The sequence below is a fragment of the Leptodactylus fuscus genome, chromosome 1, assembly GCF_031893055.1.
Source record: "Leptodactylus fuscus isolate aLepFus1 chromosome 1, aLepFus1.hap2, whole genome shotgun sequence".
Lineage (NCBI taxonomy): Eukaryota > Metazoa > Chordata > Amphibia > Anura > Leptodactylidae > Leptodactylus > Leptodactylus fuscus.
Genome location: NC_134265.1, coordinates 197,959,354 through 198,097,079, shown reverse-complemented (window position 1 = coordinate 198,097,079; position 137,726 = coordinate 197,959,354). Strand labels below are relative to the sequence as shown.

The following is a 137,726-nucleotide window of genomic DNA, read 5'->3' as shown; positions in this document are numbered from 1 at the left end:
ATGTCACTAGGGAGGCCCAGAAGTATGTCACTAGGAGGCCCAGAGGTATGTCACTAGGAAGGCCCGGAAGTATGTCACTAGGGAGGCCCAGAGGTATGTCACTAGGGAGGCCCAGAGATATGTCACTAGGAGGGCCCGGAAGTATGTCACTAGGAAGGCCCAGAGGTATGTCACTAGGGAGGCCCAGAGGTATGTCACTAGGGAGGCCCAGAGGTATGTCACTAGGGAGGCCCAGAAGTATGTCACTAGGGAGGCCCAGAAGTATGTCACTAGGTAGGCCCGGAAGTATGTCACTAGGGAGGCCCAGAAGTATGTCACTAGGGAGGCCCAGAGGTATGTCACTAGGGAGGCCCAGAGGTATGTCACTAGGGAGGCCCAGAAGTATGTCACTAGGGAGGCCCAGAAGTATGTCACTAGGAAGGCCCGGAAGTATGTCACTAGGAGGGCCCAGAGGTATGTCACTAAGGAGGCCCAGAAGTATGTCACTAGGGAGGCCCAGAGGTATGTCACTAGGAGGCCCAGAAGTATGTCACTAGGAAGGCCCGGAAGTATGTCACTAGGGAGGCCCAGAGGTATGTCACTAGGGAGGCCCAGAGGTATGTCACTAGGGAGGCCCAGAAGTATGTCACTAGGGAGGCCCAGACGTATGTCACTAGGGAGGCCCAGAAGTATGTCACTAGGAAGGCCCGGAAGTATGTCACTAGGGAGGCCCAGAGGTATGTCACTAGGGAGGCCCAGAGGTATGGGGAGGCCCAGAAGTATGTCACTAGGAAGGCCCGGAAGTATGTCACTAGGGAGGCCCAGAGGTATGTCACTAGGGAGGCCCAGAGGTATGTCACTAAGGAGGCCCAGAAGTATGTCACTAGGGAGGCCCAGAGGTATGTCACTAGGGAGGCCCAGAGGTATGTCAGTAGGAAGGCCCAGAAGTATGTCACTAAGGAGGCCCAGAGGTATGTCACTAGGGAGGCCCAGAGGTATGTCACTAGGGAGGCCCAGAGGTATGTCACTAGGGAGGCCCAGAGGTATGTCACTAGGGAGGCCCAGAGGTATGTCACTAAGGAGGCCCAGAAGTATGTCACTAGGGAGGCCCAGAGGTATGTCACTAGGGAGGCCCAGAGGTATGTCAGTAGGAAGGCCCAGAAGTATGTCACTAAGGAGGCCCAGAGGTATGTCACTAGGGAGGCCCAGTGGTATGTCACTAGGGAGGCCCAGAGGTATGTCACTAGGAGGCCCAGAAGTATGTCACTAGGGAGGCCCAGAGGTATGTCACTAGGGAGGCCCAGAGGTATGTCACTAGGAGGCCCAGAAGTATGTCACTAGGGAGGCCCAGAGGTATGTCACTAGGGAGGCCCAGAGGTATGTCACTAAGGAGGCCCAGTGGTATGTCACTAGGGAGGCCCAGAGGTATGTCACTAAGGAGGCCCAGAAGTATGTCACTAGGGAGGCCCAGAGGTATGTCACTAAGGAGGCCCAGAAGTATGTCACTAGGGAGGCCCAGAGGTATGTCACTAGGAAGGCCCAGAGGTATGTCAGTAGGAAGGCCCAGAGGTATGTCACTAAGGAGGCCCAGAAGTATGTCACTAGGGAGGCCCAGAGGTATGTCACTAAGGAGGCCCAGAAGTATGTCACTAGGGAGGCCCAGAGGTATGTCACTAGGGAGGCCCAGAGGTATGTCACTAGGAAGGCCCAGAAGTATGTGACTCGGAAAGCCCAGAAGTATGTCACTAGGGAGGCCCAGAGGTATGTCATTAGGAAGGCCCAGAGGTATGTCACTAGGAAGGCCCGGAAGTATGTCACTAGGAAGGCCCAGAAGTATGTCACTAGGAGGGCCCAGAGGTATGTCACTAGGGAGGCCCAGAGGTATGTCACTAGGGAGGCCCAGAAGTATGTCACTAGGAGGGCCCAGAAGTAAGTCACTAGGGAGGCCCAGAAGTATGTCACTAGGAAGGCCCGGAAGTATGTCACTAGGGAGGCCCAGAAGTATGTCACTAGGGAGGCCCAGAGGTATGTCACTAGGAAGGCCCAGAGGTATGTCAGTAGGAAGGCCCAGAGGTATGTCACTAGGGAAGCCCGGAAGTATGTCACTAGGGAGGCCCAGAGGTATGTCACTAGGGAAGCCCGGAAGTATGTCACTAGGGAGGCCCAGAGGTATGTCACTAGGGAGGCCCAGAGGTATGTCACTAGGGAGGCCCAGAAGTAAGTCACTAGGGAGGCCCAGAGGTATGTCACTAGGACGCCCAGAAGTATGTCACTAGGGAGGCCCAGAGGTATGTCACTAAGGAGGCCCAGAGGTATGTCACTAGGGAGGCCCAGAGGTATGTCACTAAGGAGGCCCAGAAGTATGTCACTAGGGAGGCCCAGAGGTATGTCACTCGGAAAGCCCAGAAGTATGTCACTAAGGAGGCCCAGAGGTATGTCACTAGGGAGGCCCAGAAGTAAGTCACTAGGGAGGCCCAGAGGTATGTCACTAGGGAGGCCCAGAAGTATGTCACTAGGAAGGCCCGGAAGTATGTCACTAGGAAGGCCCAGAAGTATGTCACTAGGAGGGCCCAGAAGTAAGTCACTAGGGAGGCCCAGAGGTATGTCACTAGGAGGCCCAGAAGTATGTCACTAGGGAGGCCCAGAGGTATGTCACTAAGGAGGCCCAGAGGTATGTCACTAGGGAGGCCCAGAGGTATGTCACTAAGGAGGCCCAGAAGTATGTCACTAGGGAGGCCCAAAAGTATGTCACTCGGAAAGCCCAGAAGTATGTCACTAAGGAGGCCCAGAGGTATGTCACTAGGGAGGCCCAGAAGTAAGTCACTAGGGAGGCCCAGAGGTATGTCACTAGGAGGCCCAGAAGTATGTCACTAGGGAGGCCCAGAGGTATGTCACTAAGGAGGCCCAGAGGTATGTCACTAGGGAGGCCCAGAGGTATGTCACTAAGGAGGCCCAGAAGTATGTCACTAGGGAGGCCCAGAGGTATGTCACTAGGGAGGCCCAGAAGTATGTCACTCGGAAAGCCCAGAAGTATGTCACTAAGGAGGCCCAGAGGTATGTCACTAGGGAGGCCCAGAAGTAAGTCACTAGGGAGGCCCAGAGGTATGTCACTAGGAGGCCCAGAAGTATGTCACTAGGAAGGCCCGGAAGTATGTCACTAGGAATGCCCAGAAGTATGTCACTAGGAGGGCCCAGAAGTATGTCACTAGGAGAGCCCAGAAGTATGTCACTAGGGAGGCCCAGAAGTATGTCACTAGGAGGGCCCAGAAGTATGTCACTAGGGAGGCCCAGAAGTATGTCACTAGGAAGGCCCGGAAGTATGTCACTAGGAAGGCCCAGAAGTATGTCACTAGGAGGGCCCAGAGGTATGTCACTAGGAGGGCCCAGAAGTATGTCACTAGGGAGGCCCAGAGGTATGTCACTAGGGAGGCCCAGAGGTATGTCACTAGGAGGGCCCAGAAGTATGTCACTAGGGAGGCCCAGAAGTAAGTCACTAGGGAGGCCCAGAGGTATGTCACTAGGAGGCCCAGAAGTATGTCACTAGGAAGGCCCGGAAGTATGTCACTAGGAATGCCCAGAAGTATGTCACTAGGAGGGCCCAGAAGTATGTCACTAGGGAGGCCCAGAAGTAAGTCACTAGGGAGGCCCAGAGGTATGTCACTAGGAGGCCCAGAAGTATGTCACTAGGGAGGCCCAGAGGTATGTCACTAAGGAGGCCCAGAGGTATGTCACTAGGGAGGCCCAGAGGTATGTCACTAAGGAGGCCCAGAAGTATGTCACTAGGGAGGCCCAGAGGTATGTCACTAGGGAGGCCCAGAAGTATGTCACTCGGAAAGCCCAGAAGTATGTCACTAAGGAGGCCCAGAGGTATGTCACTAGGGAGGTCCAGAAGTAAGTCACTAGGGAGGCCCAGAGGTATGTCACTAGGAGGCCCAGAAGTATGTCACTAGGGAGGCCCAGAGGTATGTCACTAAGGAGGCCCAGAAGTATGTCACTCGGAAAGCCCAGAAGTATGTCACTAAGGAGGCCCAGAGGTATGTCACTAGGGAGGCCCAGAAGTAAGTCACTAGGGAGGCCCAGAGGTATGTCACTAGGAGGCCCAGAAGTATGTCACTAGGAAGGCCCGGAAGTATGTCACTAGGAAGGCCCAGAAGTATGTCACTAGGAGGGCCCAGAAGTATGTCACTAGGAGGGCCTAGAAGTATGTCACTAGGGAGGCCCAGAAGTATGTCACTAGGAGGGCCCAGAAGTATGTCACTAGGGAGGCCCAGAAGTATGTCACTAGGAAGGCCCGGAAGTATGTCACTAGGAAGGCCCAGAAGTATGTCACTAGGAGGGCCCAGAGGTATGTCACTAGGAGGGCCCAGAAGTATGTCACTAGGGAGGCCCAGAAGTATGTCACTAGGGAGGCCCAGAGGTATGTCACTAGGGAGGCCCAGAAGTATGTCACTAGGGAGGCCCAGAGGTGTGTCACTAGGAAGGGACAGAGGTATGTCACTAGGAGACCCAGAGGTATGTCACTAAGGAGGCCCAGAAGCATGTCACTCGGAAAGCCCAGAAGTATGTCACTAGGAGGGCCCAGAAGTAAGTCACTAGGGAGGCCCAGAAGTATGTCACTAGGAAAGCCCAGAAGTATGTCACTAAGGAGGCCCAGAGGTATGTCACTAGGGAGGCCCAGAAGTAAGTCACTAGGGAGGCCCAGAGGTATGTCACTAGGAGGCCCAGAAGTATGTCACTAGGGAGGCCCAGAGGTATGTCACTAAGGAGGCCCAGAGGTATGTCACTAGGGAGGCCCAGAGGTATGTCACTAAGGAGGCCCAGAAGTATGTCACTAGGGAGGCCCAGAGGTATGTCACTAGGGAGGCCCAGAAGTATGTCACTCGGAAAGCCCAGAAGTATGTCACTAAGGAGGCCCAGAGGTATGTCACTAGGGAGGCCCAGAAGTAAGTCACTAGGGAGGCCCAGAGGTATGTCACTAGGAGGCCCAGAAGTATGTCACTAGGAAGTCCCAGAAGTATGTCACTAGGGAGGCCAAGAGGTATGTCACTAGGGAGGCCCAGAAGTATGTCACTAAGGAGGCCCAGAGGTATGTCACTAAGGAGGCCCAGAGGTATGTCACTAGGGAGGCCCAGAGTTATGTCACTAGGAAGGCCCAGAAGTATGTCACTAGGAAGGCCCAGAGGTATGTCACTAGAGAGGCCCAGAAGTATGTCACTAGGAAGGCTCAGAAGTATGTCACTAGGAAGGCTCAGAAGTATGTCACTAGGAAGGCTCAGAAGTATGTCACTAGGGAGGCCCAGAAGTATGTCACTAGGAAGGTCCTCTTTAAATGTAGGTACCTTTAGGCAAGCTGAAATAGAGGCTTCTAGGAGAATCAGGTTTACCATACATCTGTGTGTACCACTATGTGAGGGACACTCTCAGAAAGACTTTAGTATTCTCTAGTTTAAACACATCTTTGGATCAGGGAAACAGTGACACATGAAACCTCTTGTTAATTCTGCCCGGTAACTTGTATGTGGCTTCATTAACTTACAGTCTACTCCATTTCTCTTTAATTGTAGATATAGAGTTACAGGTTAGCACTAAGTAAGATTACATTTCTATTCTACTACATAAATAACATGGACCTTGCTGCAAAAAAGTCTGTCATCATTAAAAATGTATCAGGTGTTACAGTAACACAATGTATTGGGATCCTTTGTGCTAAAGTTGCCCATAACATAAGATTTTTTTGACATTTTAACGCAAAGTACCATTGATAATGGCTGCTGGAAGACTTCTGCCAGCTAAGATATGATTCCCCAGGCTATAAAACATTGTCACTAAAAGTATATGGCACAGTTAACCAAATTTGTTGATCATTTGCCACTTTTGGCAAGTTCTAGAGAAATCAGGTTTATTTTTATTACCTGATTGACCAATTTAGTTTATTGTGTTGTTGTGGGATCATTTGTATAGCTGTTATTGTGACTGATCAAAATCATACGGGCAGTGTAACACATTCTCAACCCAACAGTTGCCTTTCAAATATGCTATTCAGAGCTGTCCCAGTGATAATGAGTAGAGATGAGCGAACACTAAAATCCGAGGTTCGAAATCCGATTCAAACAACCGCTCACTGTTCGACTGTTCGAACGGATTTCGAACCCCATTATAGTCTATGGGGGGAAATGCTCGTTTCAGGGATACGCAAAATTCGATAAAATCATACTTACCAAGTCCACGAGTGACGGTCGGGCTAGATTCTGCTTGAAGTCTTCTCCTGGCACAGGGTCCCCGCGTCTTCTTCCGGGTGGAATTCACTCTGCCTAGGCATCTGGCCTAGGCAGAGCCAACTGCGCATGCGCGGGCATGCACGCGCATGCGCAGTCGGCTCTGCCCAGGCCCGACGCCTGAGCAGAGCCGACTGTGTATGCGCATGCATGCCCGCACATGCGCAGTCGGCTCTGCCTAGGCCGGATGCGCGGAGAAGACTTCGGAAAGGTAAGAGAAGAACCAGCGTTGATTGGCAGAATGTATAGCATTCTGCCAATCAACGCTGGTTCTGCATCGAACCTTAAACTTCGAACAGCTAGTAGTGTTCGATCGAGTACGAGTATTTTGAATACTGTAGTATTCGATCATTCGATCGAACACCTACTCGATCGAACACTACTCGCACATCTCTAATAATAAGTATTGTGTATTCATGGGTGACCTAGGTTGCATAGTATCCTGTGTAGTATATTTTATGGGAAAACCAACCCAACTTTTCCACCACAGGCCAAAATAAAATCAAATTTAAATATCTGTACACAACTAATATAGGCTGGGTTCACATATACATTGAAGTCTCCATAGGAGACTCTGCTGCAGATTTTGTCAAAAATTGGTAAGAGAAAAGTCTTGCACAGAGGACTTTTTTCCCTGTTGGTTTCAGTATAAAACCATCGTAAACTCCATTGACACCTGACGGACCCTACTATAGTCTGTGGGGTCCGAAGATAACTGCTTTTTTAGCAGACAGACACTCTTATTTGGGTCCCCATGTGGGATGATGGAGAGCCAAATATTAGTGTGAACCTAGCAATAACAAGTCGTTTCTCCAAATTCAGCATTAAATGCTGCTTTTAATAATTACTATAGTCTCAGAATTATTCAATACAATACAATACAATGGATTATTTCATGAAAATGGGGCTGCCTTACAAAGTATTGTCATTAGTTTGATATTGATTTTTCTGACTCCGTTGTACTGAATCCATCTTGCCCTCCAAACATTGAAAATTTCCAGTATTAGAGGAAGAAATCAGTGTCAGATCATAACCAAGCCATTTCCATGCTTCAATGAAGGCAGGCTGTTCTTTATAAGGTATACTTTGTTATGTTGTCGCCACACACACAGCTGATCCATAGCTCTGAGAAGTTTTGTTTCATTGCAGCACAGAACAGAATTTCCAATGGTCTATGGCTCTCTGACCACAACCTGCTGACATTCTCTGCCCTCTCCTTTCCAATAGACACCCCAACCTCTAAACCAACACGCTCCCACAGGAACCTCAACCGTCTAGACATCCGAATGCTCTCAGACTCACTCCTACCACTCACTGACATATCCTCTCTCCAGGAAACAAATGCCGCTTCTACCTTCTATAACTCCACCATTACCTCAGCCCTTGACTCTGTAGCCCCCTACACAAACACCAGAACCCGACTGATCAATAGGCAACCCCGGCACACTGGCCTGACTAAAAAACTAAGACGTGCCTCGCGGGTTGCAGAACGCCTTTAGAAGAAAAGCCACTCCCAGGAAGACTTCCTTGATTACAAAGAGTCAGTTCTCACATTTAAGAACACACTCACCTCTGCAAAGCAGGTCTACTTCACCACACTCATATCTGCACTCTCTCACAATCCCAAACAGCTATTCATCACCTTCAACTCCTTCCTCTGTCCTCCTGCGCCCCCTCTGACATCACTTATGCAATTTTAATTTAAAGTGAATGTTTTATTTAAAAAAATGCGTATAAATGTATATAGTTGGTAAGAGTATAAACCACACAATAAAGAATCTCATCTTTAAAATGATACCAAATTCTTCATAATAGCCCTTACAGATATGGAGTGAATCGCTGTTAAATACGCTGTCGGGAATTGAGATCTTCTATGTGATCTCAATGCCGAATAGTGTTTTCAACAGTGAATCGCTTCGGCACTGAAAGGGTTAGCATGAAGACCTTAGTATCATTTTGAAGACGAGAGTCTCATCTTTAAAATTAATCTAAAATTATCTTCATAGCCTAAACGAGTCCAGAGATATTGTCATTAAAAGTAAGAATGTAGTAGCTACATCCTCAGCTAGAGAAGTGCCACCCTAGGAGGACGTAGAGCTATGTCCTCAGCAAGGAAAAGGTTAATAACCTCAAATTCAGGGTCCCCTTCCACTTAAATAGGGGTGACAAATACTCTTAATTTTAATCAGTGACCTTTTGCTGGGGAATCAACTTAATAAAACACTGAGCTATTAGGGAATGTGAGAACAAGTTGTAATTTGTAGTATACAATAAGATAAATATTTTTCCACCGCCAGGAACAAAATAGTAACAATGCTGTTACATGACAAGAATCTGCATAATTAATTGTCTATAAAATGATGGTAGTCTCACATTTGAAGCTGTAGTTCATGGTGAGATATGGAGCCTAAAAATCAAAAGTTCAAAACATTGTTACCCTTTTGCTCATCAGTGTTTCAGTAAGATTTGAAATATTCAGAATGCCATTTATTCTCATTCCCCAGTTTTCAATCAATAATAGGATTACGCGTCTGTAAACCAAGGTAACCCTAAAACTAAATCCGTAGATAAATTCTCAAGCACAAAAAAGGAAATGATTCAGAGTGTATAGTACCTACAACAATAGTCAACATAAGTGTAGTAAACTTAACTGTACACTGGGTAAGACATTTGTTATCAATTGGAGTCACGAGAGTTATCAAAGGTATAGCTAATGCCTGAGCAACCAGTGAATCCAGAAATTTGGCTGCTGAATCAGTCAACAAAAGCATTACCAGTAATGACATTATAGTGGAAAATAATTTTAATTAGTTAGATACTTTTCTTTTTGGAGATGATGGGAAATACCGGTAGTCTTCCTGGAAAACCCCTAGATGCTGCAGTTTTCCAGAACCAGATGCTTGGGACAATTTTTAAGGGGATGACTAGCATCTCCACAGTAAGGGTGCATTCACACTACGTAATCGCCAGCTTATTCTGAACGTAAAACACGTTCAGAATAAGCGGCGTATAAAGCAGTTCCATTCATTTCTATGTGAGCCGGCATACGAGCGCTCCCCATAGAAATGAATGGAACTGCTTTATACGCCGCTTATTCTGAACGTGTTTTACGTTCAGAATAAGCTGGCGATTACATAGTGTGAATGCACCCTAAAAACACAGATGCTGCTGTCTCGGGAATAATCTCTTGTCACAAATTGACATAGTGGATCCTAGGTGCGACTCTGGAGTAAAGGCAGAAGAGTAGGAAGCAAAGATTGTTTGTTCTTGTGTTCATATAAATGAATAGCTACTGTCATGGTTTCATCCAAAGGTGAGGGTTGAGAATAATTGACTAACAAGTCCTTTATAGCGTCAGATAGTCCTTTAAGAAACTGACAGCTGAAAGCTGGATCATACTGCTGAGAATGAACCAAACACCTTCTGAACTCAGAATAGTAATGTTCAGCAGGACAGCGTCCTTGGCAGAGGGAAATCAGATTGAATTCAGCTATAGAGTAGTCCTGGAGCCACGAAAAACCAGTGCATAGAAAACAGCATCAACATGGAGTATAGGGTTTTAATGAAAAGGCCCAAGCTTGAGGGTCTCCCTGCAGGAGAGAAATAATGATGCCACCTGAAGAATGGGGTCATAGACAAAAATACAATTTGCAACTATCTCAGAAAATGGGAAAAGATTTCCAGTCTGAAAACCTGTTGGGAAGATTTAATTTGGGTTCCATTGGAACAGCGGATACAAATGGAACTTGAGGTTGTCATCTCTCCTGCTGTTAAACGTTCTCAGCCAAATCCTGGACCAGCTGGGTGATATCTCGCATCTAATCTACAAGTTTGTGCATATGTTCCATAATGGAAAAAAATAGCTATTATAAGTTTGCTATTCTGTTATGATGGTATCTCTGGAGAAAATATCATAAATTGCAGGAACTGGCTGACAACAGAGAGCATTAGAACAAGCTGTTTACATATCACACAGCACTGAGTGATAGATCCTCAAACGTCTTCACCAGCATCAGCCACAAAGTCAGATGTATTTGGTGCTAAATTTGCAGCCCAAGTTATCACCACAGAATTTAGTATAAAAATAAACCCTCCACAAACAGAAGTCTACCCAGAGCCCATGATAAAGCCAATAGGCAGATTAAAACCAGGGAAAGGAATCAGAGAAGTAAATATGTCCAAGCCAAAAAGTCATTCCGAGAGGTAAAGTTAGAGCCAAAATCAGAAGACAAGCGGATATCCAGTAACAAGCCAATGGTTAATATTAGAGCAGTCCAGCACAAATAATCAGAGTATGAAAGCCTCACTAGAGTAAAAAAAATAGCAGATACCTGAATGACAGCACGGTAACCCTAAAACAACAGATGCTAAACTGAGATTCCTGACATCATAATAGTCCACTTGTGAGAAACTTTCTGTATAGTTCTTCATAGGAACTAATTGCTGTGAATCCTTTCAGCTTTATATTGCTTGTGTACCCTGATCTGCATGTATCATGTCCATTTCCAATCAATTACACAGCAGCCTCTTGACTCAATGCTTGCCTCTCTTGGCATCCAGGGCCATTCGTGGTATACTGTAGCTTAGATCTGAGAGAATTCCATTTATATAAACAGTTTTTTTGAGAAAAGTATTTATTGTTTTCTGCCTTATAATCTTTATTAGGTACACACTTCCTGCTCATGGAGATGAATTTCAACAACTCTCTGAGGAGGGATCCTTGTTAGTAATCTGCTGTATGTATTGTAAAAAGTAATTGTAATTAAAAGTAATTGAGAATCCCAATGCTAATACTATGATATGGCGATACAGCCACACCTTTTTTTTACATGGTCTTAAAATACAGGCCATAATGAAGTATTCTGAAGCCTGGTTCACATCTGCGTTCAGTTTTCCGTTCGGGGAGTCAGCTTGCGGACCCCCGAAACAGAATACCAAATGCATTAAATAGCGGTGAGCAGTGAAAACACACAGACCCCCTAGACTGTAATGGAGTCCATGTGTTTTCTGCGCGGTGTCCACACGAGTCATGCGGAGAGAAAAATACTTTAAGAACTACTTTTCTCTCCGCATGAACCAGGCCTCAGACATTCATTGTGGCACTGTGATAAGATACCACCCATCTAATAGATCATTTCATTTCTACCATTTTACAGTTGTCTCTGTTATTGTAAAGCTGTGTTATGTCACAGAAGCTCATAGCACAGGAATGATGAGCTCTAAAACTTGTAGCATGTGAAAATGAGTAGTGGGATCATATACTACAGAGTAGGAAGCTACATCAGACATCAGACGGCAATGTCAGTGTAACGCTAGGCGCACACTAACTTTTGAGTCTCCATATGAGATTCCTTCCCCCAAGTCCTGCAATTATAGTCTATGGCAGGGGTGGGGAACCTTCGGCTCTCCAGCTGCTGTGAAACTACAACTCCCATCATGCTCCATTCACTTCCATGGGAGTTCCAAAGACAGCAGAGCTAGTATGCATGCTGGGAGTTGTAGTTTTGCAACAGCTGGAGAGCGGTCCGTTCCCTACCCCTGGTCTATGGGATCTGCGGGTTTCCATGTGTGGCCACTTCTAAGTCCCTCACAGAACCCGAAGGACTGAAACCCAAACACTAGAGTGAACTTAGTGTAAGAACTTCAATGAATAAATAGTTTTGACTTCCATTGCAGTCACATAGAAGCTTAACATGAGCATGTGCAATGCCAAAAGTCTTATAGCAGTTTATCCATTGAAATTGGACTGAAGGTAGAATCTTGGTTTGACTGATCATAGAATATTTCAATGCTCAAATATGCAGAGCTGCTTGTAGTTATAATTGTCAATGGCTGTTTCTTATTTTAGTGAAGAGGAGACTTAAGGCCAGGACCATACGTGGTGTAAACACCGCTGAAAAAAACGCAGCCTTTTACAGTCACTGCAAAGTACATGGGATTCTAGTGAATCCCATCCACACATTGCTGGAAAATACGTGCAACACACATGCTGCAGTTTCCAAAACTGTTGTGGCTTTGGAAATCGCAGCATGTCAATTATACCCACAGAAACACCAGCAGTTTCCCTATAGGTATAATTGAAGCAGAAAGTCCACAGAAGAAACTTTACGGATTTTCTATGCAAAGCGTCACAGGAAAATCCGTGATGTGTTACCGCCATGTTTTTTCCTCCCGCAATGCTTTTTTGCTGCAGCCCACTATGTGGCGTCATGGTGTTAAACAGGGAGCAAAAAACTTCTGGCAGTGTATTCATTGCAGAAGGTGAGATGCCGGTCCAATGTTGCATCAATTAGGAGCTTTTTTTTATACCACTGCCCAGGTACAGAAGTCTTCTAGTTTGGGTCTACTGCTGACGTTCCAACTTTGGATTACGTGGCTGACGCTGCTGTACTCCTTCTGCTTCTCTTTGAAATAAAACGGGATCAGTCACATGATCCAGAAACTAGAAGGCAGCACTGTTAAAAGCTCCTAATCGGCTCAATATATATATATATATATATATATATATATATATATATATATATATATATACAGTCCTATGAAAAAGTTTGGGCACCCCTATTAATCTTAATCATTTTTAGTTCTAAATATTTTGGTGTTTGCAACAGCCATTTCAGTTTGATATATCTAATAACTGATGGACACAGTAATATTTCAGGATTGAAATGAGGTTTATTGTACTAACAGAAAATGTGCAATATGCATTAAACCAAAATTTGACCGGTGCAAAAGTATGGACACCTCAACAGAAAAGTGACATTAATATTTAGTAGATCCTCCTTTTGCAAAGATAACAGCCTCTAGTCGCTTCCTGTAGCTTTTAATCAATTCCTGGATGAAGGTATTTTGGACCATTCCTCTTTACAAAACAATTCAAGTTCAGTTAGGTTTGATGGTCGCTGAGCATGGACAGCCCGCTCTCAAATCATCCCACAGATGTTCAATGATATTCAGGTCTGGGGACTGGGATGGCCATTCCAGAACATTAAGATTAATAGGGGTGCCCAAACTTTTTCATAGGACTGTATATATATATATATATATATATATATATATATATATATATATATATATATTAGTAAGTTTCACTTTATGTCACAGCAAATACACTGCCAAAAGTTTGGGCTCCCTGGATAACCCCTTTAATGCTGGGGCCCCACATAGCGTAACAGTGTGCGCAAACAGGAAATGCTACTTTGTTTCTGAGGGCTTTGTGACTTGAGCGCCATCAGAGAGGGCTATTACTTGTGGGGACCAGAATAGGCTTCAGTTCTTCTGTATTGCCAAACTACTCTTGAGTTCTTCTGTACCTGAGGCTGCCTCAGGTAAAGGGCCCAGTGAGATTGTGCCCTTTGAGACCACAACACTGAGTGAAAGCGGGCCTTGGGTATTTAGTGTAACGCAATGGCAACAGTGGGGTAGTCTCCCATTACCTCTGTGGAAAAGTTTGGGGACGCCGTTCACTGATCCAGCATAACAATGCTGTGTGCACATAGTGAAGGCCACAATAATGTTTCTCAAATTCAGCAAAATAGCAAATACAAAGTATTCTAACAATACCTCTATATTGAAATCTGAATGTATGCAAGGTCATAGTTCAGCACTTACAAATGGCTTGTTCTAGTCAAAACTGGCTTAGTAATATCCCACCTGCACGTCTGACATAGCTCGGCATGACATTAGTAACTATGGTACATGCTTACTCCTTTTATCCCAACAGCAAATCTGCCTAGCTATGCAGTGATACGTACTGGGGGATTTGTTGCTGCATAACTAGGCAGATTTTCCATTTACATCTTTAGCAAAGTCCATTTTAATGCAACACACAAAGAAGTTGTACAAAATGTACATTCATTTTTATCTAGAAAGGTGCTGTGATGGCAAAGTGGGTTCAGTACATGTATGTCATCTACTATTTAGTTCTAAATTCTCCTATTTATCAACCAATATTGACAGCATTGTATGAAGGTGCCCTTACACATAAGGGAAGACAAACTCACCATTATTGGCAGGGCCAGACAACAATTGTATGTGTGTGGATAGGTGCCTTATCTTTTCTGTTGGATGAAAGAAGAATTGTAAACATTAAAGGATCTATCATTAGAATCCCTTTTTTAACTAAGCCCATGTCAGAATATCCTTAAGAAAGGCTACTCTTCCCCTACCTTTAGAATTCTTCTCCGTGCCACCGTTCGGTAGATATCCCGGTTTTCATCATTATGCTAATGAGTCTCCAAATAGCACTGGGGGCGGCCACTATGCTGCTTGAAAACTCTCCAGGGCCACCTCCATCTTCTTCTCCGCCTCTTCTCTCGCAAAACCATCACGCCTTCATCCAAAAGCGCCGACTGCACATGTCTGTCAGACATTTTCCTGTGACTGAATGGGAGAGGCATAACAACGAAAGCCGGGATATCTACCAAACGGCGGCACAGAGTTAGGACATCTAAAGGTAGGGGAAGAATAGCCTTTCTTAAGGGTATTCTGATGTGGGCTTAGTTAAAAATGGGATTCTAATGATAGAATCCCTTTAAAGGTATTATCCAGAACTATGATATTGAGCTCCACTCCCTCCTCACAGACAGTGACATCACATCCATTGGTCACATGGACATACTGCAACTCAGTCCCATTCAAATAAAAGGAGCTGAGCTGCAATACTTAGTACAGCTGATAAGGTCAAAGCCATGTTTATGAATTGTTTATGCAGAAAAGTACGCTTTGATTTCCAAAACAGTCACATTATACCTATGGAAATGCCGACAGTTTCCCTTTGGGTATAATGGAAGCTGAAAGTCTGTGAAAAGCGCCACAGGTAAAACCCCATTGCGCTGCCACCGTGGTTTTTCCCGCAGCGCCTCTTTTGCTGCGCCCCGCTACGTGGGTTTTAGCCTTATTCACAACTTCCACATCATTTCTGCTTCAATAGTCAACAAATAGTGGATTCTATGAGAAAGGAAGGGTTACTTTACCTTCTGGAGTGGTGAGTCACTTTTTTCCATCTGACAGGTTCCCTATTTAGCTGGAAAGCCACAAATTCCTATATACGGCCTCTAAACTTCTAAGCTGCATTTTTTCTCTCTCTTTTATATAAATATGCTAACTATACTAACAAGCATATCCCAATCCCCAATATTCTAAACAAAGGGAATTATGTTTTTATGTTATTAACTGAAGCATGCTGTAGAAAGAAATGTTATAGGCTGCATGACATGGCCAACTTTATATATTCTAAAAATTACCGACAGCCCTAAAAAAACCCTATGTCAGTTATGTTACCTCTATAAATAACAACATAAGTATATATTACTTTCTATATCACCAATCCAACTGTGTTGGTAGTGGTTTGAGATTCTAAATTCAGTAAAGAACTCTCTTAAAAGAATCATGAATTCCTTTTCAATTTCCATACCCTAAAGTCTCTCTTTCTTGCTTCTAATTTCCAGGAACTCCATTTTTGACTATGATTATTGCCAATTTCCTTGAGACATAACCCTTGCACACACTATTATTCCCCATAGTGGTCCCTACACACAGTATTATGCCCCATATTGGCCCCTTCACACAGTATTATGCCCCATATTGGCCCCTTCACACAGTATTATAGCCCATAGTGGCCCCTGCACACAGTATTATGTCCCATAGTGGCCCCTACACACAGTATTATGCCCCACATTGGCCCCGGCACACAGTATTATGCTCCATAGTGGCCCCTGCACGCAGTATTATGCCCCATAGTGGCCCTTGCACAAAGTATTATGCCCCATTGTGGACCACCCATGAATAATATTATACTCTGGGGTCTTTTCAGAAGCCATAGGATAATAGTTGGAGACTCAGGGGAGGATACAAACATAAAAAACACTGTTACTTACTCCTTAAGGGCACCGGTCCATTTCCCGCTGTCGCCCATCTTCGATGATGGAAGAGACGTCAGTTAAGCCAGGGCTTGCGTCGCGATGCATAAGGACGCAAGCCCCAGCCCACATGATGCCTGGGACATCACCAAGTAGGCCTGAAGCCTTCCGGAGCCTAGGACAGGTAAGTAACAGTGTTTTGTATGTTCCCCCACCTCTCCTAGCCCTCTGATCATTATACTTGGGGGTCTGAAAAGACCCCCTTTCCCCCTTCTGAGTATAATGATAGCAGTTTTTGGGGGGTTCGTGGGCCTGCAACCTTACTTACTGATCTTGGCTTCTGCTCACAGCCGCCTCTGCAGAAGGGGAAGCACCGGTGGCTGTGAGCAGGAGCCAGGATTGGTAAATAAATAGGGCCCGTTACCTGCAGGAATTACTCCGGCAGGTAATGGCCTAATAAATAACAAAAAAAAAATCCACAACAGTAGCTGCTCCCGTTGGGTCCCCTAATGCATTGGGTCTTGTGGCAGCCGCTGGTAGTTATGCCACTGAATCCAACTACAAAACCTGTGGTGTGTATTTAAGATGGCTGCAGTCTATAGCCTTGTGATGCTGTGGAAGAATGAGGAAGGTGCTGGGCAGCTTGCGTGACCAAATAGGATTGGAGTGCCAGCATGGTGCATTACATGTAACTGTGTGAACAGCCACTGTCCTCATGAATTATTGATGTTTTAGCAGAATCGATGTTCATCATATATTTTGCATTTGACTAGCCTCATATAACATGGAGTAGTTTGTCTGACTCCTGCTGTAACATGCCCTTGTTTTCAATAAGCATGGTATTTTTAAGCCATTTATGTATTAAGGATTACAGTCCACAAACAATAACCAACAAGAAATGGCAAGAAACTGAAGGAGGAATGGTTCAGGATCATTTTAGAGTTATATTTCAATGGAATGTATATATCCTGTACATGACTATGGCAACCAATCTTGTGGTCCAGTGCTATGGTCACATTGTCAAAGTGCCTTGCCATTAATGAGTGATGGAATATAATGTCATGGATGTGACATTATTACCCTGAGGACCAGTGTCAGGTGGAGCAGCAGGTCACAGCGGTGAGAACTTGCTTTTGTAAATATAAACATACAAGTCTGTAAGTATATTTATAAGATTCTTATTTCTTACATCCAGCTTAGTATAAACCCTTTAAGGATATATTATCGCACGTATCAATGGTGCATAAGGGGGCATTCACACGGAGTAACGCCGGGCGTGTATCACAGCCATACACGCCGGCGCTACGGCAGGCTGCCGAACACTTCCCATTCACTTCAATGGGAGCGCTCGTAACGCCGCCGTTACGAGCACTCCCATTGAAGTGAATGGGAAGTGTTCAGCAGCCTGCCGTAGCGCCGGCGTGTTCGGCTGTGATATACGCCCGGCGTTACTCCGTGTGAATGCCCCCTAATACAGACACACATTACCAGTACGTGGCACATAAATGCAGTTTTTCCATTGTTTTCAATGGAGAGCAGAGATCAAAGCAGCAATGCTGAAAAAATAAGCATCTGCTTGATCTTGCTGCAGAATCTGGGGGCTGATCAGAAAGTTGAAGCTCTGCGGGGACGGATGGAAAATGAAGAGGAACCTGAGGCATTAGTCCGCTTCAATTCATCTTCATTTTCCGTCATCTGAACAGGCTCTAAGGACCAAGTTTTTTTTAATCTTTATTCATTATCACATTCCAAGACCCATAACATATTTGCAATAAGTCGTACTTTCACTGACAACATTTTGGGATACTTAAAACTTTACCTTTTATTACATTTTTGTGAAGGGAAAAAAGGCAGATCCGCTATTGTTTTGTGTTTACGATTTTGGCTATGTATGGTAAATAAAGTTTTATCTTTATTATATATGTTATGATTACAGTGTTTTAACGTTTTACAACGTTTTCCTATTAAAATCCACTTTTTTAAAAAGTTAATTTCTTATCGTTTTTATGGTTTCTAAGAGCCATAGCTTTTGTGTATCCATATGAGGGCTTGTTTTTCACAGGACAAGACATAGATTTCAGGAACTTTTATGCGGTACATGGTACTTATTGATTATCTTTTGTTAATTATTGACAGAACTTTTCATGATTTTTTTTTAAATGGTGTTCAGCATGTGGTTTAAATAGTGGATTAAATGTTGTATCAAGAAGTTCACAATGATAACATATATTTGTTTTGTACTACTTTAAGGGTATAATAATTCTCCCCATATGTTGTTAAGGACAGATGAAAATGTGTTGCTAATAGCAGAAAAAAAGGGGTATTAGATACCTGGTATTGTGATATGAAGATGAGAAGTGATATTGCCATCTTTATTCCAAAATGCAGTGTGAGGTACTGTGATCACCATATGTATAAAAGCAGACGTTTTGACAGTTTGCTGTTCTGGAGCATTCAGGAGTGTGTTAAAGGTGCTCTATCAGCAAAATTATGCTGATAGAGCTCCACGTATGCATGAATAGCCTTTAAAAAGGCTATTCAGGCACTGCTAAAGTTATATTAAACTCCTCCCCCCCTGTTTTATAATAAAACCCTAAAACAAAATATATTCATCTTACCGAACATGCACGGGGGGCGGACATTCAGGGTCCGACGTCATCTTCAGCCACGCCTCCTCTTCCAGCGATGTCCTCGGGTCCCATCTAATTCGCAAACTGACATTGATAAAAAATGGTGCGGGTGCATGCGCAGCTACTACTGCTGCTACTGCGCATGCACCCGCACCATTTTTTTTTTATCAATGTCAGTTCGAGAGTTAGACGGGACCCAAGGACATCGCTGGAAGAGGAGGTGTGGCTGAAGATGACGTCGGACCCTGAATGCCCGGTGAGGCCCCCCTCCCCTCCTGATAATACTCGTCTATGGATGAGCACTGTGAGCAGAGGGAGGGGGCGTTCTTCACCGCTATCACAGTACAGCGCTGCTGTGGAGAAGGGAGATCCTGACTGACTGTCAGAAACGCTCTTCTGGCAGTGAAGAGTTACGGTACCGGCACCGATAGCTCTTCACCGGGGGGCACAGAACGGGAAAGCCAACACTGTCAGTTTTCTAGCGGTATATAAAACCGCATGTGCCCCAAGTGGTGAAAGGTCCTCTTTAAGGTGTTGTGAAAACCTCTAAAAGGTCCCATTAACATCTGCGTAGAGTACTCCGTTCAGGTAGTCCACTTGGGGACCCCCGAATGGAAACCTATATGCATTAAAAAGTGGTTACCTTGGAAACCCACATACCCCATAGACCATAATGAGGACCGTGTGGTTTCCACTCAGTTTCCGCATGAAACATGTGGAGAGAAAAGTCCTGCAAGCAGCACTTTTATAGTCTATGGGGTCTGTGTGGTTTCCTTAGGTAACCGCTTTGTAATGCATATAGGTTTATGTTCATGGGGTGCCCAAGTAGACTCTCCGAATGGAAACCCAAACGCAGATGTAGCATAGGCACCGCAGTTTGTCCTTGGCAGAAATGCCACAGAAAAAAACGCAGAAATCACTGTGTTTGTGATGGGATTCTAGTGAATACCACCCCCACAGTGCAGGAAAATATGCGCTGCGGACACGTAGCGATTTCCAGAATCAAACTTTATATATAAAAAGCACTGCAGGAAAAACCGTGATGTGCTGCTGCGGTTTTTCCACCAGCATTTTTTTTCTGCAGGACACTCTGCAGAGCCTTGGGTGGGAAGCCGCATCAAAATCGGGACCAAAATACGCGTGGTGCGACTGTCAGTTGCGGCTTCCCGCTCCGGAGTAGGCCCAAAATGAATGGGCCTAGTCCGGAGGATGCTGCCGCGAAGCAGACACTGCGGCTATGTACATACACATAGAGAATAGCAGAGAGGAGTGCACGGTGAGACTTCCGATGCACGGATAAGCCGGTAAAATGGCGCCTCTGTCAGCTTGGCGCCAGAGGGGTTAATGCCCTTGATCGGTGCAGGCATTAGCGAATGGTGTCTTCTGTATAAAACAGCAAACACCGGGCAGCTATGGCGGCTGCCATAGTTAAACACCTGGCATCCGCTGTACTTGTATGGCGGATGTTGAGAAGGGGTTAAAGGAAAACTCATTTTCTTATGCTTAACAAGAATGTATAGGTTTAGTAGAAGACCTGTTCAATTTGCTTACCTTTTTAGTTGATCAGCATCGCTTCTTGAGTGCTGTCCATAAATTAAGATGAAAAGGAACAGTACTAGTCATTGATTATATTAAGTGATATTTGGATTAATTAGAATTCAGGTTTATTGCTATACTGGGCAATATATTCTGTTTAGTGGACTGATCTGCAGCTGCCAAAAATTCCATTGTAGTCATCATGAAACATGCTACAGTTCCCTTGTATTGTTACTTTGGTTAGCAACCAGAAGGTTTGAGCACTAATGGAATTCAGAGCTCCTTCAGGAGTTGCCTGATGCCTGTCAAGGCCTGCCCCCACACAAAGCTGTGCATAATATACAAAGCCATTGCTGTATATATATATTTATATTTCTGCGAAAGCAAGGCAATGGTGAAGCAGGAGCATTGTAGTATAGAAGTGTATAAATACTGTATATGTCTCACATTTACCAGTCTAATAAATTACAATTATTGTAAAATTTCAGTAATATTCATAGCATAATTGTGAATCAAAAATAAGATATCTGCCTCTGCTACAATATTGTTCTGTGGCTAAATCATTGGCTGCGTTCCTAATTATTGCCATTTAATCTTGTAATTATGTTGCCACACACAGTACGTTACCCAGATGAGCCAATAATTGGATTTCAAAGTAGACGAAGGAATCCAGCAACAGAACATCTTGCAGCAATGCTTAGGACGCTGTAGGAAGTGTTAAGCCCACAGGTTTATTTACTATAGAATGTTTCTCGACACTATTTATATCCCAGATAAGATAATTGAGCCGATTCAGCTGTATATACACCAGAAGCTCACATTCCAGGCTGCTAAAAACCGCTAACAAGCTAATTAGCTTTGGAATTGTTTACTAGCCGCGAGTATTAATTGCTGTGGATTTCTGGGACACACCAAACACCTTATAGAATTCATGTGTCTCTGAAATAGCTGACAGGAGGATGCTGATGATGTCATCAGACACAGTAATGAACATAGACAATCTGATGCCACTTTATATACACACTGGCTTTCACGTGAAAATGTATATAGTGGGCTTTTCTTAAGAATTTTGTATTGCAATATATAGATCAGTTATGGATTTTGTTAATAAGAATAATACACTATTAAAGATAACTCATTTCCATATACCCAATGTGACTTAAGTGAGATTCTGGCATCACCTGACAGCCTCTCAGCCAATCAGGAGTGGTAGGTGGAAACGTTACAGTGCCAAAGTCATATTGGTATATAGGATACTGGGCAGGAAGAAGAGCCATTTTGTAATACTGCAGTCTTGGGAGAAGACTTGTTATTACTGCCTTATTTAAAATAATTGCTGCAAATATATTGCTAGCGGAATAAAGCATTGAAATAGTATCACAGAATTACAGGAGGAGGACTAGTGGAGCACAGTTTAGTTAGATTTTATTAATTTCATATAGGCAGAAAAATCATAGGAGCGGGAGGAGAAGCTCTGCACTGTCCTCTGAAGTGTTTACCGTGTTACACAGTCCAGATTACCCTATCACTACTAAAATCTAATATTGTTATTATTTTGCAGTCGAGCTATTTTTTAATACATTTTCAGATCAGCCATTAGTGATGCTGTACAGTATCTTACGTTGTTTTGACTGACAAAATCATCTTTTCAGTGCAAAATCTCATTTTGTTAAGGGTGACAGGTTTTTTGTTTTGTTTTTTTATTAAGCAACACAGAAAAACTGTCATCATCACTGCAAAAATCTGAGTTGACACATGCACTGTGTTCTACCATACTAATCACTTTTGCCAGGTCAGCATTCGAGAGATAAATTTTGTCTTTTTGCAATAGTGGTTTTTTTTTTGTTAACACAGAAAAGTCCATTATCACTGCAAAGATCCAAACTGACTCACACGGTGTATTCTATTCTAATACTCACTGATCAGATCACCCTTTCACTAGTGCAAGTACTAAAAATAAAAATGTAGGTGGCAACAGCAACACTACTTCTTGCCATGGCAGCCCTACTAGTAGCTGCATGATTGCAGTACTTCCTGAGAATAAAGATTACGTTTTTTATTTAATTTCATTTTAGTCACATCTGATATATGAGATCTGACAGCAGTGAAACAAAATGTTGAGTCAGGGCTCTGTTTGTTCTTCATCTACTGCTGTTATAACACATAATTTACCATGCTGTCTTTCTGTACTGTCAACCATGTCTTCTTCATCTTCATAGACAAATATCCCATTTTGTAGATATCATATGGCATCTGTTTAGAGATATATTCCTCCTCATCCTAGTCTTCCTCTTCTTGATGAACAATATATATCCAGCAACCTGGCTGGTTTGCAACTTTAACTTGCATCTGGCCAAGTTTCTGGAGGTGTAGTTACAGCTGTATTATTTAGTGGATTCTACAGCATTTCACCTACTGATGGCATGCACTCTGTCTCAGTTGAGGATATGTAGCCACCATTATAACTCTATTAATTATTTCTGCTTTATTTCACCATGTGGGCTTCCTCCTTGGATATGCACCTTTGGGGAAATGTGCATGCCTCCATCAATACATGGAGCAGATATTATGGAAAGGGATAATGCATGGTTTTCATGGCCCACTTCGTCAACATTTAGAGTGGCAGTGGTCACAATCCATAAATGTAAGGTCAGGTGTTAGTACTGACAACCCAGTGGGCCCAGTTCCAACACCAGGCGGGATCCATACAGGTCCTGCAGTTACTGTTGGCTGGAGTAATTCCCACCCCCAACTTTACCAGGGCAAGCCATTGTTTCCACTCTTCGTCCCTCGTTTCATGGCTATAAAGTGAAGTGAACATGGTGTGGCACATGCTAGAATTCATTGTGCAGAAGAAGGCGGTGAATCATTGCAGCATGCAAAAAAACAAAAGAACAATGTGTTATTTTGAAATCCTCCATTAGAGACTCATGAGGGAGGGTTGTCGCCTTCTGAAGCCCCTTGAGGAGGCCACCAAATGTGTCAAACAGGGACAACTTCAGTATCAGTGATGTTATCCCTTTAATATTTATTTTACAAGTAACATAGTCAAGCAATGTGAGGTGAAAGAAGAATAATCACTTCTAGCTCTTAGAGTCACAATCACTGCCTTGACGTGGTATAAGTGGAACTGGAAGAGGATGGAGAACTGGGTCATGGTGGTGGAGAACCAAGGACTCTGAACCTGCTGGTTCAAGTTCTGCTCTGTGTCTAGCTGCTTATAAGCAGCTTCTTCACTATGCAGGTGAAGAAATCTGCTCATCAGTGACTCTAGGCTCAGGATGCTGCTGATAAACAGATACTGCTCCTGTCACCCCCACCCCCTCCCACAGCTGTCATGCCAGGGCAAGTTGAGCGCTCAGGGCTCCCCCAGTGGGACATGCGAGAGGATGGACAATGGCGCAGATAGACAGCAGCCAACTTACTACATAGCATGTCTCTATAGTAGTTCAGTTTGTCCTCCCTCTCAGCGGGTGTAAAAAAAAAAAAAAAGCCCCCATTTTTTCCTGGTAGCAAGGGTCTAATATGGTGGAGAGCCAATAGTCATCCCTCTGCCAAATGGTGACAATTCGGCCGTCACTGCGCAAGCAATTGAGCATGCATCCGGCCGTTTGCGCAAGTGACTCTGTGGGACTCCCTGCATCCATCTCCACTGCATCCATCTCGCTGCTCCTCCACTCCACCCATTTGGCTAGACATTGCTTATGCTCGAATATCCTACTCCTCTTTCTCCAGTTTAATTCCCACAAGGCTCACATGGCTACGAGATGTTGGGGCCACATCTCCAGTCCCCTGACCAGACAGATTGAAACGCCTTTTTTTCCAGTGAATCAGTGGAATGACATTGTTCATCCTGTAGTCCTGGCGACTAACTAAGTGGCCTCCACAAAGGAAACAAGCCAGGATTCTATTTCTTGATTGAGACAACGGAGAAGTTCCTCTCCTGTGGGACTTTGATCACCCAGGCAAATGAGGTGTAGAACAGCATGAAAACGCTTTGCCCTGCACATGTAGTATGCTGGAGGAGCCCAGGGAGTTGTCCCTGCAGCGGAAGCTGGGGACACAGTGGAGGAGGTGGATATTTCAGGACCAACAGTGTTAGAACATGGAGGCAGAAGCTGTGTCACCTGTCCAAGTTGCTGGTGTGTCTGGGCAGGCACCACATTAATCCAGTGGGCCATAAATGACATATATTGTCCCTGAACATAGTTACAGCTCCACACATTGGCCGCTGCTGTGCACTTTAGCAGACACCGTCAGGCTCAAGTACTGGCCTTTCCACCTCGGCTCAGTGCAAGCCATCAGTTCTCTGAGAGGTGCAGAGTCCACCAGTTGGAAAGGGAGTGACTGCAGTACCAGCAACTTGGACAGGAACACGTTCAGCTTCTGCACCATTGGATGAATGCATGCATACTGTTGTCTCTTAGATATAGATTCCCTGATCGATTGTTGACTCAATGACTGACTAGGAGGATGAGCAAGAGCATCACAACCAGCAGATGATGGTAATGACACACAGCTTCCTCCATCTGAGGTGGTGGAGCCTTGACTTCCTGAAATGGGGATGCAATGGGTGTTGCAATGGTTCTTACAGCAGGCTGGACCACCACATTGGAGCCACGGCTCTCCCAAGGCACTTTATGGTGACGCTGCATATGTTGCACCTTGGCCACACTTCACCTTCTTCCCACAGATTGAACACATAGCCATGTTCACCTCCCCTGGTCACTTAACAAAAAACTGCCGCACCGCCAAGTAGGTGATTTTACCCCCAACACTCCGCACTAACTGACTGCTACTGCCACAGCCTCTGTGAACCCCTACACCACCGCTTTCTGGGTAGGTAGGTTCATCTACCCCATGCACATTTGGCTCCCACCTCCCACTGCTTCCACCCTGCTGATTCAGCCACTGCCTCATGCACAAGCTGCCACCCTTTTCTCTCAATGACAACGAAGACCCTTTTTCACCCGGCTCCCAATTGCGATCAGCTACATCGTCATCAACTAATGTCTGCAGATCACTGATGTCCTCCTCAATGGTCTGTAAGGGTTAAAATAAACTTGCTCTTTTATTAAGAGACAAAGTCAGTTGGACAGCAGAACCACAAGTCTCAGACTGCACGTTAGCAGTTAGACTCATTCTGCTGATCTATAGATAGCTGCATGCCAGTGGTTAGACATAGTCTGTTATCATTCTAAAAAACTGTAGATACGGGAAGTTGTGGTGTAAGTGACCGTTGATGCTCAGTGCCGTGGTACATGTAACATTTTGTGCTTATCTAGGATGTTCTGCTAACTGTCACATAAGTTGGCAGATGTTCAGTTGAAGATATATATATATATGTATGTGACAATATATGCTACGTGCTACCGGATCCATGAGACCATATTTAGATGTCGGGTCATGTGACCTGTATGCATTTGTGCTTCCTTTATAAACCTGTGCTGCTGAACAATAAAGTGTGGCACTTGAATAACTGACAGCTGTGTCTGTTGTGTGTGTCACCCGAGCGCTCGTAACTTCCTCTTTTTGCAATGAGAACTACGACAAACATAACCCAGGGGGGTCTTGAGCCCCCCCAACAGAACCTGGCAGCCCAAACGTGGGGTATCGATGATCGTTTGATATGCAGCCGATAGTGTACTGATCCACTTACCAACCGATTTGGAGGCGGGCCCGGAGGACCTCAGATGAATAAAACAGCGCTGTAAAAGGTAAGCTTTTATCTTACCAAATAATTAATCTGAGTTCCTACGTGTCCCGGATCCTGTGTGTTGATAAGTGAGGTGAGTTCTTGCATGTCTTAATAATCGAATCGATGCCAATTATATAGTGCGGAAGAACCGAGAGGGTATGTTTGCTGTAGTTGTATAGGGAGACCTTGTACATTTTCTTCGGTTTATTTAAGTTTGATTCTGTTCACCATTTATATCTGTTATAAAGTGTATAAGGCGGCACAGAAGGAAAAGTTATTCTCCATCTTTAATCCCTAGAGTAGAAGTACTGAGTGATTGAAAAGTCCTTGTTTCACTAAGGACTGAGTAGAATCTGCGCAAGTAAAAGTGCAAAGATTCAGGGGTGTCTCGGTAAAGGGACACTAAGCCAGAGACTTGCACATTAGAGATTAGTAAAAGTGCAAAGATTCAGGGGTGTCTCAGTAAAGGGACACTAAGCCAGAGACTTGCACATCAGAGATTAGTTCAAGGATAACAGAGTGACTGTTTGGGAGTTCCCACTAAGAGAAGTCAAAGTGACCCTCTATTGTCTTAATTGCCCTAGAGGAGTGGGAAGCTCACGGCTGACTGGCCATCAGCCAGTATGGGGAAGGGACCCTCTGAGATAGGGTACACCCCATATGAACTAATAGGGATGGGAGAGAGAGAAGAAGTTGCTGCCCAAGTTAAAAAAAAAAAAAAAAAATTCTTAAAGAGAGCAGGGGTTCCCAAGACAGGACTGTTTGATAGTAAATTTTGGGACCAATAGAGATTAGATTATGCAGGACAAATACAGGGATAGAGGGAAACTCGAAAGTGTTTTAATTGTGGAAAACAAGGACACTTGGCCAGAGATTGCTGGTGTCCTAAGCAAAGTGATAATAACAAAAGACAGTCTAGAAGCTGCCTGCCTGTCCCTAATCAGGGGTCAGGACAATAAGAATTAAGGAATTTCTAGAATGTCTATAGTGTCCTTTATTCAGGAAAGGTTGTCCCAGTTTGAGATTTCTCTTCATGGTAATGTCTGTGAGATTGAACTAATGACATAAATTTGAGATCATCATTATTATGTTTATTTTACCGGTAATATACAAATTGGTGAGAATATGAAGGTATCTACTTATATGTTTTGTTTTCTCCTCAATATTTAGCTGTGCGGGGATTATAACTAACTCTGTGATTATTTGTAGGAAAAGAAGAATGAGATGTGGCCATCCTGAGATAATAAGTGATATCACAGTATAAAATATATATAAGAAATTTTGATTTTAGTAGAGACAAGTTCTTTTTGATCTAATGGACATTTGTTTTGACTGGAGCTCCAGTGTGATGTTGCATGTTTGTATGGAAGGTTCAGAGAAGTGAATGGGCCCATATGTGTGTGAGTTATATGTACAAGTTACATGTGTCTGCCATGTGTACATCTTCTGTTTGTTCATGTCTGTATTGTTACATTTTCAGTCTCCACAGCGAGCAGATAAAGATATTGAGCTGATAACCCCAAAGGGTGGTGACAAGTAGATATGAAAAGGGAGGCATAAAGTTCTTTCCAATGTTGAATGCATATATGTGTGTTTTGGTGAATATGAGATGTACTTGATATAACATGTACATGTACTATGTACTCAGTGTTTATTGGTGCTTGTGTGTATCAAATATATCACATGGGCTTTAGACTTATTTAAGTAATATAAATATTGGTTATGGGTTTATACTATAAATCTATGAATGTTAACAATCGGTATTTATTGTGTGAAAAAGTTTTACCTTGTACATGTACATTGTTATTGGTCATTGTTATTCGGATGATCCTTCTGATATGGGATTAGGCCCCATAGGGGTAGGTAATACATGTGAACTATCTTAACACAAAGGGCACAGAACTCCCCTAAACATGTATACGCAGGTAAAGAGAAATTGCAGTTCTGAAAAACTAAAGTGGTGTTTCTGGGGCATTGTTTGTTACAAGGTGCTAGATAGCTGTCTAAGTAAATCAGAAGTCACTCACATATCTGCCCTGCAATGTTTTTTTTTTTTTGTGTACAAATTTTTGTTATGGTAATCAGGGGATAGATTTGATCCCTTATTTAAGGCTTCTGCCTTCTCTGCTGATATATTTTGAGCTTTTACTTACCTCAATGAATTGTTTGTAATTCTGGAGTGTTTAGAAGTTGTAGAGAACTGAATTTACTTGGGATTATATAAATAAGTCTGCTGGGATATGTAGTCAAATTAGATGTTCCTCCTGTTATGGTAAACTTGAAACCAGGAGCAAAGCCACCTAGAATCAAACGGTACCCATTGACACGCGCCCAAGAAAATGCTATAGCCACAACTATTGTAGAATTGTTAAAAGAATGTATGTCAGTGGCCAAGACACCACTGTTCCCTGTCAAAAAGAAGGGCTAAAAGGGCAAACCAGATACTTACCGCATGGTCCATGACCCAAGAGAATTGAACAAAGTAACTTTGCTAGAGACCCCGGTAGTGTTGCCAGTAGCTGTTTGCTTTCACCTTCAGAGGTAAACAATACACGTGGACAGTCCTGCCACAAGGAGTGCAAAATAGTCCAAATCAGTTCACAAGGTGTCTCACACTGATCATGAATGCCTGGGACCCTGCCTCTGATGCTGTTGTATTGTTGCAATATGTTGATAATGTTTCTTCTTTGTGCCCCAGATAAACAGACATGTGAAGCCGCTACCATAAACCTGCTGTGTTTCCTCTACCATAACGGTTGTAAGGCCAGTAAAGACAAGCTGCAATTTTGTAAGCAAAAGGTGGTGTTTTTAGGTCATTGTCTGAGCCAAGGTACCAAACATCTTTCAGATGAACGGACCAAAGTGGTAAGAGGAATGCAGGTGCCAACCTCCCATGCTCAGTTACGTACCTTTTTGGGGTTGGTGTCATACTGTAGGCCATGGATCAGATCTGCATCTCTGACCATGCAGCCTTTGTATGACTGTCTCAGTATCAGAAGCCCTTTCAAATCTATGTCACTGAGATGATGGGACATGCTACTGCAATTCTCACACAATAACATTGAGATATGAAGCGTCCTGTGGCATATTATAGTGTACATTTGGATGCTGTCGCATGGGGAATGCCCTCATGTAAGGGTTGTACTCTTAGTACAGGCCCTGCATGAAAAAAAAAAAGCTCCGACATTGTCCTAGATCACCCTCTGGTGGTATACACACCACATGACATCCATGCAATCCTCACACAGGTAGACAGACGTCATTTGTCTTTGGCAAGACAGAGCAAGATGGAATTTTCTCTACAATCCTCCTCCAACATCCCATTTCAGCGTTGTTTGACTTTTGAATCCTGCAACTCTTTTACCAGTAGGAGTTCATGATTCAAAGGGGGGAGTAGATGATGAGATATTTTTAAACTCCCTCTCAGAAGAGGCGGCTTCAGTCATGTTACTGATGCCCCATTGGAGAATCCTGACTATGAGATGTTTGTGGATGGTTCCAGGTACCTAACAGAAAAAGGCAAATTTGTTACAGGGTATGCTGTAGTCACTATACATGACACCATAGTACAAGAAGCCCTTCCACCACACATGTCAGCACAAGAGGCTGAATAATAGAAGTCTGCAAAGTAGCTAAGGATAGCACAGCAAACATTTACACTGACTCCAGGTATGCGTATGGCATTGCACATGGTTATGGTCCAATATGGAGGTCCAGGAACTTCCTGACGGCACAGGGTAAGCCAATTAAGAATGGAAACTTAGTAAGTCAGTTGATGGAGGCCATATTGCTCCCTAAGCAGTTGGCAATTGTGAAAGTCAGAGCTCACACAAGGGGAAGAGACCCTGAGAGTATTGGAAATGAAAAGGCTGATTGAGCAGCGGTGCTACTACCATGGAAGGGTCTCAACCAGGTGAGACATTGACCTAGCAGACCCCAAGGGTCTGTACTCTAAGGTGACTGGTGCCAGAGAATGTGAAGGAATGTGGAAAATGGGGGAAAGACTGTGTCTGCTTGCAGCAGCATATCCCCAAATGGTTGGTTTGGCCCACAGTAAGGTGCACGCCTCTCAAAATGCCATGGAGTCACTAGTGGGTAAACTATGGTTTGCCCTAGGTTTTGGAAGGGTTGCAGGTAATCACGTAAATGCATGTCACATATGTGCTCTACACAATCCAGGACAGGTAGTTAAAACACCGCATGCACACCAATACCCCTGTATCCATTTCAGAGAATACAAGTAGATTACATACAGTTGCCTAAGTCTGGAATGTACGAGTACGTATTGGTTTGTGTGGTTGGGCCGAGGCCTATCCTGTGAGCCGGACAACCGCACAGATAACTGCCAAGAAATTGATGTCTGAGCTTGTGTGTAGATTGGGGATACCTGAGGTGATAGAATCTGATAGAGGTACACAATTCACAGGTGAAATAATGAAGGAAATAATGTCTGTATTAGGGATTGAGCAAGCTTTCCACACACCCTACCATCCCAAAGTTCAGGCTAAGTGGAAAGGTTGAATGGCACACTCAAGTTAAAAAATCCAGAAAGCCATGGCAGAGACAGGAAGGCCCTGGCCAGAGTGCCTGTCTCTAGCATTATATTCGGTGAGGACCAATCCTAATAGAAAGACGGGTCTGTCACCATTTGAGGTGCTTTTTGGAAGTGTGCCTAGACTAGCGTTGTATTTTCCCCAGAATTTACAACTCAATTATGATAGCACTGCCAGCTATGTCCAGAGCCTGTGTCAAAGATTGAAAGTAACATATAAACAGGTGTTTTCTTCTATTCCAGACTCTTTTGATTTTCCAGGAACACATAGATTGCACCCCTGTGATTGGGTGGTCGTGAAAAGACATACCAGGAAGTCTCTTGAACCCAGATATGACGGTCCCTCCAAGTGCTGCTGATAACTGTCACTTCAGTCAAATTGGAGGGAAAATCTACCTGGATACACGCTTCCCATTGTAAAAAGGTTCCTGAACCACGGCAGGAATGAAGAGATGGACATTACTTGCTTCATGCTTTCTCAAGTTAATTTTGATGTGTTTTAATCGATGTTCTGATAAAGCTAGACATAAATGGTAGACATTATAGGAATATCAGATGGGGAATCCAATGGGCGTGGCATCTACATTGTAGGTGAATGTACTCATCTGATAGGAGAATAATGTCTAAAAATGGGGGAATTGTAAGGGTTAAAATAAACTTGCTCTTTTATTAAGAGACAAAGTCAGTTGGACAGCAAAACCACAAGTCTCAGACTGCACGTTAGCAGTTAGACTCATTCTGCTGATCTATAGATAGCTGCATGCCAGTGGTTAGACATAGTCTGTTATCATTCTAAAAAACTGTAGATACGGGAAGTTGTGGTGTAAGTGACCGTTGATGCTCAGTGCCGTGGTATATGTAACATTTTGTGCTTATCTAGGATGTTCTGCTAACTGTCACATAAGTTGGCAGATGTTCAGTTGAAGATATATATATATGTATGTGACAATATATGCTACGTGCTACCGGATCCATGAGACCATATTTAGATGTCGGGTCATGTGACCTGTATGCATTTGTGCTTCCTTTATAAACCTGTGCTGCTGAATAATAAAGTGTGGCACTTGAATAACTGACAACTGTGTCTGTTGTGTGTGTCACCCAAGCGCTCGTAACTTCCTCTTTTTGCAATGAGAACTACGACAAACATAACCCAGGGGGGTCTTGAGCCCCCCCCCAACAGGTCTCTGAACCAGGAGCCTTACCACTAGCAACACCATCACTACTTGCCTGCCTACTGGAGTAAGCGGCAGATGTCTCCTCCAGATCTTGGCTGGGCACTAGCTGCTGACTGTCTGGTAGTAGCTCTTCCTAACTCTCACCGCCGCACACGGCCGGACAGCTTTCTCAGTCCTGCAGGTTTCCGTATCCTGCTCTGTTTTATGCAGGAAACGGAAACCTGAAGAACGGACACCTGGGCGCAGATGTGAACGAGCCCTTATCTGTTTTACTTTGAGATAGAATTGTGTATCAGAACTATGGCACAATTGAAGTGCATATTGTTAAATCCTGAGCTATGCCCCTTTGCTGAGCTTGTGTAAAAATTAGAGTCCAAATGTGCTTATTTTATATCATAATTAAAACACGGCCCACATAGTTCCACCAAGCACCCATAAATGGATGGAACAAATACAACACAAACATGGCATCAAGGGAACAAAACACATAACGTAAACATAATGAGTTCCCTCTGTAAAGGTCAAGTAGAAGATACACTCCTAAATCCACACCATTGAGTTACAACAAGAAAGGGGAGAGTCTGTCCCTGTAAGGCATAGGTGCTGATTCCACCATCATAGGTATATCTGTTTATTCTATTAATACTTACAACCGTACCATACTCCTAATTTGACTTTAGGTGGATAATTTATGTGCATTTACTCAACCAGTGTGTTATGCATTCTGTCCTTTTCATATACATGCATTGGACTATGACGTTGTAGTTGGATCTCTGACATTATGTCCAGGGTCGGACTGGGGTGTCTAGGGCCCACCAGTGGAATTGTTTCTAGGGGCCCACCACCAGGACCCTGCAGACCAGCGATGCCGAGACAGGGCAGCTAAAAGTAATACCATCTCGGGAGCCATGCTGCTCATCTGCCATACAATTTGCAACAACATACTACCTAAACCTACTGCTACACTCTGTATGGAAAGTGAACAGCGCGGCTCCTAGAAATGTTACCATTACCTGTAGCCGCGCTGTCCTGGAATAGCTGATCTGCAGAGGTCCTGGCTGTTGTATCATCACAGATGTAATATTGATGGCCTATCCTAAGGACAGACCATCAATATTATAAAGTTGGATAAATCCTTTAAAGATTTGTCCAGGAATTGGATCAACCCATTTGCCTGGCGGGAGGTGTAAAATAAAAAAATAAAAAGTGCCTTCACCTGTCCCCATTGCTCCATTGTCCGCCGCCAGTGTCCATTCAGTCTCGTGCCGGCGCCTCCATGCTGGGAGTCCTGCACCTCATGGGACCACTGAAACCAATTAGATACAGGATTTCCAGAAATAAGGCCATGAGACTGAACAGACACAGGCAGGAGGATAACGGGGTGCTGGGGACAAAAGCTCAATGAAAAACACTGCATCTCACTGTTGCGTCTAATCCTTAAAGAGGACCTTTCACCATTTGGGGCACATGCAGTTTAATACACCGCTAGAAAGTCGACAGTGCGCTGTATTCAGTGCATCTTTCCTGTTCTGTGCCCCGGGTGAAGAGCTATCGGTGCCGGTACCGTAGCTCTTCACTGTCAGAAGGCGTGTCTGACAGTCAATTAGTAACGCCCTTCTTCACAGTAGCGTCTATTGCGTTGTACTGTGTGAGGGGGCTTTGCTTACCGCCTAGTGATGATGTTGAGCGGTGAGAAACGCTACCTCCCCCCAGTACACGTCTATGGACGAACATTATCAGGAGGGGAGGGGGCGTTCTTCCCCGATCTCATAGTACAGCTGGGAAGAAGGACGTTCCTGACTGACTGTAAGACACGCCCTTCTGACAGTGAAGAGCTACGGTACCGGGACCAATAGCTCTTCACCGGGGGCACAGAATGGGAAAGCTGCACTGAATTAAGCGCACTGTCAGCTTTCTAGCAGTATATAAAACCGCATGTGCCCCAGGTGGTAAGAGCTCCTCCTTAACATCTCAATATACTGTACATCACACTATAAGGATAAGACCTAACACAGCATCCCACAGCCAAAAAGCTCTGCAGGAAAAACCCCGGCGGCAACACATCAGTTTTCCTGCAGTGCTTTTTGCAGAAACTCCACAGAGGATTCCTCTGTGGACTTTCTGCTTCCGTTATACCTATAGGGACACTGTAGGTGTTTCCGTAGGTATAAGTGCTGCGATTTCCAAAAACTGCAACATTTACCTACACACTCATACATATACATTCATATATACTCACACACATATATATATATATATATATATATATATATATATATATATATCTAGCATATAAACATTTATATACATTCATATACCATATATACTATATATACTAACATATATACATACACTCACACATTATTATAGCATACTGTATATACACACACATACCTGTATACAAACATACAGTCCTCACACAGTATACAAGACACATGCCTTAACCCTTAAGTACTATCATGGTGTCTATCATAATGATGTGTGTGTGATAGTGGTGTATGATAGACACCATGATAGCACTTAAGGGTTAAACAAATATACACATATACATATTAAATATTACATTTTACCAAAAAAAAGAAAAAAATATACTCACATTTGTGAAGAAGCAGCAGCAGACTCCTCTGTCCCCACACGGGCCGATGTAAACGATGACTCACTCTGAAGAGGAGGGGGAGGGGGGAAAGTCCCGGCTTGCAGAGAGATCGCTTCCTAGGATTGCACTGGCAGGAGGCCCCTCTGTGTAAGTGTCGGGGCCCTGGGAAACTGCGGCAGCCGTGCTTCTTTATTCATTACAGCGCTGCCAGCAGCCTGGGGCCCGAGCTTACTATTCCAGCCCCTGCCACTAGCAGCGCTCAGTTTATCAATGCAAATGCACTGGACAGGGGCCCGAACCAGCCCCTGACATCCCGATCGGGCCCCTGACCAGTGCTTCTACTGCCTATGCTTTTTCTTAAAACGTGCAGCAATATATAGTCGGGGCCTGGGGCCCACCGGGGGATGCCCCGGTGCTCCGGCGGGCCAGTCCGACCCTGATTATGTCTCTTGTACTGTAACCTATGAGTACTTACAGCTCGTGTTATAACTCTACAGCAGTTATCTCTATTTCTGTTGTGCATTTTTTATACTATGTATTTTCATGCATGGGCTTAGTTCATGTGTAGATGACACATGCACTGGTTTTCAATGATAGAATTTAACTCATGTTTTATGTTTTATAATATTTTGGGATTCTGACACTTATCATGATGTTAGTCCCTTCTGCATACTCATGCATGTAGATTAGCGCAATTCTATGCAATTTTTTGTAATTGGTACTAGAGATGAGCGAACAGCATTCGATCGAGTACATGTTCGATTCAATACGAACACCGCGATGCAAATGCACTTACAGTTCGATTCCCCTCCCACCTTCCCTGGCGCTTTTTCTGCACCAATAACAGCGCAGGGGAGGTGGGAAAGGAACTACGACAACGGAGGCATTGAAAAAAACTAGGAAAAAGCCATTGGCTGCCGAGGACATGTGACCTCTGATTCAAACGAACAGGCGGCATCATTTCCAATTCATTTGCGGCTTGCACTTAGTTAGAGAGAGACATCTGCTGAGGGCTAGTTAGGTTTTAGATTCTGCTAGGCAGGAAATCAAAAGAAGAAGAAGAACCACAACAGCTCTTTTAAGAGCTACACTAAAGGGAGAAGCTGAAACAAGCTTGGCACAGTGTCTACCCACAGACGCCAAAGTGGGATTCACAACAATTAAGCCAGGCTGTATCTGCGCAACCCAGCTTTCTGTGGTGGGGATTAAGCTAAGTGGGATACACTGAAATTGTATGCCCATAGACCCTATATACGCTTAATCCAGGGTTCAACAGTGTGTCCCCCCCAAAAAAAACTAAGGGGTATACACTGAAATTCTCAGCCCATATACACTATATATGATTCATCCAGGTTGTCACGGTGTGTACCCACCAAAAATCAGTAGGATATACATTCTAATTCTCAGGCTATAGACGCTCCATCCAGGTTGTCACGTTGTGTACCCCCCAAAATATCTACTGTAGACTTGTGCGCCCACTTTTGCAAGTCTACAGTAGCCGCTGCTAGCCTCAAAAAGCTCCAGCAATGCCTACATCTGCCCGAATACCGGCTGTTGTGCCATGTCCCCACACGCTGGAACTCAACATATCATATATTAAGCAGAGTGGTTGAGCAGCAGAGATCTTTGAAGGAGTACCATCTCCAAAACCCTAGGGTGCCAAAAAGTCAGCTCCCTCAGTTTCCCAACCATGAGTGGCCATGAATGGCAGACTTATGTGAAATCCTACGGTGTTTGAGGAGTCCACCAAGAGGGTCAGCTGTGACGACGCACCAGTGAGCTTAACAATCCCGCTCTTGTGTGTGATGCGAGAATCCCTCATTGCCATCAGCGATAACGCAGATCACACTGAGGAGTCAGGGATAGCAGCAGAACCGTCACAGCTGGAGAGTAATTCCACACACCTGTCCACTTCACAGCGTTTAATGACGGAGGAGGATGAAGACGTGGCAGATGATATGATTGTGACACAGGAGGCTACCGGGGAAGTTCTATGCGTCCCATTCTTGCAGCACAGATGGGGCGAAAGGGAGGAGGAGGAGGAGGAAGAGGAGGAAATGGAGAGTGACTTTTCCGACGGGGGCCGCGAAGTCATGCCAAGTAACACTCTGGCACACATGGCTGACTTCATGTTGGCGTGCTTTTCAAGTGACAAGCATGTAGTCAAAATAATGGAGAGCAACCAATACTGGATATTTGCTATCCTTGGCCCCTCGGTATAAAAATAACATCTCATCTTTTATTCCAGTAGAAGGGAGGGCCAATCGCATTAATGACTGCCACAAGCAATTGGTGCCGAACATGATGGAGATGTTTCTATCAAGTGCCGTTGGCGGCAGAGAGGACAGTTCCTCCATGAGGCGAACAAGTGCCGTCCGGTCCACACCCACAAGGGGTACACTGTCTAAGCTCTGAGACACGTTAATGGCACCCCCTCGCCAAACTCCCGCCACTGAGGGGTCTAGTGTCACCAGGCGGGAAAAGTATAGGTGCATGTTGTGGGAATACCTGTCTGACCACAGCCCTGTCCTCTCTGATCCCTCTGCAACCTACATGTATTGGGTGTCGAAGTTGGACTTGTGGCTTGAACTTGCCCTATACGCCTTGGAGGTGCTGTCCTGTCCTGCCGCCAGCGTCCTATCTGAAAGGGTCTTCAGCGCAGCCGGTGGTATCATCATGGATAAGCGCACCCGCCTGTCAGCTGAGAGTGCCGACCGGCTGACTTTCATCAAAATGAACAGCCACTGGATAGACCCATGATTTTAGTGCCCACCAGTGTCAAGCACCCCAACATGAATTGTCATGTCTCAACCTCTACAATTCCTCCTCATATTCCTCCACCATCTGTGCTGGACAATTCTGATCCTTCTATGCTTAATCCACCCTGATTTCCCCAAACTCTGCTGGTTAGAGGCTGAATCCACCCTGATTTCCTAAACTCTGCTGGTTAGAGGCTGAATCCACCCCGATTTCCCCAAACTCTGCTGGTTAGAGGCTGAATCCATCCCGATTTCCCCAAACTCTGCTGGTTAGAGGCTGAATCCACCCCAATTTCCCCAAACTCTGCTGGTTAGAGGCTGAATCCACCCTGATTTCCCCAAACTCTGCTGGTTAGAGGCTGAATCCACCCCAATTTCCCCAAACTCTGCTGGTTAGAGGCTGAATCCACCCCGATTTCCCCAAACACTGCTGGTTAGAGGCTGAATCCACCTTGATTTACCCAAATTCTGCTGGTTAGAGGCTGAATCCACCCTGATTTCCCCAAACTCTGCTGGTTAGAGGCTGAATCCACCCCAATTTCCCCAAACTCTGCTGGTTAGAGGCTGAATCCACCCCGATTTCCCCAAACTCTGCTGGTTAGAGGCTGAATCCACCCTGATTTCCCTAAACTCTGCTGGTTAGAGGCTGAATCCACCCTGATTTCCCCAAACACTGCTGGTTAGAGGCTGAATCCACCTTGATTTACCCAAATTCTGCTGGTTAGAGGCTGAATCCACCCTGATTTCCCCAAACTCTGCTGGTTAGACTGCTGAATCCACCCTGATTTCCCCAAACACTGCTGGTTAGAGGCTGAATCCACCCCGATTTCCCCAAACTCTGCTGGTTAGAGGCTGAATCCACCCCGATTTCCCCAAACTCTGCTGGTTAGAGGCTGAATCCACCCCGATTTCCCTAAACTCTGCTGGTTAGAGGCTGAATCCACCCTGATTTCCCTAAACTCTGCTGGTTAGAGGCTGATTCCCCCCTAATTTCCCCAAACACTGCTGGTTAGAGGCTGAATCCACCCTGATTTCCCCAAACTCTGCTGGTTAGAGGCTGACTCCACCCTGATTTCCCCAAACTCTGCTGGTTAGAGGCTGAATCCACCCTGATTTCCCCAAACTCTGCTGGTTAGAGGCTGAATCCACCCTGATTTCCCCAAACTCTGCTGGTTAGAGGCTGAATCCACCCCGATTTCCCTAAACTCTGCTGGTTAGAGGCTGACTCCACCCTGATTTCCCCAAACACTGCTGGTTAGAGGCTGAATCCACCCTGATTTCCCCAAACTCTGCTGGTTAGAGGATGACTCCACCCTGATTTCCCCAAACTCTGCTGGTTAGAGGCTGAATCCACCCTGATTTCCCCAAGCTCTGCTGGTTAGAGGCTGAATCCATCCTGATTTCCCCAAACTCTGCTGGTTAGACTGCTGAATCCACCCTGATTTCTCCAAACTCTGCTGGTTAGAGGCTGAATCCACCCTGATTTCCTCAAACTCTGCTGGTTAGAGGCTGAATCCACCCTGATTTCCCCAAACTCTGCTGGTTAGAGGCTGAATCCACCCTGATTTCCTCAAACTCTGCTGGTTAGAGGCTGAATCCACCCCGATTTCCCCAAACTCTGCTGGTTAGAGACTCAACTCACTCCAAGGTCCAAAAACACTGCTGGTGCAAGGCTCAACTAACCCCAAGGGCCAAAAACACTGCTGGTGCAAGTCTCAACTAAGTTAAAGGGCCTAAAACTCTGCTGGTAAGAGGCTGAAGTCACCTAAAAGGAATCAAACTCTACTGGTAGCTCAGATTATGGGCCTCTAACTTAATTTGGAAGGGCTCACGTTAATGGCCAGAAAAGTGAATTTTGGAAGGTCTTACGACATCACACACACACATCCACAATAACAGTTAAGGGTGGGTACTGTTGGATTTCCTATTGCCTATTCCACCTGTGGTTGTCATGGGCAACGTGATTTAAAGGGGTGCTTGTTAAGGTTCCATTAGAGTAAAATTTGGGTTTCTGTCCACCCATTTGGGGAGGAAAAAAGGTTTCCAGGTATTTTTCCACTTTCATAGTGGGTTTTTTGAGTGTGGAAAGTGTGTAGTTGATAGGCTGTGATGTTGGGGTAAAACTGTGACTTGGGCGTGTTAGATGCCCCCAGGCATGCTTCCCCTGCTGTCCCAGTTGCATTCCAGAGGTGTTGTCATCATTTGCTGAGGTGTCATAGTGGACTTGGTGACCCTTCTGAGTCGAATATTGGTTTCCCCCTAAACGAGTATTTTTTTTCCCCATAGACTATAATGGGGTTCGATGTTCGATCGAACAGTAGAGTATTGAGCGGCTACTCGAATCGAACTTCGAACATTTCACTGTTCGCTCATCTCTAATTGGTACCTTTTGTTACATCCTTTGGTTAGTGCACAATATGTCTATTCAGAGTTGTATACATAGTATGTACGTATATATACTTACCTGGTTCATTGCATAACTTACTTACTTAGGCATACATATAGCACTTCATACTCTGGTTGTTATGCCTTCTACCTATGTTTTATTGTCAAGCATCTTTTTGCCTCCAGGCTTAGACCCCTTTTGTCTGATGGGATTTGTTCTTCATCGTTGTTTGTATTTATATCTATTAATACAATTTGTAATTTTTTAGTTATTAGTGTCATTTTGAGTACTCCTTTCCATTTTCTTTTTGGTTTTCTTCTCATGGATGCAACAAATTAAAGACTTCTGAAGTGGCCAGGAATGAGTCCGGATCTAAATCCCATTGAACACCTATGGAGAGATCTTAATCTTGCTGTTGGGAGAAGGCTCCCTGCAAATATGAGAGACCTGGAGCAGTTTGCAAGAGTGGTCCAAAATTCCAGTTGAGAGGTGTAAGAAGCTTGTTGATCGTTGTTGATGGTTATAGGAAGCGATTGATTTCAGTTATTTTTTTCAAAGGGTGTGCAACCAAATATTAAGTTGATGGTCCCAGTAATTTTGTCCGACCAATTTTTTGAGTTTTGTGTGAAATTATATATTTGGCTTTTTTCTCTCTGTTTTTTTTTTTTTTTGTGTTATTATAATACACACAAAGGAAATAAAATGTGTATAACAAAATGTGTAATTGCAATAATTTTCTGGAATGTGCCAACATTTATGGCCATGACTATGTTAGATCCTTTTATAAGAGCAGGATGATGAAAGCAGGCCAACTGTAGTTGCCCTAGTAGGGTCTTACATTGTGCATGTACTTTGTTTTTGCCTACTGTCAATGTTTCGGGCAGGGTTACTGTACGTTAGTGCCACAGTTCATAAGCTGAATATAAACCAGTTGTTTGTCTCTTGGTTTATATACATTTTGATGTCCTTGCAGATGAGCATAAAAAAGCAGGGATCAGTAAATTATTATAAAGTCTATACCCACAAACTAGTTTCCTTGTATTGGAAATATGAGTATATTTACTGCCAATTATTATTTTTTCAATAATATGAGAACTGCACCGTGAAAATGACCTTGTGTGTGAAAGGCAATGCATGCACGTGATCAGTGTAGGTTTCCTATCACAGGCGGCATCCTGCTGGAGCATGTGAATGTCCTGTTTCTATTCCTCAATGACAGATGGCGTTCGTAGGCGGGTTAACATACCCAATCCCGATTGTGGATCATGGCAGTTAATAGGTTAATTTGCCTGAAAAGAAGCGTATGTCCTGAGAAAGGGATAACTGAATTTGGATATATTGTGGCTTCCTGATAGATTCATCTGATCTTTGGGCACCTTTTCTAGGAGGTTCTCATTCCTATTGGTCATGTTGCATCTACAATTTGTGGTTCTGAGGCGAGGCCTCAGGAACGTGTGACCATTTCAGTTGCATAGACATATTCACCTCCCTTGCTGAAGGGGTGTCTCAGATTGCCTGGCAGCCACAATTTTTATATAACACTATAATATAACTTGTCTACCATTTTATTGTATTACTTTATATATGGAGCTGATGTTTTTAATTCTGCCTTTACATTTTATTTTAAAAGGGGATCCCTTTCACCTGCCGGTAATAACTGCATATCTGATATCCTTATGTTGGGAATATCCAAGATCTTTGCATAGACTGGAGCAGTTGTACAAGGATGTCACCCCATACTGCACCAAGTTTTACATTCATGATGATTCACAGCACAGGGGAGACTCCATGTCCAACAGCTGTCACTGCATGACATGGAGATCAAATGGCTGATATATGCAGATTACCGGCTTATCTTGTCTCTTACAGCAGAAGCTTGAAAGCAGAAACTAAACCCTCAGTGTAAGCGGTAATCTTCTAAGGTGACTGAGGAAACACAAGACAATCTCCAAAAGCACTTAAACCTTACATATACCCAATGCCATGTGTACATCCACAAGACATATCTAGAGAAGCTTTGGTGTGTAAGGCTAATGCAACACTCAGGAGGGACCAGGGCTGGTATCACGGTAATATATCCGATGTGGCCGGCTTGCAGGGAGTCCCTTGGTCCCGAATGTGCACCAAATCTCCCTTTTGATGTCCCCGACTACCCTCCCCTGCGTGATATCTGACAATGACAACAGACAACCAGGCTTCGGGGGTAATCGTTGCTTTTCTTTTTTTTTTTTACTAGCAGGACAAAGTAATACAAATGTACATATGGAGGACTTCTTCACATACAATACAGCGATCTTTGTAGGTAGTGTCCAATTAGCAGAGGATGGGGCAGAATGCTTTGGATAGTAGTTGCTTGGCAGTTAACTTGTATATACTTGTAAAGATGGCCTGTATCCAGGGGGTTAGTCCTCAACAAACTGGGTACACGTATATAGAAGAGGAGATACAATTTGGCAGCGGGATACCCTCAATTTATGCCAGACTAGCTATGGGTTTCTTAACGATAGATTTGTCCCAAAGACTTACTTGGATAGAGATATACGTGTGAGGTCCCAGATGTACGGATAAGACAAGTCCATCAACTTCAGCGCTTGTAAGATTAGAGCTTCAGAGGAAAACACTCTCTGAGAAGGGCCTTGAGGACAGAGGAGAAGGCATCTCTGCTTGGTGTACCCTGATAGTGGGCAGCCATCATCCGTGCTCCATGTGCTCAGTCTGCTAGCTGTATCATGTCTTAGACTTGTAGCCCCACACAAAAGAAAATCAGCCAAAAACGTCCCCAACCTCCTCTAGAGAGGGTGGTCACTCAACTCTCCCTCCAGGCCAGTCAAGGGAGCCTGATTGGTCCTGGAGGTCAGCTAATCATAATGGACACTCCCTTTACAGTAACAACTCAAATTACAATGGCAAAGTATAGGCAGGTGCAGTTCACAAAAACATCCACAAGATGGCGCATTAATAGACCCCCTGTGTGCTGGCTCTGGAAGAATAGAAATATATAGAAGGAATGAAGGGGGAGGAAAATATTTACCTTATATGAAAATGTCCATGCTATCTCGGTCTGCAGTAGAGCGAATTGGACTAGCAGTACCGGGACATTACACTAAGGCCACAGATTGTGGAAACGTAGCACTTTTGGCTGTTGCAAATGCAGACGCTGCATTTTACAGTACCAGCAAAGTCAAGTACCAGCAAAGTCTTAACTGTATAAGGACGTACCTATACAGGATCTGCCCCTGGCCCAACAGTGATGTCAAGGACCGCCAAGGCAGTAAGAGCTTCTGAGTCCTAGAGGACCCATATCAGCTCTGCAGCTATGATCAGGAGGCTGTATTCCTTTTGTGAAATGTATGAGACCCAGATACAGGAGAAATCACCTAAAAAATAAAAAAAGTCCTGTTAAAATATAATGTTAAGATGGCAGAATGTAAAAAGAAAATAAAAAAAAGGCAAATAGTAAAAAAAAAAATTAAAGTAAAATAATAAAACCTCATATTACAGGTTCTAGCCCTGCCACCGGCAATACAACACTATATAATAATTAACGTAGCAGAGAAGGAAAAATATTTTGGCCGGGGCTCCACAAATCCCATCCACACATTTCCAAAACCTCAGTTTTTACCGTAGCACTCTTTTCCTGCGGCCCTAAAGTTTTTTAATAGCACAATTAAAAATAAATGTGAAAAAGAGAAACATTTTCCCTCCTTTTTTTCTTACATTTTCCTTTATATATACATAAAAAAGGAAACCATGCAAATATAAGAGTAACTTAAAAATAAGCCCTACGTGTCACTGAAAAAAGACACAAAACTTACTTGAATGACCTGAACAACAAAAATGTTTTAGCCCTAAAAACCTTATGCATGAAAAATCGTGAAAAGGTGTCTGGTCCTGAACCAGGGAAAATAGCCTGGTACTGAAATGGTTAATGAAATGGTCTATTTTTCACAGGTAATTTGCATCATTGGGGCTCTGAGTTTGTATGGGTGGAGTCTATGAGTGATCAGTGAAAAATGGCTGTAGATAGGATATGTTCTATTTCACGTTATCACAGTTAAAAACCAAACTGATATGTAAATAGCAGCTCAGAATCACTGTTTTGAAAATACATCTGTCACATGGGCATTTTTTTTTTATTTTTTTTTAAACTGTCATATGAATAAAGCCTTTCTTTGCCAACATGGCACTTTTAGTTAGAAGTGTAACTGGATAGCTGTACACCAGATGAGATGAGAGAACACAAAATGAGGGATATCAACAGATCTTACCTAACATATAACTATTTACCTCATGACAATAGTGCAGTATTTATTATAGTATATGTGGAAAAGAAAGATTATGAATGATAATCTGTTTTCCCTTCGCCCAAACAGCAGCACAACTGGGGTATTCCTGCCCCTATGAGCTGTTAGGATAGGTGGAATTTTTAATTACCTAACAGCTTTGGCCCCTATAAGAGGCCGGAAGATCAACTCCCCCTTGTGTTAGTATCAAGTATAGCATACAGAGAGCAGTTTACATATAATAATACACACAGTAAAATTTGTACAAACAGTACACCATAGGGAGGGAGCCTTGTGCTGCTGTTTGGGCTAAGGGAAAACAGATTATTCATAATCTTTCTTTCCCCCTACGCCCAACAGCAGCACAACTGGGGATTTAGCAAGTATCGCTTCCCCTAGGGTGGGCCATCCTGGCAAGCTGATGCCAAGACGGAGTGCCCAAATGCTGTAGCATCTGCCGTACGCCAGTGTAGTCTGTAATGTTTGGCAAAAGTCAGCTGTGAGCTCCAAGAGGCTGCTGCATATATTTGCTCTAAGGAGAGGAACCGTGTCTCTGCCCATGATATCGCCACTGCTCGGGTGGCATGGGCTCATATAAATTTTGGAACCTGAAGCTCTTGGGCCCGTAGGGAACAGTTAATAGCTTCCATCTTGACAGGGTTGCCTTTGATGCTTTAGAGCCTCTATTGTGGCAAAACACATTGACTAGAAGATTCTCTGATCTTCAGAATGGTGCTGTACGGTCTAGGTAAATACGTAGTGCTCTTACCAGATCCAGTGTGTGTAACCTCTCCTCCTGCTCCGAAGCGGGAGAGGGAAAGAAGGCCGGCAAGGCAATTACCTGGTTGGTATTCTGAAGAGTGGGTACCTTTGGCAAGAATCCTGGGACGAACCTCAGCTGCACTCTGTCTGGAAAGAAGGCTGTGAAGGGTTCGGAGGCCGCTAGGGCCTGTAACTCGCCAACCCTCTTGGCGGAGGTTATTGCCAGCAGGAAGGTCACTTTAAATGACAGGTACTTCCAGTCCACTTCAGATAAGGGTTCGAAGGGGGGCGCACAGAGCCCTTGTAGAACCGTGGCCGTACCTGGGGGCGGAGCCTGGCAGCCCCCCTAAGGAACTGCTTGACGAGAGGATCTTGTGATAACCGTGTCTCCAGGAGAGCAGATAGAGCTGACACTTGAACTTTGAGGGTGGCAGGTGCTAGTCCTCTCTGCAGGCCGTTCTGTAAGAACTCTAGGACTGCATCTCTGTCTGGATTGCGCTGGTTGCCTGTACACCAATCTAGGAAAATCCGGGCGATCCTCTGGTAGCTCTGATTGGTTGACTCTGCTCTTGAATGGGCTAAGGTACTTAGCACTCCCTGGGACAATCCTCTGTCTGCGCGTATGGCGCGGTTAACCTCCAGGCAGTGAGGTTGAATTTGTCTAGGCCCAGGCAAGGCCGACTGTTCAGTGACACCAGGTTCCCAACTGGTGGAAGCCTCCAGTAGTTCCCCCGACTCATAAGGATAAGGTCGGTGAACCATGCCCTCTTTGGCCAGAACGGCATGATCACTATTGCCGAAGTCTGGTCCTGAGTTTCGCCAATACCTTCGGGATCATCGGAATGGGAGGGAAAGCGTATGCCAGTTTGAACCTCCATGGTATTGACAGGGCATCCACCGCCAAAGGGTTGTCTTCCCGGTACAGGGAGCAAAACCTTTCTACATTGGCGTTGTATTGGGAGGCCATCAGATCCACCTCGGGGAGACCCCACATCATGGTAAGGTGGTGGAAGATGTCCTGATGTAAAGACCATTCGCCTGCGGTTGCGCGGCCTCTGCTGAGCTGATCCGCTAGGATATTCAGACAGCCCTGGATGTGTACCACAGCCAACTGGGAGAGGTTCTGTTCTGCCCAGGAGAAGATCTAGGTGGTGACTTGTAAGAGCGAGGGAGACCTTGTTCCTCCTTGCTTGTTGATGTAGTGGACTGCCGTCAGGTTGTCTGACCTTACCTTGACCCCTGCAGAACTGGTGCAAACGCCAGCAGGGCTCGATGAACTGCAGTAAGCTCGCGCCAGTTGGATGAGCGCGTCCTCTCCCGCTGGTTCCACGTACCTTGTACCGGGGTCTCCCACAGATGTGCTCCCTAGCCTGTGAGGGAGGCATCTGTTGTCAACAGGGTCCAGACGGGCTGGACCAAGGACTTCCCATCTTGCAGATGGGTCCACCAGGGCAGGGTTTGCCGGGTGCTGATGGTTAACTGGATAGGCTTCTGTAATCCTGTAGGACTGTGGTTCCAGACTCTCAAGATCTCGTTCTGTAGTGGGCGCATGTGCCATAAGGCCCAAGGAACTGCTTCTATGGTGGCGGACATCAATCCTAGGACCTTCATGGCCGTCCTGATGATAACCCTCCGTGTAGTAGATAGGTGATGAACCGCCCGAGCAATCTTCCTTTTGCGAGAGGAGAGAGATCGTCATGTCTAGAATAAGTCCCAGGAACTGAACTTGAGTTGATGGCACCACCACTGATTTTTGCCAGTTTACCAGCCACCCCAACTTGTTTAGTAGAGCTACAACGGCCTGCACCTGCGTGGTAAGAACCTCCTTTGAATGAGCCTTGAGGAGCCAGTCGTCCAGATACGGGACTATAAATATGCCTTGAAGGCGCAGGGCAGCAGTGACCGGAGCTATAACCTTTGTAATTGTGTGGGGGGCTGAGGATATGCCGAATGGGAGGGCAGCAAACTGGAAGTGCGCTTCTTTCCCTTCTATATATACGGCAATCCTTAGGAACTTTCAGTGTGCCGGAAAGATGGGTACGTGGAGATAGGCATCCTTCAGGTCTAGGGTGACGAAGTGATCTCCGGGCTGTAGGAATGGCAGCACTGACCTGATGGTTTCCATGCGGAAGCGCACCTTGCGGATGAATCGGTTCAGGTATCTGAGATCGATGATCATACGCCACTCGCCTGATGTCTTGGGGACCAAGAAGACTGGAGAATAGACGCCTTTACCTTGATCTGCGCGGGGTACCACTTCCAGTGCGGCCTTGTCCACGTACTCCTGTATTGACTTCTCTAGATGAAGTTGTTTGGAGCCCTGAAGAGGGCGGGTCCTTACCATCTTCTCTGGCGGCTGGGAAATAAAATTGATCGGATAACCCTCCTGGATCGTTTGGATGACCCAGGGGTCCCGAATCTGTTGGCGCCAGACAGCCACATAGTGGGAAAGACGTCCGCCCACCACAGGGGTGTGTGGGGGGGGGGAATTAGGATGCACGCTTACGGCCACGAGAGGAGCCCCCGACCTCTTCCTCTGCCGGACCGCCTCTGTCCTCTGGACCCTCTTCTGGAGGTTCCCCGCCCCCGGAAAGTAGGAGCTTTGTCCTTCAAAGGGCTGTGGGAGGTTCTTCCCCTTTGAATCGCCCAAACCCTCCATGATGCGGTCGAGCTCCTTCCCGAACAGCCGGCCGGGTTTGAAGGGGAGACCGTATAGGCTACTTTTGGAGGTGATGTCGGCCCTCCAGGGCTTCAGCCACAAGGGTCGACGGGCAGCCGTTGAGAGCGCCATCGTTTTAGCGGCCAATCTCGCCTGAAAGTGGGTGGCCTTGGTCAAGTGGTCCACCAGCAGGGTGATGTCCGACATCGCCGCTAGGAGGTCGTCTAGGTCCACCCCGGAATCGATGTCCTTTGAGAGAGACGATAACTCTGCCCGCAGGCCAGTAACCACTTCATTGGCAGCAATGTCAAGAGAATAAATAAATGCGCCTCAAGGATCCTTCTATGCGCTGATCAATAGGGTCTCTCAGGCTCGATCCATCTTCCGTAGGAAGAACTGTCCGCTTGGACAACTTGGCCACTGCTACATCTACTTTAGGCGGGGATCCCCACGATTTCAGTTGAGCTTCAGAGACGGGAAATAGGGTCTTGAAGCGCCTGGAAGGGGCGAAGGGTCTATCCGGCCGCCTCCACTCTCCTTCCATCAAGCAGAGCATTTCCGAAGTAGGCCTGAAGGCCCTGGACCTACGGCTTGAGCCTTGCCCGCCATCACGGTCCTTGATTCTGAGTGTCTTAAACACTCTAGAGATCTTCTCTATGGGGAAGATTTCTTTTTCATCCTCAGAATCCTCCTCCGAAGACTCCACATCCTTGAGGCGTAAATTCTCCAATGGTGGGAGCGATAGCTCACAAGGCTCCAAGCGCAATATCTTGGCCAGGTGGGAAACGGTAGTCTCCTTTCTGTTCATGGAGTCCTGGACAAATCCCTTCACCCAGAAAACCATCTCACGCATGGGAGTCGCCTCAGAAGAAGGGGCTCTACACCCCCGACAGAATCGGAACTGTGAGTCATCAGGGAGCGGGATCCTGCACTTGGCACACGCCAAGTGTTTCCTTCTGTATGCTACTTTCCTCCGCGGAGGTAACACAGAGGAGGATGAAGATGACATTCTGAGGAAGAAAAAAAATGCAGCAATAAAAAACCGCACCCACAGCTAGGGACCTTCTCCCCCCCTCCCAGCCTCTTCCACCAAACCTCTATAGATGCAAGAAAAAATTCTTTCCACAAGGAACACACGAAACTGCAGGAGCTTCTCCGTGCTGCTTGTAACCGGAGCGACAAGCAATCTGTGGTAGGTGGAGGGGAAATATATAGACCAGGGGGAGGAGCTTTAGAGGGATCGCCTGCCTTTACCTTACCCCTTATTCCTAAAGCTGTGCCCCCCCCCCCCATTCCCAGGATTCAAAGTCCTGTGGGGGGGGGAGGGGGAACACACCCCGAACGGGGGGGGGGTGTTGGGGGAGCAAGAAAAAGCCTTAAGTGGCTTACCGGCGCCGCCGCAAGCGCCACACTATTGCGCATGCACGGCGGATAATAGACGCGACCGGACCCAGGAACCAACAGAAAGGTTCCTAGGCCCGAACGTTCCCCCTTCCCAGGGATGCTTCCAGACTCCAGAGGAAGCGGTAAGCAGTGGAGCGCACGCGGTCACGGAGGCACTTCACCCTGGAAGGAGGAGAAAAGAAAAAACTGTCTTCCACTGAAAGGTACTTAGAGAGGAGGGGGGAGAAGAGTAGACCCCTATAGGAGGTCAGAATCCCTGCTCCCCCCTTGTCCACCTGTCCTGTCCCACAGGACAGAAAAAAACACAAGGAAGGAGCAGGGCTTCCGGCCTCTTATAGGGGCCAAAGCTGTTAGGTAATTAAAAATTTCACCTGTCCTAATAGCTCATAGGGGCAGGAATACCCCAGTTGTGCTGCTGTTGGGCATAGGGGGAAAGTCTCTTATACGCACAAACTGGCTTTTAAATTTTTCCAATGTTTTTTCTACAAACTGGTCAAATGTTGGCAATTTGTGGAACAAGAGTAAATAGCTTCCTTCAAATTCAGTCACCTCCTTCCTAAAAATTAAGGGAATTTTATGGAATATACTGGGCCTTTGTAAGACATTGGTAGTCCCAGTTCAAACGTTTGTGGGGTGCCTCCCCCTCCCCCATCACCACCCGCTATTATAGACATTTGAAAGCTGCCAAATACTTGGATTTTATATGGTGACATTCGATGGGTGAAAATGTGTTATCTGACTGATGGAATTTTTCCGTCTGTCATAAGTGTTTTATACATATTTCTCTAGTAATATTCGTTATTGCTATTATTTTAGTGTGCAATGGATAACAGTTAGGCAGCCAACATATTTTACTCCATAAAGATCAGATATGGACAGGATAGGGGAAGTGAAAAATGTAAACTCTATTGATAACCGTGTTTGTATGGTGTTTGGCACAATTCTTTTGGCGCTGTGACCTCGACAATGGAAAACACCAATAACTTCCTGGTTATGTTATGTTCAGAAGGGTATTACAGAAGAATACCCCTGTGATTAGGCTCAGAGGGGTATTACATTATCCCTCTACGTAACATAGTTTTCAACAGTGAATCACTCTGGATCTATATGAGCCACACAAAAAAACATTAATACCCACCTCTTCTCACTTCCCTGCTGTCTCAGCCCCGAGTCTTCAGGAAGCTGCAGGTGCTATGTATATGATGTCATCACATTGTTCCTGCAGCTCCCGGGGAAGAGAAGCTGAATGGTGAAACAGTTGGGGCAGCCTGGAATGGCAAAACAGCATATGCAGGGCCCCCCACTATCATAGGGCCCAGTGCAAGTGCACCATTGGCCCTATGGTTAAAGCGATACTGCTATCAGATTGATGGGGGTTCAGCACCCAGCACCCTAATGATCATCTTTTTGAAGATGTCACACTGTTCTGACAGACAGATGGTGCTGCAACCTTTTCTCTGTTTACCGAGCACAGCTCTGTACATGGTATAGTGGCTGTGCTTGGATAGTGACCATGTGACAGATAAATGTAATGACACAGTCCTGTGAAATAAAACAGAACTTATCTGAGATCCATAACCACTTCCATCAGCTGTTCTTTAAAATAGATCACCAAAATGAGATCAGCAGGGCCCCAACACTGACACCCCTCTCTTTAAGCTGTCACATTCATTTACCACACAGCCTGTTTGCAGCTCAATACTATTCGAGTGAATTGTGCTTGTCCCAATACTGCAGCCTCTTTAAAAAGCAGATTGGTATGGGTGCTTGGTGTCGGAACCCACCAATCTGATATTGATGACCTATCTTCACAGTATAATGTCCCCCTCCAGTTGCCTCCGTAGTATAAAATCCCATTCCTGGTGCCCACACAGTATAATGTCCCTTCCAGTTGCCCCAACTATATAAAGTCCCTCTTCTTCTGCCCCCACAGTCTATATAGCCCCCTTCTAAGACTCACCTCACCTTGTTTCCCTGCTGTTCTCTTCTGTTTCTGCAGGCATTAGGGAGCAGCAGATATGATGTAAATGGCGCCACTACTGTCCTCCGATTGGGATAGCACCTGGAACCTGGGACTGTCCTGCTGAATCTGGAAAGGTTGGGAGGTATGTCAAAGGGAGTCTACCACCAGAACCCACTAAGCATAACAAAGCCAGCTCAGTAAACAAGTAGGTTAGGGACCCCTGAACCAAACAGTGTTTTTCCTTTGAGAATCAGTGCCTTCTTTTCCAATATGCCAATGAGCATTTTGGAGCAACAAGGGCATTTCTGCTTACCTCAGCCAGGTGAATCTAACCTGTCTGCAGGGTTGGGTTGATATGGATTGATATACTACAGTCATATGAATAGCCTCAATTCACATTCAGTTAAATTAATGCAGCCAATTTTCCCACTTGCATGAATGTAGGTTAAGACTTGCTCTCTTTAACCAGACACTTTCCTCTACACAGAAGCTCTTACAGTGGACACCTGTAGCACAATGAAGCGTTGATTATGAAGGTAATCTGTTTTCCCTTAGTCATAACAGCAGCACAAAGTGGGGTATTTCTGCCCCTGTGTGCTGGTAGGACAGATGGAATTTTTAATTAACAATTAATTAATTACAGCTAGGCCCTATAAAAGGGCACAAGGACTTCCCACCTGCGTGTTAATACAAGATACATAAATTATACAGTTCATATAAACAATAGAAACATAACAATAACAATAGGGAGGGAAGCCTTGTGCTGCTGTTATGACTAAGGGGGCGTTCACACTACCGTCTGTGTCCGACAGGTAGTGCCCGCTCCTAGTGTCTGTTCAAAATCTGGCACGGACATTAGGAGCGGACACTAGCTGTGTCCGTGACACCTGTCATTTATTTAAATGGCGATCGGGTGCGCTCTTTTGCACATGTAGGGTTTTTCTGTCCGCTTGAAAAGTTGGACATCTTTACATGCGGACAGTGAAGGAAGGGCACGGAGTGCAAAAGAACGCACCCAATCGCCGTTTAAATAAATGACAAGTGTCACGGACACAGCTAGTGTCCGCTCCTAATGTCCGCGTCGGTCCAGAAGGTCTTGAAGGTTAGACCCATCCTCCAGAGGGACAATGGTACGGCAAGATAGTTTAGTGACTGCCATGTCTACCTTAGGCGGTGGGCCCCACTGTTCCAGTTGAGAAGAGGCTATAGGGTACAGAACCTTAAACACCCTGGAGTTGAGATTAGCTCTCTCGGGATGTTTCCATTGCTCTGACATCAGCTTGGCCAGAGCTGCATCCACTTGGAAAGCCCTCCGGCCCCCAGAGGTGGACGGGGAGGTTTCCCCATCAACATCACGGTCGCTTGACCGGATGGACTTCAGCAGATTTCCCATCTTCTCTATGGGAAAAAAGGGTCTGCCGGAATGAGCATCCTCGTCCTCAGATGAGATGGAAACTTCATCCACATGAAGGTGCTCCAAAGAGGGAAGAGAGAGCGCTTAACCGTACTCTGCCTCTTAGAGATGTGGGATATGGAATCCCTGATATCCTTCAGTGATTCCTCCTGAAAAAAACGGAAAAAAAAAATCCACATAGAGGGGTTAGGTAAAAAAAATAGACACCCCCCCGGGCACAACTCACCATGAATTCTTTAACCCAGACCACCACCTCACAGGCAGATAATTCCTCAGGAAGCGGAGGACCCCTGCAGGAGTGACAGCGGGAGTCGCCATAGCCTGAAATAAAATCAAATTTCAAGCATTTAAATACCCCTCCTTTCCCCCCTAAGCTGGAAAAACTTCAAAACCTCTTACCGTCAGGGAGAGGAATCTCACAGTCAGCGCAGGCCAGGTGTCTCCTTTTAGAGGAGGACTTTCGGCGTCTGTGATAGCAGAGCTCGTGGCCCACTCGACTCTACGGGAAATTCAAACTTCAACTTTAAGGAGAAGGAAGAAGAACCTTGCAAGACCCGATGCCATACTTACGGAGCGACACAATGTTGATTTAGGACAAACAACCAGCAAGTCTTGACTGAGCAAAAAGGTGCACAGACAAACAATAGGATAGCCCCACTACAAAGTAGGAAGGCAATGAGAGAGGAGAGGGCTGTAACTTAAATAGCCCACCCCCAGGAAGTGGCGTGGCTACCTGCTGCCAGAACCTGCAGAGAAAAACTAAGTTTTCCTCCTTACCTCTTTTTTTTTTTTCTTCAAAAACCTCCTAACCTCTCCCCCCACCGGGCACCTGCCCTCATTAGGGGAAAGGTAAGGGGGGGGGGTACCCCTAAGAAAAAACTGCCGGCGGGCCGGACCGGAAATAGGCCCAGGAGCGCCGAAAATTGAGTCTCCAGTCGAGGGAGAACAAGGATCCCCCTCCAAGTTCCCAAGTCAAACGGAAAACAGGAGGGGGAGAAGCCCATTCAGCCCGATGCGCGGCCTCCATAACACTGACGGAGGTCGCGCCGGAAGTCGTGACTGTCGGGCGGAAGTGCGTGGCAGGAGCGCGCCAACCAGGACGGGCCAGCAATGCGATCTCCGGCGCGAAGGACCTGCAACCAGGAGAAACACAGAAGCCGGCAGGCTAGGCAACCAGACCGCAAAAAGAGAAGCCTGCAGCCGGATGCAAGACCTGGTGCAGGCTGAAAAGAAGAAAGAAAAAAAGGGGCAGGAGGTAAGTAACCAACCCTGCCAGAGAGGACACAAGGTCCTTCCACCTGTCCTACCGTCCACAGGACACAAAAAAACACGCAGGTGGCCCTTTATAGGGCCTAGCTGTAATTAATTAATTGTTAATTAAAAATTCCATCTGTCTTACCAGCACACAGGGGCAGAAATACCCCACTTTGTGCTGCTGGTATGAAGACAGGGAAAGTCTATTCCTGTGTGGAAGGTGTTGCACTATTTTGCTCTTAAAGGGATTCTACTGTAATGTCCTGGTACTGCTAGTCCAATTCCCTCTAACAGTCCTTGCAGACCGAGATAGTATGGACATTTGCATATAAGGTAAAGATTTACTCCCCCTTCATTCCTTCATTTCTATTTTTCCAGAGCATGCGCCATCTTGTGGATGTTTTTGTGAACTACACCTGCCTATACTTTGCCATTTTAATTTGAGTTGTCAGTGTGAGGGTGTGTCCATTATAATCAGGTGGCCTCCAGGATCAATCAAGCTCCCTTGATTTGGCCTGGAGGAGGGGTCGAGTTAGAAGGGTAGGGAGCTTTTGCTTTGGGCTTTTGTGTAGGGAAACAGCCAGCAGACAGAGCACATGGATGACGAATAATGGCTGCCCACTATCAGGATACAGCAAACAGAGATGTCTTTCCCTCTGTTTTCAAGATCCTTCTCAGAGAGTGTTTTCCTCTGAAGCTCCAATCCTACAAGCACTAAGCTTACGGACCGGCCTATCCATACATCTGGGATGTCTACACGTATCTATCTATCCAAGTAAGTCTTTGGGACAAATCTATACTTAAGAAGCCCATAGCTAGTCTGGCAGAATTCGAGAATCTCCCGCTGCTAAGAAAAATTGTATCTCCTCTTCTATATACGTTGTTGAGGTCTAACCCCCTGGATACAGGCCATCTTTACAAATATATACACGTTTACTACTCAAGCAACTATTAAGTAAATTATCCCAAAACATTCCTGCTCCATCACCTGCTTAATTGGACACTGCCTACAAAGATTGATGTATTGTATGTGAAGAATTCCTCCATATGTACATTTGTATTACTTTGTCCCGCTAGTAAAAGAGCAACGATTACCCCCAAAGCCTGGTTGTCTGTTGTCATTGTCAGATATCAGAGTGGGGGCGGGTAATCGGGGACATCAAAAAGGGAGATTTTGTGCACATTTGGGACCCAGGGACCCCCCTGAAAGCCGGCCACATCGGATATTACCCGTAATACCAGCCCTGGCCTTCCTGAGTGTTGCACTACCATTAAACTACTTTTTTTTTCTAATGAACACGTCGGAATAGCCTTAAGAAAGGCTATTGGTCTCCTACCTTTAGACGTGGTCTCCGCCGCGCCGTTCCGTAGAAATACTGGTTTTAACCAGTATGCAAATGAGCTCTCCGCAGCAATGAGGGCGGGCCCCAGCGCTGAAACACCGATGAGCGCGTCCCCATTGCTGCCCAGAGCTATTCCCTGCGCCGCCGCTATTTTGGGGTAGCCGCTCTTGCAGTTCAATACAGGAGCTGGCCGGCGGCCATTTTGGGGTAGCCGCTCTTGCAGTTCAATACAGGAGCTGGCCGGCGGCCATTTTGGGGTGGCCTCTCTATGCTCCTCTATAGAATTACAAGAGCAAGAGAAGCCAGAAATGGCGGAGTTGCTGCAGAAGAAGGAGGCGGCGCAGGAAAGAGCTCTGGGCAGCAATGGGGACGCGCTCATTGGTGTTTCAGCGCTGGGGCCCGCCCTCATTGCTGCGGAGAGCTCATTTGCATACCGGTTAAAACCGGTATTTCTACGGAACGGCGCGGCGGAGACCACGTCTAAAGGTAGGAGACGAATAGCCTTTCTTAAGGCTATTCCGACGTGTTCATTAGAGAAAAAGGTAGTTTAATGGTAGAATCCCTTTAAGGCTGAGTTCACACGTAGTTTTTTGGTCAGGATTTTGATGCGGAATCGGCCGCAAAATCCTGACCAAAAACTTCCCATTGAAATTTCTGGCTCCTGGAAAAAAAGAAGCGACATGCTCATTCTTCAGGCGGAGTCGTCTAGCAAATCTGCCTGAAGATACTCCCTCCTCCCTACTAAGCCCATTCATTTGGGCCTAATCTGGATCAGAATGCCGTGACTGGATGTCGATGCTACCCATATTTTGGACCGAAACATGAGATGACCTCCGCCAGGAATGAATACACTATACTCAGGCACCTCCAGCAATATCATTTCAGGCACAGTGCCCAACTGGATGTACATATTAAAAAAAAATAGAAACAAAATCTATAAACCTACTAACCTGTTTAGTTACTATAGGGGTAGCAATATAAAACAAGAGAGCTTTGTCAATCTCATGACAAATTATTTTTGGGTAACCCACACCACTAACGTATGTGTATGTGTAGCAGGATGGGTTTCTGACTCTGTGGCTGTAATTATGTTTGTTTCTGGATCTCTTATAAATAAGCCCTACCCCGAAAATAAGCCCTAGCTTGATTTTGCAGGGTTTTCGGAGTGGGCTTAAAATCTAAGTTCTACTCCAAAAATAAGCCCTAGTTAGTCAGCGCCTCCCCTGAAAAGAAGACCTAGCTTTTTCGAGTAATAAATAATATAAGCCTGGGGCCCCATGTAGCGAGAACGGCAGTGTTTTACAGTCCCTGCATAGTGGATGGGATTCTAGTGAATCCCAAGAAAGTAATACCGAGCAACCACAGAAAATACACTCAAATTGATCGTGTATACAATATAAGGGAGATTTACAGCAGCAGTGGTTCCATCCAGAGACCCCTTGGGGGACAACAGATGCAGAAGAATGACCGATGGATATGAAGAAAACTGCGCTACTCTCTTGGGATAAACAACACACGCACTTTATTCCGCTTTAAGAAAGCGGAATAAAGTGCGTGTGTTGTTTATCCCAAGAGAGTAGCGCAGTTTTCTTCATATCCATCAGTCATTCTTCTGCATCTAGTGAATCCCATTCACACACTGCAGAAAAATAGCCGCAGAATAAATGATGCATTTACCAAAACAGTTTTTTGAAATGCAGCATGTCACAAATGTAAAGCACCATGGAATTAATGGTGCTATATAAATAAACAATAATAATAATAATAATTATACCTACCAAAACTCTAGCAGTTTCCCTATAGGTATAATAGAGGCAGAAAGTCTGCAGAGGAAAACTCTGCCGTCTTTCTGTGAAGTGCGTTGAGGGAAAAACCGCAATGCATTTTCAACGCGATCCATAACATGGGGCCTTAGCCTAGTATCCGTCTTATTTCTGAGAAACACATTACATCTGTTACTGTGCCCTAGGAACAAGTATGACTACAATGTACATTTCCAGTTTAGGCCTCCATTGCAACATTATCCAATACCTTTGCTTTTTTTGTATTTATAAGGACTTAGTCTGAAGGTTACAGGGACAAAAGGACACAGAATGAATTCTGTTTTAAGATGTGACAATGATGTGATTAGTAACGTGCAACCCATTGCAATGGCTATTGCCAATGATCTATTGCCTTTGTGATCCGTTGGAGATACAAACATAGGACAAGTTGGATTGTGTCGGCCTGATCCTATTTGATCCCAGGACGTGTCTGATATATCTCCACTGCCAATTTCCTTCAAATATTGTGAAGCTACAATAATGCAATAATGAATCATTTTAAACTTTGGCATTATTATGTGCATAGTACATTGCACGTATGTTTTGGGTCTTAGTAAATTCGCATGCATGAATTTATCCTCTATTTCTGACATTGAGTATTATAATACAACTCAGCATCTTATTTCCTTGGCTTTGACTGGATTTAGATGTATTAAAAGGGGTTTCACTGCATTGGGGTAGACTACACAATGTAAATCACCACATCACTACACAGGTAAATATGGTAGCTGAATTATTAATTGTGTCCACTAGAGGGCAGTATAATACACTGCTTCAAATCCCCTGTTTTGCCCAATTCTACCCAATCGCATCAAATTTTCAGAGGGCTGACCAATTATATCCATCTTTGAATCTGGTCTAGGCATAGATATGGCAATAAAATGTAAATACATAAAGAATAAAATACAGAATTAAGGGAAATTAATGTATTACAGCTAAATATTATTATTTAACAAGATAAATCAATACTTTATGCATGTAACTAAACACTTTTTCTAAATCTAACATACAAGGGTCATGGTGGGATTGAATATTTTTAACAGCAAGTTCAAAGGATTTTTGGGAGGGAGGAGGCACTGCATGTACAGGGAGTCACAAAATTTTCAAAGGGGTTAGTAGGAGGGACAGTGCACCGTGAAAATGGTCAAGCCATACCCAGTCCCTCCTGTCACCCAAAGTGTTCCTTGTCCATCACATTAATGTTTTCCTAATTTAAATTATTCCCCATTAAATTAAATGGTTTATCTACCTTTCTAATACTGATGCATATCCTTAGGATAGGTCATCAATATTACATCTGCAGGGGTCCGACAGACAGGACCCCTGTAAATCAGGGACTCAGTGACAGTGTGGCTACCGGTAATGATAACATTGCTTTTCACCTGCTGTATAAGCACTGTTGCAGTACCTAAATCTGCCACTAGTCACATTGTACAGTAAGTGAGATGTGTGGGTCCCAGTTTTTTTTGGGTTTTTTAACCGTAATTTTTATTGCTCCATGTCCATCGCAACACCTCCAACATGGCCTGCAGGGCAGAGCTAGGCAGACTCCCCCTATGGCTCACTATACAGAAGAGGGCGCAAGCTTTCCAGGCACACATCCAGGGGAGCAAACCCGACTCCTACCACCACCAAGCTTGGCTAAGCCACCTGAGCAAACCAGACACTCACCAACCAAACAACAGCCAACCACCAAACCAAAAACACCAACAGACGATAACCAAGGCCGAAATAAAGGCGGCCACAGAGGCAAACAGAGAGCGGTACATTGAAGAATGGAAAAACGAAATAAATAACTCCAAGAAACTCACCATGTACCAATTCCTACAAAGGGACTACACCATGGCCACCTACCTGGAGAGAATACGCCACCCCAAGCACAGACAGACCCTGAGCCGGTACAGACTGAGCGCCCACAACCTGGAGATGGAGACGGGGCGACACAGGCAGACGTACAAGCCACGGGAGAACAGACTGTGCCAGCACTGTGACCAGGGGGCCCTAGAAGACGAGACCCACTTCCTGCTACAATGCACCAAATACTCAGCTGTGAGGGCCGTTTACTACCAAAGACTCTCTGCCCACATCCCAGACTTCATATCTATAGACGAGAAGAGGAAACTCTACATCCTACTGGGAGAAGAAGAGGCCACTGTGGAGATCGCTGCCCAATACGTGTCCAGCTGTCACCAAATAAGAGGAAGATGAGACTCCACGGACTACTATATTTATCCCAATACACCCGCCCCACCCCACCCCCACCTCCCCATATAGCAGTCACCAACGAAGAGGGAGATGAGACTCCACGGACTGTTATACCCCAAACCAACCGCCCCGCCCCACCTCCCCATATAACTGTCACCAACGAAGAGGAAGACGAGACTCCACGGACTGTTATACCCCAAACCACCCACCCCACCCCCACCATACTAGCTTCGGCAATGCCAAATATCTATTCGGATATCTGCCAAATATCTGCCAATAAAGCTTTTTTGATTTGATTTGATTTATTGAAATTTTTCAAAAACATTTAACAATACGCAGAAAAGGGGACAAGGCAAAACAAATACCTAAAATAGCAAAAAGAAGTAATACTGCATAATCTCAACTGCAAAATAGGCATACAACTTAAAAGCAAAACAAAATAAGGGGTAACAAAAAAAACATACAAAAACAGAATAGGAGGGAGGGTGGGGGAAGGGAAGGGAGGTTCCAAGATTAAAGGCCACCTAGTCCACAGTAGGCGTCCCAAGGGGACCAAACAGAATGGAAAACATCCAATGTGTTATTAAGACTAGCAGTGAAAAATTCAAGACTACGTGTATCCTTAATACAAGCTAGAAGTTCAGCGCCGGATGGAGGGTTAACGCTCCTCCAGTGTTTAGCTATAAGAGTTTTTGTGGCTGTGCATAGATGGAGAAAAAGTCTTGAAGTCTTGCTACCCAGATGTCTAGGAGGGAGGTTCAGTAAATATAAAAGGGGATCTAAAGGAACCCCCTGTGTGAAGAGGACAGCCGTCAAAGCTTTCACCTCCTCCCAGAAACCCAAGACAAGAGGACAAGACCAAAAAATGTGAAATAAAGAACCTACCGCAAGATTGCAGCACCAGCACTCAGCAGAATAATAATAAGATAATAATTAATAAGAATAACAGAGCTTGAAGGGTTCACTGTGGCCCCTGTAACCTCTATTATGCCCAACAGCGGCCCCCCTGCAACCTCTATTATACCCCACAATCTATTGTGTCACTGTGGGGCATAATATAGACTGCAGAGGCCGCTGTGGGATATATATATATATATATATATATATATATATATATATATATATGGGTTGGGTGCGTGGAGAAGTGAGGAGTCAAAGATGTCTGTGTTTCAAACTTTACAGAGTCAAGTCACAGCTGGAAGAAGTGGTCATGGCGGTCCAAAGGGAAGAGACTGGAAATGTGGGGAGACGTCTCCTGTCAGTATTACTGCATTGTATTTATTGTAATGTCAGAATGTAATGGCAGAAAATATGAACCGCATTTGAAAAACGCAATTTTAGGGCTAATTTTTGGGCTAATTTTTTTCAAAAAATCCTAGGGGGAGGACACCCAAACCCCCTCGTTCCCCTGGAGGGTTGAATGGGTTTTTAAAGGTGACCGCCGGTGTCTGTATGCAACCTCTCCACCTGGAAACCGTCATGAAAGGTCAATTACTTGCAGTGTCTATCATTATACGCGTCTGAAATCAGTCAGGTAACACAAGAAATCTAAGCATGTGATCCACATGCGTGGCCTGAAGAGACCAAACATCCTAGTTACTTATTATTCCATAGTCTCCTGCTCTCCGCATCTACTGCATGCAATATTATAAAATGCACTGAAATCTGCTAATTTCATTATTGTTTGCAGAAATCTTAATAGAATTTGAGCATAAGAACCCAAAACAATGGACATTTAATATGCAGTTAAATTACAGCAGAAAATCCATATTAGATTTTCTGCACAAATTAAACCAGTGCAAAAGGGAATGGCATTCACTTTCACATTTTCAAGGTCTGTTTATTATTACAGCGGAAGACGTCTGTGCTTTCCCCAAGAGTATGGCCCCCTGTAGAGTACTGATTCTTTGGCTGGTTTCTGAAACCTAATATCTTATCTGACGCGTCCCTTGGAGGACATACTTAAAAGGAACTATGGTACGCATAATTAAATAAAACATTTTAAGGATCATTTTCTTTCAACAAACAAGATGTGAATTTAGAGTAAAGGGGAGTTTAGGTTAGCACCCATATCATATATATATATGATATATCGTCTGCGGTGATTGTAGAAGTGTGTAAATCGAGTCGCGGGTGAAATTCTAGGATCGGGTTTACGCGGCGTTAACGCCGCGTACACGCGACCGTAGACGCGCACCGTAAATAGCGCGGCGCAAACGCTCCCATAATGCGGCGCTCGGCGTAAAAATAGGCACCAAATGACCGCCGCGTTACTCCGTGTGAATGGACCCTTACACATGTATTTGTAGACGAGTATTTTCAGCAAATACATGGACATTTAGTGGGTGTGAAGGAGAGCAGGGGGTGCGCTGAATAGTGCAATGCATTGCAATAGTAATGTATTGCAATGCATTGCCTAATAGTGTGAGTGTATGCAGGCATAATGTTTAGTTTAGTTAGTAGAGTGGGGGATTTCAGAGGCGGGGGATAGGTAATGTGTGTGTTTCACAGTATTGTTTTTTGTTTTTTTTTGTTTTTTTATTTTAATGCTAATGAGGTTTGCAGGCTGCATCGAGCAGCTTGCAAAACAATACCGTTGTATACCAGCAGGGGGTGTCCTGAACAATGCAATGCATTGCATTCGTAATGTATTGCTATGTATTGCATAATCGTGTCTGACAGGACAGTCTGACAGGACCGATTCCTCATAGGCCCATGCTGATTGGGTGTTATAAGATTATTTACATTGAGATACTCCAGGATAGCATCTCTTAGAAAGCCCTCAAATATCTTTCCCACCACAGAAGTTAAACTTACTGGCCTATAGTTTCCAGGTTCACTTTTAAACCCCTTTTTGAAAATTGGCACCACATTTGCTATTTGCCAATCCTGTGCAACAGACCCAGTCATTACTGAATCCTTAAATATTAGATATAAGGGCCTGTCTTTCACCATGTTTAATTCCCTCAGAACTCGGCAGTGTATTCCATCTGGACCAAGTGATTTCTCTATTTTAGCATTTTGAAGGCGGCGTTGCACTTCCTCCTGGGTTAAACAGGAGACATTTACTGGAGAATTTACATTACACCTAATAATGTCATTGGTCATTGGATTTTCTTGTGTAACTACAGTAGAGAAGAAAATATTTTCCTGTGTCTTTTCCTCGTCCATCTCCACCATTACACCCAGATTATTTTTGAGAGTGCCCACATTGTCAGTTTTTATTCTCTTATTATTTATGTAATTGAAGAATAATTTTGGATTATATTTACTTTCCTTGGCAATTCTCTCAGCCTTGATCTTTGCCTCCTTTAATTGTCTTTTGCACAATATATTTTTCTCCTTATAGTTTTTTAATGCTGTCGCTACTTTCTTGTTTTAGTACTTTAAATGCTTCCTTTTTATCCCTCATTGCACTCCTTACCATGTTAGTTAGCCATATTGGTTTTCTATTCTTTCTGGCCCACTTATTCCCTTAATATATTCATTTCTTTACTGTTTTTTTTTTTTTTACCTATTTAAAAGGATTTTGTAAACGTCCCATTTTGTTTGTGTTCCCGTCACTTTGAGGACATTTTCCCAGTTTATGCTGCTAAGCTCCTCTCTCAGCTGGTTAAAATTGGCTTTCCTGATGTTTAGTGTTTTTGTACCCCCTCTACTAAACATCTATTTAATGTATACAAGAAAACATATTATGTTATGGTCACTATTATATGGATGACCCCCAACCTCCACTTTTGACAGTGTGTCAGGTTCATTTGTTAAAATTAGGTCTAAAAGTGCCTCTTGTTGGGTCCTGCACTAGTTGTGATAGGTAACTGTCTGATATTACTGACAAGAACCTGTTCCCTTTGTTGGATCTGCAGGTTTCTGCCTCCCAGTTGATATCTGGATAGTTGATCTACCCATAATAATGACTTTATTATGCTTTGCAGTCTCGTCAAATTTTTATATTAGTATAGTTTCATCTTCTTGCATTATATACTGGGTTCTAGCCAGTAATCTATCAATCTGAACAATATAATAAAGTTGATCCGCAACGTCCACGGCTCGTTTTTTAATAAAAATTAACTTTTAATGGTTCGTTTAAAAACATATCAGCAGACAAAAAAGAAAAACATACTTCACGAACAGACAAGGACAAAAAAGAAGAAATCACATGCCCATGGCAATAAAAAACGCCAACGCGTTTCGAGGCAGAAACCTCTTATTCATGGCATAGACATTACACAAATGCTGCTGTTCTCCATATATACCATTATGTTAATTGGGATCACCTGTGTGGTACCCCGTGACCTCCGTAACTTATACTAAAATATATACGATTCATTTGTATCACATTAGTAATAAAAACCATACAAAATAAATAATAAATAATAAATATGTATATTTCACCTCTTCCACCAGTGTCCATATACTATATATTTCATATTATATCAGTTATGACGTTTCAGCGCGTAACCTTGACAACCCAGGAAACTTAAACAATCTATCCAGTGAGCTTACCTTTTCTTTTAAAAGGGATGAAAATATCTTATCTATACTCCTATCTTTAATATGCCTCATATTCCTTTAAATGGTACCAGTGCGTATACATAATCCTCCCTCTCCACCTTCTGAATTTTGATACAACATGTTCCGGAGTAAAGGTACACATACACAAGGATCACATGACAAGTTATAGACCACTCCCTCCAGGAGGTAGGAGGGATATCAAGCTCCACCTTCTGAGCTAAAAAAGAAGGGAGGTAATGGGCATATAGAAATACAGAAAGGAGTGAGAAAAAGGTAGACATAGAAGGAAGAGTGTCATAGAATACACAGAATATGCACCTGTTTTAATATATATACGTCAAGTCTGTCTTGATGTTAAGACCGTTGGGTATCCTTGAATTAAATTTCCAAATATAGAAGGCTTCACGATGTAATAATCTTTCTTTTAAATTGCCTCCTCTTACTGATGGTTTCACCCATTCTAACGCACAAAATCGCAATGTCTGCACTTGACCACTGTGTATTTCTGCAAAGTGTCGTGCAACACCAGACATATGTTCTGTGTGTCTTTTACCACTATCCCTTATATGCTCCTGCACTCTCACATTAATTTTTCTACTAGTGCATCCGATATAGTCCTTATTGCATTCAATACACCGGATACAATAAATCACTGATGTTGAATTACAATCTAATTGTGTTTTAATTTTCATATGGAAATCCGAAGCATAACTGACAATTTCCCGAGTGACATAAGCTTTGCTACATGTCATACATCTTGGATTGCCACATTTTGAAAAGCCTGTTGTGCCTTTTTTTCCTTTCATTTTAAGACTATCTTCACCGGGCAAATAACTAGGAGCTATCATATTCCCTATCGTTCCACTTCTCCTTTCTACAAATTGAATCCCTGCCTCTAAAATTTTTTCCGTAGTTTTATCGATACTAAGAATAGGTAAGTTCTTTTTGATTAACCCCTTAATCACATGAAATTGTGGGCTATATGGTGTGCTAAATGTCAATTTTTCCTTCCTGTCCTTTCCTTCCCTGACTCTATCACATAAAAGTTCACTCCTATCTCTACTGGATACTTTCTTACTTGCTCTTTCTAGCATCCAGGTGGGATATTCTCGTGTTTTCAATCTATCCAAGGTCACTTTTTCAATCTCTTTAAATTCCTCGGATCTACTGCAAGCTCTTTTGCTTCTAGTAAGTTCACCTACTGGAATACCTTTAAGGGTATGTAGGGGATGAGAACTGCTAGCTTTGAGGATATTGTTTCCAGCACAGGGTTTTCTATAGAGGGAAGTGTGCACTATCCCCTCTTCCACTGATCCAGTCAATGTGATGTCGAGAAAGTTGATGGAATTATTGTCATGGGAGAAAGTGAAACTTAAGCCATACCGATTACCATTAAGATAATCAATGAACTCCGGTATGGGCGCTACATCTCCGACCCACACTATAAGTAGGTCGTCGATGTAGCGCCCATACCAGAGAAGGGAAGACAAATATGGATTCGTGTCAGAAAAAATTCTTTTTTCTTCCCAAAAAGAAAGAAAAAGATTGGCGAGCGATGGAGAGAATGGAGCGCCCATTGGCGCTCCACATAATTGTTGATAAAAAATATCCTGAAATAAAAAGAAATTGTGTTTAAGAAGATATGATGTAACCGAGACTATATATTCGCATACTGGCTCCACCAACTTGCCATATTTGTAAAGATGGTGTGCAAGCGCATCTAATGCTTCTTGGTGTGGAATATTTGGATAGAGCGCGCAAATGTCGCACGTTATCCAACTATATTCTTTTTCCCATTTGAAGTTGTTAAAGCATTTTAGGACCTCTTTACTGTCTTTTATATGGCCTGCTGTCCTGTTCACTAAAGACTGCAATATGCCATCTAACCAGCTTCCCAGTCTCTCATTAAGCGAATTTCTACTTGAGATGATCGGGCGAAGGGGGGGAGGCAGTACATTTTTATGGAGTTTCGGTAGGCCATATAATATGGGTACCGTAGGTGTATTATTAATTAGATATTCTCCTTCCATTTTTCCAAAAATTCCTAAGGACACACCTTCTTCCACTAAGTTTTTAAGTAATATGGAGAATTCTGTTGTAGGGTTATAACCTAATTTTTTATAAATTTTAGTGTCCTGTAGTAATAATTGACAGCTGTTAATATAGTCTTCTTTTTTAAGTATAACTGTCTTTCCCCCTTTGTCCGATCTCTTGATTACTATATCTTGGTTTTCCTTCAGCTGTCTCAAGGCCATATTCTCTTTCTGTGACATATTGTATCTATTCTTCCTTTTTTGTTTTTTAATTGAATCCTCTAGTTTTCTAAGATCTTCTTCCATCTTATTCTGAAATAGGAGATAGCTATTGGCCCTTGATTGTAAAGGGTAAAATTTGGGATTGGATCTTTTAACAGGTAATCTATCCTCTGATTTTATCTGAGTGGTAGTAGCATAGTTTCTATCAATAAGGTCTCCTGTTACTGTGTGTTCCATAACTGAACTATTTAGAGGTAAGGCATACATAGTTTCTGATACTATGCTAGATGTAATAGTACCATCCTCATTACTGTCCCCCAATTCCGAACTTGATTCCTCAAAAAAATGTTTCCTGATGGTCAGGGTTCTCACAAATTTATTGACATCTAGAATTGTATCCAGTAAATTGAAGTCCCTCTTGGGTGCAAAATTCAGTCCTTTTTCCAGTACACTCATTTGCATGTCATTTAAGTCATAGCCTGATAAATTCACCACTGACGGGAACTTATTCTCTTGACCATCTATGTGAATAGTGTCCTCTTTGATCTGGTCTGATATCTCCCCTTTGCGTTTGTTCCTTCTTCCTCCCCTCTTGATCTTTTTCTTTTCCATGCTTGATTTCTTGACGCCTGTGTGTTCGAATGATGAGGAGGTGAATCAGCTGAATCTGAAGAACATGCGGTAGTATTTCCAGTGGTATTCCTGGAGTAGCCAGACTGTGTGGATTCTTCTGACCCTCCAAAGGAACTGAAGGAGACATTGCGTTTAGGATATGATCGTGCACCCTTGTATTTGTTAGATTTCAGAATAGATCTTGGGTGTGGTGAGGATGTAAAAAAACGTACATTTGGTCTTCTGTAGATATTTCCACTTTGATAATCCTCCAAATCCCTGTTAAACTTTTTCTTTTTATTTTCCATAATCTTTTTTTCTAAAGTTTCTAGATCTTTTTCGATATTATCATTCATTTCTTTCAGGGTAGGAGTAAGTGTGGTATCGTCAATTTTTCTTTGTACCGTTTTAATTTCCTCTTGGATTTTATTAATCCTTTTCTCTTCAAAATTAATAATCAGTTCCATAAGTTTAATGGAACAATTGGTCAAAATATCGTTCCATTTCTCCAAAAACATATCCTCAGGAATACCACTGGAAATACTACCGCATGTTCTTCAGATTCAGCTGATTCACCTCCTCATCATTCGAACACACAGGCGTCAAGAAATCAAGCATGGAAAAGAAAAAGATCAAGAGGGGAGGAAGAAGGAACAAACGCAAAGGGGAGATATCAGACCAGATCAAAGAGGACACTATTCACATAGATGGTCAAGGGAATAAGTTCCCGTCAGTGGTGAATTTATCAGGCTATGACTTAAATTACATGCAAATGAGTGTACTGGAAAAAGGACTGAATTTTGCACCCAAGAGGGACTTCAATTTACTGGATACAATTCTAGATGTCAATAAATTTGTGAGAACCCTGACCATCAGGAAACATTTTTTTGAGGAATCAAGTTCGGAATTGGGGGACAGTAATGAGGATGGTACTATTACATCTAGCATAGTATCAGAAACTATGTATGCCTTACCTCTAAATAGTTCAGTTATGGAACACACAGTAACAGGAGACCTTATTGATAGAAACTATGCTACTACCACTCAGATAAAATCAGAGGATAGATTACCTGTTAAAAGATCCAATCCCAAATTTTACCCTTTACAATCAAGGGCCAATAGCTATCTCCTATTTCAGAATAAGATGGAAGAAGATCTTAGAAAACTAGAGGATTCAATTAAAAAACAAAAAAGGAAGAATAGATACAATATGTCACAGAAAGAGAATATGGCCTTGAGACAGCTGAAGGAAAACCAAGATATAGTAATCAAGAGATCGGACAAAGGGGGAAAGACAGTTATACTTAAAAAAGAAGACTATATTAACAGCTGTCAATTATTACTACAGGACACTAAAATTTATAAAAAATTAGGTTATAACCCTACAACAGAATTCTCCATATTACTTAAAAACTTAGTGGAAGAAGGTGTGTCCTTAGGAATTTTTGGAAAAATGGAAGGAGAATATCTAATTAATAATACACCTACGGTACCCATATTATATGGCCTACCGAAACTCCATAAAAATGTACTGCCTCCCCCCCTTCGCCCGATCATCTCAAGTAGAAATTCGCTTAATGAGAGACTGGGAAGCTGGTTAGATGGCATATTGCAGCCTTTAGTGAACAGGACAGCAGGCCATATAAAAGACAGTAAAGAGGTCCTAAAATGCTTTAACAACTTCAAATGGGAAAAAGAATATAGTTGGATAACGTGCGACATTTGCGCGCTCTATCCAAATATTCCACACCAAGAAGCATTAGATGCGCTTGCACACCATCTTTACAAATATGGCAAGTTGGTGGAGCCAGTATGCGAATATATAGTCTCGGTTACATCATATCTTCTTAAACACAATTTCTTTTTATTTCAGGATATTTTTTATCAACAATTATGTGGAGCGCCAATGGGCGCTCCATTCTCTCCATCGCTCGCCAATCTTTTTCTTTCTTTTTGGGAAGAAAAAAGAATTTTTTCTGACACGAATCCATATTTGTCTTCCCTTCTCTGGTATGGGCGCTACATCGACGACCTACTTATAGTGTGGGTCGGAGATGTAGCGCCCATACCGGAGTTCATTGATTATCTTAATGGTAATCGGTATGGCTTAAGTTTCACTTTCTCCCATGACAATAATTCCATCAACTTTCTCGACATCACATTGACTGGATCAGTGGAAGAGGGGATAGTGCACACTTCCCTCTATAGAAAACCCTGTGCTGGAAACAATATCCTCAAAGCTAGCAGTTCTCATCCCCTACATACCCTTAAAGGTATTCCAGTAGGTGAACTTACTAGAAGCAAAAGAGCTTGCAGTAGATCCGAGGAATTTAAAGAGATTGAAAAAGTGACCTTGGATAGATTGAAAACACGAGAATATCCCACCTGGATGCTAGAAAGAGCAAGTAAGAAAGTATCCAGTAGAGATAGGAGTGAACTTTTATGTGATAGAGTCAGGGAAAGAAAGGACAGGAAGGAAAAATTGACATTTAGCACACCATATAGCCCACAATTTCATGTGATTAAGGGGTTAATCAAAAAGAACTTACCTATTCTTAGTATCGATAAAACTACGGAAAAAATTTTAGAGGCAGGGATTCAATTTGTAGAAAGGAGAAGTAGAACGATAGGGAATATGATAGCTCCTAGTTATTTGCCCGGTGAAGATAGTCTTAAAATGAAAGGAAAAAAAGGCACAACAGGCTTTTCAAAATGTGGCAATCCAAGATGTATGACATGTAGCAAAGCTTATGTCACTCGGGAAATTGTCAGTTATGCTTCGGATTTCCATATGAAAATTAAAACACAATTAGATTGTAATTCAACATCAGTGATTTATTGTATCCGGTGTATTGAATGCAATAAGGACTATATCGGATGCACTAGTAGAAAAATTAATGTGAGAGTGCAGGAGCATATAAGGGATAGTGGTAAAAGACACACAGAACATATGTCTGGTGTTGCACGACACTTTGCAGAAATACACAGTGGTCAAGTGCAGACATTGCGATTTTGTGCGTTAGAATGGGTGAAACCATCAGTAAGAGGAGGCAATTTAAAAGAAAGATTATTACATCGTGAAGCCTTCTATATTTGGAAATTTAATTCAAGGATACCCAACGGTCTTAACATCAAGACAGACTTGACGTATATATATTAAAACAGGTGCATATTCTGTGTATTCTATGACACTCTTCCTTCTATGTCTACCTTTTTCTCACTCCTTTCTGTATTTCTATATGCCCATTACCTCCCTTCTTTTTTAGCTCAGAAGGTGGAGCTTGATATCCCTCCTACCTCCTGGAGGGAGTGGTCTATAACTTGTCATGTGATCCTTGTGTATGTGTACCTTTACTCCGGAACATGTTGTATCAAAATTCAGAAGGTGGAGAGGGAGGATTATGTATACGCACTGGTACCATTTAAAGGAATATGAGGCATATTAAAGATAGGAGTATAGATAAGATATTTTCATCCCTTTTAAAAGAAAAGGTAAGCTCACTGGATAGATTGTTTAAGTTTCCTGGGTTGTCAAGGTTACGCGCTGAAACGTCATAACTGATATAATATGAAATATATAGTATATGGACACTGGTGGAAGAGGTGAAATATACATATTTATTATTTATTATTTATTTTGTATGGTTTTTATTACTAATGTGATACAAATGAATCGTATATATTTTAGTATAAGTTACGGAGGTCACGGGGTACCACACAGGTGATCCCAATTAACATAATGGTATATATGGAGAACAGCAGCATTTGTGTAATGTCTATGCCATGAATAAGAGGTTTCTGCCTCGAAACGCGTTGGCGTTTTTTATTGCCATGGGCATGTGATTTCTTCTTTTTTGTCCTTGTCTGTTCGTGAAGTATGTTTTTCTTTTTTGTCTGCTGATATGTTTTTAAACGAACCATTAAAAGTTAATTTTTATTAAAAAACGAGCCGTGGACGTTGCGGATCAACTTTATTATATTGTTCAGACTGAAAGCCAGACCCTCTCGGACTCGGGATCTATGTGATCGTGCACACCTTGGGACTCGTATGTACTGGTGAGTCTACAGCTTTAAATCCTTCTTGTATATAGTAATCTATCAACTAATCAGTGATGTGTAAAATTCAAGAACCAGGAAGGCAACACAACCTTATGACGATCCCAGTCTTTGCGACAGATTACCCTATCTGTTCCCCTAAAAATCGAATCCCCCACTACCAGCACCTGTCTTGGCCTGCCCTGCAGTCCTATCCCCCTATTCTTACTGGAGCAAGCATTCCCCTGGCTGTCAGAGGAAGTGTCTTGCTGTTACCCCGTAACAACATCCCCCTCATCTGCCATTCTCAGATATATAGAAATCTGCAACTGATTCCTCTGGCTGCAAAATATACTGATACTGCCATTATGCTTTCACTATTGTAGAGTACCAGGAATAACCTTTTCTCTATCATAGGCTATAGTACATAGGCTGATGACAGTAAGCCCTTTTCTTTCCTAGTTTACCAGTTGTGACGGTTTTAGAAATCATAACGTGTCCGCTGCAAAGATTTTTCCGCAAAGTGGGGATGAGATTCACTAGAATCCCATTCACATTGCTGTAGGGTCCTGTCCTAAAGAGTATTTTTGTGTATAGCTCTTTTTATAATGTGGGTAATAAGGAGGGTGGCGTTGCCCTCAATAGGAAGGGCATTAATGTATGATTCATGAGGTAGTGTTGTAACTCTGTTGGCATTACATAGAGTTCACCTCTTACTCTAGTTGGCAATAAACTGACATGACCTGCATTACGATGGCACACATGTCGTGGTTACATTCAGCTATATGGGATTTCTAGCGAGGGAACGTGGCTATATCTATAGCTAATGAGGCAGAATCGCTCTGAGCTCATTATATCTGCTCCATAGAATCTGTTTTGCACTGACATTTTGAAGCCTCCCTCCCAGTGTGTAGTATATAACTATGACCCACATGACTCTGCCTCCCACCCCACCCTGATAGTGCTGGCACAGATACTGAAAATAGAAGCTCCATTTTTCTAGTGACACCTAGTGATAGATATCCAGTGCAGAGCAGGGGAAGTGGCACACAAGTGACATTGTGCACAGCATTAGAGGTGACAGGCTGTGTGTCATTGGAGACAGGTATAAATAGCATAGCTCCACATGTGTATGTGTTTCACAGGGTATCCTGTTTCTGAGCCTGCATTTGTTTTAAGCACTGAACAAGTCAATACAATGATCTTTTTTTTAACTACAACTAGTGCTAAAACTCAATTATTCATTTGGTTTGGTCATGTACATGGTGTAAAGGTTGTTAAAGGATCCTATCATTCGCAAAAACGGATTTGGATGAAATTCGGCACATAGATAGTTTGTAACCTCGATTAACACAAAGGTTACTTTTTATCCCTTTAAATGACATGGCTTCATGACTGTTATGAATTTATGTTCACATACTATATTAAACTGCACTGGCAGCAACTTATCTCAGGTTCTGATAAAGCCAGGTCTAATATCTCTCTATGTAAACACTCAGCTAAGGGCTAGTTCACACGGGGCACGGGTTGGCGTATTTTGTCCTGATTTTGACGCGGGAAGCTGCGTCAGAATAGGACCATAATGCACCTGCCGTGACTGTTGCGGCTTCTGACAGTCACAGCTTCCCGCTCCGGAGTAGGCCCAAATTAATGGGCCTAGTCCGGAGGGTGCTTCCGCGAGGCAAACGCGGGGCTGAATCAGCCGCAGAATACACCTGAAGAAAGGACAGCTTGCTTCTTTTTTCCATGAGTGGGAACACACCGCTCACGGAAAAAAGGAATCTAGCGGTCTACATAGACCTCTATTGTGAGGGGGCGGATACTGAGGTGGATTCAGTGTCAAAATCCGCCCCCTCTTGCCCTGTGTGAACGAGCCCTAACCCTCAGTCCATTGTGAACACACATTTGCATATTATCTGATCTGCTCCAGGCAGTGTGCTGAGACACTGACATGGGAAAATACCTTTAATCCAAAATTAGCAGTTTGCCAATTTTAAACATGCCGAGAAAAAGAAAATCTAATTTGTCACAAAATTCTAAAACAACGAGAGCTATGATAGGTAGCCAGAAGCTAAGGAGCTGAGGGGGATCATTGACGTTAACCACACACTCATTATATGGCGTCCCGGCGATTTTCTGAGATGCTGGATCAATCACAAGCACAGTGAGAGGAACAAGTTTAGCGATAGGTCAGCTTGAGAGCTGCCGAAACACCAGAGCAGGCCAACACTACACTCATTATATGGTGTCCCAGTGAGCTGCTGAGATGCCAGAACAATCATGGGCACAGTGTGAGGACCGAGTTCAGCAGAAGGCCAGCTTGACAGCTGCCGAAATGCTGGAGCAGAAGGATCATCAACACCAATAACACGCTCATTATATGGCATTCCAGCCAGCTGCTGAGATGCCGGAACAATCACAGGCGTGAGGAACAAGTTCAGCAGCAGAACAGCTTGAGAGCTGCCGAAACGCCGGAGCAGGCAAACCATCAATGGCAGCAATTTGCTGAATATAGGAGGATCATTGACACCAACAACATGCAGACGAAGCGGGCAGAGGCTAGTAAGTAAGCGGCGGTGAGCGTTTTATGCTCTCCTCTGCGAAAACGTTTTTTTTTTAAAAACTGGACACAGAGTACTGCATGTCCGATTCTGTGTCCGATTTTAAAAAAAGGTTTCACGGCCGGACATCTTTCAAACCCATTCAAATAAATGGGTATGAAAGAGTCCTGCAGGTTTCCGTCTCCTGCCTCTGTTTTGTGCAGGAAACGGAAACCTGCAGAATGGAGACCGGGCGCAGATGTGAATGAGCCCTTACCTGTATTCTGTGGGTCAGTATGATCATGGCAATACCAAATTTATATAGTATTTTTAAACATTTTTAAGCTTTGCAAAATAGAAAAATTGCTTAGTGTCTCCATATTGTGACAACTGTAACTTTTTAATATTTATGTTTATGGAGCTGGGTATGGCATCTTTTTACCATTTTGGGGAGGGTCTAATGGTTTGATTTCCTTTTATTCAATTTTTTTTTTAGTAGGCAAAGTGTTGAAAGAACAGCAAATTGGTCATTTTAATTTTTTTCCTGTATATGGCATTCACTGTATGGGATAAATATTTTATATTTTAATAGTTTGGGTATTTTTGAGAACGGGGATGCCTAAAGTGCTTTTGTTTATTTTTATATGTGATTTAGGGAAGGGTGGGTTATTTGAATTTTTATATTTGTTGTGTTTTTTTTATCATTTTAAATTTTTTTTAACCTTATTTTCAGACATTCCCCCCAGGGATCTTGAACCCAAGAGGGCCTGAGCTCTCATACAATAAACTGCAATACTAATTTGCTGTGTATAGTAAAATCCATGGACTTCTATTACATGCTGCATGCAGCATGTAATAGAACTATAGCAATGACAAGCCTGGGAGCCTTAGGAAACTATATAAGATGAGACTAAGTAAAGACAAAGATATTCCTGAGCACATAAATGCGATGATGGAAGAAATATTATAGCTGAGATCAACCGGTGAAGATATAGAGGAGAGCCATGTAGCAGTCATATTATTGAGCAGATTACCAAATTCTTACACTGCCCTGACTAATGCACTGGAGACAAGACCTGAGGCAGATCTGACATTGGATTTTGTGAAGACCAGACTAATTGATGAATATCAGAGAAGAAATAAACTTGTGCAGGACTCCACAGAGAATGATAGTGAAAAAGTAACAGATAAAAGACCCTACAGTACAGCGACAAGAACATGATTCAGATGTAAGAGACAGGGACATTCACGAAAGAAGGCAGAATGAATGGAAGGCAGAAAAACAGAAACTAAACAAAAGGTAAAAAGCACAACATCTGACCAACATACACAACACTGGAATGGTACAATTAAACTAACAAATGATCAAACGTTGCATGACTGGTGTATTGATTCAGGATCGACAAGTCTCATGACAAGTGATAAAAGCTTCTTTAGAAAACTTGACTTAAGTAATAGGGAAACAATTTATCTAGAAGACAGAAGCAAAATAAATGTATATGGAATTGGACATGGAATTCCAATTTGTCCTGATAAAAATGAGCATACCTTAGCTATACTAATAAAGGACATAATATATGTTCCTGATCTAGAAGGAGGACTATTATCTGTAAAACTTATGACAGCTAAACGACTCAAACCACCAAGTGGAATAGATGTAATGAAGCTAAAACATAACTTTAAGGGCTCATTCACACGGAGTAAATGCGACACGTAATGTGCCTCATTTACAGGACGTTTGCACCGCGATTTTGACGGTGCATGTTTGCGGTCGCATTAAAGCGCGTTTACGTGGCGCTAACGCGACCGCAAACATGCACCGTCAAAAATGCAGCGCAAACGTCCCGTAAACGTGGCACATTGCGTGCCGCGTTTACTCCGTGTGAATGAGCCCTAATAAATATTAATATAAAACCATGGTACTATAAAATGGTGGGGAAAAGGTTAACAATAGAGATGAGCGAGTACTGTTCGGATCAGCCGATCCGAACAGCACGCTCCATAGAAATGAATGGATGCACCTGGTACTTCTGCTTTGACGGCGGCCGGCCGCTTAACCCCCCACGTGCCGGCTACGTCCATTCATTTCTATGCGAGCGTGCTGTTCGGATCGGCTGATGCAGTAGAGGTGGATCATCACTGGAGGAGAAGAGCTCCGTGTGAATCAGTACAGGAGGAGGCGGGGCCGTCTTACAGTAAAAAGTGTGGCCGGAAAATATATAATATGGATCAGGGGTTGGGCTGCGTAGGTAGGTAAGGGCAGGATAGCTAGAGAGACAAGGTGGGGGTGTATGGGGGGTAGTGAGGAAGGAGGAGGAAGTAAGGAAAGATGGGTTAGAGAGGAAGTTACATAGCAGGAAGCTGAAGCAAGTAAACAAAAGCAAAAGATACCAGGGGCTCCCAGAGACACCCAGAAATCACTCAAAATACAGATAAAGGTATATGGGTGCATTTATTAACCCATTAGTAGCACTAACAGACATGTTTTTTTAAAAAAAAAAATTATTTGCCCGTAAAACCCCTTTAAGTTCCTAAAATAGATGGGCATAGTTTACAGCATATAGGGTGGTGTAGGAGGGCATAATGTGGATCAAATCCATTGAAAATCATAGTAACTGGTTGATAAACTGTAATGTATTTTCTGTTCTCTCTGGTTTAGTGTTCTTCCATTTTCCTTATTATACAGTTCCTCCATGTTCATCTACATAATGTATATAGCTTCTTGGTACTACAAGTAAACACTTTTAACATTCACAATGTGTAACTGCTGCTGATTCCACTGAATCCTGAAAAAACAACAACCACCAAGGACAACCAACATCACTGTCACCAAGGTCACCTCCCTGTAAAACGAAACATACAAAACCACAGTTTCTCCCTTAAAAGGGTTGGCCGCTTTCAGACCAATATTGAAAAACAAATGTACAATAGAAAGATATACAATTTTCCAATATACTTTCCGTATCAATTCCTCACGGTTTTCTAGATCTCTGCTTGCTCTCATTCATTCTGTTACTTCTAGAGGATAAAACTCTGACCATGGTCATGTGATTTACGGTCCATGGTCATGTGATGAGCACACAGGTGCACAGCTCGTTACCAGGCAGATGTCTGATTACTGTGCTGTGACTGTAACAAGTGGCACCTGTGTGCTCATCACATGACCATGGACCGTAAATCACATGACCATGGTCAGAGTTTTATCCTCTAGAAGTAACAGAATGAATGACAGCAAGCCGAAATCTAGAAAACCGTGAGGAAATGATACAGAAAGTATATTGGAAAATTGTATATCTTTTTATTATACATTTGTTTGTCAATATTGGTCTGAAGGTGGCCAACCCCTTTAAGGCTGCCATCATGCACAGACACACCAGTGGCAAAGAGAGATTGTGAGCTAACTTCCCAGGCTCCTTTTTAGGTACTAAACACAGCAGAGAAACTCACATATTTGAGAAGGGAGATCCCTGAAAGAGGCTGTGGATACGGCCCAAGCAAACTTCCTTATCAAGCTTCTCTTGAGCTAAAGCCAAATATTCTCAACTGACCGTAAATTACCAGCAAAACTAACTGACAAACCTTTAATATAAAACCCAATCGAAAACGTACTTCTTCCTGCTTCTTGGGGTATCTGCCAATCCACGGGAGCATCTTTTGCATGCTCACTAGCGACTTCTGATTTACTGGAGATCTGCTTTGGGATCCTTACCTTCTTGAAACAATGGAGGGTTAAAAGATGTTCCACAAATAGAACACTGGTGCTTGATGCTGCCAATGTGAGATCTGTCCTTGGGCTGGACAGATCTCGCATTAGCAGCTGACGGAAAGGGGGGTAATTTAACTTGGGGGTCAACATTAACTGAATCCAAATATCAGTAGCTTTGGATGCCCAATCAGCATTGAGTGAGTGCCAGGCGATGCCTGAACTCCTCACCATATCGTCACTAAGCCGAACCCCAGTACAATGTATGGGCTGAAAATTTAGTTTCAAGGTATATAAATAGACTTGCTACTTTGTCAATAGAGACCAGACACAAAGACCTGCATGTCCGACTTTGTGTGTGGCTTAAAGAAACCGGTTTCGCCGCGGACAGGTACAAAACGCTCACAGGCGCTCACTTTCAAACCCATTCACTTGAATGGGTTTGAAAACTGACTGCTGGGTTTCCGTCCCCTGTCCAGTTTCTCGGGGAAGAAGACGGAAACCCAGCAGGATTGCCTAAAGTGCGCATGGGCGTAGGTGTGAACCCGCCCTAACTACAACTTTAGCTGATGTGATAAGTCATATAAAGCATTCAGATATCAAACAGATATTGTACAACCTTTGGGAAATGTATAGTGAGTAGAGACAATATGAAGGGCATTCATGTATATTTGGAATACATTGTAGGTACTCCAGGGTAATTGACTTATAAGCTATATAGCATTGTGATTAATGAGGCCATATTAGGACATCACATTTCACTTGCAGACAGGTACCTGCAGAACCTTCTCAAGTGTGATGCCATTTAAAACCTCATTAACACCACGTGCGCCCCTTTATCTTTTTCTCTAAAAATTTTACTCATATTTCAGGTTGGACGCAGAGTTGTTAAATTTCCATTTGCTTGGATCTAGATAAGTGACTGAAGGTCAGAACTGACAGCTAAACTTAATCATTTTCTAATAACTGGGCAAACACTGTCACATGTATGACACTTTAGATGAATGTCATAATAAGTGTTGCATTTTAAGCCAATATATATTTTTTTTAATTCTGACCATGACTAAAGTAGAAAAAAATATTAATTAACCCATTGACCTGCAAATTCATACTAAATTTGTTCAGCGTTGTTCAACAGCCTCTAGCTGGCAGAAGTTACAGCAGTGGACAAGGAGCAGTGGATGGGACTTCAGTACCACTAATATTCCTTGAATAGGAGCATCTGCATGCACTCCCTGTCCACTGCTGTAGCCTCCAATGCTCACAGGCTGACAGAGCAGATGATCTGTGTGGGGTCTGGGTGTTGGACCCTCTACCCCACAGATCAAAGACATCCCTTTTAACTTGAGTTAAACAACAAGCATGTCATCCACCTAAAGGCTGGCCTGCACCAGCTAAAACGCCTCTTTTTCCACAGCCCAACTCCAACTCCGATTCCTTCATAAATGGCTGAAAGCTATCATCAGCCAGAAGCAGAAATGTTCCTCTAATCCATTATAAAGCCAGTGACTGAATTTCTATGAATGGAAATATGCAACAAATTATGTGTCTAGTTATACAGTATTAATAATTGTATAATTTGGTAACTTTTTTCAAAACTCCAACCATACCCAAAAGTGACGCCAACTCTAACTCCACAACTCCAAAGAACTGGGAGCAGATGGACCCTACTTTTGAGGTACTTGTCTAAGGCCTTATACATACGACAGTTTAAAAAAAAACGCTGTGACGGTCATTTTTCTAATGGCCATCACACATTTGTTTTTAAAACACATTGGAGCAGATATATTATGTCTTGTATGCAGTATTGGACTGGGGTGCCTAGGGCCCACCAGTAACATTAATTCTTGGGGCTCCTAAACAGATACATGGAAATATTACCTGACATAGGTTCACAAATGTCACCAACATAAATGTATTTTCAGTAGTATCCTGCTGATTGTTTCTGTCCTGGCGTTCTGTCAGTAGACTGCCAAGTGGCCCTTGCCTTTGAATAGCGCCCGTTTAGCTTTGTGAGCTAGAGCCCGAGTTATAAAGGTACTATTCTTCATAAATTTCCCCATTGACTTCAGTCACAACCTCCAACTCTGATTGCCAAAAACAATCTTTCCGTCCAGTTTATTTGACCGAATCTAAAAATAGCTGGTTGCCGCTCAAATCCTACTTTGCCTGACTTCAAAGATGCATTTGTTCATATAATGCAAAGAGAAAAATGGGGGAGAGCCACCAATGCTACCTTCAAGATATGGTATATAAAATATATGCAACACTCAACTTTCAGGGGTAGTCATCTGACCCCAAATTCATGGGCTCCAAACAGACTTATAGGAGTCCACAGATGTCCTAAATGCTGGATACTGAAGTTTACAATTGGATACAACATATTCAAAATCACTAATAAACACATACTAAACATGGCAGTAACCCTGCCCACAAGAGTAGAGGAGAAAGGTCAAAGTTCACACATACATAATATACATAGAGTATACAAACATCTCATAGAATCTAAATTCAATGAAAATATTATGGACAATCAAAATAACAATCCTATTAATATTATAAATGTGAAAGTTTGTGAGTTTGTGGGTTTGTGGGTTTGTGTGTTTGGATGTTTGCATGTTTGGATGTTTGTTCCTCAATGACGGAAAAACCGCTCGACCGATTCGGCTGAAATTTTCCACAAACATAGTTAATACACCCGATTAAACAATAGGCTACTTTTCGTCACAATAGCGCACATACGTTTGTGCCAGGACCCCCACAAAACCCAAACTCACACCACCATCTCTGCAATCTCACACACTTTGGACCATAGCAAGCCACAAAATTCATATTGCCCTCTACAGCCTCACCCCTAACCCCACAAAATCTCATATATATATATACTTTACCACTTTGCCCCTCACCTTAACGATACTCCAGGAGGCTGTCTTTAACGCTCTGGAGCAGCCATGTTTGCCGACCCCCACCGCTCTGACAATCCGCGACACCCCCCACCCATGTCAATACCCCTAGGCGGTCTAAAAAATGCAAAAAAATTTTTTTAAAAAAAAAGTAAAAAAAAATATAAAAAAAAAAATAAAAAGGATTAAAAATTCAAATCACCCCCTTTTCCCTAGAACACATATAAAAGTACTTAAAAACTGTGAAACACATACATATTAGGTATCCCCACGTCCGAAATCGCCCGCTCTACAAAGCTATACAAATATTTTTCCTGTTCGGTAAACGCTGTAGCGGGAAAAATGGTCAAAAGTGCCAAACCACTGTTTTTTCACTGTTTTGATTCTGATAAAAATTTGAATAAAAAGTGATCAACGCAATAACATTTCCCGAAAATGGTAGAACTACAAAGTACACCCGGTCACGCAAAAAAAGACGCCCTATACATCCCCGTACACGCACGTATAAAAAAGTTACGGCTGTCGGAATATGGCGACTTTTCCAAAAAAAAAATTTAAACACAGTTTTGGATTTTTTTTAAGGGGTCAAAATGTAAATAAAACCATATAAATTTGGTATCCCCAGAATCGTAAGGAAACACAGAATACAGGGGACAGGTCATTTTGGTTGCACAGTGAACGCCGTAAAACCAAAGCCCGTAAGAAAGTCGCAGAAATGCATTTTTTCTTCAAATCCACCCCATTCTGAATTTTTGTCCCTGCTTCCCAGTACATTATATAGAATAAATAATGGTGGCATCATGAAGAAAAATTTGTCCCAGGAAAAATTAAGACCTCATATGGCTCTGGGAGCGGAGAAATAAAAAAGTTATGGGGTTTAGAGGGAGGGGAGTCAAAAACGAAAATCAAAAAATGCCATCGGCGGGAACTTCAAATACTTCTGTCCCAAAGTCACTATGTAAAGTTTCTCACAACACCTTATAGCAGCTCAAATACAAATTAACTTCAACACAAAAGTCTCATGTATTGTCTGAATTACAGAAACAACAAGATACAAAGTTACATTTCATATCCCATACCTTATACACAGTATGAAAACCTTACCCACGCCTGTATATACCCACTTCTACAATCACCGCAGACAAAGTCGCGGGTACCAGCTAATAAATAATATAAAGGGAGAAAAGAATATCAGACAGAGTGTCCTTGGGATAACCTGTTCAATAAAAGATGCTGGGGAGGTTCGGAACGTCAGAGGCCAAGTGCGCATGTGCTGCTCAGCTACAACCAAAAGTGGACGAGCGCGTGCAAGTCCCGTAGTCCCGCTGCATCACCATAGAAACTAATGACACCAGCCAGGAAGAGAGATTGCGCACCTCTCTCAGGCTAGGTTCACACATGCACCTGATCTATGTTCGAGGTTTCCATCCCCAAACCCGCTTAAAAAATGTGGAGAACCAGGCAACCACTTATTATGCAGATTGAGATTCGGAACGAAGGAACCTACTGTTAGCTGCATAAACATAGCAGCCGAGCAGGGCGTCGCTGGATCACGTTTGCAAAAGCTATAGGACTTAAAGGGGATGATGTGAAAGGAATATACTGTCTAGCCAATATATATAAGTACAATACAATGCTTGCAAAAGTATTTATATGCGTTGAACTTTTTCACATTTTGTTATCTTACAACCACAAACTTAAATGTAGAGTGTAGACCAACACAAAGCAGATAATTGTGAAGTGGAATGAAAATGATACATGGTTTTCAAAATTCTAATCAAATAAAAATCTGAAAAGTGTGATGTGCAAAAGTATTCAGCCCCCTGTACTCGAAAATAACCCTTTAGAAGTCACTTAATTAGTTAATAGAGTCCAACTGTGGGAAATTTAGTCTCAGTATAAATACACCTGTTCTGTGAAGGCCTCAGTGATTTGTTAGAGAACACTAGTGAATAAACAGCATCATGTAAACCAAGGAACTCACCAGACAAGTCAGAGATAAAGTTAAGGAGAAGTTTAAAGCAGGGTTAGGTTATAAAAACATATCCTAAACTTTGAGCATCCCAAGGAGCATTGTTCAATGCATCATCCAAAAATGGATAAAGTATTCTACAACTGCAAACCTACCAAGACATGGCCATCCACCTAAACTAACAGATCAAGCAAGGAGAGCACTGGTCAGAGAAGCAGCCAAGAGGCCCATGGTCGCAGTTCAGGTGGGAGAATCTTTGCACAGAACAAGTATAAATCATGCACTCCTCAAATCTGGCCTTTATGGAAGAGTGGCAAGAAGAAAACCAGTGTTGAAAGACAGACAGAAGAAGTGCTGTTTGCAGTTTGCCACAAGCCATAAAGGGGACACAGCTAACATGTGAAGGAAGATGAGACCAAAGTTGAACTTTTTGGCCTAAATGCTAAGCGCTATGTGTAGTGGAAAAGTAACACAGCACATCACCCTGAACACACCATACCCACTGTGAAACATTTATATTTTTTACAGAGGCTTGCAAAAGTATTCAAAACTAGAGATGAGCGAACAGCGTTTGATTGAGTACATGTTCGATCAGATATCAGGCTGTTCAAGATGCTCGATTCCAGTCAAACACCAGATGGCAAACTCGCTAAAAATTCGATTCCCCTCCCACCTTCCCTGGCGCTTTTTTTGCACCAATAACTGCGACAACGGAGGCATCGAAAAAAATTGGAAAAAGTAATTGGCTGGCTAAATCAGGTGACCTCCAATTTATACGAACAGTGGATTTAATATCCGGTTCATATGAGACTGCGAACTATGTGACTGTGAGACAGGGACAGATCTACAGGCAGGGTTAGCTAGGGATTAGCTTTATTTAGATGGGAATGTCACTCACACATCTCTTTGGGGCTCTATCTCATTGGGATCCCTGTCAGCTTGCGATATGCGCGAGCTGACTATTTCACATAGGAATGCATTGACCAGCGTTGATTGGTCGAATGCCATACAGAGTACAGCATTCGGCCAATCAACACTGGTTCTGCCGCAGGCTCGTCTGTGAGGAGGCAGAGTCTAAGATCGGACCAGAATAGAGACTGCTGTGGACCGATCTTAGACTCTGCCTCCTCCGGCAGAACCAGCATTGATTGGCCAAATGCTGTACTCTGTATGGCATTCGGCCAATCAACGCTGGTCAATGCATTCCTATGCCGAAATGTAGCAGTGCTGGCCGTGCGCTCAGCTTGACTACACCGGAGATTCAATCGAGCTGAGCCCACGGCCAGCACTGCTACACCGGAGATGTGAACCCTGCTGCACACTCAGCTCTGTTGCATCAGAGATCCGCTGAAGCCTGCTGCACACTCAGCTCTGCTGCATCAGAGATGTAGCAGAGCTGAGTGCACTGAACCCTGCTGCCCACTCAGCTCTGCTGCATCAGAGATGCGCTGATGCAGCAGAGCTGGTTGCGCAGCAGGATTCAGCGCATCTCTGATGCAGCAAAGCTGAGTGTGCAGTAGGGTTCAGCGCATCTCTGATGCAGCAGAGCTAAGTGTGCAGCAGGGTTCAGCGCATCTCTGATGCAGCAGAGCTGAGTGTGCAGCAGGGTTCAGTGCACACTCAGCTCTGCTACATCTCTGATGCAGCAGATCTGAGTGTGCAGCAGGGTTCAGTACATCTCTGATGCAGCAGAGCTGAGTGTGCAGCAGGGTTTAGCGCACACTCAACTCTGCTGCATCAGCAGGGTTCACATCTCCAGTGTAGCAGTGCTGGCCGTGTGCTCAGCTCGGCTGCATCTCTGGTGTAGTCGAGCTGAGCACATGGCCAGCACTGCTACATCTTGGCATAGGAATGCATTGACCAGCGTTGATTGTCTGAATGCCATACCGAGTACAGCATTCGGCCAATCAACACTGGTTCTGCCAGAGGAGGCAGAGTCTAAGATCGGTCCACAGCAGTCTCCATTCTAGTCCAAAATTAGACTCCGCCTCCTCACAGACGAGCCTCTGGCAGAACCAGCATTGATTGGCCGAATGCTGTACTCGGTATGGCTTTCAGCCAATCAACGCTGGTCAATGCATTCCTATGGGAAAAAGTCAGTTCCGCATATCGCAAGCTGACAGGGATCCCGATGTAATACAGTGACTTGGGCATGTTAGATGCCCCCAGATATGCTTCCCCTGCTATCCCAGTTGCATTCCAGGGTGTTGGCATCATTTTCTGGGGTGTCATAGTGGACTTGGTGACTCCTGAGTCGAATATTGGTTTCCCCCTAAACGAGTATTTATTCCCCATAGCCTATAATGGGGCTTAATGTTCGATTGAACAGACGGGTATTGAGCGGCTACTCGAATCGAACTTCGAACATTTCACTGTTCGCTCATCTCTATTCAAAACCCTTTGAATTTTTTCACATTTTTTCAGAAACTTAAATGTATTTTATCGATATCCAATTTGTTGCGGCTGATAGAATGCCTACGTTTCCAACAGGGAGTGTTACAAACATAGCTGCCACATAATTTGGAAGGAGGAATTTACTTGGGGCTAGGATGTACTTGAGAGTCCTAGCTCTTCTGTAAAGTGAAACCAGGTTGTTTTGAAAGGAACGTCTTGAAGTACTAATCATTGAGAAAGATAGACCAGCAGTTAGATAGTATAGATCTAATATAGGTATGTACTGAATTATATGTGGTAATGAAATTGAATGGAAAACCATCATTCTCGTCTTTCAGACTAGGTTGGATACATTCTCTTTGAGTCAATGATCTGATACAAAGAGACACACAGTGATGGGCTGACTGGAGAATACCTTCAGGGTAATGTTTTAAATCTATTGGCAAGGATTTCATTCCGGGCTTCATAGTCAAAGTCTCTCGTGCAGTTTCGCCTGAGTCTACAGAACAACTCAAAGTGAACATCATTCTTCCATTTTTTAAATGTGAACTATTGTAACCTTGTAGACTGTTACAATCAAATTTCTTAAAGAAAGTTTTAGCATAAATTTGCTCCTGGTCTGCTATTACTATGATGAAGGTATTCAATATTATCTGTGTATGAATTGCTAGAAAGATTGAGGCCCGATTCGCCCGTATCACTAATGAGATAATCAACGAATGTTGTGAAGGTATCAACCAGACCAACCCAAATCGTCTATATGTTTGTTAAAATTAATATGCTGGGACCAAACATGGGGTGTATAAATATAGTGGTCCTCAAAGTGTCCCATATACAGGTTGACGAGGTTTGGTGTGAATCTTGTACCCATGGCAATTCCACAGACTTGGTGGTAAATATTAGGCTCAAAATGGAAAGTGTTATGCTCAAGTATAAAACCGTATACTCTCTAAAATGAAGTCACTCTATTTCTGGGACATCAATGGGCCACAAGGTAGAAATTTTGAAATTGCCAGAATAGCCTTTTAATACAGAATATTACTATATTGGGCTGTAACATCTGGAGTAGCTCATCGATAGGTTAGTTCCAGATAGGGGTAAGTGACTCCTGAATAAGGCTTACTGAATCTTTCAAGAAGTGTTATATATATTTATACTAGCTGGTACCCGCGACTTCGTCTGCGGTGATTGTAGAAGTGGGTATATACAGGCATGGGTAAGGTTTTCGTACTGTGTATAAGGTATGGGATATGAAATGTAACTTTGTATCTTGTTTTTGCTGTAATTCAGAGAATACGTGAGACTTTTGTGTTGAAGTTAATTTGTATTTGAGCTGCTATACGGTGTTGTGAGAAACTTTACATAGTGACTTTGGGACAGAGGTATTTGAAGTTAACCCTTTCCCGCGGATGGCATTTTTTGATTTTCGTTTTTGATTCCCCTCCTTCTAAACCCCATAACTTTTTTATTTCTCCGCTCTCAGAGCCATATGAGGTGTTAATTTTTGCGGGACAAATTTTTCTTCATGATGCCACCATTAATTATTCTATATAATGTACTGGGAAGCAGGGACAAAAATTCAAAATGGGGTGGATTTCAAGAAAAAATGCATTTCTGCGACTTTCTTACGGGCTTTGGTTTTACGGCGTTCACTGTGCAACCAAAATGACATGTCCCCTGTATTCTGTGTTTCATTACGATTCCGGGGATACCAAATTTATATGGTTTTAGTTACATTTTGACCCCTTAAAAACAAATCCTAAACTGTTAAAAAAAATTTTTTTGAAAAGTCGCCATATTCCGACAGCCGTAACTTTTTTATACGTGCGTGTACGGGGATGTATAGGGCGTCTTTTTTTGCGGGACTGGGTGTACTTTGTAGTTCTACCATCTTCAGGAAATGTTATTGCTTTGATCACTTTTTATTCAAATTTTTATCAGAATCAAAACAGTGAAAAAACGGCGGTTTGGCACTTTTGACCATGTTTCCCGCTACGGCGTTTACCGAACAGGAAAAATATTTATATAGCTTTGTAGAGCGGGCGATTTTGGACGCGGGGATACCTAACATGTATGTGTTTCACAGTTTTTAACTACTTTTATATGTGTTCTAGGGAAAGGGGGGTGATTTGAATTTGTAATCCTTTTTGTTTTGTTTTTAATATTTTTTTTACTTTTTTTTTGCATTTATTAGACCGCCTAGGGGTATTGACATGGGTGGGCGGTGTAGCGGATTGTCAGAGAGGTGGGGGTCGGCAAACATGGCTGTTCCGGAGCGCTAAAGAGAGCCTCCTGGAGTATCGTTAAGGTGAGGGGCAAAGTGGTAAAGTATATGTATATGTGATTGTGTGGGGTTAGGGGTGAGGCTGGAGAGGGCAATATGAATTTTGTGGCTTGCTATGGTCCAAAGTGTGTGAGATTGCAGAGATGGTGATGTGAGTTTGGGGTTTGTGGGGGTCCTGGCACAAACGTATGTGCGCTATTGTGACGAAAAGTAGCCTATTGCGCAATGGGGTGTATTAACTATGTTTGTGGAAACTTTCAGCCATATCGGTTGAGCGGGTTTTGCGTGATTGACTAACAAACATCTGAACACACAAACCCACAAACATCCAAACTCACAAACTTTCACATTTATAATATTAATAGGATTAGGGTAACTGCTTGTTTCTGAAGCTATTAAGTAACATAATGTGACAGATTACGTTAGGAAATCGATACCTGAGATAATTGGTCTTCCCGGTGGGTTATTTAAATCTTTATGTCTCTTTGGTAAGTGATAATAGAGACAAATAGGGTTATCAAACAAGAGGAACATTTCCTCTTTCTTTGTGAGAATACCTACCCTAAACACACTCAGGAATAAGTCTTGGTAGACCGGAATATAATTCGAGGTGGGGTCTTTTTGACTGGGTAAGTAGTAGGAGGAGTTGTAAATAATCTTTTGGGCTTATTGGGTATAGACAGGTCTGTTCTCAAATTCTATTTCATGTCCTTGGTTGGCTCCCCTGTTGACTATTGTTTGGTTTTCCATAAGAGATGTAAGGTCAGATCTTTTGCCCTTTTTGTCCCTTGTGTGGGAGAGTATGTCCTTAACCCCTTCCCGACATCCGCCGTAATAGTACGGCGCATGTCGGGTGTGTAACTATGGCGACCACCCGGGAGTCGGGCGGCCGCCATAGCTGCTGGGTGTCTACTGCTTTAAGCAGTAGACAACCGGCTCTAATGCCTCCAATCAGTCCCCGGACCGATTGGAGGCATTAACCCCTCCGGCACCACGGTCAAAGGCGCCAGAAGCGCCATTTTCCCGGTGATTTTTCCGGTGATCGCCCATGCTCCAGGGCCAACGTCATGTTGGCACGACATCCAGGAGCCTTTACAAGGCTCCCAGGCTTGTCTGCAAAATCTTTCTTTTGCAGGCTGGTCTATGCAGCCTGCAAAAGAAATGATGATTTTTTGCAATGCATTGTATTAAAAATTCAAATCACCCCCTTTTCCCTAGAACACATATAAAAGTAGTTAAAAACTGTGAAACACATACATGTTAGGTATCCCCGTGTCCGAAATTGCCTGCTCTACAAATCTATAAAAATATTTTTCCTGTTCGGTAAACGCCGTAGCGGGAAAATAGTCAAAAGTGCCAAACCAACGTTTTTTCACTGTCTTCACTGATTCTGATAAAAAGCAATAACATTTCCCGAAAATGGTAGAACTAAAAGTACACCCAGCCCCGCAAAAAAAAGACGCCCTATGCATCCCCGTACACTGACGTATAAAAAAGTTACGGCTGTCGGAATATGGCGACTTTTAGAAAAAAAAAATTTTAACACAGTTTTGGATTTTTTTTAAGGGGTCAAAATGTAAATAAAACCATATAAATTTGGTATCCCCGGAATCGTACCTAAACACAGAATACAGGGGACATGTCATTTTGGCTGCACAGTGAACGCCGTAAAACCAAAGCCCGTAAGAAAGTCGCAGAAATGCATTTTTTCTTCAAATCCACCCCATTCTGAATTTTTTGCCAGCTTCCCAGTACATTATATAGAATAATTAATGGTGGCATCATGAAGAAAAATTTATCCCGCAAAAATTAAGACCTCATATGGCTCTGGGAGCGGAGAAATAAAAGAGTTATAGGGTTTAGAAGGAGGGGAGTCAAAAACAAAAAACGAAAATCAAAAAATGCCATAGGCGGGAAAGGGTTAAACTTCCTGTAGAAGCGACCAATGAATAGAAAGTCTCTAAATGACTACCTTTATGATGGATAAGGTAAAAACTGAATGTAGGTTTTAAATCTGTAAAAAAAAGGCTCTTAATGAGTGAAATGAATAGAATGATTTGGAAAATCCAGTGTTGTGGTTGGTAAAGGGGAAACAAAAGGGATATTTGGAGCCTACTTTGGTAGGTGGGGTGTAATAGCAAAATATCTACCAAGAGTCATTTTTTTCTTTGACAAGTGTCACAAACCTTTTAATTGTGCCGATCATTGAAGGAGCACTTCCGGTGAAGATCCCCCCCACAAAGAGTTACTCCAAGACAGACCGTATACATCAAAATAGGAAGACAGAATATTACACATATTCTGTTTTTTAGTAGTTTGTGGTAGTTCTTTACTGCAGCAGTAGAAATAGAATTTATAGTGGGCACCACTAAATTTTAGAGGATGCGTCTCAATGATATTTAAACTCGTATAAGTGAACAAAACAAAAAAGATGTATGCTGCAGAGACTCTCAATCTGCTTTGTATGAAAAAATGTGAAGAAAATCTATTAGGCAGGGCCCCATGTAGCGTAAAATCGAAAAAATGAAGCAAAAAATGCTGTGTTTTACAGTGCCTGCAAAGTGGATGGGATTCTAGTTAATCCCATTCACACAATGCAGAAAAATATATGCAACTGATATGCTGCTATTCCAAAAACCATAGCATTTTTGTAAATAGCAGCATGTCAATTATACCCACGGATACGCTGGCTGTTTTCCTATAGGTATAATAGAAGCAGAAAGTTCACAGCGAAAACAGCCATGGTTTTTCCTTCAGTGCCTTTTGGCCTCAGACTAAGGGACGAATAGCCATGTTCTAGCCCCGCTATTTTCTTCAGGCACAAACTTCAGTCACTGTAGGGCCTGGTCTGTGCATGAAATAACAGTTGTAAACTGATGTGGTGACCGGCTTTTTGCCTTGGTGTGTGAAGTCATGTCTGAACAGCATGTATCCACTGTCAATGTTGTGTACATACATTTTGTTTTGAATAAACATATGTAAATGTGTAGCTGAACCTATGTCCCCCACTGTGCATGAAAGAACAGCTCTACAGTAAAGGGCACACACAACAAAGGCTCTTGGTGGAGTCGCTTCCTAGAGACATTCCAGGCATTCATGTCATTAAAAGTGGCCACAAACCAAAAAACAAAACACAGAGTGACACTGGCTAAATATAGTAAGAGGACTGAATATCATTCATGGCACCCACGTGCACCTATACCTTCTTTTTAACCCCTTAAGGACCAGGCCATTTTTTGGTTTCGTATTTTCGTTTTTCCCTCCTCACATTTCAAGAGCCATAACTTTTTCATTTTTCAGTTCACAGAGTCACATGATGGCTTATTGTTTGCGGGACAAATTGTACTTTGTAATGGCATCATTCAATATGCTGTGCAATGTACTGGGAAGCTGGAAAAAAATTCAGAATGAGGTGCAATTGGAGAAAAAATGCATTTGCGCCATTTTCTTATGGGTTTAATTTTTACAGCGTTCACTGTTTGGTACAAATGACATGTTACCTGTGTTCTACGTGTCAGTACGAACGCGGTGATACCAAATTTATATAGTATTTGAAATGTTTTGATACTTTTAAAAAATGATAAACTTTGCAAAATAGAAAAAAAATTTTGTGTCATCATGTTCTAACACCTGTAACTTTTTCATATTTCCATGTATGGAGCTGGTTGTGGTGTCTTTTTATGCAGGACAAGATGACGTTTCTATTGATACCATTTGGGGAAAGATCTGATGGTTTGATCACTTTTTATTCAATTTTTTATAGGAGGCAAAGTGTTGAAAAAAACGCTTTTTGGCTGTTTTTATTTTTTTTGCCGCTACGCCGTTCGCAGTACGGGATAAATGTTTTAATATTCTAATAGTTCGGGCATTTTGGAGCGCGGGGATACCTAATATGTTTATGTTTAATGTTCTTTAATTACTTTTATAGCTAATCTAGGGAAAGGGGGGTGATTTGAACTTTTATATTTTTTTTATTTTTTTAATACTTTTAAAAACTTTTTTTTTTCTTCTGTTACATTTATGATCAGACCCCTTAGGTACCTTGAAACCTAGGGGGTCTGATCGCTCATACTATTCACTGCAATACTACAGTACTGCAGTGAATAGCAGAATCCCAGCACTTCTATTAGACGATGCCTCTGGCATCGTCTAATAGATCTCGGGCAGAGACAAGCCTGGAAGCCTTCAATAGGCTTCCGGCTGTCATAGCAACCGATCACCGCCCTCATGTGACGTTCAGGAGGGCGGCGATCGGGGAAACATGGCGGCGCCCATGCCGCCTGCGCTGTTTACACGCTGCGGTCGCGTTTGACCGCAGTGTGTAAAGGGTTAACAGCAGCGATCGGCTCGGGCACCGACCGCTGCTGTTATTGGCAGGTCCTGGCTGTATTATACAGCCGGCATCTGCCGTGTATGGAGCGAGCTCAGCGTGTGAGCTCGCTCTATACATCCCCATGCGACCCATGACGTACAGTTACGTCAAGGGTCGCTAAGGGGTTAAAGAACATCAAAACTAAAGAACTGTTAAAGGGGCTCTATCAGCAAAATTATGCTGTATGAGCCCCACATATGCGTGAATAGCCTTTAAAAAGGCTACTCAGGCACCGTAAATGTTATATTAAACCCCCGTCCCGTTTTTAAATAAAAGCATTAAAACATATAAGCTAATCTTACCGAACGTGCACCATGGGCGGGGATGCACGATGTGACGTCAGCTTTGGGCACACCTGCCTCTTCTGTCTTCTTGTAGCAGCGCCTCACCTCCCATGAGGCGACCTGAAGCGAGCGCTTCAGGCGGCGCTATGTCAGGACCCCAGGGAGGGCGGCATTTTTGATTATCTAAGCCAGTCCAGGACAAGCTGTCCTGGACTGGCTTAGCACCGAGCGGTGGTTTGGGGAGGCCACTGAAGCAGCGCTGCTCCAGCAGCCTCCCCTCACGCTCAGGCAGAGAGCAGGTCTTCTCCGTACCTGCTCTCTGCCTGCGAACGGCACTAAGCCCCGCCCCCTTCACGCCGTCACGCCCCCTTCGCTCCGCCACGCCCGTACGCTCCGCCCCCTCCTCCCGGGGGGAGGGGGGCGGCTTTCTGTATTTCACCTCGGGCGGCAAAAGGGGTAGGTTCACCCCTGCAGCTATCAGCCAATCGTCTAGATTGATAAAAAACAGGTGGAATTTCTTGCTTGTTCAGAAGGAAATGATCTTTTGGTTTCTGGAGAATTTTTATTATATAACCTTTTTCTATAGGATCCAACCCACTTACTGCACCAGGAAAACATTTTTGTAAACAACCTCCAAAATGCCAAAATCCTTTTTTCTGACACTAGAGTCTTCATGTTTTTTCTTCAATTTCTCTGAGGTAGTGGTTCAGAATTTTTGATTCCGTGTCATCCTACCAGCGGCACAATACGGGGTATTTTCTGTGTAGGACAGGCGGAATTTTTAATCAGCCAAATATTAAATACACATGGCTTGGCCCTTTAAGAGGGCACAGAGACCCCCCGCATGTTTTTTTCTGTCCTGTGTGGACTGGACAGGTGGTGAGGACTCTGTGTCCTCTTAAGAGGTCAGGGCCAGGGTCTTACCTGGTCCTGGCTTCTTCTTTTTCTTTCTATCTTCTGCTGTTTTCTTCAGCAGCTACAGTCTCCTCGCCATCCTGGGGGAGACAGAAGTTAGTGGCAATAAGCTGAGACTCCCCCCCTCCTCTTGTCCTGAGGACCTCACCTGTTGGCCTAGAAACATCAGTGGCGGAGTACATCTCAAAAGCCCTCAGAAATAGGTCTGGGGGTATACACCCCGGTCTTCCTAGTTCCAAAATCCTCGGGAGACTGGCGAATGACAATCGACTTGAGAGTCCTCAACCGCTATATCAAAAGGAAGCCTTTCAGGATGGAATCTATAGACTCGGTAACAACCTTTCTCCTGCAGGATGAGGTCATGATCCCTCTAGACCTAAAAGATGCCTATCTTCATATTCCTATTTACCGCCCCCACACAGAAAATACCTTCAGATAGACTTCCTCATGGCCGGCCACAGAGAGCACCTTCAGTTTGCCGCGCTCCCGTTTGGCATTTCGTCAGCACCCTACGTTTTCACCAAGATGGTTGCACCTGTCGCTGCAACCCTCAGACTGCAAGGACTATTAGTTGTTCCCTACCTCGACGACTGGATCATAAAAGCTCAGTCAACTTCAGTTCTCCAACATCATCTACAGATAGTCATCTCCTTCCTACAGAAGTTAGGCTGGCTAATCAACTGGGAGAAGTCAGAAATTGTGCCATCCACCCTGAGGAAATTCCTGGGATTTATTTTGGATTCACAGAAGATCTCTCTCACCAGCCCAAGGAAAACGAGGATAGAGGCTGCCATCCGTTTTCTCTTCCGGACACGACGGGTCACTATTCGCACCGCTATGAGAGTCCTCAGCCAGATTTCATTCTCGGCCAGGGCGGTCCCTTGGGCTTTATAGCATTTGCATCCCCTCCAGTTGGAAGTGTTGAGCGCCTGGGACAGGTCTCCACGGGGACTGCATAAGGAGATCTACCTTTCTCTCAATACCCGTCTTTCCCTCAGATGGTGGAGACACCTGAAAGACGGAAGGTCCTCGGTTCAACCTCGTTGTACCCTGTTGACAACGGTTGCATCACATACAGGATGGGGAGCCCATCTGGACAACAAGACCATTCAAGGTCAGTGGAAGAACCCAGAGGAGGGAACATCTAATCTGAAAGAGCTGAGAGCAGTCTATCTGGCACTTTGTCACTTCGCCCCTTTTCTCAAAGGGAAAGCAGTCAGGGTGTGGTCAGACAACATGACCACAGTGATTTACCTCAACAAACAAGGAGGAACCAGGTCTCCAGCCCTACTGAGAGAGGCGAATCTAATTTTCGTATGGGCAGAGAAGAACCTGTTCCACTTATCTTCTGTTCACATCAAGGGCTCCCTGAACATAGTAGCGGATCAGTTGCGTCGTGGGTATCACCATATCAGGAGAATGGTCTCTCAATCAAGACATGTTTCAACAAATCGTCCAAAGATGGGGTCTCCTGGAGGTCGATCTTATGGCAACCCGACTCAACACCAAGGTGGAAACCTTCTGCTTACTGTACCAGGAGGACAATCCCTTGGCAGTGGATGCCCTGTCCATCCTGTGGAGGTTCAGGCTGATATACATTTTCCCTCCAATTCCCATCATACCAAAGGTATTGATGAAAATAAGACAGGACCAAGTCTCAGGAATTGCCATAATCCCGTTCTGGCCAAAAAGACCTGGTGACCCATGGAGAGCTGAGATGCCAGGATCTGAGGAGATTCAACCAGACAGCCTGGAGGTTGACCAGTCCCTATTAAGGAATAGAGGACTGTCTCAAGCTGTCCTAAAGACTCTTGCAAGTGCCAGAGCTGCATCAACTAACCGGAATTACCGCAGAATCGGTAGTATCTTCAATGCCTGGTGTCTAAAGCATGAAGTGCACTCCTCCGATCCCCCACTGAGGGTGATCCTGGATTTTTTTCAGGACGGCCTAGACAAAGGGCTCGCTGCTTCCACTCTGAAGGTACATGTAGCTGCTTTGTCCACCTATCTGGGGAGGCGTCTGTCTCTTTACCTTTAGTGAGCACCTTTATAAAAGGGGCAACTAGGCTGAGACCCACAGTTTCTGCTCCGGTCCACCAATGGGACCTCAGTATGGTCCTATCGGCGCTTTGTTTCACCCCTTTTGAGCCTCTGGAAGAGGTGGATTTAAGGTTCCTGTCCTATAAGGTCGCATTTCTTCTCGCCATAACATCGGCAAAGAGGGTAGGAGAGCTCCAAGCACTCTCCTCTGAGGCTCCATATATCTCTTTTTTCGAGGATCGAGTGCAATTGAGATTCCTTCCGGGCTTTAGGCCCAAAGTACCGTCCAGTGAAAATATAAATCAGCTGATATCTTTACCAGTTTTTTATCCCTCTCCTTCCGCTCCAGAAGAAGAAAAATTTCGTACACTGGATTTGGTCAGGTGTCACAGAATCTACTTACAGTGCACTTGTTCCTTTAGGAGGTCTGAGAACCTCCTTGAGAACTATATTGGAAGACAAAGAGGTCTCAAAGCCTCCAAAGCTTCCATCTCGCAATGGGTTAGGGAGACTGTAAAAACTTCCTTTGTAGCCCAGGGGTTATCTCTGCCTGACCTTTTAAGGGCTCACTCTACAAGAGCGTCTCCACATCCTGGGAGGAGAATATGGCCCTGCCCTTGGACCAAATCTGTACTGCTGCCTCTTGGTCTTCTGAGTCGACTTTTGTGAGTCATTACCGTCTGAGCTCGCGTGCCTCAGAAGCCACCGCTTTTGGGCGAACAGTGTTAAGCTCTGTTGCGGTGAGATCCCACCCTAGGGGATTACTTGTTATCTCTCCGTATTGTGCCGCTGGTAGGACGACAGCGAATGAAGGATTATGAAAATAATCTTGTTTCCCTTAGCCCTAACAGCAGCACAAGGCTTCCCACCCTATATTTATTATTATTGTATTTCTTTTATTACTCTTGTATTTACACGCAGGGGGAGGTCTCTGTGCCCTCTTAAAGGGTCAATGCTGCAGATGTCTACTTTAAGAAAATATATAGGTATGGGGGGGAGGGTTAGCATTATTTTTTAATGTTGCAATTTAGGTTTTATTTATCTCAAAACTGTGAAAATTGCTCTGGCTACTGGAGGTTGCAAAATTTCTGGAGACCCTCAGGGCAGTGAAAGGGTTAACATTCTTAATTAACAGAATTTTATTTTATTTTTTAAATAGTTATCTTCAGAAATCTCTATATCTGAATGTGATTCTAATGTCTGAAGTTCTTTCTCAGTTAGAAGAATCAAAAATTTTCTTGCTACATATATACAACTTTAAAAATGAAAATAATTTTTTCGCCTCCTTATCAGTCATCCTCAGAAACACGTGTGCAAACACTGCGTACATGGAGGGGTATTACCCAGGAAGGTGTTGTAGACAGATAATGCAGCTTTCAGATCTTGACTTCTGCTTAGTTTTAGAAACTGCATGAGTACTGATAGGAGAGGCTTGACTCCTGAGTACAAATTCTACATACGTCAGCCACATGGTCATCAGATAACAACTGCTGACAATCAATACAATTCTTATGCTTTATTTCAGAGGTTTTTTTTTTTTTTTTACCATTAGACATCTGCAACACATTTAAGAGGACTGCCTTTAGTATACATACAAGAGAAGACATAGTGCAGAAAAAGCCCAAGGAGGACATTCTTTCCTTAGATCTCTGAGAGTCCGGCTTGTCAGGCACAACACGGCAATATCAGTCATCAGCAGGTTTAAATGGGTTAATCCATGACGCAACATATCTGCATCATCTGCAATCTTCATTAGCCGCAATAGGTACTTTTACTCCTGCCCCTCCGGACATCCTGGGCATGTGCATTATGTGCGAGGGATCGCTGAGTCGGAATGGTGGCTATAGCTGCATGATGAATAGTACCATGGCATACTTCCATTCGCTTGCAAGTACCATGTTAGTCTTATATCAGCTCACACGTATTCAGAGGCACATAAATATCTGAGAACCTCAGAGCTAACCTGGGAACATATTTGGAGTAAAAAATTTTTTTTAAAAAAGGGCTGTATTAAAGAAAAAAAAAAAAACATGTGCCACACTCAGGAAAAAATAAGGACAAATAAATACAGACGGAAGTGGTGAAAACCATCAGTTATGCTAATTAACTGTTTCATTACTACCTAGGTGGGCTGGTCCGGAAAGGAAAGAAGGTAGGGCTACTTATCCATTCACATCCATATGTGAACCTATACAGTGGCCGCATTCCATGGCGGCCACAGTATACGCCCCCAGAAGTGTGTCCCCGTGTGATTGAGCGTACTTTCGGGTGACGTAATTGAAGTGGGTGGGGTTTTGGATATACAAATCCGGCCCTGCAGAGCACCACTTGCGGCCAAGTATCACAGCCAATCGGGCTATACATGACAGATGCTCGTAACTCCGCTATTATACACTGCTCAAAAAAATAAAGGGAACACTGAAATAACACATCCTAGGTCTGAATGAATGAAATATTCTAATTGAATACTTTGTTCTATACAAAGTTGAATGTGATGACAACAAAATCATCAATGGAAATCAAATTTATTAACCAATGGAGGCCTGGATTTGGAGTCACCCCCAAAATTAAAGTGGAAAAACATACTAAAGGCTGATCCAACTTTGATGTAATGTCCATAAAACATTTCAAAATGAAGCTCAGTAGCATGTGTGGCCTCCACGTGCCTGTATGACATCCCTACAACGCCTGGGCATGCTCCTGATGAGGTTGCGGATGGTCTCCTGAGGGATCTCCTCCCAAACCTGGACTAAAGCATCTGCCAACTCCTGGACAGTCTGTGGTGCAATGTGAAACGCTGGAGGTGCTACCAGGAGACAGGCTAGTACACCAGGAGACGTGGAGGGGGCCGTAAGAGGGCAACAACCCAGCAGCAGGACTGCTACCTCCGCCTTTGTGCAAGGAGGAACAGGAGGAGCACTGCCAGAACCCTGCAAAATGACCTCCAGCAGGCCACAAATGTGTCTGCACAAATGGGTACAAACTAGGCAGAGTGAATTCCACCCGGAAGAAGACGCGGGGACGCAGCGCGGAGAAGACTTCGGAGAGGTAAGAGAAGAACCAGTGTTGTTTGACACCTACTCGATTGAACACTACTCACTCATCTCTAGTAGAAACCCAGGTCTGGGAGGAGATCCCTCAGGAGACCATCCGCAAACTCATCCGGAGCATGCCCAGGCATTGTAGGGAGGTCATACAGGCATGTGGAGGCCACACACACTACGGAGCCTCATTTTGACATGTTTCAAGGACTTTACATCAAAGTTGGATCAGCCTGTAGTGTGTTTTTCCACTTTAATTTTATTTATTTTTTTGCTTGTTTGGGGGGGGGGCTCCATATCCAGGCCTCCATTGGTTAATAAATTTGATTTCCATTGATGATTTTTGTGTGATTTTGTTGTCATCACATTCAACTTTATACAGAACAAAGTATTCAATGAGAATATTTCATTCATTCATATCTAGGATGTTTTATTTCTGTGTCCCCTTTATGTGTTATAGTTTGCTGTAACTGTTTCACCTAAAGCTTTGCCTCTGATGAGTTGCTGATAATTGTCAGGCATTCTATACGGCAGTATTGTGTGCCACATACAAACTTGTGTGGCAGTCTATAGTGTGATGTGTGCAATGGTAGTCAGTACCTTCATGAGAGTGTAATGTAAGCTCTCTAGTTAGACTTTGAGATAGCTTTTACCAGTCTTTAACTGGTTTTCAGCTATTTATTGGATGTGTTTGCTTATGAGAAACTCAAAATTTGAGTGTTAAACACCTCTTTGAATAAAGGAGACTACTGAGGGATTAGTAGGGTCTATCCTCTGTATTGGTGAAAAACAAGGGGGAGGGGTATCCATTGCCTTTTGGGATGGTTTATCCTATGGTGCCTGTACTATCACATGGATTCACCCTTTGTTAACATTTGGGTTTTGGAGACTCTTCCCCCCATGTGAACAATATCCCACCCTCTATTCTAAAGCTATCTTCTCATCGCCCTCTCCTGCTTTGTGGGCCTCCACCATTTTCATTTTCAGAGTGCTAGGCAGCTGCTTAGAAGAACCAATGGCTGATGTATTTTGGCACAAGGTTAGAGGAGGCTGGGTATTTATAAAGGTGTAATATTTGCATCACTTGTCCTTTCCTAACAATGATAGTGAAAAAGCCATAACCCTAACAGGTTAATGAAGGTTTGAGACCTTGGTCAAAGTTATCAACAAGGGTTCCCAAACTTCTGCAAGATAATCCTTTCTTTTTTTCACTCTAAAATTGTACTCAAACATAATAATACATTGATATTGCTTAAAATTATAGACAAGTGTGTTTTAATCTTTAACGTTATCCCTATTAAAGATCATTTCATCTTGCTTAACTGTTCTCAATAACAGTCATTTTGACCAGGGGTGTCCAAACTTTTGCATGCCATTGTAGATATATATAATTTTATATCACATGGAGTAACAATAATCCATTTTTATTTAGCTTAAAAGGGAGCAGCAGTAAATTGGTTGTACGTAATCAGAATACCTTGTAATGGTGGTTATACAGTTTTCCTGCTGTTCAGCCTTGGGGTCCATTTTCATGTAAATCAGTTTTATTTAAAGGAAATGAGGGGAATCTAGAGCTGAGAACAAAACCCAGGCAAGCAAAGACAGGTCTCCAAAGCAGTTTCTCATTTCCGTAATACACAAAACATGGGGATTAAAGTGAAAGCAAAGAAGCGACATGAATAGATCAAATCCAGCCACTGCAGCATGTATAACAACTAGAGATGTGCGAGTAGTGAAATATTCGAGATTCAATATTCGTCTTGAGTAGAGCCTTAATATTCAACTACTCGATCGAATATCGAATCCCATTATAGTCTATGGGAAAAAATGCTTGTTTCAGGGGAAACCACTATTCTAAAGGAGAGCCACTAAGTCCACGAATAGCAGGAGGAGAGTGTTTAGGAGGAGCGCTTGGCAGTTAAAGCACACGGACCCCATAGACTATAATGGGGTCCGTTTGCTTGCAGCGCACTGCCCGCACAAATGATTTGTGTGGGCAGTGCGCAGCAAGCACACGGACCCCATTATAGTCTATGGGGCCCATGTGCTTTATCTGCACAGCAGTTGCGCTCGTATTTCGTTCGGGGGGGGGGGTGTCCTCCTGCGGACTCCTTCTGGACGGGAGGCAAGCGCTAATATGAACCAGCCGTTACTCGTCCTGCAGAACCAGCATTGATTGGTCGCGGATTCTAAGATCGGATCACAGCAGTCTCCATTGTGGTCCGATCTTAGACTCCGTCTCGTCACAGACGAGCCTCCAGCAGAACCAGCGTTGATTGGCCCAATGCTGTACACTGTATAGCATTTGGCCAATCAACGCTGGTCAATGCATTCCTATGAGAAAAAGTCAGCTCCCGCATAATGGCAAGCCGCCAGCTCTACCAACTAGCAAAGATGAGCCTGCTGCAGTACCAGCGTTGATTGGCCGAATGCTATACACTGTATAGCATTCGGCCAAACAACGCTGGTTCTGAATCGAATCTTTACTGCGAATAGCAAGTAGTATTCGAACAAGTACTAGTATTTCGAATATCTACTCGATTGAATACTACTCACTCATCTTTAATAACTAATAGTCACACACCATTAAGAGGAGGTCGGCGTCCCAAGGAGGTTCTCCATCTTGGAAAAAGCCCAGCTCAGGAGCAAAAGTAGCAAATTAAGCCATAATGGCATTTAACACTTAAAGATAATGAATAAAGGCATGCCTTGGGACCCCATGGCGCTCAACAAATTCTGCAACCAGGAGGAGGTGTTTGTCCAGGGAAAGAAGCTGATCCAGGAATTTCCACTTGGACTGTTTATCTCTATAAAATCTTTAGCCTCACACAGAAGTCTATGAAGAGGGCAGGGGGAGGAAGAGGCTGCAGATTTATTCCTTCTGTGAAGTCCTAGAGTCTTGGCTTGAAGATAGTGCAGTGTCAGAAAAGCTCTTCCTCAGAGTGGAACAGTTGCAAGTATGTGTGATACTGATTTCCAGCCTTACCACAAGAGTATGTGTGTGACGTATGAAGAAGCCTTCAGCCAGAGCACCACTTTGCAATAAGAATTCCCCACTGAGACCTAGATGGTGGGATCCAGGTTAGAGAATCCCTACTCTTAGGTGTGTTAATCTTAGCTCAAGAGGAAGGAGATAGAGGAACCTCATCGATCTAGCCTCCCCCAGAGAGGTTACTTGCACTGACTTCTGTGGGAGGGGTCTTTTAACTTTTCTGTCTTCCTATCACTACAGCAGTCACGAGGGACATTGAGGAAAACTTATTTCTTTATGTTACAAAGTTTAATTTATAGTTTCCTTGTTTTATAATTGGAGGTATTATTGGAAGTGGAAACCTGTCTTGCCTACCATGCACATTGCTATGGCAGGCTTGGTAAAGCACTTTGCAATCACATGGGGATACAAATTATCCTGGCAGCAATGTCAGTTTGATGAACAAAAAAAAACAAAAACCCTTCCTTCAGTCAGCAATGACGGCAGCCTTTAAGAGATTCAATGCCTATGGTGCCACTAATCTCTGCTATTATAGCAGTAGCGCAACTGAGATCATGTGGGCACAATTTCTAAGCCCAAGGTCCATTGTGACATAGCTGTATGTCAGGATGTTTAACTATATGTCAAGGTGACAAGGTAGTTCAAAGTGGCTGTCCAGTCACAAATTACCCCTACCAAACCCCCAAAACACCTGCCAATCATGAGAACTGGGGTGTTTTGCACCTCAGTTTCACTGGAGTTGCTGGTTAGAATTGTGTTGTTTCTCTGTAGTCACTACTGTAGAGGAACCTGCAGAGATATCCAAAGTATTTGGCAGGGCACATTTCCAACCAGCTACTCCAGTTCTTTGGATTGGTGGGATGCCAGCACTCAGACATTCATTGATCAGCAAATTACCCTCTCTTCATAGTAGGGATAACTTGTGCCTGGACAACCCTTTTAAGTCAAAATGCAGTAAGGGGTTAATCTTTCCTGATCACTAAGATCTTTTATGCCTCTTAAGTTTTGTGGTTCTCAGTTGTACCTTTTCTAACCTTATGGCACCTTTTCTAAAACCTAGTGCCCAGAACTGAACTTAAATGTTACTTTACAAAGAATTGGTGCAGCGTTATGTGGAATATTGAGAGCGCAGCAGACTCACTGCAGGGGTGAAGGAGAAATAGTAAAATGAGTAGTGTGTTTCCATTTACTACTATCTATGGACAGCTTTCATGCTATGTGTCTACTCTGACATACTGTATCTATGTAGACTCTAAACATGGGTTGCCCATATTCTTAGCGCCCACTACAGTTGTCAGATAAGTACAGTCATTTTCACTTGAGTCATTCTATTATGTTGCTTAGACCACTTTTATGACAGTATTGGTTAGGTTTTTTGTCAGCATTTGTAAACCAAAATTAGGTCTGGAGTCCAAGCAGAAAAAAACAAAACAAAACAAAAAAAACCCACACCCACAGCACTCAGTTCTTCCACTTGTGGCTCTCCAGTGTGCCCAGAAAGCATGCTGAAAATGGTAGTCTCCAAAATTCGGGAGATTCATAGGTTGCAGACCTCTGAAGCTTATTTAGTGTGCTCTCATATTAATTCAGAGTCAATTTAACCCAAAAAGAATTATGTTGATGAAATTTTCATGCAGCAGAATAGACAGCGGGAAAGAATCTGACAATGGCTGCTGATGGGACCTAGCAAAATGCCTTATCAATTCTGTGATAGGAACTCAGGCTGAGCCTAAGCTGTAAGGAATAGACAAAGGCAACATCTGGTACTAGTCTGCTTTATGGCTTATTTGGGCACAAGTTGGCACTTCTGTAAGTTGTATATAAGGACACATATACTAAGAAGCAGTCTGAAAATTTAAACATTCATGCCACACTCACTTGCCAAGAAAAATGGTACACTTGTCACCAGAGCTGTCATAACTGGAACTCTGACAGCTCAGGGTTCCCAATTTATTTGTGGTCCTGCAGAGGCTGTAAATGGCTGAAGGGAGAGGCCACAGATGAATCAGCAGTAAACTCTGCAATAGTTATAGTGGTCTGGGTCAGAAGGATATGAGGGGGAACAAACAGGTAAAGTAAGATGCTGCTTGTAAGGGACTGGCTTTAACAGTACTGCAGAGCCCAGATGCCGAACTCAGAACTCCCACTGTATAGTGACCGCATCGTAGTATTCTGAGGATGATAATTGTTTGTGTTTTTTTCTTCATGAGACAGTTCATAAATTACAATCAGATCAACCCATCTACTTGCTAGAGTCTTCTACCCTACCTCTGACCCTATAACTTATGGCCCGTTTGTTTTTTGATAAAATGACCTAAGACCAAAAGTCCATTGTTTCTTTCAACACAATGCCACCCCCCATTTAAAGGGAACCTGTCAGGTGTTTTTTTCCACCATCAACTGACCCCATGTGCAGGATCAAGGAATTCCTTTTCCATTAGTGCCCCTCAGTAATTTTGTAAATGTTATAAAGCATAGAAAGTCATATGTATATTAACCCCTTAATGACCAAGCCAAATTTTGGAAATTTGCCCTGTGTGACTTTATCAGTGAATAATTCTGTAACAGTATTAGGCATCCAAGCGATTCTGATATTGTTTTTTCGTGACATGTTGTACTTTACTGAGAAGGTAAAATTAGACTGATATAAGTTGGGTAAATTTATTTAAAAACTCGCAAATGCTGAAAATTTTTCAATGTTTTCCATTTTTAGCTGCGATATCTCACATATGCACAATAATACAGGGCAAAAAAGTTAGTAGTTATATACTTCCAAATGTTCCTTTTGTGTTTCAAGCATATTTGCAATAATTTTAGCATATTTGAGTAACTTAGACAATTTACAAGTTTATAAGCAAATTTTGGAAATTTTGAGTTTGTCATTTTTTCCTGTACCAAGCTCTGTTTGTAGACAGGAATAGGTGACAAAGACAGAAACTCCCATTAAATGACCCAATTAGTAAAACTAGACCCCTTCAGGTATTCTTTGAGGGGTAAAGTGAGCATTTTGATCAAATATTGTTTTGCAAGAATTATTACAAATGATGAAAAAAAATTACATTTTCATTTTCTTCAAATATATGTCATTTTAAAGCCAGGTTTTTTTGCACACATTACATCAAAAAGAAAAAAACACACACCCCAAAATATATTTTGGGTCCCGGGAAATGCGGTTTTGACCGCACACCGTAAACAGGGTGTAGCAAAAACTTTATATCAATACAGGCAGGGTAAACAAACTAAACAGTCTCCTGATGAGTTACATTAGGGTAATGAAACGCGTTGAGACGTGATTACTGCCATAAGTTGAGCATTATCAGACTCAATCTAGCATTCCTGCATATCACTATTTATGATATATGTATAGTATTAGAGCCCTCTTTTTCTAATTTCTTTTTCACCTGCCCCTTATCTTAGCACTAGATCTGCCATTAGACAGTGAAGCATATATGCCCAGCATGACTCGTTTGGGGAATGCCATTTGTTTTTGGCAGCTAGTGGGCTGTGTAATAGTTGGTTACTGATTGCAGACCTAGTCAAATTTAAACAAAGTAACAGTTGTATCCTGTGTAGTCTAAAGGGAGGAATGCCAACTATACTAAATTGGATACTTATCTTTATTCCCCTGACACAGTAGGAATCTACATGGGTTACTTTGTTATTTTTGAAAAAACCACACACAATTGACTCTGTATAGGTATATACCACTTTATTAGGGGCTGTTCAACAATATCAGGTGTATAGTTTGTTCACATTGGGCTTTTTTGGAGGCTAACAGCTGTCCTTTTAACAAAGTGGGTTTATTTTAATATATTTAATAAAGGTTATTTTTTATCTTTGTTTTCTAGGGGGCATCCACTTTTTGGAGCCCAAAATATATCACCCCACTTCTCCCGTGTTAAAAAAAAATGTCCATTTTGTGGCCTTAGTCCTATGTACGCACATACAGTAGGGCCCAAGAGGTAGGGAGGGCCAAATGGATTGCAAAACACAAATTTTGCTTGCAGATATTTTAGGCCCATTGCACAAACAAGATTTGAGTCACCAAAGCAATTGAAACCCCCCATAAATGACCCCATTTTATAAACTAGACCCCTTAGGGTATTCATTGAGGGTTATAGAGAGTACTTCGACCCCATAAGTTTTGAGAAAATTTGCATCAAACAAAAAGAAATTCATATTTTTTACACAAGTGTCATTTTATAGGCAGTTTTTTTGCACATAACACATGAAAATGAAGAAAAACACCCCAAAATAGATTACTCCATTTCTCCCGTGGTCAAAAATGTACACTTTGTGGCCTTAAGCCCATGTACGGACGCACAGTAGGGCCCAAAAAGAAGGGAGCACCAACTGGATTTCAAGACAATTTTTGTTTCTAAATGTTTCAGGCCCATTGCTCATTTAAACAAGATTTGAGTTACCAAAATAATTGAAAACCCCCATAAATGACCCCATTTTATAAACTAGACCACTTGAGGTATTCATTGAGGGGTATAGTGTGTATTTTGACCCCATAGGTTTTAAAAGAATTTGCGTAAAACAAAAAATTCTCATATTTTTTTTTACACAAAAGTCATTTTAAAGGCAGTTTTTTTGCACATAACACATGAAAATGAAGAAAAACACCCCAAAATAGATGGCCCCATTTCTCCCGTGGTCAAAAATGTACACTTTGTGGCCTTAATCCTATGTACGGACGCACGGCAGGGCCCAAAAAGAAGGGAGCACCAACTGGATTTCAAGACAAATTTTGCTTGCAGATATTTTAGGCCCATTGCACATTCAAACAAGATTTGAGTTACCAAAACAATTGAAAACCTCCATAAATGACCCCATTTTATAAACTAGACCCCTTAAGGTATTCATTGAGGGGTATAGTGAGTATTTTGACCCTATAGCCGTTTCACAGATTTTACTAACTTAGGGATGTGTAGGTTAAAAATTACTAAAATGTCCCTTTATCCCCAAAGTTTTCATTTTCATAAGGGGTTAAAGGAGAGAAAGCCCCCCCACAGTTTGTTACACAATTTCTCCTGAACACGGCAATACCCCATATGTGGCCATAATCTGCTGTATGGGGACATGGTGGGGCTCAGAATGGAAAGAGCGCTATTTGGCTTTTGGAGGGCAGATGTGACTGGAATAGTTTTCAGGTGCCATGTCGTATTTGCAGAGCCCCTAAAGTACCAATACAATGGAAACCCCTCAAATGTGACCCCATTTTAAAAACTACACCCATCAAGGAATGTATCAAGGTGTATTATCACTCTGAGCCTAAAAATGCTTCCCAAAAATTAATGTACAAAATGAAAATTTTAATTTTGAAAGAAATCTGCCATTTCGGTGCCCAATACATTGCACTTTTGTGTTGTCAGAGACCTGCACTCCTAAAACTATTAAGGGGCCATCCCGAAGGGCAGAAAATTATATATGTGGGTGTAAACTGCTGCTTGGGCACACAGCATGGTGCAGAAGGGAAGGAGCACTGCGCTTTTTAGCTATTGGGGTACACAGAGTTAGAGGGACTTTCGGGGCGCCATGTTTTTGCAGAGCCCTGGAGTTGACAGTAAACTGGAATTCGCCAAGTGACCCCATTTTGTAGGGGAAATTTTAGGGTCTCGGCAAATGTGACGGTGTCCAAACACCAACAATCTAAATCCGCACTCCAAAAGCACATAGCGCTCCTTCACATCTGCGCCCTGCTGTGTACCCAAATGGCAGTGTATGCCCACATGTATGACACTGGTGTACCCCGGATAACAGACTTAATGCCATATGTGGGTAGAAAGGCTGTTTGGGCACAGCTGGGCACAGAAGGGAAGGAGCTATTTTGGTTTTTGGACGTCACTTTTGCAAAGCCCCTGAATTGCCAATAAAGTGGAATCCGCAAACATGTCACCCCATTTTGGACACTACCCCACTGATGGGATTTATCAAGTGGCGTAGCGAGCATTTTTAACCCTTGAGTGTTGCATTTATTTGGTTTCCAGAAATGAAATTGCGGCTGATAATGAGAAGTAAAAAATGAAGTTTTCCAGAGATTCGCCATTTTAGTGCCCGATATGTTATGCCCGACTTATGTCAGCAGAGATACACACTCCAAAAACTGGTAAGCGGGTATCCCGGGCACAACAGCTTTTAGAGCGTTCATCTCGGATACAAGTCGGGCACAACATATTATGCACTGAAATGACGTATTCCTGGAAAAATGGTAATTTTCACCTCTCACAATCAGCTTCGTATTCATTTATGGATAATAAGTTATAGCAACGCTTGGGGGTTAAAAATGCTCTTTGTACCCCTGGAGAAATCCTTCAGGGGTGTAGTTTCCAAAATAAGGTCACATATCAGGGGATTCCACTTTACTGGCGTTTCAGCTCTGCAAAAGTGTCATGGCATCCAAAAACCAAAGTGTCTGTGCTCCAAAAACCCAATAACCCTTCTTCCCTTCTGTGTCCGGCTGTGCCCTAATATCAGTTAATACTCACATATGACATTACGTCCGTTATCCTGGGTACACCAGTGTCATACATGTGTCATACATGTGTCATAAACTGCAGTTTGGACACACAGAAGGGTGCAGAAGAGAAGGAGCGCTATGCGGATTTTGGAGTACAGATTCAGATGTTTGGTATTGGACGCGATGTCATGTTTGTAGAGCCTGTAAGGTACCAGAAAAGTGGATTCCCCAAAGGAGTGACTCCATTTTGAAAACTGCACCCCTCAAAGAATTTCTCAGGGGGTGTAGTGAGTATTAGTATCCCAGACGTGACTGCACAGCGGATGGCGAAGAGGGAATAAATAAGTTGTGCGGAGAACATTGCAGACACCAAATTCCCTACTATGTTCCAGTAGCTCCTATGATTGGGGGAGTCACTCTGGGGTCACTTCTGGTGTCTGTTCCCTCATAAGCTGTAAATCTGGGGTGTCCGCTGATATCCTCTTGCACAGCTTATATATTCCCTTCTTGCCGCAGCTAGTCGTGTTCTAATAATTTGGCGATTTTTGCGGGTTTTTGCCTTCACATTGCTAGATGCTGTATTTTCTTTATTTTTCTGGTGATGTGGCCATATAAGGGCTTGTTGTTTGTGGGATGTGAAGTATTTTGTAATGACACAATTTTTGGGTGCCTACAACTTACTGAATACATATTAACTTTTTTTGCTGGATTTAAAAAATAAAATCAATTCTGGCATTGAATTTTCCCTTTTAAATTTTTCGCCATGCAGCGTACAGTATACGTAACATGTAGCCTTTATTCTGCGGGTCGGTACGGTTACGGCAATACCTCATTTATAGTATTTTTTTATGCGATACTAATTCTGCAGAACAAACACATTTGGGGACATAAATCAGTGATTTTTGCATCGCCATCTTCTGAGAGGCGTAACTTATTTTTCGGTGGACAGTGTTGGTTGGGGGCTTATTTTTTGCGGGACAACCTGCACTTTTTATTGGTACTATTGTGGGGTGGATATGACTTTTTGATCACTTTTTATAGCATATTTTGTAAGGTGAGATGGCGAAAAATCACTACTTCCGGCGGGTTTTTTCCGTTTTTTTTTCCCCGACGTTCACCGTATACATTATTGTTTGTTTTATTGTTCAGATTGTTACGGACGCGACGATACCAAATATGTATTGTTTTTATTAACTTTTAGGGTTTTTTTTTTTTTAATATAATTCATTTTCTATAGAAAAAAGGGAATTTTGGGGCTTTATAAAAGCATCACTAATTCTCTATTAGACGCTGCAGGACACAGCTGTCAGTGTCTTGTAGCGTCTGGAGGAAGTCAGACGCAGGGGCTGCCTGCGTCTGACTTCCTCTTAAAGCGGCAGGATCAACCAGATATTGGGGGTCTCTTGGAGCTTGTGGTCACTGGCCAGACCCCAGGCTCCATGTTAGAGACATCGCGCCCCCCCCCCCCCCCCCCCGATCTCGCCTCGGGGGGTGCCGATTCGGCCGGCACTGTCATGGAACCGCTTCAGTTCCGTGATCATGTTTGATCACGGAACTGAAGGGGTTAAAAAAAACCCATCGGAGCCCCCTCCGATGGGGGGTTATGGAATGGGGTCTTAGCTGTTAGATGCAGCTAAAATCCCATCCAATTACGTCGGCACTGACAGGGAATCCTTCCCTGACTGCCCGACGTAGTTTTCCTATAGGGCAGTCAGGAAGGACCTGCAAGTGCCGACGTAGATTCCCTATGGGCCAGTCGTTAAGAGGTTAAGTAGTCACAAGGGGCAGAGAGATGCTTCAGCCTTGTCACACTGTCCCCTTGCTAATCCCATCTCCAGGGCATGATTGATATCTCCCTTACTCCATGGGTCAGCAATAGAGATGAGCGAACACTATTCGAAACAGCATTTTCGAATAGCACGCTCCCATAGAAATGAATGGACGTAGCCGGCAGGTGGGGGGCTAAGCGGCCAGCAAAGTTCATTTCTATGGGAGTGTGCTATTCGAAACGGCTGTTTCTAGTCAGCAACCTTCAGCCGTTGTGAAACTAACTCACAACATGCTTCATTCACTTCCATAGGAGTTCCAATACCAGCAGAGCAGTATGCATGCACAATGTGGGACCTCAGCCTAAAGCTTCACCCTTTATCTACAATAGAAGGTACGTTAGGTGAGCAAGAAGTTGTCCAGTAGCAAGACAGCAGGAAGCCTTTTACAATTGATGTAGAGAACAAAATAAAAGGTGGGAAGTTTTTATTAGTGTTTTTGTTCAATTTACAATTCAGTGTTAAAGTTTCAAAAACACATCAGGCTGTGGACCACTGGCTAAGTTTTTCTGCAGTTTCCCCTTCCCATGTACATGGAAAATAAAAAGCATGACAGTCTTGCCTAGCGTGCACAAGGCATGCTTTCAACAGACTAGAACACTTGCAAAAAAAAAAAAAAAAAATGCACATAAAGCACAGAATGAAGTCATAGCTTAGGAAAGTAACAAAACTGGAAATAAGGCTGATCCTGCTAAATCTGAAATACATGGCGCAAGCTATAAACACATTTGGCAGCTGCTGTAACTCTAAGACAAGGAGCCCCTGTCAGAACTATAACCAAATGTACATCCTGCAAAAGACATGGGTTCTTTATCAAGGAAAAATACAAATCTGTTTTACACGAAAGAAGATAAAAACATCATGACTGGTGGTTGCCATGTAGAACAATGGGACTGGAAATTCTTGAGTGCGAAACACCCAGACCTGTTCAATAATGTAGTTTTCAAATCATCTGCAAGAAAAAGAATATAGATTAATGCTGGTTGTACCTAAACTCTTTAAAAAAAAATATTAAATCTCCTTGCTAAAATACTTTACAAAAGATATGCGGTAAAAAGGAGCAAGTGTTCCTATGATGATCATTGATTATAAGCATTGCAAATGTTATTGTATTGCTGCAATGTGTATAAAGATCCAATTTATTTTAAATTCATTATTCTTGCAAAATGAGGATTTTGTAATCAGACAATAGATTGCTGAAAACTTACTAAACTTAATGGGATGTTTATGTGACTGGTTATTATAAACCACAGGAGTAGGTCAGTGTATTAAGAGTCTCAGTCAAGGACTACACTGCTTTCCAGATTATGCAAATCAAATTTAAGTGTCAGGTTTAATTTTTTGCTTCTCAATTAAACTCAAGGATGACATTTGTGTCTGGGCTCTTTGGTCACTGAAATCAGCCTCAAACACCTGCAAATTTGCCAGGTGAGCCCAGCTAAAGGAAACCTACTTAAGGCCAAAGCCCCACGTTGCAGATTTTTCTCCTTAAGCCAAACTACCAGTGTTGTCACTTGTGACACCCATTAATTCCAGTTACCGCATCACAAAGAATTAAATGTGGCAGAAATTAATCCGCATTTCACTTGCAGAAAAGTGAAGGTACTAGTAGCAGCACAGTGGTTAGCACTGCAGCAGTGGAGTCCTGGGTTCAAATTCTGCCAAGGACAACATCTGCAAGGAGAGTGTGGGAGGAAATCCATGTAAACACAGGAAAAACATACAAAGACATACTGATAGAGGAAAATATACTTGAGCCCTATATGGGCTCACAATCTACATTAAAAAAAAAGTGAAGGAACTGGAAGCCAGGAACTAGAAGCAGCATCCAGATACATAGTGTGTCGCCCCCTACAGGTGTTACCTCACCGTTACCGGTCGCATACATTATCACTAATTGCAGGTTACACATGTACTTACATTGCTTCTAATGTAAAAGTGCACATGTATCCAGTCAAATAGTGGTAAATGCATGTGGCTGGGATCACAGTATGGCAGCACCTCCTATTATTGTTTATTTATATAACACCATTAATTCCATGGTGCTTTACCCCGTGTTACAGTTTGTGCTATACAACTTTAGTGTAGGGGTCAGTTAAAATTATTGCCGGCATTCCAGGTACCTTTATTTTATTTTTTTATATTTAAAATCAGCATGCTGAACAATAAAGGTTGCCTAACCCTGGTCTATGGTGTCTGTGTGGTTTCTTCGCTAACCGCTTTTTAATGCGTTTGGTATTCCATTCGGGGAGGAGGTCCCCAAGTGGACTCCCTGAATGGAACACCGAACACAGATGTGAACCAGGCCTAAGAAAGGTGAAGGGTACTTTTTTTACATATATAACATTATTTAGAAAGTGGGGTGAGCAGCAGAAAGAATAAAAAGCTTCAGTTTTATTTGATGCAGATGGACAATTGAGCCTGTGATGCTATTTTTTTCCCCCCTCTACATAACGTTTAGATATTCAGAGATAGAAAAGTATGCACATTAAAGTGGGGAATAAAAGGAAGAAAAAAAAAAAAAAAAAAAAATCTATTTGCCATGTCCAGTGTCTTACCTATGGCTCAGCTTGAATTTCTCTGCCGCACATTCTCGTGGTTTGCGCCAGCATTGCTTTTCCTACAATACAACAGATATAATTATGACACATTGGGGAAAATTTATCAAGAACCATTTCAACTGTCATATGAGGAAGAGGAGGGTGGGGGATTGTGACTGAGTTAATTTGTATAAAAATTGCGACTTGGGGATTTGAGACTGAAGAAGATGCTACTGTCTTTTACATGTATACCCAAAACCTATTCAACTTCCAAATATTATTTATACAGTTTTGTGCCATTAATTTTACTTATGTGAAGGTTGACAGTTTATGGACAGAGGCTCAGTCAAGGCATAGATTAGTTTCATATGAAAAGGCCTTTTAATAAACCACCTAACTGTGACTTAAGCATTTACAGATCACAACATTTTACTTACAGAGGTGCGGATCCACCATCTTCATCTGTGGCAAGAAAAAAAAAAATGGTATTGTAAGTCTTGGAACACAGCAGTCTCTGTTAGTGAAGTTCATAGAGCAGAGCAGGAACTAACCAAGTGCTGCCTGACCTACCCACTTTCTATATTGTGCTACGTGCGAAAAAGAAATTACATATGTTCTTACCAAAAGAGTTCCCCCTTCCTGTAGCTCAGAAATGGGATGGAAAACAAAACAGTAGTACATGGATCATAAGTCCAAGTAGTCGTTTCTACTTGCAAACCCTAAAAACCTACATATGAAACACTGCTAGTTCTTACAAGTCTGAATCTGCATTTTCATTAAAAAAAAAAAAAAAAAAAAACTTAAATGCAGATACATTGCACAAACTAGATGTGACTGAGACCAGAATACATCTGTGACTTACCTTCAGGAGCCTCATCAGGCTTTCTCCTCTTCTCATAGATAAAGATAATTGCAACTAGAATCAGAACCTCTGCTACAATACCAAGGAAAGGCCAAAGTGCAGCAAGACGACTGCGTACACGAAGGGCAACTGTGGCTCCTGTGATGCCCAGCACGTTGGATCCATTGCAGATATACTCTCCTTGATCTTTTTCAATGTCTAGTTGGTGAATGCGAAGCTCAGTCTTATTTCCAGTGGACTTTATCAAGTAGCGTTCTTCTGTTCCATTCACTATAGGCTGGAGAGAAGAGTTAGCATGTCAAATATAGTGTTAGAGTTTCTGCATGTCTTGTATTTATAAAATTCCAATTTGATCTCCCTGACAAAAACTAGCTCTATATGAGCTCATTCTGTACCAAGACACTTCCACGTTCTAGAGAATAAAAATATAGTTATACTATTAGTCTACAGCCCAATAGGGATCATTTTGCTGCTGGAGGCTTTAATATAAAGCAGAGTGTTTTTGTTCTCTACATGCAAGGAGGCAGCTGGCACCTTGTCCAGATCAACTGTGCTTTCTCGACACAGAACAAAAGGGTGGATCCATTTTCCTCATCCTGTCCATGGGGTTTCTAGGTGGGGAATTTTCTAAGCACAGCATGAAAGGACTATGGTACACAGTAATACAAAATTCCAAGGGGCCACCAATAGAGTTGTAATGGTAGAATAATAAACCGTTATAGGAAGTTACTATAGGGCAACATTTATCCAAAAAACACCACCACAGCAGCACTGCTCAGACTGACTATTCAGTAGTTTTCATAAAATTCTTTAAACCTAGAGAATGCCTCTTAATAGGGTCAGCCACTGCCATTCAGGGCATCATTACCTTTAGAAATAGAATAGGATTACAGATGTTAAGTTAGTATGAAAACCACAATCCTTGTTCCCTTGTTCTATATTAGGATTGGATTTTTTTTTTTTATCTAACCCCGAGAGCAATCAATGTTTTTTTTTTGTTTGTTTATTTTTAGTCTGATTATTTAAGCTCTGAAATTTTAAAACTGATGACATCTTAAAATACATCAGATACCAGATTTGGTGTTGTAAGCTTCCCCCCACCCCTCAACCAGCTAATTTAAGAGGTCACAACCCTTAGCGTAATGCTGCAGCCTCTTACTTGACCTATAACATGTCCTTAAGTCATGTGGCCTTTCTGCACTTCGTCCTATTCATGTGAACAGGACTGAGACGTAATACCAGGCACAACCACAACACAGTGTATAGTGACATGCTTGTCAATTAAATGTTTCTGTGAGCAAAGCCCTTTCAAGTCAGCTAATCGGTAGGGCTGCCAGACCGCCACCTGTTTGTTATCTGAAACTGAATAATCAGTGAGGATATGGAATCAATATCCAATTCTCACAAGACTTATGATTGTATACCCTCAGAAGCTCTGGTAGGGCTTTTGGTCCACTTTCTCCTACAGCAGTGAACTACTGCAAAGTCTTGTGTATACAATATACAGAGCCCACCAATTTCAATGTGTGCCATGTATTGCATGACTTTCCCCAGTGTCAGGGTGCACGTGTGCTCAAGGCAGGCTAAACTGGGTGACTTGGAGGGTTAACAGATTCCTGCCAAACTATGATCAATGAAAAGGGAAAAATAAAACCTAACATTTTCTAAAGTCAGCTGCCTAAGTATATAAAACCACTTGAACATTTAAGTAAAATAAAATGGTGCCAGACCTCCAGAATGCCATCATCTGATGACTTGTACCACATCCATTGCTCCACGGGAGGGAAAGAGCCGCTCTTACAAGTCAGAACTCCTGTGTCTCCCTCATTGCCATGCTCCGATTTCTTGTAAGCCAAAACATGGGGTGGAACTAAAAGAAAAAGTCAAAGTTATGTACATGTCCAGATATTGTATCAGTCAACTAGTAACTGTAAGGATTTTAATATTACTACATTTCTTGGAAAACTTGCTTTATTGGATGTACACTAGCCAGTCAGGAGCTCAAATGATGAGTCTACCTACAGGAGAGGATACCTGCTATTATAGTTTCTTGGCTGATTTTTATTACACTACATGGCTACGATCTGAGACTATAGTTTAACTACCTTATGTAACGAGGGCCGAGACCCCTTATCTCATCATTGGTTCATGCTGCAAAGCCATGATAAAGCAACACTATCGTACTTTGTTTGGGATTCACCATATGATCGAAGGAAACAAAAGTAGAAGAACAGTTTAGAACTAGATGGATCTAGATAGTTGATATTATATAAAATACTACATTACCTGTCACATTGATCACTCCACTAAGCTCAAGAATAGTTGTCAAGTACTTGCAAGTATATTGTCCAGAGCTTTCTGCGTTCACCTCAGTAATGCTGGGAGACCAAGGAAAAAAAAAAGCCATCATTAACTAAAGCTGCTGTAAAAGAAAGCTAAACACAAACAAGTAGCTTGTTTTACTCTCTTCATGCAGGACAGACAGGAATTCAGGTCACTGAAAGGAATTCTAATGCTGTTAATCCCTCAAGAGGACATGGATGGTTCAATGGCACGTCTGCTCCCGAGAGTGTCAAGTGCCACTAGCTCGGTCTGACATTGATGTTAATGCAGGCAGTCGCTGGCTGAACAAATACAAAGACACCAATGTCTTCCTCATACTATTCTCATCCTTTAATACAAAGTTTTGGTAATAAAATTAGAAATAAAGGAGTGACAAAGGCAATAGCAAGATTACAAAAATGGCTAAATTATTCATACAACTAATATATATCAGCTTCGCTGGAACTCATTTGGTATCATTACAGGTTATGTTAATGCAAGATACGATAATACCAGTTTCGGTACACCATATTTCCTTGTCCATTTACAATATAGCATATATTATCAGGGCTGTGGAGTTGGTAGGCCTAACTACTAGGTTTAAACTAGCGTTCGGCTTTCCATCCTTCAGGTACACTCGGGGATCTGAAAAACAAACTATCTGCTTAAAAAGTATTTACCAATAGACCCATAGCCAGGACTTCTCTCTGCACTTATTTTAGGCTAAGGCCCCATGGGCTGTAATCTCAGCGCTAAAGCGCTGCGTGATCGCATTGCAGTTTTCCGCAGCGCTTTGAGAAGTTCAGTTTTGCTCCACGGACTTTCTCTTATTATATCTATGGGAAAGCCGCCGGAGTTTCCATAGATATAATTGAAATGCTGCAATTTGCAAAGCTGCAATGGCTTTGCAAATCACAGTGTGTCCGCGCTGCAATTTCTTCTGCAAAGTGGGCATGGGATTCGCATGAATCCCATCCCCTTTGCTTGCACTGTAAAACACCGATTTTTCCCGCAGCGTCTCCACTGCGGGCAAATCGCAGCGTTTACATTCCGTGGGGCCCCGGCCTTAAGCAGGATTGGGGGACAGTCCCCGAATGCTAATGTGAACCTAGTTTAACGCCTGATCTGGTGGCTAACAGACATGGCCAGTCAGAACCACTAAAAGCTCCTCCAAGTAATTAAAAAAGTCAATGACAGACTACCTGTGAAAGTAAATATGTAGCATACCAGTCAATGGCAGGGCACCCCTATACAGATTATATTTATATAAACATACGGAAATAGTTTGCCCCTTAACCACATACACAGAGCAATTAGCTTACCGAGACGAATACTCTTGCTACCTTTATAAACATGGGAAGAATATGCAAATCTGACTTCCATTATGTAATTAGGAAGACAGTCTCAGTCAAGCAAACCAATAGAGGGCGCTCCCTTTAACATCATGCCAACCTTCTCAGAGGCAGTTGTTTGCAATGATGTTGGGATTTTACCAGGTAGTCTCTCAGCCAAGGACAGCCGTTTCGAGGTTATTGCATCTCGTCAGCTTGGCGCAGAGAGGACTGACCTGGCAGAGGCGAGAGGCTTAGACAAGGTTGGTGGGATATAGTCACTCCATAGGGAGAGACTACTATTTAGGTGTGTGGAGTCTTAAGCCATGAGCGCTCCACTGTGCAAAGGAACATGGGAACAATGTGCAAATCTGACTTCCATGATGTAATTAGGTCAGCCTCAGGCATGCACACCAATAAAGGGCGCTCACTGAGGATGTGCAAGTCTGCCTGTCCTGATGTAAATAGGAAGACAGAGCCAAAAAAAGCCAATTACCAACACATACATACATCTCATATATATATATATATATATATATATATATATATATATATATATATATATATTGCATTTGATAATACACATAGGTCCATGGGTATTTTATTTATTATTTTTACACTAGGGCAGTGGCAGAATGGATTACTTTACAAGTTACTGGAATTATATTTAGTTCTAAGAGCCCTCCCAATATTTGTAACATGTATACCCAGATAGTTACGTTGACTTCTTCACACTATATCTCCTTGGGCAGAGAAGCCCTTGACCCTGCAACAAATGCTTTAACCCTATAGAGACACAGCTCAAAATTGACTTGAGGACCAGGCCTCTTTTTTCAAAACTGACATGTGTCACTTTAAATGGCAATAACTTTGAGACGCTTTAACTTACACAAGTGATTCTGAGACTGTTTTTTCGTAACACATTGTACTTCATGTCAGTAGTAAATTTTAGTCGATATGTTTTGTCTTTAATTATGAAAAAATAGGAAATTTGGTGAAAATTTTGAAAAAAATGCAGTTTTCAAACTTTGAAATTGCAAGCCTTTCAAATAGAAATCCATACTACCCAAATTTTTTCATAAATATAATTAACCATATCTCTGATTTATGTAGCAATCAAATTTTAATCACCCTTTCATTTTTTTTCAGATATTATAAGGCTTACAAGTCAAGCAGTAATTTTCCAAATTTTCAAGAAAATTTCCAAAACACATTTTTCAAGGGACCAGTTCAGTTCTGAAGGGTACTTGAAAGGCTTCTCTAATAAAACCCCCCATAAGTCACCCCATTCTAAAAACTGCACTCCTGAAAGAATCCAAAACAGCAGTTAGAAAGTTTCTTAACCCTTTCAGCATTTCACAGCAATTACAACAAAATGGAGGTCAAATTTACATTTTTCAATTTCTCAATCAAGGGGTTTAGTGAGCACTTGGACCCTAACAGGTGTTTCACAGATTTTTTTACCATTGAGATGTGAAAATTAAAAATTACTTTTTTTCCAATAAATTGTCCATTTAGCGCCATATTTTTAATTTTTGCAAGTAGTTAGAGAATTAAAAGCCCCCCAGAGTTTGTTACACAATTTCTCCTGAACATGGCAATACCCCATATGTGGCCATAATCTGCTGTATGGGAACATGGCGGGGCTCAGAATGGAAAGATGGCTATTTGGCTTTTGAGGGCAGTTTTCTGGTGCCATGTCGCATTTGCTGAGCCCCTAAAGTACCAATACAATGGAAACCCCTCAAAAGTGACCCCATTTTAGAAACTACACCCATCAAGGAATGAATCAAGGGGTATTATCATTTTGAGCCTAAAAATGCTTCCCAAAAATTAATGTACAAAATGAAAATTTTAATTTTTCAAGAAATATGCCATTTTGGTGTCCACTACATTGCACCAACTTTGTGTTGTCAGATACCTGCACTCCGAAAACTATTAAGTGGGCGATCCCGAGGGTCTAAAAATTATAATTGTGGGTGTAAACTGCTGCTTGGGCACACAGCAGGGCTCAGAAGGGAAGGAGCACTACGCTTTTTGGGGTACAGATTTAGAGGGATTTTCTGGGCGCCATGTTTTTGCAGAGCCCTGGAGGTGCCAGTGAACTGGAATTCCCCAAGAAGTGACCCCATTTTGTAAGGGCAATTTAAGAGTTTAAAGAGTTGATATTTGTCTCTGCAAAAGTGTCATGGCATCCAAAAAGACGAAACCGTCTAAGTATGTGCTCCAAAAACCAAATAACCCTTCTTTCCTTCTGTATCCGGCTGTGCCCCAATATCAGTTTATACCCACATATCACATTACATATGTTATCCTGGGTACACCAGTGTCATATATGTGCCCTAATATCAGTTTATACCACATATGACATTACATACATTATCCCGGTTACACCAGTGTCATACATGTGGCATAAACTGCAGTTTGGGCACACAGCAGGGCGCAGAAGGGAAGGAGCGCAATGTGGCTTTTGGAGCACAGAGTCAGATGTTTGGTATCTGGACGCCATGTCATGTTTGTAGAGCCTGTAGGGTACCGGAAAAGTGGATTCCCCAAAGGAGTGACCCCAGTTTGAAAACTGCACCCCTCAAAAAATTTATCAGGGGGTGTAGTGAGTATTAGTATCCCGAACGTGACTGCACTGTGGATGGCGAAGAGGGAATATATAAGCGGTGCGGAGGACATTGGGAACACCACATTCCCTACTATGTCCCAGTAGCTCCTATAATTGGGGGAGTCACTCTGGGGGTCACTTTGGGGGTCACTTCTGGTGTCTTTTCGCTCATAAGCTGTAAACATGGGGTGTCCCCTGATATTCACTCGCACCGCTTATATATTCCCTTCCTGACGCAGCCAGTTGTGTTCTAATAATTTGGTGATTTTTGCGGGCTTTTGTTCTTGCATTATTAGATGCTATATTTTCTTTATTTTTCTGGTGACGTGGCCATATAAGGGCTTGTTGTTTGCGGGATGCGATGTATTTTGTAATGGCACCATTTTTTGGTGCCTACAACTTACTGACTACATTTTATTAACTCTTTTTTTGCTGGATAAAAAAAAATAAAATTCCGGTATTGCGTTTTACCTTTTAAATTTTTCGCCATGCAGCGTACAGTATAAGTAACATATCTTTATTCTGCGGGTTGGTACGGTTACGGCGATACCTCATTTATATTATTTTTTTATGCAATACTAATTCTGCAGAATAAAAACATATTTGGGGACATAAATCAATGTTTTTTGCATCGCCATCTTCTGAGAGGCGTAACATTTTTATTTTTTGGTTGACAGTGTTGGTTGGGGGCTTATTTTTTGCGGGACAATGTGTGCTTTTTATTGGTACTGTTGTGAGGTGCATTTGACTTTTTGATCACTTTTTATAGCACATTCTGTAAGGTGAGATAGCAAAAAAATCACTACTTCCAGCGGGTTTTTTCCGGGTTTTTTTTCCGTCATTTACCGTGTACATTAAATATTGTTTCAGTTTTATTGTACAGATTGTTACGGACGCGGTGATACCAAATATGTATTGTTTTTATTAATTTTTAGGTTTTTTTTAATATAATTCATTTTCTATAGAAAAAAAGGGTTTTTGGGGCTTTATAACTTTATTAATTGTTTGCAAACACTTTTTTTTTTCCACTTTTTTTTAAACTTTTTCATGTGTCCCTATGGGACACTTGAATGAGTGATGATTGCATCACTGATTCTCTATCATAGAGTGAGACACAGGCTGCAGCGACAGCCTGCACGTTATCACTCTGCAAACAGGAAGTGAGTCGTACGGACGGGACACTCAGCTTCAGGAGATCATCGGCCAGGATACAAAGGTAAGTGGGACTCAGGGCTGCCAGGGGTGACTAATCAGACCCCTGGCTACATAGTAGGGATACCAGCACCCCCCGATCTCGCAGCGGGGGGTGCTGGGGACCCCCACAAGATCGGGCAACCTGTTTGCCGTGATCATGTTTGATCACGGCAATCAACGGGTTAAAACCCAAAATCGGCACTCATGTCTGATGGAGGGTGATGGAGCAGGCTGTTAGTTGTCAGATACAACTAACACCCGCTCCAAGAACGCCCGCACTGCGCTGCGGGGTTTGTTTACATCCATGAGGTACTATTACCTCATTGGTCCTTAAGCACCAGACATCCATGAGGTAATAGTACCTCATAGGTCGCCAAGGGGTTAAACGCCTTAAAGACTGTTTACATTGAGTGTGATGCCACTTTATTGAAATAAGGCTATTGGATAGTATGCATTTTATCATCTTGTGTACATGATTGGGAGGTTGGTTTTTCAGCTTACATGAGCTTCCCCTTCAGCATTTACTGATGTGCTTCACAGCATATTCATGGCCATAGGCAGCAATACAAAGTCTAGGCAGATGTTGAAATATTCAGTAGAATTCCATTCTGAGCCATATGGAAGATTATATATATCATTTGCTTCAACATAAGTGTATATTTTTGGCAATTTTGCAGTATTTTTATTCATTTTTTTTTAAAGAGTTGATATTTGTCTCGGTTCTTTTGAGGCTTAGGGACCAATTTAATGAGTGCTTCCTATAGACTGAGAAGGCAATAAGTTTGAGAATTTCTGATCTTGTTAATACCTTAGACCACATAGGAAGGCTTTTCCAAACACTTTAAGGACTGTGCACCTTGAGGATTACAAGGACCACTACAGACCACATGGCTGCAAGACAGAAGGGAATGATATAGGGTAGGAGCTAGGAACTGGGGACTGTCACATAGGGGTTTGTTGTAGAGTGTGTGTATGTATGTGTATAAATGCAGCACTCATACTTACTTATAGGTTGTAATCTGAGAATCCTCTTTGTCTTCATGGACAAGCTTAAGCCCCTTAAGCCACTGGTGCCCAGAAATTTGAAAAGACGGGTCTGTCAGATTGCACATTAATATTTCTCCATCAAGCCCATCTGGGGAGCTTGTTTTAATGCGAGGATCTGTGGAAAAAAAAAATTACATTACAAATGGCTCACACTTTTTATATAACACCCATCTACACTTACACTATAGTTTGTCACCATATATTACCAATATAGACATTACAAAGTAGTAATAAGACTAGCACTCTCGTATGAAAAATAAAGACAAGTTGCCAGAACAGAAACCTGTCAAGTAATTGTATTCTGGTGCAGGTATACCAATGCCCCCTGCTGTTCAATACTTAAAGGGCATCCACAGGAGAGGGAATAAGTTTTTGCAATTGCTGGGGACTCAACTGCTGAGTCCCCAGTAATCAGGAGGACAGAGGACCAAAAAAGTCCCACTAAGACCTCCTTGTGAATGAAGTGCTAGTACGCTTGCGTGACTGACATGCCATTTGTTTCTATGGTGCTGTGGGCGCTGCCCGAGATTAGTCACACAAGCACAATAGAGCTCTATCCACAGGGAGGCTTTAAGGCAACTTTCAGTCCCAGGTCCATCCGATCACTGGAGGATCCAGCATTTGGGCCCCCAGCAATCAGATACTTACCCACTGTCCATCATGGTACAACCCCTTTGACCCAATTCCAGTACCATTAACACACTACTTGAAACTGGGAAGAATAGAAGGAAACAGGGTAAACTTGTGGTGTACTTGTCAGGTACAACATTCAGGAGAAGACACATTGGCTAATCTAGCTACTACAGAAGGGATGGCAGTGCTAAAGGTTAGGTACAGCACTAAAACTTAGCGTGGTTTCAATACAGAGGATAGTCTACAGAACAATATTCACAGAACAGACGTAGGAAGGATCCAGATGTTGGGAAGGCTGCAGAGCTTTCATACGTGAGCTTTATAGTCAGCTTTGTAATGTATTTAATGAGCTGGATCAGCTGTCTTAATCGGACATACCAACCAGTCTGGTTTTAACAGCATCTCAATGTTCAAGTAACAAGTTATCTAGGTATACCAAACAAACAAGGATGGTGCAAAGGGAAGGATGCGAGGTCCAGCAAAGGAACTCCAACAGAGTGGCACCAGCAAATCCTGTTAGGAGAGGAAAAGGATGGGAAGAACATCACATTGTGCGAGTGGTGCCTTGGATCAAAGCCAACATTAGGGAAACCAAGCATTTTCAAGGAGGCAGCTAAAATCAGGACTACAACACTAAGTGGAGGGAGTGGGTCTTCAAGACATCACAGGGATTCTTCAGAATCTGGTTTCCAACTCACGGTCTAAGACAATAACATTGGCCTGTGAACGAATCCACTTGATGCGAGGACTCTTTGTCAAATGGTTGCGATCCGGATCGTTGCTGGCACGGCACTCATAAGTCCCAGAATCTTCGGGGTTCAGACTGAAGAGATTGAGTGTACTTGCAGCATGGAAGACATAGGTTGCATTCATCTGTACACGATCTTCTCGTGCTCCATCCCACAGCTGAGAAAAGCTCTCATTGCTATAGTCTGCCTCAAACCACCACTGTATCTCTGGCATTGGGCGGCCGATGGCCTCACAGTGTAGCGCCACAGACTCTCCAGTTAGTCTGACCTCTGAGAGTGGAGATTTAATGAACCCGGCTGTAGGGTACGAGTGAGAAGGTTAAGCAAAAACAGTAAGACATGCAAAGCTAGAGGAGTCACAACGCTACCTGAATAAAGTTACATCCTATCCCTCCAACATGTTACCGCATCTGGCACATTTGCATAGGTAAGTGAAGAATTCTTTTATGACATTTTTATGGAGCAAGTAGTTAATGAGCTTGAACCCCCATTAGCTAATTAGGCTGCACGCTGCTAAATAGGACAAGGCATAATTAACAGATTACCGTCAGGCCAGATAGGAGATTGCAGAGCAATAAGCCAGCACTACTGACAATTCAGTCTATATTCATATGTGCAACGTTTATAAATCAAATCCCACATGAATACCGACTAAGACCTAGCACAGTCGCTGATTATTTTACATTTTCTAAGCTCAAATCAATAATGAAGAAATTGTATAATGGAAAGACTCCTGTTATGGCTTAAAAGTAACTGTGAAAATGGCCCAACTTGTTTTATGACAGCAGTTAAACAGTCACCTAACCGAGACATGCCTCTTGCAATCTTTTTTTTGTCCATGACACAGCAATTCCAACAAAAATTACGCAATATTTTCCACTACACAAATGCAGCGCCACAGACATAGGTCCCACAGTCGGTGCGGTACAATGATAGGGGCCTGAGTCTTCAGGAAGTGTCTGGTCATTGCATATTTACCTTCTGAAAGTAAAGCCTCCGCTTAGAGGCTGGCTCTGGCCATACACATTATGGCAGCCAGACTGATGCAATATGGATGAATCTGTATTTCAAAGATTCTCCATAAACCTCAGCCCTTGGATTTTACTTCTTTTGTAAGTGGTTACACAAAATCAGATTCATTTATCTCTAAAACAAGGCTACTTAGAAAACACTTCAGGACTAAATATACAGCCTAACAGATGCAGCAGGGTCCAGTATCAGAGCAGACACTGCCCTTTACTACACACGCTGGCTGACATTTTGAACAGCTATGTGTACAAGTAGATGGTGTGGACAGGCATTCAGCTGTTGACCTTTGTCAGGTACACTACAAACATAACCCTACAAATAAGATGCTTTACCAGAAAAAGGATAAACTTAGCACAAACTACACTAGACTACACATAGCCAGCAGTCTTAATATGAACCGTACAACTCACTAAGCCAAATAAACTAAAGCAAAGCGCATATAAACCTGTTTATCAAAAACACGATACAATCACAATTTCTGTAAAGTGCTACAGAATATTGGCACATTCAGTCTGATGCTAAAAACAAAAAAAATAAATTTTTTAAAAAACACAAATGGCCACCTGTTTCCATAAACAGTTGGGAGAAAAAAAAAAAAAAAAAAGCTGTTTTTTTTGAAGGACACAAAAAACCATTATACCATACTTATATCTGTACAAAAAAAAAAAAAAAGAAAACCAGGCAGCATCGGACCTATCCATCCATCTATCTATGCGTACGTACACAGGAGGAGGCTCATTTCCAGCTAAGCTACCAGTGGTAAACTGCTGGGTTGGGAGGTTTAGCAGATTAGTCTCTGCAGCAGATATATAAAAAGTGTCTAAAAGAATGGACTTTGCTGGCCACGGCAACAAATCACAGCAGAATGAAAGCTGTGGTGAATCTGGATGCCAGGGACAAAAGTTTATCATTTAGGCCATTTCATAATCCCTCTGTGTGTTTTAAAGGAGAGGCTCCTGCTGCAGTCACTCAATGCAAAAGAGGACTGAGGAAAATGGGGGGGGGGGGGGGGGGGGATGTGTGAGCTCTTGGAAAAGTTTACATACATTTCGGGTTTAAATGCAATGAGAAAGTGACAAAGGCCATTTTTGCATTTAAGAAAATGGGTATTAATCTATATGACATACTGTAATATGGAGCTCAAATTGCTAGCTGCTAAATCTCATAAAAATGAGTTTCTGCCTGTTCTTTACACGCAACCAAACGACTGGACAGATCACCACCAAATTTGGCACACAGGTACATCAGGTGACCAGGAAGGTTTTAGACTGGGTCTCAGCTGTCTAGGATGTACCATTGCTGAGATACAGAATTTCCAAAAAAATTTACCCAATAGAAGCCTGCAAGTCTTTCACTCATATTCCAACTGCCATACACACTGTCACATGTCCCTTATAGCCAATAGATGCTCACAGGCACTTAGTCTCCACATGTGCACAGCTTTATTTCAGGTTTCCATAACAAACCAGCCATTTTTCTTCACTGCTGTAGGTCAGCTTTGAAGGGGCAGGGTACTGTGGATGTCGCACACGGCTTTACTCCAGGTTTCCATAACAACCGATCACAGGTTTTTCCACAACCGATATACAAACTGAAATACACATGATGCTTATAGACCAGTGGAAACTCGAAGGTTCTTCAGTCTTCACATACACACAACTTTACACCAGGTTTCCATAGCAACCAACCTATTCTTATGGGGCCACTACATAAGTCGGGTCCTTCTGCTAGTATTATATGCAAGTCAACAATCTTGATGTTTTGGACTAATGTTAAGCAACAAAGCATGCCACATTATCATCTACTTAACAGTACTTTATATTCCAGAGCATTTGCTTAACAGTTATCTTGCCCAGCTTTACCATACAATTATCTATATTGAACTGAGCCTCTAGCAATGACTTGCTGCTCCACAAATAAAAAGCTCAGGCTTTTGAAATCATGACAGCTGCATTCATGAGAGAGAATGTGTATACCCAGCATAACGTTCAAGAAAACTTGACAATACAGAGTCATCTCAGAAGCTTTCATTGGGGTACGGGTGCTTTGACTCCCAGTGATCAATATTTCAGCTGTCAAAGGTGCTTTCTTTGCTCTCTTGAGGGTGGTGAGGTCAGTGGAAGATGGGATCATACACTTCTATGAGCTCATGCTCAACTACCCTGCCAGCCAAAGTGTTAGGCATAAAAGTTATTTATTACCTTTTATGCCACAAACACTCGCCAACTATAGCAAGATTTCAATTTAGTGGCTAGCAAGCTAAACACAACCATTTTTGCACCATGCAGTATTAAACAGCCCTGAGCATATGCCTTCTATGTACTCAGTTCAACTGCTATAAGCTGTTTTCATGGCACATTATAGCTGAATAAAAAACAAAACAAATATTTTTACATATATGTGGGTCATGTGAAAGATTTGCACGAGACTGACAGCATGATAAGCATGTTACGCGAGATTTAAACCAGGAGACTATGGAAAGGAGGTTTTAGTTTGTAGTGCTTTGCCTGCACTTTCTACACAGCACAGAACAAACAGCATGTCACATCCAATCACAATGGAAATGCTGAGTCATATGACTCACATCTCAATGTCACCTTCACCCTACACTGAACAGCCACTACCCAGAACAGCAAGCTAATCTGTATCAAGTGTGCGCATACAGCCAACAGAACTGGCTACAGTCTGAGGCAAGGTACTAGGCATGTAAAAAAAAAACAAAACAATCTTACTCACTGCTAGATTTCAAGGCAGTGTCACTCTGCACAAAGGTTGGGACAACAGGTTATTTTTTATGTCCCTTATATAAAGCAACAAAACCGGTACCTTCTAAAAAGGCACGAAATGGAGAAACTGATGCTTTGACCAATCGGGCAGAGCGCACTGGAGCCACGTGCTACCTGAATAGCTTCTGTCCCCCACATCTGTACATTATTGTGAAAACCTGGATTCTTACAGTCATTTCAACACCGACATTCTGCAGAGAATCGCAGCCACTTTTCTCTAGCAATTGTTTTCAGAACTGGTTAACCACTGATAACTAATTCAGAATAAAACTATTCAAAAATGTATGCTATACTGGAGGATGTCTCAGCAATCCATCTAAGGAAGACTATTGTCTGAATCAGCATGCATTGTTGCAAGGATCACGATATGGTGGTACAGTATTCATATTATTGGATGAATATTCCAGTGCAAGCAGTTTTATAGATTGCCCCTCAATCCATGACCTAGCAATACACCACTTCCACCAATTAAAGTTCTTAGTATTTGCTAATAGGTGCTAATATACCGATTCCAGCGCAGTTGAATTCTCTATAGCCCCATTTTTCCATAATAAAAGATAGTTAGTTTTGGTGCCTAATGTGTTATCTAAGCTCTAATGTCAGGCAAGGGGTGCGATTCAGAGCTCCAATGGGAGACAACCAGAGTCAGAATTACACCCCTTGTCGGCTCGTACCTGACACCACCCTCCTGACAGTACAGAGACTAAATAGCATATCAGGCACCAAAACTAATGGCATTCATTACTCTGGAACAGTGGGGACTAGAGAAAAAATTCCAACTGTGCTGGAATCGATAGAGTTACTATTAATTAGTGTAAAGAACTGGACTTTGAATTAATTAAAGGTCCTCTTTAAAGCTAGGATTATAAGGTGACACTGAATGATGAGGTCTAAGACATTCTGCCATATAATTGTCTCCTTACAAATTTAATGGAAGGCTACATTCTTTACTATACAGATATACCTGTTAGGTGCCTCTTGCGTCACAGCAGTCAAAAGTGAATGACTTACCGTAAAATCAATAATGTGAGCAGTAAAAATACCTGGCTATTTTTAGGGCCTGATAAAATTAGGCTCCATTATTCTCACATCAACAAAAGCCATATCAGATCTCCAATTAACAATACATTTGTGCAGGCATTAGCATGCCAGCTCTAAACTCTACCCGAGGCCTAGTGTTGACCCTATTTCAGAGTTGTGCGGCAAAGTCCTGCTGTGGAAAAACAACATTACTTACAATGGAGAAAACTCCAGTAGCAACTAATGACAACAAGGAGCTTAAAAGAGTTGTTGAGCAGGATAAACTAAGAATTAACCCCTAAACTAGACCCTCTTCCCCTGCCTAACTTCCAATTTACTTCAATCAAAAAATAAAAATAAATCTGTTACTACCCTGGCGACATTCCATTACACTGCTTCTGAAACGGAGTGTGACCATTACTTTCCCCTCCCCCTGCCATATCCCCATCAATACTTGTCAAGCCTTCTGGTGTCTAGGAACGGCTCCTCCCCTCTTCCTGTGCTAGCAGTGGGCAGAATAGGTTAGCTAGGGAGACAGGGAATGTAAGAGGCTAGTAATGGGCAGGATTGCAAGGGACACAGGGAAGAAAGGGAGGGGCTAGTCTAGCCAGACAGGGAGGGGGAGGGTAACAGAGAGAGGAGGGGGTTGAGAGAGGGAACTAGTGTAGAAACTACAAAGGAAGCAAACCTTGAAAACAAATGTGGAGAATGCCAGCAGCTGACAATCACCCAGAAATCACTCCAAACACTGTTAAAGGTATATGGGTGTACTTATTAACCCAATACAAGCACTAAGACTTTATTATAAAAATTTTCAGCCCAGAAAACCTTTTTAAGTAGTACATCAAGCACCTAAACTAACTGTGGCTAGAGACCGTTCCAATTGTGCCGGTGAAAAGTCCTCTAACTTCTATGGGAAAGACCACATGCTGTACCCCAATTATCACTAAAGTCCCAAAGAAATGAATGGAGCAGTGTTCATGCACTATTGCCTCATTCCCATAAAACGACTACTCTGGTGATTGTCAAAGGGACTATTTGGACCTTCTGCCATTATTCTTCATATGTAGTGGATATAAATAACATGTGTAATACCAGGTTACAGTCATGCAAGTTCAATATTGCTGTGACCAAACCTCTTGCTCATAAGTGCATAAACAAGGTAACCACATGCCTTTCTATTTTAAGCATAATAACAGCCCTTTCTCCATCAACCACCCCAATGGAACATTTAACATGACAGTGCCAACCTAGACCAGTGAACCCAAGCCTCTTATACTGGAGATATGTAGACCAACATTTCACTGATTAACAACTTTGTTACAAGTCCTGCAAAGACTTGCCAGATCACTGAACCTGCATCATGTACTACAGCTCCAGTGACCTTTAAGCTCATTTCAACTAACATCAACAGTATCCAGTTAAATGATATATGGAGTCTGGTGAAGTATTAACTCAAGTCACCATTATGGCCATTGATAAGCACATTACCTGGAGTAGCAAGACTGGAAATGGATACCTCAAGCTTCTAATTGACAGTTATGTAACAGGATTTGGGACAAGAAAAATAATGCAGAAATTCTATGTCCACTCACTGAAGGCTTTCCAGTCCTCCAATATCATTTCTGTGTTGCTGCACATGTATCTTTACTTCCTAAAAGTACTTAAAGGGGCTCTATCATTGGAAAAGTCATTTTTAACTAAGCACATACTTGTATAGCCTTTAGAAAGGTTATTCCGCATGTACCTTTTGTATGTAAGGTGCCTCAGTAGTTTTTGAATGAGCCAGTTTTTATCCATATGCTAATTAGGCCCCAGCAAGCACAGGAAGTTCTCAGTGAGCTCTCCTCTCCGTTGTGTATGAGAACAGCGAGATCAGCAGCCTGTACTGTACACACAGGAGAGAGACCATGCTCGATGAGACTTCCGGGGTGCTCGCTGGAGGCTAATTAGCATATGAAAATAGGCTCATTCAAAAACTACTGAGGGGATTAACATACAAAAGGTATGTGTGGAATAGTCTTTCTAAAGGCTATGCAAGTATATGCTTAGTTAAAAATGTCTTTTCCTAATTATAGAGCCCCTTTGATATGGTACGATCATAGAATATGTAATGCCTTCAGACCAATGAAACAACTTTCAATATTAGCGTGCTCATAACACTACAGTGAACTGTGAATGTGTCTATACACCTCTAGCAGTTAGTCAAAATACCTAACAGCTAGGTGTGCAAGACAGCCAATACTATTCACCTGTAAAGAAAGAACTAGAATGATTAAGGTCAACATTGCAAAGCCAGGCAAAAATGATGCAGCAGAGGCCTCAGTTTTAGCTGTTGGAGGAAAATAGCAAAAAAAAAAACCTGCAAAAAACTTTGGCCGCGCATTATAATAGGAATACCTGAAAGATGCAAGGATCTACATCACACAATTATCTGTACAGGTGTGTAACAAGTAGATTTAGGACCTTTCCTTTGATGTAAAACTTTAGCACATTTGTACTCCATGTATAGAAAATTCTTTCTACAGTGCAGGTCAGTGTTGGAGAAAAGTTCTTAGGAACAATCATTGCCCGTGTGCTGGCAGCATATACACTCAGAAGTCACTGCTGCTGTATAGAGATTAACACCGCACAGTGCTTTTGCTAATAAAACAGCTTCCATTACAAAGGGAATATGTCAGTTATCGCAAGCCCCTTTACACAAGCCATATAAACACATGCCTTTTCAAGGGATGTCAGACACTGCTAGCACTGGGTAGTTATGTGTATAAGCCTTAGGTATAGGTCCACATTTGGAGAGATCAAAAAAAAAAAAAAAAAATATATATATATATATATATATATATATATATATATATATTCAGTTATTTGCTACTACAATAGCAGAAATATACCACCATGGGCAGAATGAACCACCAATGCACCTGTTTCCCCACTGAGGTGTCAGGAGGGTTCATTTTGTGTAATATACTTTATTACCTATCTAAATTCATTTTTTATATTATAAAACACTAGCTTTTACCCGCGACTTCATCTGCGGTGATTTGAGAATTGGGCGGACACAGACGTGTGAAACTGTAAAAGTGCTTTAAAAAGTTTGGTGGGCTAGCAAATGTGATGTGATGTGTTGTATTGTGTCAGTCGTGATACAGACAATGTGATGTGTTGTATTGTGTCAGACAATGTGATGTGTTGTATTGTGTATGTGGTGATACAGACAATGTGATGTGTTCTATAGTGGAAAGCTATATGTAAATGTGAGTGAGTAGAGTGGCTACTCCTGAGGTGACAGTAAGGAGTGTGCAGACAGGAAATGCCAGGCAGTGTGTGTGAGTCTATAGCTGGGGCTAGGAGTCCTGCTTTTGTGAGTCTCCTGCTAGGAAGCCATGTTGTTTAGTGGCACCAAAAGTAGCCTGTGACTCAATCCTAAGGGAAAACTATGTTTGTGGAAAATTGCACGCAAATCCGTCCAGGCGTTTTAGCATGATTGAGGAACAAACATCCAAACTCACAAACATCCAAACACATAAACTTTCACACTTATAATATTAGTAGGATAGGATTACCCCTAGCAACTCTCAGAGCTTTTACAAAGAAAAGTCTATACACAGTTGTATTGTGAATATGCAGAACTGAAGCATTTACTAAGTGATCTCTGGTCTCTTCAAATGGCTGTATCTCCGTACCACCCAGAAATTATCAGCTTCCATATGCTGCCAAGATTAAATTACTAGTGATAACACTAGTTAAACTAACACACCCATGCTCACCTGTCCCCAATGCAGTCTGGTCCTGATGTTCCAGGGTCTTGTATTTCTGGTATAACCCTTCACTGCTGAAGCCCATTAGTGGCCTAATGAAAAACCCAAGACATCACTCTCATACGCCACCTATGACATCCTGTGTCCTTGTGTAGTGGGGACTTCTGCCAAAAGAACAACCTGGAGCAACAGGACCAGACATGGTGGGAGACACCAAAGCATTGGGAACAAGACAGCATAGCTGAGTTTTTGACCTTCCCTGGCCAGTTTTCCAAAAAGGGATTACCTTGGACAACCCCTTTAATATGTAGAAGTTCATGCTAAATATAAAACATCCCAACTTTTTTTTTTTCTCACTAGTGAGCTTTTCAATTCATCTGCAGCTAGTACTTCAATCTTTGCAACATATGTAAATTTCTAGGCAATGTACTACCAAAGATATATCTGAAGTGCCCACCTCACCTTTGATAAATGCTTCAGAAGCTAGCTTCCATGGTGTTTACATTATTGTCAATGGGAACGGGCACAATTAGTCTATGACCGATTAATGTTCATTGCTATTATACTATGATGGACATTACCGTTACTAAGATATGGCTGGCCAGTTCTAGAAGGTGCAGGTTTGTTACACTACTGCTGACATATGCATTTGTAGACCCTAGTAAGATATTGCTAGGAATAAACAGCTCAGTTAATAAGTGGTGTAGTGAGGCCAGCGCTGCTGAAGAATGCAGGCTATTGAGATGTAGAGCTGGAATCACATGCCATGTCCCAGGGCAGCCAAACATTTTAAAGAGGATTATTAACAGGCCAATAGGCTTACTGTCCTCCAAATTTCATTTCATAAGAGTCCGAGGGAAAGAAATCACATGCAGACCTATAGAAATCCAGGTCACAGAATGAGAAGATTTCATTAAGTAACAAGTGCAACAGAAGAAAGAAGGCTAGGTTCTCATCTGTGTCACCGCCGAAAACCAGTGGAGAAAAGTCCTGCACGGAGGGCTTCTCTCCGCAGGCTTCAGTATAAAAATGGCAGAAACCCAACCGTCCAACAGTCTTATAAGTCACTTAAAAATCAGCTTCTACCTGGTAACATACAGCAGAACACAAAAGACTTAGAGTAGAGAAAGGTATGACCCTTCAGCAGCACTGAATTCTGGAAAAAAAAGCCTGTGTATACATAGCAAATGCTAAGTAATACAGATAGCACATTAGATAAAAAGATTTTCATATAGGAGATGATTTCATTGATGGTTAACATAGTGAGAGAAATTGTTTAATAGATACTAAATTCACAAATAAGTAAATTGAGAGTCTGATAAAAAATAATGTGAAGAAGTGAGTTATGAAGAAAAAATACTGTGGAAACTAATGTGAGAAAATCTCATCTCAATGTCACGCAGGGTATGAATTATACAGAGATTGTACTATACACTTAATAGTTTGATTAAAATGGGATTAAAAGACTAGTCTAAATGGGGAGGATAAAACAGATTTGGTGGATTTGCCAGAAGTACCGGAGAGACTTTTCATATAATTGAATTTATATGGCAAGGAGTCAGAGGACAGATTTTGTAATTTTGGGAAACTTGCAGGAGACACAGAACCAGTTATGTACAAAGTTTTATTTATAGCTAGACTAGATAGGGCCAGAAGAAACATCCACAACCAGATGATGGAATCATGAAGGTGAGAGTGCAATGAGATGAGATGGTTTATATTTTATAGTTCTCTCTTTCTGGCAGCCATGAGATAAGGTTTTTTTTTTTTTTTTTTTTTTTTTTGGGGGGGGGGGGGTTTAGACATTTTTTTTAAGATAATTTTTCACAGTATATTCTTGTTTAATTGGAAAATTATTCCGCCTCAGTCAACAAGTTCTTCCCACCACAAGAACGCACCCTTATAGTATACAAGTACACCAAACTGCTACTAATGGACTAGGCTTTTTGGTATAGATTCAGTGACAAATGAAGCTGTGTGCATGTAAAAATCTAAAAGTAATCAGTATGAAGGCAGCTCTATGGACAGAACTCGGACTGCTATAAGAATATTCACAAAATACACATACAAGTTTATTTACATGGCCTCCAATTTTGAAAATCACAGCAAGTCAATTATACCTTCGAAATGTTGGCGTTTTCTGTATATGCATGATAAGGGCAGAAAGTTTGCACAGGAACGCTCTACAAACTCTCCGTGAACGCTGTCTTTCCTGCAGCGACTCACAGCGTGGGGCCATAGCTTATAAGGGATTTCCCAACACATACTTGGCCCCTAAACACAGTATAGGGAATGAGCAACTGATCTCAGGGTGCCATTTCAAGTTGTGAGCCGAATTCAGGGCCAAGTTCAGGCATGGCAATTGGCAGTAGTCTGTGCGCAGACCCCACTGACCTCCAACGCATGTGTCAATGCTTTGTTGAGCAAAGCTTTGATGCCAAAACCCATGCGCGTATTATAAAATATAGGGAACTCATAAAAGGAAAGTATGTTTGCTTCACTTTTTCCATTGTGATAGCAAATTGCAAGAAAAACACACTAAAGATTTTGAACTCAGCCTCACAAACTACTGTAATAGTGCACATGAGTAAAGGTTTGGTCAAGTGTGTCCAACCTATACAATGTCGGGTGAGAAAATCCTCCTGAAAAAAAGCTGGGTTCACGTGTGCTGAGCTCTCCACCATTCGGGTGGCCTAACAGTGGTTACCCATGGAGGCCAGCAGTCTATATTGGAGTGAGCAGTTTGTATACTGAAACCAGCACAGAGAAGAGGCCTCCATATAGGACTTCTGGTGGTTTTTGCAGAGGCATCTCCAATGGAGACTCCAGTACAGAGGAGAGCTCAGCCTAAACTATAGGAGAGTCTGCTTGACCAGGCCCAATGTAACAAGCCATCGGCAGCCATAAGTGTGGACTCTAAAGAGGATGGCAGGCCCTGTGTGTAAGCTGCTGAGGAATAGACACACTGGACATAAGCTCACAAACATGTCATTATATAGGGAGCTCCTATTATATAATGGTGAACTACGCCTGTCCAATGTAACTGCTTAACCCGATCCCCGGATAGGCGAAGGAGAAACACCAAGAGGGTTAGAACATGGCTACCTCACTTCAATGGAGTCTTAACACCATGACCTGCCCCGGCTACCTAGAAATACATAGCGCTGACCTATAGAATGGCTAAGGAGTGCCCTCTATGTATAACCCCGGGTCAGTGGCCTAAGGACCGAGCATACAGCGAAGACGTTTACCTGAGCCGGCGGCCCTTTCCCCGCTCAGTACCAGCAGCACCGCGGCGGATAAGAGTCCGAACACCTTCATGTTGTAGTCTGCACCAGCCACACAGCTCACCGGTGTCTTCTCTCCTCAGCGAATGGCAGCCAATTGAGAGGCGCAGCAGGTCAGCTGCTTCCTTATGTCAGGGGGCGGGGGCTGTGGTACGCACTTCCGCCCTTCTCCAAGCTCACGTACTCGCTCGGTGTAATGCCCGCCCCGACCTCACCTCGTGTGTCGCCCCCATGACCTCTGTCTGGCGGGTGCACTGACCAGGCTACACCGACAGGTTCACTTCTAACCTCGGTGGACGGCGTGGGGGTTGGGTTATTAGTTCATCTAGCACCCGCCTGAAGGTGAATAAGGGTGCATTCACATCAGATCCATTACGTGGATGGCCAGCTGTATACAGACAGTCAATGTAATTAAAAAACAGATGCATTGCCGTGGTTTAGACACGAGAGGATGGTATTCTATGGCTTGTGTCAAACTGAGTTTGTTTTAACCATCCAACAACAGCCAAACGGTCTGCACTACAAATAAGGCCTGGTTCACATCTGTGTTTGGGGACCCCACAAACAGAATACTGAACGCACTGACAAGCGGTGAGCTCATGAAAGCACACGGGCCCCTAGACTATAATGGGGTCCATGTGTTTTTGCGCACGGTGTCCGCAAGGAACATGCGGAGAGGAAAGAAGTTCATGAAGTACTTTTCTCTCCACATGTTCTGTGCAGACACCGCGTGGAAAACACACGGACTCCATTATGGTCTATGGGGTCTGTGTGTTTTTATCGCTTACCGCTTGTCAATGCATTCGGTATTCTGTTCAGGGGGTCCCCAAGTGGAATACCGAACGCAGATGTGAACCAGGCCAAAGCTGTAATGGGCAGAAATGAAAATGCGCAGTCCACTTAGCACAGTATAAAGGGGGGGCTCTGCACTAGCTTAGGACAGCCTGCTACATTACTCTGCATAACATCTCCCATGTGAAAATGAAAGTCGCAGCACTCACCAATCCTCAGACTAAGACCCCACGTAGCAACTTGCTGCAAATAAGTGCTGCGGAAAAAACCATCATGGCAATGCATTGAGAGTTTAAGTTATGGACAACACAAAGTAGCAGATAATTGTGAAGTGGAATAAAAATGATACATGGTTTTCACAATTTTAATCATATAAATATCTGAAAAGTGTGATGTGCAAAAGTATTCAGCCCCCTATCCTTATATCAATACTTTGTAGAGCCACCTTTCGCTGCAATTACAGCTGCAAGTCTTTTGGGATAAGTCTCCACCAGCTTTCCACATCTACAGACTGAGATTTTTGCAGATTTTTTCTTATTTGTAAAATAGCTCAACTCAGCCAGATTGGATGGAGACCCTAAACAGCAAATTTCATGTCTTGTCATAGATGCTCAATGGGATTTAGGTCTGGACTGTGACTGGGCCATTCTAACACATGGATATACTTTGATCTAAACCATTCCACTGTAGCTCTGGCTGTATGTTTAGGGTCATTGTCTCGCTGGAAGGTGAATCTCCTTCCCAGTCTCAAGGATCAGGATCGCCCTGTATTTAGCTCCATCCATCTTTCCATCAGCTCTAACCAGCTTCCCTGTTCCTAAAGAAAAGCCTCCCCACAGTATGATGCTGCCACCATCATGTTTCACAGTGGGTATGGTGTGTTCAGGGTGATGTGCTGTGTTACTTTTCCACCGCACATAGGACTTTGCATTTAGGCCAAAAAGTTCCACTCTGGTCTCATCTGACCAGAGCACCTTCTTCCACATGTTTGCTGTGTCCCCTCTATGGCTTGTGGAAAACTGCAAACAGCACTTCTTATGTCTTTCTTTCAACAATGGTTTACTACTTGCCACACTCTTCCATAAAGGTCAAATGTGTGCAGATATATAGTAGATGAGGTTGGATGAAGACGTCAGTCCATCAAGTCCAACCTATAACCCTACAATCCCTACAATGTTGATCCAGGGGAAGGCAAAAAAAACCCCATGAGGCTCATGCCAATTGCCCTATTTCAGGGGAAAAAAATCCTTCCTGACTCCAGTCTGGCAGTCAGTATAAAAACCCTGGATCAACGTGTCCTCTATAGTCTATAACCTGTAATATTGTTCTCTTTAAAGGGATTCTACCACTAAAACAACATTTTTTTTATTTACCACGTTGGAATAGCCTTAAGAAAAGCTATTCGTCTCCTACCTTTTATTCGAGGCCGCAACTGCGCGCACTTGCAGTACGCTCCTCTAATTCTACGCCGAACAGAGCGTACTGCGCATGCTCAGTATGGTCTGTACAGACCCTCCGAAGCCTGGATGACTTCACTCGCGCATCAGAGGTCTGTACAGACCATACTGAGCATGCGCAGTATGCTCTGTTCAGCGTAGAATTAGAGGAGCGTACTGACCGTGCGCGCAATTGCGCCCTCGAAAAAATGGCTGCCGGCCAGCATGCGCAGTCGGCTCTACTTGTGTCTCACTGGCAGAGCCGACTGAGCAGGTGTCAGAGTTGACCCAGACGGAAGACGACGAGAGAAGGGGAGGATGCAGCTGAAGATAGAGGCGTCGCTGGAGAGAGTTCTCTGGCAGCAGTGGAGACGCCCCCATTGCCGCTTGAGCGCTGCAGCCCGCCCCCATTGCTGCGAGAGAACTCATTTGCATACCGGTAAAAAACGGTATTTCTATGGAACAGGGGGCCAGAGGCGACTGAGCAAGGTAGGAGACAAATAGCCTTTCTTAAGGCTATTCCAATGTGGTAAATAGAAAATATGTTTTTTTAGTGGTACAATCTCTTTAAGAAAGGCATCCAGGCCCTCTTTGAACTTGTTTAATGAATCCGCCATCACCACTTCCTGGGGCAGAGAGTTCCATAGCCTCGCTGTTCTTACTGTGAAGAATCCCCTGCTATGTTTCTAGTGAAACCTTCTCTCCTCCAGACGTAGAGGATGTCCTCTTGTCACTGTCACTGGCCTAGAAATAAAAATATCCTTAGAAAGTTCTTTGTGTTGTCCCTTCATGTATTTGTACATTGTTATTAGATCTCCCTGTAGACGTCTTTTCTCTAAACTGAATAACCCCAAGTTTGTTAATCTATCGTTGTACTCCAGTCCACCCATTCCCCTAATCATTTTGGTTGCCCGTCTTTGCACTTTTACAAGTTCACTTATGTTTTTCTTGTATATCGTGACCCAAAATTGCGCACAATATTCTAAGTGTGGCCGTACCAGTGATTTGTATAGAGGCATAACTATGTCCTTGTCATGAGAATCTAGACCTCTTTTGATGCATCCCATAATTTTATTTGCCTTGGCAGCAGCTGCCTGACTCCGGTCACTAAAGGTAAGCTTGCTGTCCACCAAAATCCCTAAGTCTTTTTCATTGACAGTCTTACCCAGTAATTTACTATTAAGTACATAGTCATACATTTTATTACGTTGACCAAAGTGCATTACTTTACATTTGTCAACATTAAACTTCATTTGCCAAGTCTCCGCCCCCCTCATGCTTCCAGTTTCCTTAGATCCCCTTGTAATATTCTACTATCCTCCTCATTATTAATTACCCTACAAAGTTTAGTATCATTTGCAAATATAGACACCCTGCTTTGTAACCCCTCTACCAGGTCATTAATAAAGATATTAACCCCTTCCCAACGTGCACTGTAATAGTACGGCGCATGTCGGGTCTGTAACTATGGCGACCGCCCAGGAGCCGGGCGGCTGCCATAGCCGCCGTTTGTCTACTGCGTTAAGCAGTAGACAACCGGCTCTAATGCCTCCGATCGGTCCCCGGACCGATCGGAGGCATTAACCCCTCCGGCGCCACGGTCAAAGGGATCTGATTTTGCTGATAGAGCCCCTTTAAACAAGAGAGGACCCAGTACTGACCCCTGTGGCACCCCATTGGTGACTGTGACCCAGTCTGAATATTTACCATTAACAAGTACCCTCTGCTTCCTATCAGTGAGCCAGTTGCTAACCCAAATGCATATGTTTTCCCCCAGTCCCAACATTCTCATTTTGCATACCAACCGTTTATGGGGAACAGTATCAAAAGCCTTTGAAAAGTCCAGATACACCACGTCTACTGCATTACCTATGTCCAGATACACCACGTCTACTGCATTACCCATGTCCAGATACACCACGTCTACTGCATTACCCATGTCCAGATACACCACGTCTACTGCATTACCCATGTCCAGATACACCACGTCTACTGCATTACCCATGTCCAGATACACCACGTCTACTGCATTACCCATGTCTAGATACACCACGTCTACTGCATTACCCATGTCCAGATACACCACGTCTACTGCATTACCCATGTCCAGATACACAACGTCTACTGCATTACCCATGTCCAGATACACAACGTCTACTGCATTACCCATGTCCAGATACACCACGTCTACTGCATCACCCATGTCCAGATACACCACGTCTACTGCATTACCCATGTCCAGATACACCACGTCTACTGCATTACCCATGTCCAGATACACCACGTTTACTGCATTACCCATGTCCAGATACACCACGTCTACTGCATTACCCATGTCCAGATACACAACGTCTATTGCATTACCCATGTCCAGATACACAACGTCTACTGCATTACCCATGTCCAGATACACCACGTCTACTGCATTACCCATGTCCAGATACACAACGTCTACTGCATTACCCATGTCCAGATACACCACATTTACTGCATTACCTGTTATGTCAGTCCAGGTAGCTGCAACGGGGCTAAGGAATAGCAGTAGGGAATCTCGCCCTGCACTACTCCCACTAGCTATCCCGGTCCCTGCCTCACGGGTGTGGGTCGGCTGTACTCAGGCT

General features: G+C 43.0%; 1 protein-coding gene across 3 annotated transcripts; it reads right to left on the bottom strand.

Annotated features, from left to right (window-relative positions):
* Nucleotides 1–17,779: 17,779 nt before the first annotated feature.
* BSG (basigin (Ok blood group)) lies at nucleotides 17,780–133,001 on the bottom strand. 3 transcript variants are annotated; one of them, XM_075281544.1, is made up of 10 exons: nucleotides 132,842–133,001; nucleotides 120,944–121,291; nucleotides 119,571–119,727; nucleotides 113,391–113,482; nucleotides 112,835–112,974; nucleotides 111,105–111,381; nucleotides 110,864–110,881; nucleotides 110,680–110,704; nucleotides 110,261–110,322; nucleotides 108,113–108,654 (listed from the first exon to the last, which is right to left on the bottom strand). In XM_075281544.1, the coding sequence occupies exons 1-9, from the start codon at nucleotides 132,909–132,911 to the stop codon at nucleotides 110,268–110,270; spliced, it is 1,182 nt and encodes a 393-aa protein (XP_075137645.1). In that variant the 5' UTR covers nucleotides 132,912–133,001; the 3' UTR covers nucleotides 108,113–108,654; nucleotides 110,261–110,267. The 3 variants fall into 3 exon arrangements, with proteins under 3 accessions (XP_075137665.1, XP_075137645.1, XP_075137656.1); XM_075281564.1 differs by lacking the exons at nucleotides 108,113–108,654; nucleotides 110,864–110,881 and adding an exon at nucleotides 17,780–17,790 and having other exon boundaries at nucleotides 132,842–132,999; XM_075281555.1 differs by lacking the exon at nucleotides 110,864–110,881 and having other exon boundaries at nucleotides 132,842–132,998.
* Between the last annotated feature and the right edge of the window lie 4,725 nt (nucleotides 133,002–137,726).

Coding starts and splice junctions, on each gene's coding strand:
- BSG (XM_075281544.1), bottom strand. CDS start 132,911: ATGAAGGTGTTCGGACTCTTATCCGCCGCGGTGCTGCTGGTACTGAGC. Junction 119,728..120,943: donor CAATGTTATTGTCTTAGACC/GTGAGTTGGAAA, acceptor TTTTTTCCACAG/ATCCTCGCATTAAAACAAGC. Junction 111,382..112,834: donor CAGATGATGGCATTCTGGAG/GTCTGGCACCAT, acceptor TCTTCTCTCCAG/CCTATAGTGAATGGAACAGA.